Source organism: Amphiura filiformis, chromosome 7 (assembly GCF_039555335.1).
Source record: "Amphiura filiformis chromosome 7, Afil_fr2py, whole genome shotgun sequence".
Classification (NCBI taxonomy): domain Eukaryota; kingdom Metazoa; phylum Echinodermata; class Ophiuroidea; order Amphilepidida; family Amphiuridae; genus Amphiura; species Amphiura filiformis.
This window is the reverse complement of record NC_092634.1, coordinates 59,618,239-59,759,361: the sequence shown is the minus strand read 5'-3', so window position 1 is coordinate 59,759,361 and position 141,123 is coordinate 59,618,239. Positions and strand designations below refer to the sequence as shown.

Genomic DNA, 141,123 nt, shown 5'->3' with positions numbered 1-141,123 from the left:
TATTTAGGCCTAGCCGCATTCCCATTATTTTCTAATCTGTCCTTTATTACGTTTCCCTTTTAGCTTCTTTTTTATGCTGCTTAGCTTGTGATTTCCCGTTATTTATGTTAATATATTTAATTCTGTTTTCATTATTTTGGCTTCATTTTTCTTATATTTTCTGATTAGTTTTTAATTTTAGCTTTTTTTTCTTACGTTTCCTGATTAGTTTCTTTCTTTCCTTCTTTATTTTGCTCCCGTTTCATTTAGTAACCTGTATAATACCCGTATCTTTTTTGTCTTCCCTTTCTTTTCTTTTTTATTCATTTTATTCTTTCTTTCTTTTCAGTTTCTTCTACATAAATCTATTTTGTTCCAATAGATATATGCTGCTTAGCTTGTGATTTTCCGTTCCCATGTTATTTATTTATTGAAACCCGTTCATATGCATTATTTTATAAATCTACCCTTACTTAGATTTGTCCTTTTAGCTTTAGGTTTTTTTTTCTATTATTTTGTTCCCATTTTTCATATTTCCTGCTTATAAGTTATAGCTTGTGATTTCCCGTTTGTATTTAATTCTGTTCTCATTATTTTAGCTTCCTTTTTTCATGAATTATTTATTTATTTATTTATTCTTTCATTTTTTAGGTTCCTTCCTATTATTATTATTATTATTATGGTAAATTTTTACCAATAGGCCTAAGCATTTTTACGATTTATTTTCATGATAAACTAACAAAAGCTCAATATCTCAGAAACAGAAAAAAATATATAAAAACTGTGAATTTTTTCTTCACAAAAGGACTGATTTTCACGCTCGTGAATCCAATCAAAAAGTTTTAGTCTGAAATAATAAATAGAATGATAATGTCTTTCTTAATTTCAAGCTTCCGCAACACTTTTGATATTAATTTTGCTAAGGCCAAAAAAAAAAAAAAAGGTTTGTCTCACGAACATTTGCCAAAAAAGCTAAGTGCTATGCTTTTTTTTTTTTTTTTTTGCTTTTTTTTTGGTTTAGAAGCTATGCTAATGCGTTTTTTGTTTTTTTTTTTTTTTTAGCCTGAGACAAATGAAAATCACAAGACAGGTATTCAGCATCGAAGTGGTTACGTAATTCTCTTGGTTACCGGATCACGCTATTTTTATATCCTTCGAGTACCATATACTTTGTGTGGTGATTGTTTCGATCGTAGTTCATTACTCTGGCGCGTGATCCCGTTGGCATAGTAACATTACGTAACTTCGATACTGAATAGGAAAACTACAAGTGGTCTTACAATGAAAGAGAAGCAACAAATTTACAATGTTAATATTCTGTAATCAAGTAAAGTATCAAGTATTCTTGCCGGAAAATACGGGTTACAGCTTCGCCCCGACACCAACTCATTTTTTAGGGCATTCAGAGTAACCGAATCGGCGCACCGATGCAGTGCCCAATTCCTCAGCACAGTCCCCCTGTTTTAACTATACGAATACGAACAATCATGTTGAAATAAACGGTAAAAAATTCGTTAAAAACAGCTACAAAAATACAAAAATTTATGAAAACAACATGGCTTCACTCGATCGCAGAGTTCTCCGTAGGCTAAGTCCTTTTATATTGCATCCACTTTGCTTCGTCGGCTTTAGGGTTCATACCACTAAATCCGCGTGTGAAGCGGTTTCCGGTAAAAGTTTATCACGACTATAGTCCCAACTTTGCATAAAACATGTGCAAAATCGGTACAATATTAACAATTTTAGTGTTGCAAATCGTGTTTTGCTAGAACTTGTGAATGTGATCTCTACTAATTTGAACAGAAAACGCGAAAATTTGAGTGATGTTTACGATGATGAGCGCATGAACACACGAGGTCAAAACGCGGTTAGCAGTCAGACGTAAACACGGGAAAATCGGGTCTTTTATATAGCGCTATTTTTCTCAAAAAGTAGACCTAAAATATGGTGTCATTTTCAGATATGTTATGCAGAATTTTGTTTTGATTAAAATGATATCAAATATATATTTCAAAGTAAGACGTAACTCGACTTATAGCCTAAAACGTGACCCCTGTTTTGCACGTAAAGTCTATGGAAAGCTATTTGGTGGCATGTACCCTTTACGCTCCGTGCCGTTGCAAGGATGGCGTGAAACTAGCGAGACTGAGGCTACGGTGTGGGTTACGGGCTATCTGCAACACTAATGGCATACGCGCTGCCTGACATTTTCGATGGTTTTCTGACATTGAGGAATTCATTTTTACTACGTTGGTCGAACTATCGGGAACCGGAAAAATCGGGGAAAAAAAACCCTTTAAAAGGCGGTCAGCGCGTAGACAAACGCGCTGTATCGCTTTCACATACTTATGCGCGCGGGTTCGTGAGACAAACCTTTTTTTTTTTTTGGCCTAATTGATATATCACCTATAAATACTTTCATTAAAGGTTGCGAGGTCACGGTGCAAGTTCTTTGTTTAAAGCAAAGCAAACCAGGTTTTTTCTTTACCTAATAGCGCATAAACATTTATCCAGACCATACATAAGCAGTGAATAATAGGGATTAAAATCTACTATTATATCCAGAAGTTCACGAAAACAGTGAAAAAAAGGTCGTTTCGGGTGTGTTCTGGTGACAATAGAGGCTTTTGTTATATACTGTTGTCTGGTGTACTCACGTTTCCTAAAATTGCCGTGTGAACTTGGATAAAGCGTGAGCAGATTTTTATCAATTCACGGTGGTTTTTTTTTTCTTCTCTCGAATGTATGACTTGAAGATCTTATGCACCATAATTTTTTCTAATTTTTCATAATTCACACAAATATATTTCAAAAACCTGCATCAAAATGATTGGTACCCATCAGGGTTTTTAATATGTTTCAATTACAAGCCTGTTTCTTAGTTTCATAATTTTAGCCCTTTTTATAACATTTATCTTTAAATAAGGTAACTCCATCCAATGTGGCATATTGATGTGGCAATCTTGTCATTCACTGGAAACTAATATGTATCAATCATTTTGATACACCCTGTATAAAAGCTATCCTTGCCACGTTTAGAAAGAATATGATCCGATGTTGAGAATTTAGTTTTTCATTAGAGCATTATTATTATTATTATTATTATTATTATTATTATTATTATTATATCATTATTATATATTATTAGTGTTATTATTATTATTAGTGTTATTATTATTATTGTTGTTTATTATTATTATTATTATTATTATTATTATTATTATTACTTTATTGTTTTAATCTACCATTTTAATTAGTGTGCATTATTTTGAACCTTTTACACCAGTAGTCCATATAACCGTAAGCGCGCGCCAAAATGCTATTCTCACAAAAAATAGGGCAAAATCTCACAATTTGAGTACTATTCACGATATTATCTCAAAAGTGACTTGTTATTCTTCCAGGTAAAATATCAAGAAAAGAAGAAAGGCTAAAGGGAACACGACACTATGTGGTCAAACAAGAATAACGTATTTAAGAAGTTACGCAAAGTTGAAAGTTGAAGACTTTGCAAATTGGCTCTGAATACAGTGGATCATATTCCTTTAAGGTTATTAACAAGACACGTGTTTTTCTCGTGTGCTATCTGGGTCATAATGTAATATATAAATAATAATAATTTTGACTGCAATGATAACGAAATTAATGATAAAGTTCTGAAATACATTTTTATACCGTTTTGACACCATTTTAGCTCATTTTATTCACATATTGTTGGTGTATATATCTTTTGAATAGTCGTACCGAAAACCGGTGGAAATAATATTTAGGCCTAATGAAATGAAATGAAATGAAATGAAATGAAATGAAATGAAATGAAATGAAATGAAATGAAATGAAATGAAATGAAATGTTATATATAAATACGAAATGTAATGTAATGTAATGCAATGTAATGTAATGTAATGTAATGTAATGTAATGTAGTATATCATGCAATGCAATGCAATGCAATGCAATACAATGTATGCAATGCAATGCAATGCAATGCAATGCAATGCAATGCAATGCAATACAATGCAATGCAATGCAATGCAATGCAATGTACTAGTAATGCAATGCAAAGCAATGCAATGCAATGCAATGCAATGTAATGCAAAGCAATACAATGCAATGCAAAGCAATGCAATGTACTAGTAAGGCCGTGTAAAATTAATATTTTGGTTCTCGTCCCCTCCCTCCTCAATTTCTGGGATTTGTCAGATTTTTCAATTTTTGTAGACTTTGGAATGATTTATGAAATCTTCATACATATAAATAAGTTTATTAGAGAACAAGCATCACTTCCAAGTCTTTTTGTGGTACTCTAGGGGTTTATCCTCAGAATCTCACATTTGAAAAAAAAAAAAAAAAAAGGGCCTCATCGTTTCCTCGAGCACTGTTGGAGAAGACCGAAAACTACTGACAATGCTAATTTTACATTGAAAAAAAAAAAAAAACACCTCCTCCCTCATCAATTCATGAAAATCCTCTGGACGAGAACCAAAACATTAATTTTATACGGCCTAATGCAATGCAATGCAATGCAATGCAATGCAATGCAATGCAATGCAATGCAATGCAAAGTAATGTACTAGTAATACAATGCAATGCAATGCAATGTACTAGTAATGCAATGCAATGCAATGCAATGCAATGCAATGTACTAGTTATGCAATGCAATGCAATGCAATGCAATGCAATGCAATGCAATGTACTAGTAATGCAATGCAATGCAATGCAATGCAATGCAATGCAATGCAGTTCAGTGTTAATGCTAATGGAATGAAATGATTGCTGGTGAATCTTTTTGAAATGTTGTGCCAATAACCCTCCAACCGCACCTTTGCGCGTGAAATAATAGGCCTACTATAATAAAATGAAATAAAATAAAATAAGATAAAATTAAGTATAATTAATTTAAATTTAATTAATTTAATTTAATTTAATTTAATTTAATTTAATTTAATTTAATTTAATTTAATTTAATTTAATTTAATTTAAATTAAATTCAAATTTTAAAAACTAGAAATAAAAATAGAAATAAAAGCGCAAATAAAAAATAAAGATAAAATAGAAATAAAAATAAACATAAACATGAAACATAAATATTTAAATAAATAAATAAATAAATAAATATAATAAAAAATAAATATAATAAAAAATAAGAATACTGAAATAAAATAAAATAAAATAAAATAAAATAAAATAAAATAAAATAAAATAAAATAAAATGAAATAAGAATAAAATAGAATAAAATGGTGGTTCTTTATGTTGCGGTTATTCGAAACATCACCGGGGTTATAATTTAGTGCCACATCATAAGGAAATGTTCACCTCTCAACATTTTTTTATCAAAAATGACCTTAAAATAACACCTAAAATAATAATTGACCATTATTACCATAATAGTTGGCGAAGTTCATAATATTTGAGCACATTATCATTATCAAAACCCTTTCTAGAGCGCATAACATGATGAATGGCCTTTCAACAATACCTGTTTTGTTGTTTCTAGACCTTTTACAATTGTGTGGTGTGATCAAGCAAAATCAGACTGAAGTCGGGCATTTTTTTACATGCATTCTATAAAGCACAATTTTCAAATCGTACCACTGATTGTTTGTTTATTGTTTATCCATTTTTTGCCAAAACAAGGGTCCCAGCACACGCAAGAATGTGCTTGAAATGTTATAAATGGGTTTTTTATTTTTAAATGAAGTTTTAAATGAAAAAATACTACTTCAAAGATTTAAACATGTGGTCAAAAATGTTATTGTAAAATATTTTTGATAAACTTGCAGCAAATTTTCGAAAATGTTTTTCAATGTAATCAACACGTTTTATACCCTTACACTGCAAAAACTATTTTACTCAACATTGAGTAAAAAGGTCATAACTCAACAGTTGAGTAAAAAATTACTCAACATTGACCTCATATTGGTCACAACTCAACAAATGAGTTAAAGATTACTCAATATGAGGTCAACATTGAGTAATTTTAACTGTTGAGTTGTGACCTTTTTACTCAATGTGGAGTAATATATTTTTGCAGTGTATATTATAATATTAACTGTCTATGAGTGTGATGGTCGAAATATAATCACGAGGTGAAAGATGGATTGTTCCATTCCACGAGCCGGAACGGCGAGTGGAATGGAACAATACATCTTTCACCGAGTGATTATATTTCGACCATTACACGGATAAGACAGTTAATATTTGTTTTATATCACGCATACATAAATTATATTACTAAAATACTATTTAAGGTAGGAAATACATTTTTTCATCAACATAACACCATGTTTTGCCGTGATATACTTCACATTTTGGGATCCACCCCATAACTAAATCGGCGAGTCTAAGAGTCCGCGCACGGCTTGGCGCAGGCGCACTACGGCAGACACTGTGATAGTATAAAGACAATCACACGGAGAGGGTGATAGTAAAAATGGCAAATGGTAATCAACCAATGAACTGTCTGGAATTTATGTATGAGTGATATAAAAGCCTCTATAACCCGACATTTGAAAGTTTTCTGTAAAACGTTTTGAGTTTGCTAGGTTAACTAGACAATGGATATGGATATGTGTCAACTACATGTATTAGGGACCGTTCACAAACACTTGTAGGTGGGCCTGATGCAAAAAGGGGGGCCCTGAACATTTTTGACCCTCCTAAGGAGGGGGGGGGGCTGAAAAAAATGACCACAAATTTTCCTGGAAAAATTGAGTTTATATGCTTTTCTATGAGGTTGACAACCAAAAATCTTATCAACATTATTAGTTTCCGTTCTACAAGTAATTATTTAAATTGACAAGATCTCCAATTCATTATTAATCATTTTGACGAGATTCTGCTAAGTCTCTCCCTCCCCGACAAGTCAAACTAATTTGATAATTAAGTTGTGTCATGTTTTCTATTTTCATTCTATAATAAACTGAGCTCAAAAAGAAACTTAATAATTTTTCACAAGGTCATATCTTGAAATCCTGTCCATCAAATTGAATCGTACACGCACCCCTACTTCAATACTCTACTCTTAACACATGTCAGTAACCAAGCAGTTATCAACTGACACAACAGCAAAATGCACTGACATGGAACAGCTTCCTGGACCACATTCACAGCCCAGCCCTGTTTCATGAAAAAGTGTATGAAAAGCAGAAAGCAGCACCGTTTTATCATCTGTGCAAGGATCTTGTGTGCATTCTCACAGATTTTTTGTGCTGTGTGTCAAATGTTGGGCTGTGAAAGTGGAGGAAGTCCAGGAAGCTGCCCCATGACAGTGCATTTTGCTGTTGTGTCAGTTAGACAACTGCTTGGTTACTGACATGTGTTTTGAGTAGAGTATTAAAGTAATCCTGTGTGTAATTTTGGTTCATTTTGATTGATAGTATTTTAAAGGAGGATTTCGTGATCCTAGCATCCTCTTTTTATGACATTTTTCAGTAGATATCCACGAAAAAAGCGTTTGCGAGTTATGCATGATTATGTGTATTACACTGCTCCATAGACAATGTGTTGTAATTTCGTTCTGGTGCACCAGAACGAAATTCAAATTTAACGATATTTTTGCTAAACGAATTAATCTGCAAGAAATATTTGGTACATAAACATTATGTAGCCAGAGGTATCCAGTGGTGTAAAAATCTCAACTTTTTTGGGAAAAGTGGGGATGAGGCTGTGGATCACGAAATGCCCCTTTAAGATATGACCTTGTGAGTCACAAGTTGTAAAAAAATATAAGTTTCTTTTTGAGCTCAGTTTATTTGACAAGATCGCCGTTTTGAAGTGATAACCCAGCAAACACAAAACGTTTTCGACATCATTCGCAAAAGGCTACAAAAGGTTGTCAGAAAACGTTTAAATGTCGGGTTATATAAAGGGTAGGCCTACATTAATGGTATAAAACGTTTTCATAACATTAAATAACATTTGTTTGTAATTTCCTGTACAACAAACACAAATGTTTTACAGAAAACATTTAAATGTCGGGTTATATAAAGGGTATAAAAACGTTTTAATAACATTCAAAAAACATTTTTGAAAACTTGGTACAAATTATTCTAAACAGAATGTTATTTTGGGGTTGTAAAAATATTTTGCCAAAAATGTTTGCCCAAAATATTTACAATAACGTTTTTAAAATGTTTTCACGACCTTTATAAAACCCGACATTTAAATGTTATTAAAACGTTTTGTAAAAAACATTTTAAGAACATTTTGTGTTTGCTGGGTGCAAATAATTTCACAAAATGTTATTTAAGTGTTGACAAAATATTTGGCCAAAAATATCTGCAAACATAGTTTACAATGACATTTTGAAAACATTTTAAAAATATTGTTGTAGTGTGTTTTCATACAAAACGTTTTAAAACGATTTCATGACCTTTATATAACCCGACATTTTAATGTTATTAAAACGTTTTTACCTAAACCAAAACCCAAAATATAACTTTTTAAAACGTTTTAAAAACGTTTTTGTGTTTACTGGGAAGGCAATGTTGTCAAATAATATCTATTTGATGAGTTGGGTCTTGTCATTTTGAGGAGAATATTCGACTCATTTTGAAGAGAAATCTGTTATGTCCCCATCTTAATGGTTTATTTTGTCAAATTTGAAAAGTGTCTATTCAAAAATGAGTTGATCGTTTTAAGAGTGTATAGGAATTTTACAATAGGTCTGTGCATTATATAGATCAGTCCCAAATTTAATTTTTAAAACTCGGCTAAAACCCATTATCGGTTATGAAACACTATGAAAAGAAAGAAATTTCTTCCCACCCGGCTTCCCACTCTAAGTCTTAGGCCGAATAAAATTGGTTCACGTCCCCTCCCGATCCCGCCTCAATTCTGGAATTAGTCAAGATGTTTTTTGGTTTTTTTTTTTTTTTTTTTTCAATAAATGTAAGACTTTAGAATGCTTCGGGAAAACTGCCCTGAAAAATTAAAGATAAAAAACACCTCCCTCCCTCATCAATTCATGAAAATCCTCTAGACGAGAACCACAACATTAATTTTATACGGCCTTTAAAACCAGAATTAGGCCTATTCGTGTTTAGACCATGACCACAGCTAACAGCGGGCCGAGTATGCAGCGCACTGTGAAAGTGATAGAAAAGTGCTCTTACCACTACCCGCATTCCCGTGTATTAAGAATTTGCATTCCGTACTGCTAGTTCATGATTAGTCCACATTTTCCCAATCTATTTTCAAGAACCACCGGCCCAATACTTGGCACATTTGTACTCATTTTTGATTAATTTTTCACGGAGAGTCCAAATATGGTATAATAAAAAATATGAAATTCTCACTGCTATTGAACATTTAGGTGTATATTAATTTTGTGTGTTACATGTATGCCCTTTTATGGGTTAATTAGTCCCATTTCACCATATATCCATAGTAGAGTGCACTGTATCCCGGTTCATTACTCACCAGCACAAGTTCAATAAACTTTAAGCTGATTGCAATGACAAATTACCATGTCCTTAATTCACTCGATCGAGTCTATTGACCCATATTCTTTTATAATTATGGGTTATTCAACTATCAGGCTGAATTTATAAGATGGTGTCGAAAAAAATATATGTAAATGGTAATGATTTTAAATTCCATCCTTTCTTATTTACCATACTGCATGTATTAATGTAGTGAATGTGTATGTATGTAATACTGCATGACTTTACATTGGTGAGAAATATTTTTAAATATCTTTGAAAAGGTTTTTGCATGAGCTCCTATATAATAATAATAATTATTATTGCAGCAAATGTTCAGGACATATGCTTGTACTTAGCAGGAATAGGTTTCATTTTATGTTTACATTCATGGTCCATGTATGCTCTTCATCAGCAACTAAAATAACAACAACAACAGCAACAACAAAACAAGAAAACATAAATAAAATAAGGATCGGTAGTAGTTTATTTATTTATTTATTTATTTATTTATTTATTTATTTATTTATTTATTTACTTCATTTATTTATTTATTTATTTATTTATTTATTTATTTATTTATTTATTTATTTATTTATTTATTTATTTATTCATCTATTTATTTATTTATTTATTTATTTCAGATGTTTGAAACGTCAAAAGCTCTTATATAACAAAATGGTAAAATAATAACGATAACATTGATTGTTTGATTGATTGACTGATTAATTGTTGTTTTATTGATTTAGTGCATGACTTACTTTTATGTATTGTATATTTGTTTATTTATTTGTTATTCATCTGATTGCCTATATATTTATTAACATTAAACAGGTGATTACATGAATAAGACCAAAAGAAAAAAAGAAAGAAAGAAAGAGAAAGAAAGAGAAAGAATGAAAGAAAGAAAGAAAGGATGAAAGAAAGAAAGAAAGGATGAAAGAAAGAAAGAGAAAAAAAAAAAAAAAGAAAGAAAGAAAATGAAAGAAAGAAAGAAAGGATGAAAGAAAGAAAGAAAGAAAGAAAAAGGAAGGAAAGAAAGAAGAAAGAAAGGAAAGAAAAAAAGAAAGAAAGAAAGAAAGAAAGAAAGAAAGAGAAAGGAAGGAAGAAAGAAAGAAAGAAAGAAAGAAAGAAAGAAAGAAAGAAAGAAAGAAAGAAAGAAAGAAAGAAAGAAAGAAAGAAAGAAAGAAAGAAAGAAAGAAAGAAAGAAAGAAAGAAAGAAAGAAAGAAAGAAAGAAAGAAAGAAAGAAAGAAAGAAAGAAAGAAAGAAAGAAAGAAAGATAAAAATATTTACCGTAAATCAAACTGAAGAAAGAAAATAAATAAACAAGCAAAAAACACAAAAAGTAAAAGAAAATATATGAAATAAACAAAAGTAAAATAAATAGGCCTCGGGATGAAATTAAAACTCGACCGGCGGTTGACCGGACAAAACCGGACTGAACCGGTGATCAACCGCTGGTCGAGTTTTGATTTCATCCCTTAGGCCGTATACTTTTATAGTTCAATGTCATTAATCATGTTAATTTAAAACCCACTCGAGCTATACAAAACAACTCACTGGTGATTCCACGAAATGCACGATGTTGTCCTCGCTCGGCAACCATATAAAGAATAGAAACTCGGCATCACCATGATCACCAGAGTTTCTGTACACAAGTGTTGATATAAACAATAACTCAATAGTTGTTTGGTAAAAAGGTCAATGTTTTGCTGCTGTATAATTTGAATTGATAAAATTATGCGATCTAACAGTAAGGTCATTGATCTATAAGCTAGTCACGTTTTGATCAAGTTAATTATGCAAATTAAGAGGTTAAATATACACGGCCTTCTGACAGATCTGTTAAAGCGGCCACAAGTAAAATTATTTTCCGTTTTGGTTCATTTATGTCAACAGGCCTTACATTTCGACTTCAGCCGTTAATTATGTGTTCGAGAAATGCTTATTTATTTCATTTATTCTGGCATGAGTGTTTGGGAAGAATTTTTGTGGGACATCTGAGCACATCAGACATGTCAGACATTATTGCATTCTGAAAATACGAAGAATATGTCCCTGATAACAAATAATTATTTGATATCAGAAGGACAGTTTTCGTTTTCAGAATACAATTCGATATGTCTGATGGGCTCTCATGTCCCACAAAATATACTATCCAAACGCTCATACCAGAGCCCTTAATTTGCTTTCTTAAAAGTGGATATGTTTCAAAACCATAATATTATGGTCATTTTTGCATCGACTAAAAAGTGGTATCAAATTTTCACCACCAATTAATGCGTCATTTTCTACACCTTTTTGACCACAAAATTTGTCAAAATTTTGACTCCGTTTTTAGCCAGTGCATATTTGACAGTGACATGGGTCAAAATGACATCATATTCGTACATCATTCATAATTTTATGATAAGTTGTATTTTGGCCGAATAAGGGATGATGGTTGATCAACATGGTATCAATCTTATATGAATATTTAATAAAGGTGTGAGCCTGTGAGGCCGGGTTGTGAGGGTCCTTTCATAAATATATAAATAAATATAGTGTAAAAGTTCAGTTCTATACATGCAGTATAATCATGTTCATGATATACCAAGTGCAGTGGTGTAGCCAATGAGGGAGGGGAAAAGGGTGAAGCTGCCTTCTTATGAGAAGTCTTGCCCCACCCCCCCACACACACACTGGGTGTTGGCATTTTGTACTTTTTAGCCCATTTTTGACAATTCTCGTTACATTCCACCCTTGAAAGTCCCCCCACTGAAAATGCCCAGGCTTCGCCACCGACCCTGCAGTGATTTCAAACATCAAGTCTGCTGTGAAAAGATACGGACCTGACCCTCAATATCTCCAAATTCTTTTCTGAGATCTTTTTGATGATTTTTGCGCGGTATAAATACGCTCCATTATTAGTATCATTTGGATATTTTATTTGAAACTTACCTCATATGAAATCGACAAGATTCTTAATACATGGTTTTTGCTGATTTGTCTGTGTGGGGGTGGGGGGGGGGTGGGGGAAGAAGGGGGGATCCTCAGTACCATCCGAGCTTCGTACCACCACACCGGACTGAACTGCGCAAAAGCTGAAATGTTTTATATCATGTTGAACATTAGCTGTAAACCATGCTATACTGACAAGAATATAACAAACGGCAGCGATATACGAAAGCAAATACCCGAAGGCAGCTTTTCTAATAAAGTATGCAGATATATCAGCACAAACCTAATTTCAAACTGGTTTATCATATTATTCTGATGTGTCTGTTCTGGGGTTCAGTGGACTAGATGTCACAAATAAGCTCGGTTGACAGAAGAAATTAGGTTTATCAATCAGTTGAAGAAGAGCTCGATATTTATTAAGCTAATAATGGATTGATATCTTGCTCTTTTGTTTGTCTTGGGTTTATTAAGTTCCGTGAACGAGATGTAAAATGATTATGACAAATGTGTGCGTAAATTAAATGACTGAAAAATCACGGATTGTGATTTCTTATAGAGGTTATCCGTGCATTTTAAGGGGGTGGCAAATCGACAAATTTTGCTCAAAACTGGGGGGGGGGGGGCAAGACAAATATTTGGGGCAAATGCCCCCTTGCCCCCCCCCCCTGTTGCACCGCCACTGTTCCAGGGCATTAATGTATTCAACTCATTTGTTTCAAAACAGTCGTGGCCCCTACCACATAGCGCCTTTGACTGTAGCAATCTCTATTAACATGCTAACATGCTAAACTATACAAGAACTGGTTTGTTCCCTGATTGTTTCGTTACGCTTTGTTATTCCGAAGGGTCGTTATTCCGAAGGGTTGTTATTCCAAAGGGTCGTTATTCCAAAGGGTCATTTACTGCGGTGGGTCATTACTCCGAATTTACAACAAGGTTCGTTATTCCGAAGGGTCATCGGAGTAATGACCAAGATGGAATAACGAACCCTCGGACCGCCTACCGTGGCAAATAGAAACAGGCTTTGATTAGAACTCGGATGCACCGCATAAGTGTTTGAGGCAGTGTGTTTACGATGTTACACCTCACTGACTATAGTGTACTGAGAAGACCAAGGATGGTACCCGGTGGAATCTCATTTTGTTTTGCAATTTCGTATATTCAGCTCATATATAGACCCTATCGAATACTACGTCACTCGTCCTCATTTGAATAAAATTCTGTCCACCATAAGGTATACTACAGGGCAATTCGCACGTTAATACAATACAACATGTGATAGGTATGAATGGTTTTGGAATCGACCTAGACACCTGTCGCTCTGTCACTTAAAACTTAGAACCAACGTGGCTGCCATTTCAATTGTTATACCGTTCCGCTTTGAAAAGTCCATCCGCCCATAAAACTTGTGCAGGGTTCTTTTTTTCGTCGTCTTATTATTATAACTATTTATGGTGACTAAAATATCCTTGAAAATTACATAAATAGACCAATAATACTATAGCCAACTTATTAAGAAGCTAAAAATAAATGGATAATTTATAAACAACTTCCGGTTTTATCAAGAAAGTAAATATAGCACATGAGTCTCATTCAAGCGACGTTCGTCGATTTTAGTCGCTAGTATAATTACGTGGTGTACTGCGCCATTTAGTTCAACACGCCGCTAGTCCGACACGCCGCTAGTCCGACTACTCAAATTCCCTATATATATACTTGGTGCACCAGTCCGAAAATGAAAAAAAGCATGCGCTAGTCCGAAAATGAAAACCACTGCAACCGTCCGACACGTCGCAAGTCCAAATCCGAAATACACTGTGCTAGTCCGAATCTGATAAACACTTCTTCAGTCCGACACTAGGCCGAAACTAAACACCACCACAGCGCATAGTCTGAATTTGAAAAACACTTTAGTCCGCGAAACTGGAAAATACTGCGCCAGCCTTCGGACTAGAGCAATGTTTCCCAAATTCGGACTAGCGCAGTGTTTTTTAGATTCGGACCGTCAGCGGCGTGTTGGTCTGGTGGCGAGTCGGACTAGCGGCGATTCGGACTAACGGCGTGTCGGACTAGCGGCGTGTCGGACCAACGCCATCATACCTAAATTACGATCTCAAGTTGAATTAGATGCCATGGTTCCGAAGCCAAGAAGCGACGCAACTTAATGATCGCTCGTCGGTTCCATTTCACTGTAATTCTGAACCTGCCGAAGCCGGTGCCGAAGATTCCAATGAGTTATATTTAATCCCGACCGACGCACACCGACATCGCCTGGCTAATAATTACTTGGTGCAGCAGAGATACTAATATAAATACCCGGGATCGATACACGTGAATTGCTATGCACGATTTTGATGTCAGACGAAAATCTTCGGATACCGGGGTAGAAAATGATGAATATCTCCCGTAAATGATTTCGTCTCAAGAAACCAGATCTGGTCTCATACACTTATAAATACGTGTTGAACAGATATGATAGTCGTTAGCTTGCGTCTTGAGAAAAGGCCGTGCGTCTTGACTCAAAATCTGACCAAAATTATAATTTTATATTGCGTTGGTCCTGTATGGACTACAGCGCGCAGGCTATAGCTGCACGCACGACTCCCGTGGGAGCAGTATATAATGTCAGCACCACATCTCAGCACCACAATTCAGTCGATGACCATTGACCTCAATGTCGTATACAAGCTTACTCACACACTAGAGAAATCAATTACCCGGCTATTGTCAGTAGCCTTAGTCAGGTCCCTCGAATCATTATGCGTCTCAAAGGTCGGAACAAAATGGCCAAGCGTGGCTGTGGATTCAACCTACCATGGCGATTTCTGCCATGAAGATATCGGGGCGATGACACTGTGCGACGTTCATTATTCCACAGGCTCGTTATTCCTAAGGCTTATTGTTCCAAAGATACCTATTCTCTTTTCGAAATTAGGAATTAAGAACCTTTGGAATATAACCCCCAGGGAAAATGAACCGTTGGAATAACCCCTCATGAACATTCGGTGAACATTCTCAAGTTGTCACCCGACAAATCAATTGTTTTCAATTTAACGCGAGTGGGATAACAGGAGCTATGCATATTTGTCCAATTTTAGCCATTTAACCAAAAAAACAAAAACAAAAAAACCCAACAACAACAAAACAAAAACAAATAAACTGCAGTTTACTTCTCAATAATACCTTGATAGCAAATGAGTTAAGGAAGCCGAAAATCGCATTAAATATTTCCATATCCAGTTCATGCCAATATAATCAAAACAAAATTTTGAGCGTTGTCTCCCTCCCAATAAAAAGCATGCACATGGGGCAGAAATGACACTTCTTATATCAAGCCTTGGACCATCTTTATTCATCCCATACATTCCAATATTCCTCTTGTGTGTCAGCTTTATTTGTCTTAAGTTTAAGAGCAAACACCACTTACTACGCTCCTCTCCAACTCACCTTATAAATGATCTTTTTTTTTCGATAAACGACATTCAAAAGAACACAGACGGGCATTGTGGCTCTTAACTTTGTACTTTAAAGAAATTTGAACGGTTTTAAAACGTGAATACGTGTAAAACATTTATTTCTTGGAGGCTGGATGGTATTGCTTTTAGCACAGCGTGTATGATGTATATGCGGTCACATAGAGGGCAAGATAATTGACATCAAGCACCTCACTGTATAATGCCTATTTCTTTTACAGCTCGATTTTGCACTTGAATATTGGACCTGGATATTGGAGCCTTTTAAGGGGACTAAAAATAAGATCGCTCTCTTGTATAATACACTCTCTGAACGCTGCTTAAAAATTCATTAATTAAACGGTTGGACAAGATTTTACCCAAATTAAATATTGGAATTTTTTGTTGTTGATTTGGTACATTTAAAAAATTGGTTTTTAAAAATAGTCTTTAGTTTAGAACCAACAGTTTCTTAAAATTTCGCTTTTTACACAATTTGCCTATTGGGTAAAAGTGAAATTTTAACCGAATGATGCATGATGGTTCACCGATGACAATCAAACAGTAAAAAATTGGTTTAAAAACTTTGCCAAATATTGGGTTGAAATTTACACAATCAAACCAAATTTGCTCACTTAATGCAGTGGGTAAATTTTTGCCGAATCATTTTAATTAACACATTTTAATCAGTGTTATGAGAGTGTATAGCTTCTTGCCTTGCCGAAAGGATAACAATATTAGCCTTTTTGAAGCATGGCGTACACAATAGGAGGGCAGTATTCAATATGGGTAAAACCTGCCAAATACAAAAGCCTTTACCCATTTCGTGCAGCGCCATCCTATTGTGTCCACCATACCTCTAAAAGGCTAATTACTGTACAGAGGGCGGCCAACCGCTACCCTGGTCGGAACTGGCTATGAGATCTTTGCCATTTACTATAATACATCTCAGCACCACAATTAAATTGAGGTAATGGAGAGATCGGATAGATATTTTCTTATTTTTGCCGGGACCTCTAGCTGGCTCACACTGCTCTCTTATTACAATCTTACTCGTCACTTGCGAACTCATCTTGCTCAAATACACAAGCCCGTACGAATATACATATTTACTTAAAAACTGTAAACCTATTCAAGAAGGGTCTTATTTTGCCCGCGTCACCATTTAGTTTTTCAAATTCTGCTTACTTGCTGACAATTATTTTGTTCTTGTTTACCATTAATTGAAAATATCTCTTGTTTGCGTAACAGAATTTTTAAGTTGTTGCATTAATCCCACGCCTTTCATCCACCTTGTCCTCTCTATATAAATCATGTATGCAGCATCACCTCATTGATAATCGAGGACGAATCACTTTCTAAAGCAATTTGTGTGATGTAACATGTAACAGTATAAGGAACTCCCGGGGGACTCGAATGCTATGAAAGTGACGTACCTGTGTCGAAAAAAGGAGTCATTCAGTGTGGGCTCCACTGGGGTGGGGGGGATCATTATTATGCGTGCAACTTTTAAGTTTGGGTGTCATTGACCGTGAAAATGACTTTTGGGGCAAAAAGTTGCCATTTTGAAGCTAACATTGCTACAAAAATGTTAAATTTGTTCAAAATGCGCGCGAAGCGCTCAGAAAATTTGTTCCCAAAAGGGGTATATTGACAGGCACATGACACATATCAATATGGGACTACCCCCTATAGGAACCAAAACTATACTTGAACTACTATAGGCAATTATTTTCATTATTTTTAATAAAGCACCTGCAAGCTTAAAACAAATTGTCTCGAGACATCAGGAAAACACAACACCAAAGCAATGATTAGACTCCGCATTGCCCTCCCGATCATGAGGACCATTTATTAAGCTATTTATGACCATTCAACAATTTTATATTCATATACATAAATATAATTGAGATAAATAATGATAAATAATGATATATTTCATAATATAATAATAATATAATAATCATAGCACTTTCATAGCAGTTAAGACATAATATAAATAGTTATTTATCTTCCAATAAATATTATTAATAACACAATACAAGAATTATTGGAAAAATGTGTACAACAAGCCAACCATATAGGCTGGACATGCAAGAATTGACTTCTGTATCACATTTAACCAAATTTCATCTTAAGCAAATACAGATACCTCTTTGGATCAAACAGAGGATTGAATTGGAAAACAATATTTATAACGCAATTATTAAATAAACAGAAATCTCCAAAAGAAGAAACAATGCCAACTCTATCAATGAATTATATCTTTAAATCCCTATATAAGCTGGTAATTATTGAAAAGTGAGCCAAAATTTACTATAAAATAATATTAATAAATGAAATAATCCACTGACAAAAACAATCAAGCCAAAAAGATACTTCAAATAAGCATAAATTACTCTTACATAAAGCGTAGTAGAAAGTGGAGACAATCTACTGATGAGATTCTTCAGGATTTGAAGAAACTCCAGACAAAGCAGCATAGTAGAAAGTGGAGACAATCTACTGACGAGATTCCTCAGGATTTGAAGAAACTCCAGACAACGCAGCGTAGTAGAAAGTGGAGACAATCTACTGACGAGATTCCTCAGGATTTGAAGAAACTCCAGACAAAGCAGCATAGTAGAAAGTGGAGACAATCTACTGACGAGATTCTTCAGGATTTGAAGAAACTCCATACAAAGCATTTATTAAGCCAGCACAAAGCGTAGTAGAAAGTGGAAACAATCTACAGACGAGATTCTTCAGGATTTGAAGAACTCCATACAAAGCATTCATTAAGCCAGCACAAAGCGTAGTAGAAAGTGGAGACAATCTACAGACGAGATTCTTCAGGATTTGAAGAACTCCATACAAAGCATTCATTAAGCCAGCACAAAGCGTAGTAGAAAGTGGAGACAATCTACAGACGAGATTCTTCAGGATTTGAAGAACTCCATACAAAGCATTCATTAAGCCAGCACAAAGCGTAGTAGAAAGTGGAGACAATCTACAGACGAGATTCTTCAGGATTTGAAGAACTCCATACAAAGCATTCATTAAGCCAGCACAAAGCGTAGTAGAAAGTGGAGACAATCTACAGATGAGATTCTTCAGGATTTGAAGAACTCCATACAAAGCATTCATTAAGCCAGCACAAAGCGTAGTAGAAAGTGGAGACAATCTACAGACGAGATTCTTCAGGATTTGAAGAACTCCATACAAAGCATTCATTAAGCCAGCACAAAGCGTAGTAGAAAGTGGAGACAATCTACAGACGAGATTCCTCAGGATTTGAAGAAACTCCAGACAAAGCATTCATTAAGCCAGCACAAAGCGTAGTAGAAAGTGGAGACAATCTACTGACGAGATTCCTCAGGATTTGAAGAAACTCCAGACAAAGCAGCATAGTAGAAAGTGGAGACAATCTACTGACGAGATTCCTCAGGATTTGAAGAAACTCCCAACAACGCAGCGTAGTAGAAAGTGGAGACAATCTACTGACGAGATTCCTCAGGATTTGAAGAAACTCCAGACAAAGCAGCATAGTAGAAAGTGGAGACAATCTACTGACGAGATTCCTCAGGATTTGAAGAAACTCCAGACAACGCAGCGTAGTAGAAAGTGGAGACAATCTACTGACGAGATTCTTCAGGATTTGAAGAAACTCCAGACAAAGCGGAGAGTAGCATAATTTGACATACTTTTATTGAAGCATCTTTGACAAATGAGATAACTGATTTACCCTTCCAGCTACTGGGAGGGTGGGTGGGATTTTTTGGTCCAGCATGATCGGAGGAGCAAATGCAAGTGACTTACTAAGAAAGGTGTGAACACAACAAAAGAAATGGAATTAAAGCAGAGACCTGATTGGCTGCACCCCACTAAAGTGCCATCTGAATGGCCAAGAATCTGGGATTGTTGCTATAACAACACAACAACCTACATCATTCCAATACCATGACCCAAATCAATAGCATAAACTTTCAAGAGGACTTGATATGGCTCAAGTGGAACTGATAGGATAATTGTCCAGACTTGGCTGCACATGAATGCCCAAGTTTCCCTGATGCTGAGACAATCTGGTTTTTAAAAGATTTTCAACTTTGAAAAACGTCATTGTCTCGAGACATCAGGAAAACACAACACCAAAGCAATGATTAGACTCCGCATTGCCCTCCCGATCATGAGGACCATTTATTAAGCTATTTATGACCATTCAACAATTTTATATTCATATACATAAATATAATTGAGATAAATAATGATAAATAATGATATATTTCATAATATAATAATAATATAATAATCATAGCACTTTCATAGCAGTTAAGACATAATATAAATAGTTATTTATCTTCCAATAAATATTATTAATAACACAATACAAGAATTATTGGAAAATGTGTACAACAAGCCAACCATATAGGCTGGACATGCAAGAATTGACTTCTGTATCACATTTAACCAAATTTCATCTTAAGCAAATACAGATACCTCTTTGGATCAAACAGAGGATTGAATTGGAAAACAATATTTATAACGCAATTATTAAATAAACAGAAATCTCCAAAAAAGAAGAAATGCCATACAAGTTTCTCAATGGAGAAACTTGCATAATTCCCCCCCGCCCCCCACCCCCCACAAAGCAAATTAACAAAGGTGGAAAACAAAAGATCGGGATGCACCAAAATGCATCAAAAAACCCTGAACCAATTCAATCCCTCTGATGACAACGGAAGGCTATCAACTCTTAATTTACTGTTAGTGTCCACCAATAATTGTAGTGAACAATCACCTAGGCATTGGGGTAGGCCCCAAGACCAGACAAATATTGGTTAACTCATTCTGCGGTTTTCTTAACAAAAATCTATTGAACACCAGTGCGAAACAATATAATAGATATAGACCAAAGTATGAACAATGGTTTATTTAAAATAAAATAATTAAGACATGCATGTAAGCTATTGGCAAACATGAATATAAAGACTTATTAACGATTATTATTTCAAAAAGCCAGGCAAAACAAGAAAACACAGAAAAATCACTGGTGCACCCTAATAATATAGACACAAAGATTATTGAATCAAAAGACAATAATTTTCGGATGCTTATCATCAAACTCTATGTTCTGAAACAAATAATCTGGAGCCCATGCATAGCATAAAGGCATATACATGTATCGGTTTAACATTACTTGTTCTTTAAATATTTTACCTCTATCAAAATGTCTATTATACACAAAATATGTATAAAATTAGAACGCAATGTTGTTTAAGCTATAATTACAATACAATACAATCACGCATGTTTCAAGCGTGTACAGCACAACTTATCAAATACAATGTACATGTATATTTTTAAAGATAGATCAACAATTCCATATATAATCAAGTGTAATGTACTATCTAAGTAACATACATTATTTTTAAATGCACAATTCGACAAAATTATCTTATTGGAATTTCTTCAACCGACCTTGAAATATATAAACAAGGGAATTCCATTTGTAAATTCATGCTTAATTGTGCTAGTGCGCGATGCATAATTCTTCTTTCCCTGTAACTTGAAATATATGTTTATCAAGAGATATTTTGGGTCTTTATCTGACTTGAGAATAAAACCTGAAATGGGTGCTCATTGTAAGATTTTGAAACCGGAATTTGTAAAAATGCCTATCTGACCAAACTCTAACCTTCAAGTAACACAGAACTCTAAGAGTTCCAATTTCAGGACACATTTAATGATAAGATCATGAATAGTGTCCATATGTACCTTTATACTACTAGTTGAAACAGATATCACAAGGCAACATACTAACCCAGAAACTATTTATCTTTTCTGCTTATTTAAATTTTGAACAAAATAAAGTTGCCACCGCTAATATGTCAAAATAATCTAAGTGCATTGCACTGTATAGGCTTGCTCACCCACAATAATCAACAATTATTCTTGTTGAAGCAATTTAAGGGTAGATGCGGTATTGTCGGTCCAAGCAGCCAAATCTTGAATCTTGATTAATCAATATCTTATCTAAAAATAACACATTGTTTTGCAAAATAACACTTTGTTGTTTTGCAAAAGTTCCTTCTATAAAACTTTGAAAACTTGCTTGAGAAGTTATGAACATTTTACAAAAGTGTTGCCGTTTAAATCCTCTTTACAACACAAGGACAACAGGGCCTACAAAAGTATAACCGTGACATTTGACTTCTATACACTCGCTATCAATATGTTATTGAAAAATAATGTGTTGTTGTTTTGCAAAAGTTCATTCTACAAATCAAATACTCTGTAACTTGCTTGATGAGTTATGTACATTTTACAAAAGTGTTGTTGTTTCAGCCCTCTTTACAACATAACTGAAGAACAGTACATGACCTACAAAAGTATCTGTGACATTTACATTGTAACTTATTCACACTCGCTATGAACTGATCAATACAATACAATACAATACAATACAAGGTGCTGTGAATTACTGAATTACACAGTTTAAAATAGTTGCTCACTTAACCAGCCCTTTTTATACCCAGTAGTACAGCAAAATTGTAGAAATTGAATTGTTTAATATCTACTAATAATATTTTCAGGAACTGAAAAAATATCTGTACTACAAATTAATCAAGCATTTGCTTGAAGTTTCTTTGGTCAAGTGGCCTGGGTTCATTGTCAATGTCACTTAAGTAGAAATTGCCCTTTGCTTGTGAGAAAAAGTCTACATTAAGCATATGAAGTTTCAGAACTAAATAAATGTTCTATATTTTAAACAGATCAATGTAAACAATAGAGAATATTCAATGAATAATTACCTCTCCTTTAACTTGATAGTTGATACCAATTGCAATCTTATATTCTCCTTTCTTATTTTCATTCACCTTACACATTGTGCCTTCTTGTAGTAAAAGAAAATATAAAATAATACAATGAAGTTTGAATTACTTGAACCACAACATAAAACAAATATTGAATTACCAAGAGGTTATTAAATATGTTCCATATAATGTAAGGACCAATCCATCCATAACAATACTTAATGTATATAATTTTATTATAGGTCTATTGATGTTTTAACCTATCTTACATGATATGTGTGCTTATAGTTGTCTTGCGAGCGACCTGGCACTCTAATCTAGACTTTATCAATTTCTTCTTTTTTGTTGCATAAATGACGGAAGATGTATTAATAGTAATATCAAATAGAGCCTACATATATCATCTTCACATACTCAAGACAATTCTATTTAAGTTGAAACAAAGTGAGACATAAGACATATTTTTACGTCATTAATTAATACCGTCATTATGAAGTCAATTTCCAACTTGTAAATAATGAAAATTGTCTCTTGCATTAATATTGACCTAGTCTTTTGAGCAGATTTGCAATTCTTACCACATATTAGGATCTGTAAAAAGAGCTATCTTTACATGTACCTATAGAAGGCAGGTTAACTTTCAAACTTAATAAGGATGTCATATCAGGTCAATAAATTTTTGATGCATAAACAAAATACCTTATAATTAAAATAGCACATTCCTTGTTGATATTTCATAGAAGCCAATAGCTCATCGGAAGCACCTATGCAGTATAAGATATCTTGTATATCATTTAGATACAATGCACATTGTCTATTTATTTAGAAAATGTGTGCCGATGAACATTAAGATTTGTCTTTTGCCTTATAAAAGAACAATTTATTTGCACATAACCACACAGTTACCATTTTCTATTAATTACTGAATGTTTTACACCCAGACATACATACATAACCAGATTTAGCTGCTTTAAATATAATGTAAAGTCAAATTTCAGAGTCTTAGGAATTGCGAGTCTAGTTGAGTCACTGGATTAACGTTATTTGCGACTGACCGTATTTGCAGAAGAATAATGACTGATATTGATGCCAAGGTAGAACAAGAAATTAGCGAGGTTTTGTAGAAAGAAAACCTTGGTATCCGATTAAAATTGTTCATCTAGATTCTAGAATGAAGTCTTGTTCTTCTTGATTGTGGAAATAATGAGAATCTAAGTCTGCTTGATTCATTGTATCAAATGTTCTACCGGTCTTGCAAATTTATTGTTCTCAGTCTTCTTCTTCTCTTCTTATCTTTTTGTGGCGCATTATATGTAGATGATGCACAGCTGCCATGACTGAAGAATGCAAGAAATCAGCTTGCACAACTTGCGAGTATTCACATAGCCAACCAAACTCTAGTTCGGATAACTCAGACCCGCAACAAACTATTTGCTTACTGATATGATCGTGTCCTGGGTCTTAACTAGTTTTCTAAATGTTGATGGCAAACTGGACAAAAGAAGCACATGGAAACTCTTCACAGCCTTTTAATCGCCTATTTATGCGTTGAGAGTCCTTCTATTGTTTGGATAACCCGAACAGCTTAGACAGGTCTTTTGTCTTTTGAAGCAAACCTCACTGCAATTGATGTGCAAGATCAGCGGGGGCATCATTACTCCTGAAATATAACCACAAAGAAACAAACAGCAAAAAGAAACTACGTGTGCCTTCCCCCCGTTGTTTGAAACCTTTGCGCCTGATTATATCACATGATTGGTAAGCCTGATGTTCCAACATTCGCAACTCCTAGAATTTATCTAGTAATAGACACTTGAAGATTAAGGTATACTACCATGATTACTATTCTTATAACTTAAAGGCTTATATTCAGTAATAATATAAATTTGTATCTCCAGTAATAGAACCAGCCTGCATACTACAGGTTGACCTTTTCGAGCACCATGCAAACCATGTAAATCATTCCCAATAATTTGCATATGTGATCAGTAGTACAATAGGTCTGTATAGTCAATGATTTCCTGTTCAGCCTTTAATATGATGTCATATTTCCGGAACATTGGTAATCTAATAATTATTTGGAATGACCTATAAATATCGATTATTTTTGTGACAACTTTATAGATGTAGTTGTTTTTAAAACCGGTAAAACTTTTTAGACGTATGAACCGTTCGGTCATATCAGTTTACTAGAGAAAGGCACATATTACAAACTTATAGTTAGTTAAAATTTATTCTCATATGGGTAACTGAAGTAAGAAATCAACGTTTGAGATCCAACGAGGATATTGTTCTCTTCCTCCATGATCATTGTAGTCTGAAAATATATGGGGTCTATATACTATCGTGAGTTTATAAAGTGGATTTTTAGGAATTACGAGCAATTACGAGCAAGGTATGCAAATTGCCTACGGATGCTTGAAATTTAAAAGAAACGTGCGTAGGCCTATGGTGTTCGAACATGAAAATTAATCAAAGTCATTAACGCTAAAACATGTTGAGTTGTAGTTGGTGGGATCGCTGATTGGTAAATATTTCAAGGATCTCTCAGTTATAATGTTTTCATGGTATAAATCATCATGTGTGTGTATACAATTGTTAGGGTATACTTGTACAGCATACTTTTAATAGAGGGACTCTTTATACACGTTTAAAATACCCATGATAGAATATGTTAATAGTGTACTATTTGTTTTGTTTATTCTTATTTTTTTACGCTCAATTAACAACGAATTGCAAACAAGGTGGTGGTGGTGGGGGGGGGGTGTGAATCGCTACTTTAACGAAAGACTCGTACGGGAAAATAAACTCATGAGAATAGTCAAATTGTACACGTTAGAATACAGAAACTGAAATGTTGAATGTTCAGTGTTGTTCATGTACACAGGTATTATAATCAAAATGTCTCAAATTTTAGACACGAGTTTATCTTTTCAAGGTATAAATCATATCCTATGAAACGGTTATTTTTATTCAGATGAGTTAATTTCTTCACGAATTACGAAAAAACAGTCTGAGATATTATAATATGTCCGACAAAACCCTAAGTTAGTATCAAGCATTACTACCACACCTCATACACCCCAAGTACTAAGTACACATTTTTTACTATTTCAGAAAAACAACTTTCCACACTTTTATCACTGTCAAGCGATAGGAAAACTACGAAATCAGTTTTGGTTCCGCATTGTTTTTGCTGCTGTTGATTTTTTAAGATATGTCTTTTTACCTCACCAATAAAAAAAAAGTGTCAACAGACCAACCGTAGATATGATGGTATATTAAAGTTGTACACCCTATTTACTTGTAACAATAAACAATAAAGGGATTGAAACTTACCTCAAGTTAAACACGCCAAAATTCCAAGGTGTGTTCCTTTGAAACTAAAGCTTTATGGTTTCCAAGATACATTGTCACCAAGTTCAATAACGTAAACGTTTCTTGTTTTGTTTTTGTAATCTGTCTGTAATCATGTAGATCCATATTCTTACCCCGATTCTTACAAAATTGGTAATCCAAGTAAAATGTTGAACATAGTCCGGTACACATAATAAATACTAATGAATTCCCAGTTCCGACTTTAGTTTGAGATTAATTCTCGAGGGGTGATATTAAAACTTAGTGCTTAAGTTTCACTGAAGAAAATGTTTGTTTGGGTTGGTGTATATAAACACTGGGTTTTTGGTGGTCACATGCAGGTGGTGTTGATAGTTGTTTGGGAGTAAGCGTAAACTTGTTGGCGGTAATAATGCGTTTACGCATTACAAGAACGCGGAGAATATAAATTCATTACGATTGATTTGACATTATGATGATGTTTATTGGTGACGATAATCATTACTTTGTTGGCATAAACTTATCAAGTATCAATCTCGCCAAGTGCGCAATCATTATACACGTGCGTAACATCCCTGGTTCTCACAATTATACATGATCTTAGTTGAGCGGGCATGCATCGGTAGTGTTATTTTCCACAAAAAAAACAGCAAACAAGAAATAAACCTCAAACACTACATTCATATTCAGTTCTGCTTATTCAGGAAGACTCCACACATTCTATATAGTTTATATTCCAGTTTACACAAGATCACACATAACATCCATTTATGATAATACCGTACAGGCTGAGTCAAAAAGAAGTAAACTCTTGTTTGAAGGGCTGTAACTAGAGATCTGTAAGGAATCTGCTAAAAATGAAAATATCATTGGAAAGAGCACATTCTACACATCTAATTTAAAAAAAGAATTGTTGGAATTGCTCCCAGCAAACTCAAGTTATACTCATTTGAATACAACCACCCATTTTTGTAGCTGCACACGGTTTCACTTCCCAAGTACCTATTATATTGTTTGGTAAGGCGCGATATTCAAATGCAAATAAAGTTCGGTGGCAGGTGTGGTTTCGATCAATAATTCCCTCGTGTTAATGGGTTCTTTTCAATATGAATATTACCTCATTGCACTACATTATTATGAAACGGGCCAAATGACAACATGGCACTACAATTTACCGCACGGGATCGCACGTTTCTGTCGACGAAATATCATGAAACTAAGAGTCCCACTGAAGTTCACCGTCTTTTTTGTCTCCAGTCTCCCACAGCTAATCGGATTCCATGTAAGGGAGCAGTATATAAGAATGTGAACAAGCACAATGTGCATGGGACACTAAAAAACAGACATCCGGAAGCTTCACGCAGACCACGAACTGCTAGATCACAAGTGAAGATTGCTCGAGTTAGACATGCGTTACAGCAAGACCCAAAGATCAGCTCAAGACACAATCCTTTACCCAACATTCCCCAGTCAAGCTTCTGCCACATCGTTCGTAAAGACTTGAATTGGTATCCATACAAACTACAGTACCGTCATGGACTTCATCCTGGGGACGCCGTTTGTAATTAATTATAAAAATTCCTTTAAAAAAGGAATGGGGCGCCCAAAGTATGTGAGCTTGGACGTGATATGGTGAATTCCATGGCATGGTGTTTAGATTTGGTCCCGGGGATTTGGTATCATAATGATTTTTTCTAGGGAAGAGTAGAAGATGATCAAATGCAAGACAAATGTGTTTGATTGGGGAAGGTGTATCACAGGACCGTTTTGGATGAAATAAATTGAATTGGAATGAAGCTGTCGTGTCAATTTGCGATTAGGTGGGGTGGGGGAGTTCAATTTTGGGGCATATTGTAGTGATGATATTGCTTTGGATATTGAATATTGTTGAATTTCGTTATGCAGGGGGTATATGATGGATAGTAAGATGATCTACCCCTATGTTGACCAAAAGAAAAGTTTTTATGAATGTATAACGTCTGTGATACATATACATCATAACGTGTGTGATACATATACATCATCTACTTGCTAATACACTGAAAATCTAATAGAGATGAAGGATAAAAGACAATTACAGAACATTCATTCTTCAAAAGTAGCTATATGGGTATACAATGTTTACAAGATAAGAACGTTAATGTTTTGTACATGAACGTAACATCTTTGATACATAGTTGTTAACACACTGAAAATCTGACTAGAGATTTACAATTTGATGATATCCAAAAGAATACTTACTAACTTAGCATTGAAGAATTAAAATAATTACAGAACTTTCATTTGTTAACATACACGTAGCAATGATTAACAATGTTGAAAATACAAACGTAACGTTTTGTTCATAAACATAACATCCTCGACACATCTAGGATCCGCATAATTTGTTGATTAATGTCATAAACAGTCACAAAAGATTTATGGTCTGATCATTTTATCATTTTAAGGGGGACCCGATATTGCATTTGGAAGAACCAGGCTTTTCAATTACTATCAAAACTGCTGGGTACCAAACTTTTGATACAGCTTGTATAGTAATTTGTTCTAATTTCCATGCAAAAGGAGCCAGTTGTTTCATCCTTAAAACAAATAGGCTACACCATAATTTCCAATTACCCCATGCAGATAGATAAGACCTTGGTAAGATAAGCGTGTTAATTGGTATGTCACTATCACTATCTTGATCTTGATAAGATGCCTGACTTTGAAACTTTGGGTACAAAAACTCATACTCTGCAAGTTAGGTCAAATTTTGCACTATGATTGTTTATTTGAGCTTATTGGACTATGCCATTCAGATTAGGCTATTGTAATCCATAGTGTTGGTCACCGTCTATCGGGTTCTAAGAGGCGGTAAACTGGTTACAAAGGTCAAAGTGGTTACAAAGGTCAAAGGTCTCGATTTATTTGGTGTTTTTACAAATCCATTAATTTTGTCTTTTAAACAAAGAATATACGCACACCATTTTATCCTGTGCATAACAGAAAACAATAATAAAATCAAATCCAAGCATATTGTGGATTTATTTCTGACCAAGGGCATAATTTTAGCAAAATAGCACAACAATTGCGGAGTAAATCTAGTAAGACTGAAATTAGAAGCTACTCACAAGTACATGCCAATATTGTGGGACGCCTCCGTAGAGGGCGCCCCAAAAAGCAAAAAGTTGTCAATTCAACAATAAATTCTGTTAGTACTTTGTTGATTCGAAATTGAAATGGATGAAAATCAATCGGCCGTGTGCAGCTACAAAAATGGGTGGTTGTATTTAAATGAGTATAACTTTAGTTTGCTGTGCGCAATTACAACAATTCTTTTTTTATTTAGACGTGTAGAGTTTGCTCTTTCCAATGATATTTTCATTTTCAGCAGATTCTTTACAGATCTCTAGTTACAGCCCTTCAAACAAGAGTTTACTTCTTTTTGACTCAGCCTGTAGTATAATTCCACTGATAGTTCACCATGATTAATAAATATCAAACAAATACTTATTCCTTTTGTTGCTCTATATCGCTGAAATGTAGAAAGAAAGTATTGGTATGTTTTAGAGTTGTCCCTCCCAGTGCAGTCAATGTTTGTTTTAACTAAGAAAAAAGACACCAATATCACCAACAAGTGTACATCTTGCCCCATGCACGATTACATTTAGTGTAAACAATATCCCCATTACCATGAATACCTTAATACATTCATTTGAACTTCCTGAGTCCAAGGGACATATCACTTTGTTTAAAGGAAGTTAGTTAGGTAACAATTTACTGGTAGATAGTTACGTCAGAACAATATAGTATTGGCTTATCCGGCTATGAAGACAGAGCGTGGGTACGCTAGAGGCAATATTAAAAGGGGGTATCCTGTGGATGGGAAATTTTGGGACAGTCTGATTTTTTTAAACGGTTCTATTTTTGAGACGTTCTAAACATATGTATATTGTACTTACCTGGTATATATATAAGCTCGATTGAGCGGGTAACAGAGGTAATCGAGTGGGGTACCATGGTAATTATTAGCCAGAGGTAAACTGAAGTGATAACCGAAGGAATCAAGATTTGCCTTACTAGGCAGAGACCTAACAGTCATGAATAGACAAGCTATTGAGGACAGAATCAACCTAGCGTCATCCGTGGATGAAATTCAGCAAATTTGGGAAAACCTTTGTTGGAATTTAGATCAAGAATTGATTAGGATGATTGATAATAGACATCAAGAACTTTTGGGTCAGAGTCAACTAGATGAGCATCAACAACGGAGCGCATCCACTGCTGGTAGCAACCAGGTAGGCCTATTTTTTCTCAAACCCTGCAGGGTCTTTTTAAAGATAACCATGACTGATGGTATATCTTGGTCAATTTGAACATGCACCAGTCGCTAAATTCACTTCATTAAGAGACGAAATAGTGTGTTTTCCACATACTTTTAACCGATTTAATTAATTAGGGTATCAATATTCAAAATTCATTCATGCCTAAATAATAGGCAACTCCAGATCTGTAAACAAAATTTGATATCCTGCAAAAGACTAGAACTAAATCAACTTTGATTAGGCTAGTCGAGAGATAAAAAACTTTGATTAGGCTGACGAGTCCAATAGAAGTTAGTAATCAGAAAATGAATAGTTAACTATTTTAAAATTATGAGACTAGTAAAATTGTCAGAGTGATAATACGAACGATTCTAGTCAAAAAATAATTTGAAGGCATTCCAGTAAAATAAAATGACATTTTTAGAGTGAAGTTCTGTTCTTAAGTTACAAATTACCGTGTCATGTAACTTTATGCACGACCCACTTTGTACGATGTTTTGAACCAGATTCATTCATGCCTAAATAATGCGCAACTCTGATATCCTGCTAATTGTTTTTTTCCTCGATGTATCCATTATAAACCACTTACTGGTTTTTTTTTATCACATACATAACTATCTATAATGATATTGAAGGTGAATGAATCAATTTGAGTTAAATCTTTCTGCTAATGACATAAAAGTTTTTACAAGCAAGTAGAACTAGCAAGTATTGGTTAAAGCATTTTAACTTGCGCAATAAGCTATCTATCATCAGAATCGATCATTTGGTACGAATTGCACCAAATGGTTGTAGTAGTATTACAAACAGATAATCAAATTGGTAAGCAAGATCAGGAAATATTATCTTAAGAAACATGTATTCCAATGATAGGAATAAGGAATTTAATAGGTTAAATTCCTTATTAAGGAGGGCAAAACAAAATTATATCAGTTCTCAACTGAACAAAGAAAGGTTTAATATTCGAAATACATGGAAAATTTTGAATTCGGTGCTCAGATGTCCGAAAAAGACATCTTGTCAGAAGTTTGTAAGCAAAAAAGAAACTTATACTGACCCCCCGAAAGTAGCAAACAAATTCAATGAGTTTTTTTTTTTGCAAGCATTGGTCCCACATTAGCTGCTTCTATAAAACATCAAGGTAAAAATTTTGATGAATACCTAATTAATAGCTGCAACTCTACTTGTTTTTTCCAACCAACTGACGAAAATGAAATCCTGAAAATTATTAATAATTTGGGTAATAGAAAAATTCCAGGTTATGATCAAATAAAGTCTGATGTGGTAAAATTGGTTGCCAATGAAATTGCATATCCATTGAAATTCATATGTAACAAGTCACTCACAGAAGGAATAGTTCCTGATGCCATAAAATAGCAAAGGACTTAGGTCGTGCCTATATACAAGAAAGACTCTCCACAATCATTTGGTAATTATAGACCAGTATCTGTGTTGCCTTGTTTCTCCAAAATTCTTGAAAGAATTGTTCATGAAAGATGTAGTAACTTTTTAAATGCCAAAGAATTACTGTACAATAGACAATACGGGTTCCGTCATAAACATTCTACGTTTAGAATTTACTGATATTTTTGCAAAACGATTTAATCTGCAAGAAATATTTTGTACATAAACATTATAGTGGTATACAAAATCTCAATTTTCTTTTGTTGAGAAAAGTGTGGGGGGATGAATAAGCTACGCGAGCCTTATCAAGGAAGTTTAGAAGACTTCGAACATCATCGTTTCTGTGAAGTTTAAGAATAGAATACACACTCAATAATTAATACACACGTACGAGAAGTTTAGCTTCCTAACATTAACCTCAAAACACAGAATAAGATGGATCAATCATACTTAGAATATGAATATATTCTTCAGATGCATACGCAGATTTTTTGAAAAGAAAAAAAAAATTTGCTCACTAGTTTAACGTTATCACTTTTCATAGATGAAAAGCATCTTCAGAATAATTTTGATGAATGGTTCATTCTTACGGCTGGACATCTTCCCCCACCACATAACGAATGACTAAAGGATGATTAACGATTGAGTAATGAATGAGTAAAATGAGTAACGAATGAGTAAAATGAGTAACGAATGAGTAAAGGATGAGTAACGAATGAGTAATGAATGAGTAAAATGAGTAAAGGATGAGTAAAATGAGTAAAGGATGAGTAAAATGAGTAAAGGATGAGTAAAATGAGTAAAGGATGAGTAAAATGAGCAAGGAATTGAGCAAATGAGTAACGAATGAGTGAAATGAGTAATTGATGAGTAATGAATGAGCAAAATGAGTATCGAATGAGTAAAATGAGTAACGAATGAGTAAAATGAGTAATGAATGAGTGAAATGAGTAATTGATGAGTAATGAATGAGCAAAATGAGTAATGAATGAGCAAAATGAGTATCGAATGAGTAAAATGAGTAACGAATGAGTAAAATGAGTAACGAATGAGTAAAATGAGTAACGAATGAGTAAAATGAGTAACGAATGAGTAAAATGAGTAACGAATGAGTAAAATGAGTAACGAATGAGTAAAATGAGTAACTCAATTTTTCTCAGACTTATTTTGACTGAGTTTTTTTTCAACTTTTTCTTTTCAACTATCGGCTAAATGACACAAATTGTATAATTGTGATGAAAAAACTTTTTTAAAACAATATTCTCTTTAATCGACTCGTAGCATGGTGGCAACGCGGATAGGGAGAGAACATCCCGCAAAAGGCGAGCAAGTTCCGGTAATTCTTCTAGCAAAAGGTTTCAACCGTATCGTAAAAGACTATCTAGGAATACGGAGGGAGGCGTGGTAAGTGATTTGTTTCAAATCTAAATGTAAACTATGGAACTATGGTTGAAATATTACAATCAACAATCTTTTTTTTTATTCTACCTATATACGGATTTTATAAATCGCTATACATGTATCCAAAATAAAAAGTAATCACAAGTAAAGCTTTTTAAAAACTTTGTAAAATAATATTGACAACTACTAGCATAAAGTAGGTAGCAAGAGTAGCTATAATTCTCTCCTTTTTTCTTTTTTGTAAGAGTGACATTTTACAGACTTTGAAAAGAAAGTGTTGACAATACTGGCATACAAATTAGGTAGGGGTGGGCTTCGGATTGTTTTTTTCTTGTAAGAGTGCCATAATGTTAATTTTGAATCGCTTCAGCTTGAACGAGTAAATCAGCATACATTCAAATACGTAATTTAATTTGTAAAGTGTTTGTATACTTTTGTATTAGATATAAGTAACGAACCTTGGAAGTTGAAAACGCATATTTGTTTCATTGTACTTTCACTCATTTTGTCTACATAATTACTGCGATCGTGTTGGATACGTACGTTCCGTTAAGAACAAAATAATATCCAATCACTGACAATGTTATCTTCCTTGTTTTTTATTTTAAGGGAAACCAGGCTGGTATGAAAAGGGGTATAGAACCAAACCTATCGGAAATCGTAGATAACAATGATAAAACCCGAAGCGTTGCGCCACCCTCGAAAAGAGCCACGTTCAGTAGTCCATACATGCAACCGTCGGGCAGTCAGACAAAACGGAGTACCAAGCAACAACATCCACACATTTCAGATAGTGATGATGAAACACGTAGCGTCGAGCCACCCTCGAAAAGAGCCAAGCGCAGTAGTCCATACACGGAACCGTCAAACAGTCAGACTACATCTACAAGAAAGAGTACAGAGCGACAACATTCGCCAATCCTAAATAGTGACGATGAAACCCAGAGCATTGATTCATCCTTGAAAAAAGACAAGCTCGGTAGCCTGGACACAGAGCCATCAGAGTTTTACATCATCGATACTGTGAAAGAGAGGTTCATCAAGAAATTCCAAGCCAAGGGATGGGATTATAAAATACGACTGAAGAATTTAGATGACCAACCAGCCCTTAACGCCCTACCCACGCTGTCGAAAATCTTCGAAGATATACTACGCCGTCTGAACGATGATTTCGAGGAACGCGATATGGTCAGAGTCATACTGCAGGCTCCAGATTTGAACAAACCGATTTCACTCCCCTTCATGAGAAAAGATGAACTCACGGTAGATAGATTCATGACCCGTATTGAACACGTACTACAATCACACGAAGAGTTGAAAGTAGATCAGTACTTGGACGTTAATCTGGTTCACATGCAAATGCCAGAAGGTGGAAAATCTTCCAGGAAGATGTTGCAGACGTGGAAGGAAATGTTAAAGAAATCCAAGTCCATCATTCAAATCCAAGATAATGGCACGCAATTATGTTGCGCGCGAGCTATCGTGACGGGTATCGCTATGAAGGAGCTAGCCCGTACCGATCCGGTATGGGGAAACATGCGTCGGAGTTTTGGTATTCAGAAACAACGAGCCAGAGAATTGCATGAAATGGCCAATGTACCCGAAGGTTCCTGCGGTCTGGGAGAGGTGGCTAAGTTTCAAGCGGTTATTGATAATTACCAGGTTTGCGTCGTTTCAAAGGAGCATATGAATAAGATCGTTTACCAAGGTCCGGAGAGAACTGAAGGAATTTACCTTCTCTATCACAATAATCACTACGATCTTATCACGACGATGTCGGGATATCTCAACAGATCTTACTGGTGTCATCCTTGCAAGAAAGGATACAACAATAGAATAGATCACAAGTGCGAAGATACTTGTCGGCTCTGTTTCACGGGAAATTGCAAAGTACTTTCGTACGACGATTGGAAGCACTGCGTCGACTGCAACCGCCATTTCAAAAATGAGACCTGTTTCCAAAACCACAAAGGTCGTGGATCCAGTTCGTTCAAAAGTATCTGCGAACAATACTACATATGTCAAATGTGCAAAGTCTTTATCAACAAAAAGCTTGTCCGCAGTCACGGCGAGCATCAATGCGGCGAAAAATACTGTCAGATCTGTAAAGCGATATACCCTTTCAACCACGAATGTTACATAAAACCTGAACGAGTTGAAGAGCCAGAAAGTAGGCAAGGGAAATCGAATCAACGTGACAAACAAGAGGACGTCGTCAAATACATTTTCTTCGACTTTGAGTGTATGCAAGAGGATGGTAACCATCATCCAAATTTGTGCGTGGCTCAGAAAGTTTGCGAAATTTGCGCAAACTATCCATTAGATACCCCGTGTACGCATTGTGGATGCGACAAACAAATGATTTTCAGTGGGGAAGATTGTCGCGATGCTTTCTGTAGATGGGTACTGACGAACGAGATGCACGCTAATTCTGTGTGCATCGCGCACAATCTTTCAGGGTACGACGGGTATTTCATCCTTCAATACCTGTACGACAACGTCGTTCTTCCCAACGTCATCATGAACGGGGGCAAAGTCATGTCTATCACCGTTCCAAAAGGCAATGTTAGGTTCATCGACTCGTTGAACTTTTTCTCTATGCCACTGTCCAAGCTACCCGCTACATTCGGCATCGAAAACGAAATGTGCAAGGGATATTTCCCTCATCTCTTCAATACTAGAGGAAACCAGAAATACGCGGGCAATTTACCAGACGCGGAGTATTTCGATCCGGATACTATGTCGGGCAAAGGCAGGGGAGATTTTTTGAAGTGGCATCGCGAAGAAATCGAGAAAAACAAGCTCTGGGTATTACAAGATCAGCTGTTGAAATACTGCATCAACGACGTACACATACTTAGAAGATGTTGTTTGCAGTTTAGAGCATTGTTTATGGAGGTAACCAAGAAACATCCAAACGACCGTGGAGTGGATCCTTTGGAGTCTTGTGTGACTATCGCGTCTGCCTGCAACTTGGTTTTCCGAAGAAACTTTCTACAACCAAGCACCATAGCCGTGATTCCACCAAACGGGTATCATCCTAACAAGCCCTTCTCCCGGGATTCTTTGCGATGGCTCGCTTACTTGTCTATCAAGGACGGCATCCATATACGACACGCTATGAATGGCGGGGAAGAAAACTTTAGAAACAGGAATACAACATACTTTTTCGATGGATTCTGCGAGGAACAGCGTCGTATTTTCGAATACCAATCGTGCTACTTTCACGGATGTCCAATGTGCAAAGACGAAGATACCGTGAATGAAGTCAACCAAGTAACCATGGCAGAATTATACAGACGAACGCAAGCGAAAAATGCGTTTCTACGCCGAGTCTTGCCCGATCACCAAATAGTCGAGATGTGGGAACACGATTGGAAACAAATTTGGTCTAGTTTACCTGAAGATATCAAGAGAGAGATAGACACTCCGTGTCACGAAGAGCCTCTTAACCCAAGAGAGAGTCTCTACGGCGGAAGGACAGGAGCGACTCGACTCTTCCACCAATGTCAAGAAGGTGAAAAGATCCGATACTACGACTATACCAGCCTCTATCCATGGACTAACAAGTACGCTTCCCACGTGATCGGTCACCCCAAGATCATAACTCACTCTTTCATCGACGTGTTCGCCTATTTCGGCTTGATTCGATGTTCCATTTTGCCACCGAGGAACCTTTTCCATCCGGTCCTACCCGCGAGATGTCACGGTAAATTGATGTTCGTCCTTTGTCGCACTTGCATGGAAAACAAACAGCAGACTACGTGCCATCATCATGAAGAAGAGAGAATGCTTCGTGGAACCTGGGTGTCGTTGGAAGTCCAGAAGGCCGTGGAGATGGGGTACCGTGTTAAAGACATAGAAGTTGTGTGGCACTGGGACGAAATAGCGGTCTACGATCCGCAGACGAAAACCGGGGGGCTTTTCACTGAATACATCGACTGCTTTCTGAAGTTGAAACAAGAATCATCGGGTTGGCCAGAGTGGTGTAAGACAGATGAGGACAAGGAGAAATACGTGAAACGGTATTTCGAGAATGAGGGCATTCTCTTGGATCGACACATGATCGAGAAGAACAAAGGCCTGCGTGCATTAGCAAAGATGTGCCTTAATTCATTCTGGGGTAAGTACTTTGTCAGTCAGATTATACAAAGAATGTCGAACGTTGCAATTTTAATATGACTTAAATCACATTATTATTTTTGTCATAAGCTATCATATTTCCTATAATAAAAACTAATCACTTTTTAATCTTGTTCTGTTCAGGCAAGTTTGCTCAAAGATCGAATCTAAGTAAAACCAAATTGTTAGACAATCCCAGCGAAGTATATGATCTCCTGACGGACGATAATTTGATCGTCAATGACCTTCGATTCATCAATGAAGAGGTGGTTGAAGTTTCTTACAAGCATCAAGAAGAATCAGCGGATGTGAATCGCAACACAAATGTCATCATCGCTGCCTTTACTACCTGTCACGCACGACTACGACTGTATGAAGTCCTAGAAAAGCTAGATGACCGCGTCATGTATTATGACACTGGTAAGGTTCCTTTCATCAAATTTCGGCTGACCTTTTATATAGGTACTATGCTAAAGCTTAATCACTAAAATATAACAAAATACTCAGAACAAGGCGCTTGTATTTGAGTAAAGTTTTGATCATGTAAGATTTATTTTCTACAAATGTTCTAAAAGCTTGAACATTTCTATGTACTTTTTTCTCTACAGACAGTGTGATATTCTTGTCTCAACCCGGAGAGTGGGAACCCGAAACTGGTGACTATCTCGGCCAATTGACGGACGAGATTGATCCTAAAGACGGAAATCACATATCCACTTTTGTGTCAGCCGGCTGCAAAAATTATTCCATACAACTCGACACAGGGAAAACGACGACAAAGGTGCGCGGAATTACGCTGAATCACAGAAATTCTCAACGTATACACTTTGACACACTATGCAGCATGGTTCAAAACTTCGACCCCAATGCGAATCCGGACGTCATCACTTTGACGGAACCTAGAAAGATCACTAGAAACGTCAGAACGAAGCAGATAGAGAACAAACCCTCCAAGAAGGATTACCGTATCGTCTTTGATAAGAGAATCATCACCGACAACTTCTGCACCGTACCTTACGGATACGTTAATTCTGTCCGTTAGTTCAAATATTTACAATTTGTATCGTAAAACAGCCTATTCAACAATTTCTTTCATGTTTGATGTTCTGTGTACTCCACAACTTCAAATTTGCAATTAGGATTCCACCCTTGTGGGATTCCACTACCAGTTTTGAGTATTAACAAAATGATATTACAATCGTATCTAACTTTGTTACATTCGTAAGCTTGTGTCATGAGAGGCTAGTCATAACTGTACACACTTTATAAAAAAACACACGCATGTTTGAACTATTCAGTTGTAGGGACGTTAGCGAACCGCTTTTGTTTACATAATAGTCATAGCTGTGTTAACTTCAGATCTGTTGAAAAGATGAGGTGAAACATAAAAAGTTATATCCTATGAACATTTGGTATGAATTTTATCAACAGTACAGAACATTGAATCCAATGTTGATTCGATAACTTAAAATATTATTATTAGTAGCTATTAGTTTTGTCTTTTAAACCATGTATATATCATGTAGGCCTACATTTAAAACATTTCTTTTAGAAATTTAAAAATAAAAAATAAAAAAGATAGAAAAAATACTGGGTTATAATTTGTTACTTAACGCGATGAGCAATAAAGAAAATAGTTAGTTCTGATCAAAACTGATTGTATACGATAGTTTGTAAAGGCGTTTTGTTCTGTACCTAAATCTTCTACGGAGTACAGAAAGTGATGAGTCTTTGTAAAGTTGTTTACATTGAATCTCCAAAAAAGTAAAAAAAGATCTGTTGTGCGATATAACAATATCATTATATAAAACTGGGTAGCTAGATCTGTACCAAATTTGGCCAAAGCCGATTGTATTTGAAAGGTTGTAAATGTTTTTTCGCCTTACCAGTAGGTGTAGACTCATTACATCTAAATAAAAGAAACTAAACATGCATGTATTAAGATACGCTAACTTCTTTCAAAAGTTTAGGCTAAATGAAAGTACTTCATATGTATCCGTGGAATGGCTATATGGGCTGGTAGGTAAACTGCTGTATTGTGTATGGATGGATGGGAGTTTCAATCCGACTTAGGTTTTCACGGCATATCGTTACGATCGAACTTTTTGTATATGTCTCGTGAAATTAAGTTACAAATATCTGAAATCCCACCAAATTACTACAGTTTTAGGCCTATATAGGATTATGTTTACCCCCACAAAAGATAAACTCGTGTCAAACAAATAGTCTTCTCTTATTAAATAAAGAAATATTTGATTAGAATGCCTATGTACAACAATGAACATTTAGCGCTGTAGAAACATATTAAAAAAGCATAATGTATACATGGTATATAACCTGCATAATTTGACTATTTATCGTGTGATTATTTCCTGTGCTTGTGTGAGTAAGGAATGCTTGATACAACATCCCAAGGTCTATTTCGCTTTATAAGTAGCGATTCACCCCCCCACCACCACCACCTTGTTTGCAATTCGTTGTTAATTGAGCGTAAAAAATAAGAATAAACAAAACAAATAGTACACTATTAACATATTCTATCATGGGTATTTTAAACGTGTATAAAGAGTCCCTCTATTAAAAGTATGCTGTACAAGTATACCCTAACAATTGTATACACACACATGATGATTTATACCATGAAAACATTATAACTGAGAGATCCTTGAAATATTTACCAATCAGCGATCCCACCAACTACAACTCAACATGTTTTAGCGTTAATGACTTTGATTAATTTTCATGTTCGAACACCATAGGCCTACGCACGTTTCTTTTAAATTTCAAGCATCCGTAGGCAATTTGCATACCTTGCTCGTAATTGCTCGTAATTCCTAAAAAATCCACTTTATAAACTCACGATAGTATATAGACCCCATATATTTTCAGACTACAATGATCATGGAGGAAGAGAACAATATCCTCGTTGGATCTCAAACGTTGATTTCTTACTTCAGTTACCCATATGAGAATAAATTTTAACTAACTATAAGTTTGTAATATGTGCCTTTCTCTAGTAAACTGATATGACCGAACGGTTCATACGTCTAAAAAGTTTTACCGGTTTTTAAAAACAACTACATCTATAAAGTTGTCACAAAAATAATCGATATTTATAGGTCATTCCAAATAATTATTAGATTACCAATGTTCCGGAAATATGACATCATATTAAAGGCTGAACAGGAAATCATTGACTATACAGACCTATTGTACTACTGTGATCTAATAATGCCAAAAAAACAATGGTATATATTGTATATATAATACTTGTCAATTACAGCCAACACTAAATATTTTGGAGACTTGGATTTAATTAATAACATCCAACTTATAAAATACTTGACTGTAACTAGGGTTCATTATCTCATGCAAAGTATTACCGATAAATTTGTTGATTACTTGCCTGCTTGTAAATAAATTGAAGCCGTTGGCTGATTCTAACATGAAGCCGGTGGCCAATGCCAATGTGACCATGATGAAACCAGTTGCTGCTCTGTGGATGTTGATTTGCGCTTCTATACACCAATCCGAGAAGCGTTTACTGTATTTGGCCCTCTATTGACGGCAACACAGATGTACCAGAGCGGGAGATTTAATTCGTAATTCAATACTCATGATTGTGTATTGAATATCACTGTTGTGTACAATTCCCGGGTACAATTCTGTATAGCACACAATAAATAATGGATGGAACCCCCGACCTCGGAACACAGCAGTTGTACATCGCGGTCACCGCAGTAATGGCGAAGTCGGATAGGTGTATACACTTAAATATTAATAAAATAATCACATCCACTGCTTAAGTAACATATCATTATCAATCCTATACTTTATAAAATACTACCACATCAGACAAACAGTATTATTTTTCACCACCAAGAGCACAACAATTTTTGGTCCAGCATGATCGGAGGAGCAAATGCAAGTGACTTACTAAGAAAGGTGTGAACACAACAAAAGAAATGGAATTAAAGCAGAGACCTGATTGGCTGCACCCCACTAAAGTGCCATCTGAATGGCCAAGAATCTGGGATTGTTGCTATAACAACACAACAACCTACATCATTCCAATACCATGACCCAAATCAATAGCATAAACTTTCAAGAGGACTTGATATGGCTCAAGTGGAACTGATAGGATAATTGTCCAGACTTGGCTGCACATGAATGCCCAAGTTTCCCTGATGCTGAGACAATCTGGTTTTTAAAAGATTTTCAACTTTGAAAAACGTCATTGTTGAATACATACTACGTATAATAGAGTCAATTGAAGCGTTGGGAAAAGGTTAAATTTTAACCAACTTTGGGTAAAAACCCTTACCCAACCCATGACGGTTGTTCATATGGTATTGTCACAAACCCCTCACGGAAGTATTCTGCGCCTTCTCGAGCCACTTCCGGTCATGCCGGGACTCGAACCCACGATCTCGGGATTAAAAGGCTCTAGCGTATAGACCAAAAGAGGACTTCCCCGTCAGGTCTATAACACTAACGCACTTATAATACCTCCGTGACGGTAAAATGGCACTTTTTAAAAACAACTTAAGGAAAATTATTGTAAATCATTGGCTCAAATTTACCCATTGAAATGTTTTAGCAGTCGTTTTTTTTTACCGTATTACAATGTATTGTAATTATAGGCCTAAACTTAGCATTTCTACAACACCTACCTTCCGCGCGTCAGTAAAGTAAAATCAAATTTTGAGATTTGCTCAAACCTGTCAATTTTTTCAGGAATTCGTTATTCTAGATGGATTCCTTGCGCCATTTCCTTTCTGAAAATATATATTTTATATACTTCTCATCATTACATTTAGAGATACAATAAAAAACAATATTAATTTCCAGGGTCTTTGATTTGTATATATTTACTCGAGGAAGGTAAACGGACTATAGTGTGTCCGCCATAGGGTATATTGCTGATCCATTAATTATCCTTTTCTGGTGCATTGTGGGATTGAAAAGGGGGCAAATCGATCGCTAATTTGCTCCCATTTTCTATCCCACAATGCACAGAAAAGGATAATTAATGGATCAGCAATATACCCTATTCTTCAAAAAACCGCTTATGGATTTGAACATGGGACCTAGACCTGCAAGTGGTTAGGATAGGGCTAACAACTTCAGTTATGGCGAATACGATGTAGCAATCAGTAGCAATGCCAATATTGAGTTCAAAAAATCACCCAGGGAAGAGTAGATGATCATCTGATATAAGTAGGTCTCGAGTTCATGTTGTTAAACAATACAGATTAATTTATTTCCAGGCTTCTATCCCAGGGCATTTATCGCATATCAGTGTTTTTATGAACTATAACCCATTTTACGGACCATTTTATTTTTACCACTACCAGCACCGCCATGCACCAGAAGCCACCCTACATCCACCACCACCGATTGTAAAAACATATATAGAGCAGCGCGGACTCATCAACTTCATAATAGTTGATCATTTTTTCATCTTTTGTTTTTTCGAGGAAGCTAAGTGGCTTACTATTTTACACAAGCTCTCCACAAAAAGTCGTTCATTTCTATGACCCTAAACACAAGGCCGGCGACGGCGTGATTATACTGTTTCGTGTCTCAAAATATAATTTTTTAAATGTAAATTAAGAGAGCTGTATACACAAGAACCACTGATCGAGGACAGAGAATGCTCAAATCATTTCAATCCAACTATCACATCATTTTCAATATGGTTATTAAAATTTAAAAATCTGAAATTAAAAAATATATATTTTCTAAACCTCATTAATGCTAGAACTGATATCGGGGCCAAGGGTTAAGGTTTCAGTTTATATAAAGCAGTAAAAAGCTTAAGTTGCTCACTCACGACGTACATTAGAGCTAGCCAGCCTATTCACCGCGGGGCCAAGCGAGCATCGAGTTCAGGTTCAACTCAACTCCATTGGTCGTGCTTGAACTGTAGACCGCCGCTGGTGTGGAAAATTGTCTTTGATCCGCTGAAATTTTATAATTGACCCGAGACTTATATATTGTAGTGGTGGTGTATGCCCAATTTGGAACCGGACTTCTACCCGATACACAGTGAATAAACACAGGTAAAAGCAGCCATTGAGATTTAACGCCGGCGAACTACACTTTGTGTCTAGCTGCGACTATACCAGTCGGGATACCAGTTCCTCTTTCGTCTTCTAAAAGCCGGATATATGCTTTAATGTGCAACAACATTTAACTTACTTACATGAAGAATCAATGGATTGAGAGTAAGAAATCTCCGGCAACTTATTTATAGCTCACTGATTGAGCCTTCGACTGGCGCACATTTTTAATTTATATAGTGAACAACTTTGAAAAGCTTGGAAACTAGGCTGCTGTGTGGCGTATACTGACTCACTTTAAGGATATTTTTATCCGTTTCTTCTCTCACATTACCAAGTGATACTTTAAAGGTAAGTAGTCATGAAAAGCTTGTGAAAGCTTTTAATGCAGTGTCGGTTAAATTTTAAACTACCATGTATTTAAATACCGGCTGTATCAAATCATTGGTACCCATCAGTTTTCATTGATTTGGACACGAGGCCCTGTCATATCCAATACACACTAGTCGAAAAAAATCACACTATATATTTCAAAGTTTAGGGGCCTGAGCTTTCGATCCTAGCAGGATCTTTATCACTATATATTTAGTAGACTTGCAAATTTGAGATGGTCATGATATAACTAGACAAATATTATTCTGTAATGGTCGTATTTTTTTCAAGAAGATCCAATGGCCAACGTGACTAGAAGGCTCTTCCAAATCACCTAAACTGACAGGTAGCCATTTTGATCATCAGTTGATCATGTTGATTGGTAACATGTATAATTGCTTGATTAAGGTCACTCTTTGAGAGACTTATAGATGTCATGGCCGAAAATTAAGAGGCCAATTGGTAATTTTCAGGTTTCTTTCCCGCTATCAAGCAATATTTTCTATAGTTTCCTATATAGAAGTGAACAAAAGTATAGGTCGGAACACGTACTGCATTGTTTCCTTGTTTCGTCTGTTTTTAAATATAGGCCTACTAAGTATCCAAAAAGAGCACACGAGTATATTTTAATATACTACATTCATTGTTTTAAACAGCAGCATTAAGTGTGGGGAATGTACAAAATCGTGTCCTTTGCTTTGGGGCATGATGTTGGGTAGTGATGCAACCCATGCATCTTGAAAAGTGTGCGGGGCGACACTTAGTCCGAAGGGTAAAAAGTGGTCGAAAAATACACAAAATGGGTAATTTCTTTAGTTGTCTCTAAGGGGGGTCTCAACATGGACCCTCAATTTTCGGGCGGCCTAATTTGTAAAAGGAACCTTTTTGATTTCTATATATATAGTTGCCCATGCATGCCCGCATGCTTTTGTTCATTAAAGCGTTCTTAAAATTTCAATAACATTGATTTTAAATGTTTAAAACTGTGAGGGTTTATAAGGTCAATTTTGAAACATTTTTTTACAGAGATATTGCACGTTTTTTGAATAAACATACATGTCATATAGAGTTTATTTGATCTGTTTACGGTTGAAGTCCACTACCACGCGACAAACACGACTATAGGTTTGTAGCACGTGCATAACGGGAGGATATTTTCTTATCTAATACATTCACTAACTATATTATAGGAAGGTTAAAGTCGAAAGTACACAGCATTGAAAAACATTGCCTACAGATTAAACACTTTTCTTTGTAAACATGATACTGATCTAAACACCAAAATATAACTTGTTTAAAACCTAAATGTAAAATTACCAGACTTAGCATGCATGTTGAATTCCTAACCACAAACCGTCATGTAGGCCTACAAATCGATTCTACAAGAAAATGGTGTTTGATCTCTCTAGACGCTTTTTTTGTAGTGTAGTATCTCAAAATAGTACGTATCTTCTGAGTTGCTGATTCTGTTAAAAACAAATTCAAAAATAGGATTAAAAAAAAAATTAAATCAAGATTAATAAAAACAATTAAATTGAATTAAAAAAAAAATTCTCCTCCAACCACATACTTCACAGTCAACCAAAGTGGTTCAACCCAATGCCCAAGAGTTGGCAATTCCAATTATGTAATAAAAATTAGCACTCAAATGCAACATATTGTTGATGCGAAATCATGAATACATTTGGTGAAAATTAGAGATAAATCAAGGGGATTTTCATTGGGAAAATCATAAAGACCTAAAAGGGTTCTGAAAATTATTTTTATATAACTTTGAAAATTAATTATAAACATTTTTTAAATCATAAAGAGCATCAAAATACGCTAATGCAGATGATTATTCAACCGAAAAGATTGATTTAAATCAATGATTGTTTTTTAAGAAAAATCATGTGATTTAAATAACGATTTAAATCAAGCTACCCAACTTGTATGTATGGTGTGCATGCCTGTACGTACTGTATTGTAATTTATAGCATTGCATAACATGATCATTATGACTAAACCTATAATAGTCCTATAGTTGTAGTCATTTTCAATTATCTATTTTTATAATCATAATTTTATACAATCACCAATTAGTGTATTTAGTACATTATCAATGTATTTTGTCATCGATTATAAGGGACACAGGTGCATATAATATTTCCATTGTCTATTCTATATTATGTGATTTGTGAGCTATTATGATCTTTTATGGTTTAAAACGGGCGTCACATATTGTATGTGTCAGTATCAAAATGACCCACCAAGCATGACCAGTTTGATTAAAATCATTGATACCTGCGCCGTTTCTTATCTTCCAAAGGACAAAATTGCTTTTGAAATGATTTATAATTGTGAGACAAAAAGATAGTTTCAAGTAGGTCTAAACAGAGGTAGTCTGCAGTATACCGTCTATTATACAATAGACCCTATATAGGGCCGGTTTCTCGAAGCATGGCTAGTTCTCAGTCTTCCTAAGCCATCAGGCTTAAGCCCAATTAGCCTATACATATACCAGTGCACACAATTAATTTCACATCGTACATCACCCAGAAATATAGGCCTATATATAAATAAAATGGATTCACATGCTAGGAAGCCTGAACACTAGCCAAGCTTCGAGAAATCGGACCTAAGTGTTGAAGTGTTCAGATCTTGTTCAAAGTGAATTGAAACGGATTATTGTACTATGTAGCTCGATGAAAATGTGATGTAAACACACTTCATCCCCTCCACTGATCACACACTGTAGACAAGTTCAAGTTTATAATCAGAAATTTCAAATGATGCAAAACGAGAAAATAAGATTTAAGGACGGAGCACGCTGCCGAAAGCTTGCACGGGAGGAGGAATTATGTTGGTCTGGATAAACAAGGGATATTACCCCCTAGCTGAATGGGTCCTTAATCCTCTTAAAAGATCTTTCACAACCTTAAAAGACCTCAATGTAGACACTTGACCGCGAGTATCAAGTTCATTATTAGAGTGTCTCCCCCGAGATTTGTCTATAAAGTTTACAAACATGTTGAACACGGCATCTCGATCTCCCGTAGCCATGCGGCTGTCAATTCCCACACCTACTTCACAGGGTATGTAGACCCCTGGTTGGTGATGCGATACTTTGCTTAACCTCAATGTCGTGTGCTGTCGACTTGCAAAAGTGTTACAAAAGTTGAAAAAATGGTTAAAATTCTGAATTTTATGGTTTAATGTTTAATATTATATATCGAAAACGACGTGAAAATGCAATTAAATTAACTTGCATTTTGTTCAACAACTTTTTCTTTGTAATTGTCTGTTTTAAATAGTAGAGAAATTTTATAAAAATATGGTGAGTGTTGTTTGCAGAATCATCATCAGCACGGCCCCGTACGTGCGCTGCCTGCAGACGCCGAGTTCAAGGCGCGGACATCTCTTTCGCTCCTCTGACCTAACCGGTCACTTCATGCAAATTCATCATTTTTAACCCGTTCATAGCAAATAGCAAGGGTCCAAAAACAAGCAAAAGGAAAACTTTAAAATATTTTTGCAAGTATTTAAATCACGTTTTTTGGTGATCAAATTTGAGTTGCATAGAGCATGAGTACCAATACGCCTCGTATTAGCTCCCCGGGATTAGCTCAGAGGTTCTTGAAATAAATCTTATAAGGCCAATTACAATTGATCCTTAGTTTCCTGTTTCCCTCGCGCGTCCAAAATCAAGAATGGAAAAATATTTAATTATTTTATTTATATTTTGGATTTTCTCTTTAAAATAACTTTAAATGACTCCCATTTGCTACTTTCTGACTTTGATCATATCAACAATAATGATGAATAAACAAAGAACATAACTGTACCATTACTTATGTATAAAATCAAACATAGTTGTAAAATAATTAAATGCTTGTCCCTTGTCGAAACGGGTTGATGTAGGTTGCGACCACTTGTTTTAAAATAAAGAAAATAAAAGATAATTAATAATTAATAATTAAAAGTCGCCTCATCCCTTGTTTTCAACCATGAAACAGGAAACTAAGAATTAATTGTGAAGGGCCTAAACCGAAAATGGGCAAAAATTTATTTGAGTCGATTTTCAATAAAACTTATACTAGTACTAGTGGGTGTCTCACTGGTCACGTGGTGTGGCTAAGACGGTGCAGTGTCTCGCTCTAACCGTGAACCCAAAGTTTTTATGCGGTTTTCCACTTGGCACTTTTTGATTAAAAACTCTCAATAAGTATTATGATTGGACCTATTGGTTTAATTAAGGCAATGTGAGGTGGTTTATTAACTACACTAGGATCCACAACATTACATGTTCATCTATCAGGGCACAGTTCTTTAACCCCAATATATTTGCACATTCATTGAATGACCTTTGAAAATTTGGGTACAAAAACTCATACTATGCAACTTGAGGTCAAATTTTGCACTATGAGTATCTAATTGAGGTTATTGAACTATGCAATTGGGATGAGGCAATTGTGGTCCATAGTGCTAGCTGTTTGGCTGGTTTATAGATGTTGAATGAAATAAACCGTCTACTGACCAGCAATAATATCAAAAAAAGTGAATTTTACTGAGAATTTGTTGTGGTTATAATGCTGCTTGTGGTTATTGTGGATGGATATTCAAAAATATCGGAAGTTGGAAAACAAGAAAAGTTTAATGTACCGTATTGGACTTACATCGTCATATATAATGTATTACATAGAACTACATAATAGCAACATTTTCAGCCCTTTTCATTATTATTAACATTGAAAAATGAAACTCTTCTATTTTTTATCACTAGAATCCACAACATGCTCATCTACCAAGGCTCAGTTCTCTAACCTCAATATATTTGCACATTCATTGAATGAGCTTTGAAAATTTGGGTACAAAAACTCATACTCTGAAATTTGAGGTCACATTTTGCACTATGAACTATGCCATTGGGATGAAGCCGTTGTGGTCCATAGTGTATGTTGGTCTCCGGAAACTTTTAAAACAGTGTTAACTTTTTTGGACACTGCATGATGACTCAATCACTGAATTTTCCTTATATATCTGTTAATCTTGTGACGTGTGCAGTGTTTAAACTTTAAACACTTTTTCTAAACACTAATGTTTACACTTCAATAAACACCAAGGAATTTGATGGATTGTGTTTGAAATCAAACATACGAGTCGTGGAGTTTGACATTGCGTATATAGAAATAAACATGTCTAGAAAAATGTTCAATTTTAGTGTTTAGAAAAGTGTTTAAAAGTCTAAACACTCTTTTTACAGTGTATCATAAATATCATCGTCATTTACCATGTTTACAAGAAACACTGAATTTGTAAGTCGTGACAACTTATTAGGCTAAAAATAATATACTGCATCGATAATTGGCTACTACATGTTGGTCACAGACCTGATAATCAAAGGGTCATCATTATGTTATACACAAAATTGCAGGACAATAAAATCAACAAATTGGCTGAATATCGTTGTAACTTTACATAAAATATTACTCCGGACAATGCAATGGTCAAATGGTCAATTTGTTGATGGTCAACATGGCCAAAGTATTGATACCGTTTAATAAACCGGATGAAAAATTCGCCCATATGCCCCGATTTTAACCTTTAGTTAGGCGCCAGGCCGTAAACTATCTCGTCCTCGCGATATAATGTCCGCTATCAGCCCATTCATTAACTCTCGTTCCTGTTTATATTAATACTTTTGACATATTAATATTACGAATTAACATAAAGCACATATAATAGCTTGCTAGCATGCACGCCGCATTTACTGTCCTTCAAACTTGGCCGCAACGCACCCTTGACCGTTGGATGCACGTAAAAAGAGATATCATACGCTTATTTAAAGGGTCATCTTGACCGGCGCCTAACTCGTGACCAATAGTAACCATCAACACCAGCTAACACCACCACACAACCACCTCAAGTTGCACTTTATCACCCCTGATACATATTCATGGGTAATATCTGCTCTTTCTCACACGGCCATCGCGCCAATTAGCATCTGTGAGAAGTCAGGTTCAGGGTAATGTTTTAAAACGCCATAAACGTGTCTTACTGTTGGTCAAAACGTTTTATAATATTTAAATGTCGGCTTATACAGGTCATGAAATTTTTTTAAACATATATATAACAAAATATTCAGATTTTTGGCAAACATTTTATCAAATATTTTGCCAACACTTTACATAACATTATGTTAAAATGTTTTGCAGCAAGTTTTCTAATAAAACCTTTCACAGTCGTGCTTTATTTGGGATATTTGAATGTGTTTTTCGTCACGTCAGTGAAACAATGAACGATGTTGATTTCAAGTCAAGTATATGGCTAATTGACATCTTTATCATTTGCAATAAATATATTATGTCACGAGCTATACTAACCTATAAATATTTTAATTGGTGAATGTGTTTTGAGATACATAATAATGATGATAATATAGAAGCTATTGCTAAAACTATTTAACATTTACCTAAATATATTTTGTGGAGGTTGGTCACAACTCTTTATTCTTCAATAAATTCGCCACATGGAATTTGTTCAGCTCTGAGAAGCGCTTTTCGCTGTACAGTAGAAGTAGTGATGTAACCGGATTAATTACCACAGCGATATGCATATGTGCAAATTTTTTGCATAGGCCTAGGCCTATATTGCCCTGCACTAGACGTACGTTGTAAGCTTGTAACGCTGCATCGCAACATTGATTATCAAAGAATAGGCATAATGCATCGTAATCCTATTGAAATTTCACATTATGCAGAGTCATGTACGTTTCACTCGCACCTGTACGATTAGTGTCTTCGAAAAGAGCGGTATTGTATTGAATCTATGATTGCGCACATACACATACTATACAGGGCAGGAGATGAGTGCAGCCTACTTATAGTGCAGGGCAATACATTAAAAAAATCACCCATCGCTATGGTAATTAATCCTGTAACATCACTACTTCTACTGCAAAAAGCTCCCTGTGATGTATTCTATAATGGTCAGTTTGGTAGAGAATGGTATAGCAAATTGCAAAACCTTTATTGTCAATTTGCGATCAGAATTGCCAGCAATCTGTGTTTTAAAACACAATGGTATACTCACCTCACGATGTACGTATTTTGCTGCCGTTTGTCAGTTTTTGGTAAAGAAATATAGTTGTCACGGGAGACCCAATGGTCATTTGAGATACACTAACTGTAGCGTTCATTTCGTTGTATGCATTTTGATGACGCTGGTCAGTTTGTTGACCAAATCTAAGGTGACACTTTCAATCACTTGACCTACATTCTTAAGTGTACCTAGTTCTGCAATTTTAGACAAAATCCCAAGCTCCCTAACTTGCTTGTCTGCGAGAAAAGTTACCAAGCTTGGGTTTTAAAGTAGGTCTCCTAGAGAAGTTCGTGAGGAGCTTTGGAGATGTTGATTTAACGACTTCCGTGAGGAGTATTGCGTTGACTTTAAAGGGGGTCACCAAGGTGTGCAGGATTATCGGATGCATGGTGGTGGTGGTAAGGGAGCGATCGTTATTTATGGCAGGGGGGAATGGGTACATTTAGGGGGGAACACGAAATTTTTTTGTGATCTTGAGGGGGGAACCTGAAATTTTTAGTTGAACCAGGAGGGGGGATTGTTAAATTTTAAATGGAGAAAATTGGGAAAACAAGGGGGATATTTTTGCCAAAACACCCATTCCCCCCCCTGCCGTAAATAACGATCGGTCCCTAAGGATGCGATGACAATGTCGAAGAAGATGAAGGGTAGAGGACGATGAAGGGGATGAAGGCAGAGGGACAAAGAATGACACCAATAATGATAACAACTGATATTTATAGATGTAAATTACATCTTTAAAATACCAACGATGCTGCTGCTGCTGATGATGATAATGATGATATGATGAAGATAATAACGAAGACGATGATGATGATGATGATGTTGAAGTCGACGGCGATGGTGATGAAGATGATGATGATGATGATGATGATGATGATGATGATGATGATGATGATGATGATGATGATGATGATGAAAACGTTGATACAGCACAATTCTAATGTAAATTTTCCAGTTTCGGGTTAATTGAAGAAGAAGAGGACGATGACGATGACGATGACGACGACGATACAGAAGAGGCAGAAAAGGAGAGAGAGAGCGTTAATTGTTTTCCCCTGTAGAGGAAGTGGAGGAGCGGAGGAGGAGAGGGAGGAGGAGTAGGAGGAGGAGCAGGAGGACTATTACCATTATCACGCCCGGAATAAGGCGTTTCAAGCAATTATTCTAATACAGGCTTTCCATTTTACCATGTTCACGGTTCGCCATTGAATTTAGGGTCAAAACAGAACAAACAATGACCAATGGCATCTGCTGCTGTTGGTGGTCCAGTGGTGGTGGTAGGGGGTGATATTATTGATAGTAATGGTGATGGTATAAATTGCGATGTCAGTAAAAGGTGGGGAGGGCAGACACCATGATAGTCAATAAATCACTTTTGCCTGCTATCTACTGAAGATAACACATATACCCAAGGAGCGAGGCAAGTGATGCGGACAAGTCGTAAAGAGGAGGAGAAGAGGAGATTAAGAGATGGTAGCAAATGATGGATGAAATGTCAAGAGTGACTCGTATGAATCTAGCAATATGCAGTAATTGCTTTAGGTCATCACGGGAACTCGGTGACAAATAAGGAACGTTGAACAAACAAGGGATACGGGGGAATTATAGGAAGATGAGAAACTGGCCACAGAATGAAATCGTTTAGATGTCTGATTGACCATAAGCTATTGGACTATTCCATATAAAATCCTTACTACCCCTGTGGAAGAGAAATATCTTAATAAACAAGAGGTGTATGAATTTCAAATGGAATTAACAATATATTAGGCAGCTCCATGAGAATTTCACACACCCTCTGAGAAAGATTCAAACTGAATCTTCCAAAATTTCAAATGGAGATGCTAATGTGTTCATTCCATTTGAAATTCGTACTCCCCCTGTGGATGATATTTCCAAAATCTTCCACAGGGGGAGAGCGGACTTCAAATGGAATGAACATTTGGCAGCTCCATTAGAATTTCACACACCCTCTGAGAAAGATTCAACCTAAATCTTCCATGAGGGAGGGTGAGTTTCAAATTGAGCTGCTAATGTGTTCATTCATTTGAAATTCTTACACCCCCTGTGGATGATATTCCCAAAATCTTCCACAAGGGCAGTGCGGATTTTAAATGGAATAGCCTTATTACCAGCGTCCTCAGATCGTCCTCTCGCTCACTTTCTCCTCACCTGATGACGTATTTTGTTCTCTTGTGAGAATTGTCCTCTTCTATCCATTTACGTGTAGAATTTACTCTTTACCACTTTCCTATGCCTTGTGGGAATCATTGGTCAGTATATAACCCGGACTCTACTTGACCCTCTTTTTGACTATTACCTCGTAATTTGACCCGTTCGTTCCTTATCCTCTTCATCCCCGGGGTTTTCCTTCAGGATCACTCGCGCTAAGTGACCCTGTTCACTCGACACACTAATGAGGTGCCATCGCCAAATAAAAGTGGGCCACATCGAAAGGATTCTGTGCATCATCATCTTCCAATACACAGTTCTTTAACTTGTATATCCAAGTACACTCATAATATGACATGTCAATGAAGTAGGTACTAAAACTCATACTCCATAACTCGAGGTCAAATGTTGTGCTATGATTTTTAAATAGGTGTTAATGAGCTATGCCACTGGGAATGAGGCGATTATGTTCCATCAACAATGATCAAAATTAGAACGTCGTTCCAAAAAGATTAACCTTTTAAGAACTGCATGCTGATTGCTGAATAGGTATGTTTGTATACACTTCATTGCATTTTATGTAGAAAATATGGTCTTGAATGCCCGGGCTTGAATGTGACGAATCTCCTCAATTCAACATTGTACAAATGTGCTGATTATAGATTCAATCTTCGCATATAGAGGCTTAAATGACCCCGTTCACCGAGGAATGGACCTCTAGGTTTCCATTTTCTCTCGTGCTCACACATTAGAATTTTAGTCAACTTAAAACACCTTTTATATACAAAGAACCACGGCAAATCAAGCTCAATATCCCTCGCACAAAACACGAGTCGTATACTACACTACATAGCGTAACTCTTGCTCTGAATTTCCCTGTAAATAAAAAATATTAACCAGGTCTACAACTGTATATAAATCTCCGCCCAGGGCTTCTGAGTGACCTGGTTCTTGTGTGTGTTGTTCTACGCTTCTAATAAATTCAGCACCAGGCACACCAGTTTGATTACAACGGCTGATGGTAATACAGTTTCTCTTGTATCTTAAGGGGTTTTACCCCTTAATGATGTCAATTTATTCAAGGTCCGCTCCTTAATAAACACGAGACAATCTGTCACAATTTTGAGGCCACAAAAGCATTTTTAAAGAAAGAAAAAGTAATAAAATTCCATTTTGGTTACATTGAGTGACCATTGCCTTTAAGTGTGCGGATATTTGAATAGTATGACATTTCACCAATGTGACCTTGTTAACGTTCATTATTTTTCCCATTTATTCGACTGCGGAGCGGGCGACTACAAAGTTTCACCAAGTACCACGATCCATAGCTAGTGATGCAATAGCATGTGTTTGTAAAACACGTTGGTTGTCCCCAACAGCTTCTGTATAGAAGTCAGATAGCTTGTCAATTGTCTCCCTGGTCTCCTTTTTGCCATGTGATGGAACATAAAAAGCATACCTTCTATAGGGCTTATCCACTGGCATTCTCAGGACAGTGTGCGAGGAAGAGAAGTTGACACCACCTTAGTACTAAGATGATAAAAGGCTGGATGTCAGTCATAGATCCAGGCGTTGCTCACACAGTGAAGGCGCTTGATGTTGGGCAATAATCCTCTCTAGGATCCAAAACATTCTCATCTATTAGTGCACAGTTCTTTAACCCCAATACATTTGTACATTCGTTGAATGACCTTTGAAACTTTGGGTACAAAAACTCATACTCTGCAACTTGAGGTCAAATTTTGCACTATGGTTGTTTAATTGAGGTAATTGGACTATGTCATTGGGATGAGGCCATTGTGGTCCATAGTGCCTGTGGCATGATGCCATCTTATTTCCCATGTCACTTAGGATTCATAGCCATTTATGATAAAAGTATCGTTACATAGGTGGTGTTAAAAAGCCTAATTTTAGTTGTAATGGAGATTGACATGCTTTTCCAAAAGTGCTCTAACTTCCAAAAAAGCTTTTCACTTTGATAGACATGTTACAAGAGACAATCATTGATTCCAGATATTTGAAGTTAGATACATGCTTGATAGGCCAACGACACACTTGAAGTGGTGTATGATGCTGGTATGTGGCTGGGAGTTTCAGTTCATTGTCACTTTTGACGCTGACTCCAAAAAGTGGTCCAAGCAGCAAGTGATTTTTATGGATAGACATGTTAGATCGCTTGTACAAGAGTCAATCATCGATTCCAGATATTTGAAGTTGGATACATGTTTGATAGGCTATCGATGGTGTCTGCTGGTATGTGGTTGGGGGTTTCGGTTGATTGTCAGTTTTGGCGCTGATGATGAGACTTAAAATGTTCTGCTGTGCCTGCTGTTCTGGACAGTTGTACATTCTCTTGAAATGGAAGACTACTTTCAAGCAATGTCGTCAGCAAATTGCAGATCACGCATAATCTTGGCTGAATATCGACTGACGAAGGTGTGTTACTGCACCAGAGTCAGTAGCCTCAATTGTATTCAGGTAGTCTATGAGTACGATAAACAAGAATGTGACCAGAACATCCCCTTGCAGTACCCCTATCATGCCTATGGATACCTGAAATGGTTCTGAGATGCTGCCATCCACCATAACAGCATTCTTGGAGTAAAGTATACACCTATCAATCATACTAGCATTGAACAAGTGCTCTGGAATACCGTAGTCATGGTAGTGGCGAAGACCTGATGGCATTCCTGTTGATTGAATCAAACGCTTTCCTAAAGTCATTAATATAGTGGTGAGTGGAAGGTGATAGCTCTCAATAGGCTTCAATCTGTTGATTTGTTGCTGTGATTGGCAGAATCTGACCTGGTCCTTCCTTATACTTGGATCTATAAGGTCTCTAGTTGTCAACAACAATATCTTGTTGTATACTTTTGCAGCAATGGACTTCAGGGTATTCCCTCTATGGTTAGTTATGTGGCAACATATCACCTTTCTTTATGGAACAATAGCATTTGTGATTTACTGTTCAGGAGGACTATGTGTTGTGAATACTTCCACCACAGAATTTGTATATGATTTTGGCCACAACTTCGCCGCCACCTTGGAGTTCCTCCGAGGTGGTAAACGCATAGTCCAGCTTTATTGTTCTTCACGCTCTGGATGGCGTTGGTATCTCTCACTAGGATGGGCTGCTCATCGCAAATATGTATGTCCTGAATAGCAGGTGATGGAAGATAGCGATCCATTGTCCTTGGGGAGTGGAAAAGTACTCTCTCCACTGCATACTGAGCTGTTCCTTGACACTGGTCGGGGCTGATCCATCACACTTCTTCACCTTTGGAGTAGCTTCTGTTCTTACCAGAGATGCATGTTATGGATGAGTATCTAGGTGGTGTTATAGTCGCCCCTTTTATCAGCTTCGCGTAGATCACCCTACCCCAGTCTGCGCTTGTAGCGAAGCAAATTCGTCAGATCTGTGAGAATCATTCCGGCTCTTGATGTTGAGCCTTCTCCATGTTCGACTGCTGGGTTCTTACAAGCAGGTGCCTCTTCTTGGCTGCATTTCTGCCCTCTCTCAGCTTCAGAGTCTTTGTCTGACACCCAGCTCTACTGCTCTAGCATTCCACGGGAGTTTCACTTCCCGACCACCATCTCTGCCATATATTCGACAGCCTTCTCAAACAGATCATTATAACCTGGAAAAATCTATTTATGCGCATGATATGGAACATGATTGGAAAGATACCTGGGATGTGAGGGAGACAGATGAAAGAAGATCGGAATGGGTACTTGTGCAATATATATCTAGAAAAAAACAGGCAAATACCAGGACAATGTCCACGCACATTAGGGCCTACCCATATTTTTGGTATTGCGCTATATATTAAGCGCCGTTGTTATGTTATGTTATGTTATGTTATGTTAATGTACCCATCCACACATACCCACATCACCTTCAACCCACACACTCACGCATAAATGCCTCAGTATCTAATGGGCTATTCCAGAAAATAAACTGCACACCCCCTATAGAGGAGTAACTGTTCTGGATTTTCCGAGTTTGCATTCTGAAAACGACTGGAATTCCAGTTGCCAATGTTACGTGAAAAAGCTTGAAAATGCAATTAAATGAATGAAAAATCACGGAAATGTCCAAAATGAGCTCTCAAATTGAGGATTTTTTGATTTTGAACTATTTTTCTGCTGGATTTTCTCACCTTTGGGCTCTTTACAAGTCTGGGTTTCCAACAATCACGACTGGATAAAAAGTCTGGAAATCCGAACTCCTCAATTAGGTGTGCATCTATTTTCTGGAATAGCCCAATACCGTACATGCACTGGTCAGTCGCACTGGTCAGTCGCACTGGTCAGTCGCACTGGTCAGTCGCATTGGTCAATCGTAGAAAAACATCATAAGAGTTCAGTGTTTTTCGTACACGAGTATAAGACCATTATCACACAGTGCATGCAACGTATTAAATTATCCGATCGACCTTTGTATTTAAAAATATTGATATACATTATATATTCACTGTAACGACACGCAACTTGACAGCCAAACACCCAATCTGAGCAAACACCCCTAACAACCGTACCCCAACTACACAACCACCCCCACCCGGGCCACACACCCACCATGATATACACGATGTACAATCCACAAACATTTGAAGATTATGAAGACATGTCAATAATCTAAACATTCAAATTTGTGTTTTGTTTTTCGAGCCTATAATTTGCAGCAGCATAAAATGAAAAGTGGAAATATTAATAGCAATCTTCTAAAGTGCAATAAACTCAGCCTACATGTGGCTGCCACTCATTATCACGATGATCATCATGTTCATTGCCACGATTTGTATCATAATATCATGATGGTTCCTTGTGTTTTCATCGCTTATAAACTACCAATTTAGAAATAGTGAGACCAAAGTCATAGTAAACCAGCGTACATCAGGATTCGTATGTAGGACGGGGCATCCGATATTAACTCGCAAATAGCAGATGGTTCGTCGTTAAATTTTCAATTATTTTGTAAAAATAAAATGAACGGCAAAATCAAGTTCAATACAGAGTAAGCACAAACAACGCAAGTGGTTCTTGAATATGTTCTGATAGTAAACATGAATATAGCAGGCTTTGCGTACTAAATATAACCGATACACTTAGACATGACGTGTTCATCCTTGTAGTACATCTTTATGCTAATTCTGAAGTAACAATGACCCGACAATGTACTTTATTTATTAATATCTTTGCATGCTTTGAAACAAAAATATGAACGCATGGATATGAATGACCCTAACTAAACCTTGTGATAAACTGTACGCGTTAATTATGAATTGAATAATTATTATTTATAGACAAAGACTGCATGCCATGCCGACGCAATGATGCACATACAATCACACTGACAATTCCATCACACTACTATTCTTAGCCATTCCAAGGCCAGGTTGTAACCGAAAAAACACCTTTTGATCAGGAGTTGATCCCGAGTTCGATTCTTGGGCGGTTACTTGAAATTTGTTCTTAATGGGTGCAATTTGTTCTGACCATAATTGTTGCAATAATAGATAGATAAGAAAGAAAGGAATGAGAGAAATAAAGAAATAAAGAAAGAAAGAAAGAAAAAAAAAAAAAAAAAAAGAACCTTTACTGTTATGTAATTTTGAAAGTATTTATTTTTTAAAGAAAAGTCATGCATTACATATTACATAAATACAAAAGTGTTTATTTATTTATTTATTTATTTATTTATTTATTTATTTATTTATTTATCTGTTTATTGATATATTTATTTATTTAGTGGTACTCAAGTATCGAGACAAGACTCAACCAAATAGTGAAAATACAGTACAAAAGGGTTCGTCGAGTATGGTTAACTTCAATCGTAGGTTAAATGTACAACATCAAACTACCGCTATTTCACTGCCATAAGATTATTACGTATTGAAGATAACAGGTGATAATCCTCCTGCGGTGAAACCATTATAGTGTTATGTTGTAAGTTGGACCTTTGATTGAAGTAAACCATATTCGCATTGTACTGCTGTACTGTAAAGCAATGCAATACACGCATGGGATGCGTATATTTACACGCATGGTATGCGTATATTTTGCCATCCCTTTTGACATATGCCCATGTGGTTGCCGAATTAAATAAGGAAGCAAATGGGCTATTCCGTTTGAAATCCATACACCCCCTATGGAAGACATGACCTTAATCTCCCACACAGGGAGTGTGAATTTCAAATGGGGTTATCTCTTATCTGAATGGGTGACTCCATTTGAAATCTACACCCCCTGCGTGGCCGGGCTGTGTGGAAGATTCATGTCTTCCGCAGGGGGTGTATGGATTTCAACTGGAATAGCTCAATATTGCACTTCATCGGATCCAAAATAAGACTGAGAAAACAAAGAAAGAAAGAAAACACGAGTTTGTGGCATCCCAAGTTCCCAACATGTAGATTCTAAACGATTCTGATCTAGCTGTGAATAAACTTTGTTTTACCTATACATGTACATGAGTATACCAGTACAAACACAGCTTCCGAAATGATTTATAAATTACCAAAATATCTTGTTGTGTCTTGAGACAAATTTATTTTCACCTGGTTGTCAGGTCGGGTCAGAGACACGCGTGCGTACACCATGCCAACCCTGTGGCTTTCATACCAAGTTCACACTTGTTTGTACTATAACGTCAGACAGGGGGCAATTATACAGTTCAGTTTGGGTTCATCCTGCGGTTACCATATAGTCAAATCCACAATTTACTAGGCATTAACCTACTCAATACGACTATACGAGTCTTATAGAGACAACTTTTAATTTATATTTTCGGAAATGTCAAACATCTAAACGTTCTTGACTCTGGATGTGCGCTGAATTTTTAAAAAAAATGCTTACAAAAAGGGGCAAACAAATCTACTATTGTTTCTGCGGAATGGGAATAAATGAAACATTAAACAAATTCATATAGCAATAAGGCAAACTTACTCATTTTGAGTTTTAAAGTAAAAGTATTGTATTATGTAGTTTTATGAATTATGGTCAAAATTTGACAAGCTGTTGGTACAGCAGCTCGCGATTGGTAAAGTTACTTCAGCCACAGATAATATGATGTTCCAATATCAGGGCTAATAGCTGTGCTTCAGCTCAGATCCCGATGCTTCCAGTTCCAGATACTACATCGTGATCAATCTCATTTCGTTACATGTTTGTACATTACATGTACATCCTGTAGAAATTTTTACAACATGTGTAAAGTGTTAACACTGCCTGTGGCGTTCACAATTTTGAAGATCGAGACTCATTGTTCGAGTAGGGGCATAGGGCTTAGGTTGAAGATTGTTGAACACAGAAAATGAAAACACTCTATAGACCTCAAATGAATGAATACAAGGACCAGCAGGTAAACTTGGTATGCTGGTAGGTGAACTTGGGTACATACCACTACAAAATGGAGTTGACTTCTAAAAGAGAGAGGACAAGAACGAACTTGAAAAATGAAAACACTGACATTGGTGAATATAATGCAGGCGATCTCAAAATCAGTATTTGGCTACCACAATGGTGTCGACTGCAGACGACAAGTTTCAAATTATGTTTAAAAATTTCAGTCCTTAAAAAATGTCAAAATTGTACATTGCCATGTCCATATTTGGAATCAGAATGAAAAATGCATTAAAATGAGTACAAACAAGTTTAGTATTGGTTCAGTGGTTCTTGAGATAGCTCTTGATATTTTGAGAAAATAATATCTCAAAACTTGGACTTATTATGTTGAAGCCGTATGGCTATCGCGCATAACAAGGCCGTTTACATTATATTCACAGTTCGTTTCGCACAATTGAAGTAGGAAATTATAACTAAGGACATCAATTATAATTATCAAATTATACCATTATTACTAGATCATATTGGAAATAAAAAGTCACTGAACCCCTTTTTTTAATTGTTTGGAAAAACATCTTAATTTAGATGCAAGCAAGAATAGGAAAATGCCATGTTTTATATTGTGTTGAGTGTATTTTATCTTGCTGATGTATTGTAAGGCCAGCATTTTTCTGCTCTTTGCTGGTTGTTTATACCGTGAATAAGTAAAAATATAATAAAATAAAGAAATGGTTAGCGAAAATTGTGAAAACCTAATATATTTTATCGTCTGAACATTTCTATAGCTATATAATAGAGAAAATATATCGGGTATGAACCACGATGCAAGGAAGCAATCACTCCATTCATTCATGGTAACAACTTCAATTATGATTGAAAAAAATCTTTCCTTTTCACAATTAATCATAATTATTGCGTGGCTAGAAGGTGACTGACCTGTCCTAGGTTGCATGGTAAATGATAGATGACGTCATTTAGTTTGCATGCCATTTTCACTACAACAAAAATCACCGAATTGAATGATTTGTACCCAAATTTCAAAGTCTAATCACTGAACCAAATAAAGTCATATTTGTACCAATTTGACTACAATTTTTTATGAAGATGTCAAATTCAATCATAAAATGATAGAAAGTGAGAGTAATTTGTTGGCAATTTTGCACATTTTTTAGCGTGTTGTTTGCATAGAAGTGAGTGGGTTATAGCCGCGGTCAATCACTCCCGTTGAACCGTATTCACCTGTCCAAATCACACGTATGAACAACCACCTGGAATTGTTACACAAAATTCAATTTTTAATATTCTTGAATTAATGAATTGATCATAAATATAGAATCACGTTTATATAATCAAATATTAATTGCTAGTTTAATTAAACAATTAAAGTATTCGCAAATAAAAATTTAGACCATGCTAAAAGAAAATTCTTGAGTAAATCTCTGAAATGTATTAAAATATTCAAGACCGTTACACCTTTTATTACTGCTTAAAGGCGTTCAACAATTTGCCATAAAATGTGTATTATATCACAAATTTCAAAAAATCAAAATTACACATTTACCAGCGATATGCATATTAAAATATTTAGTAGCCTACTGTTTTTAGGCGTTTCATACAAATTATATGGAAGTTTAATGTAAGCGTTTCATACATATCATAAATTCTGTATCATTCGTGGGAATCATCCCTCATTATATTTAAGTTTCACTTCTCCAAAATTTTAATTAATGTAACTTATTGGACACATAATTGATTCTTTTAAACGTAAATTATGATCAGTAAAGCCAATCATTGCCAATACATGCTACACTCGTAAACATGTTTTGTTGTTGTTAGATTAACAATGAAAAGTAGCAGCTAGTAGCTGCCAGCAAAGTTTCATTTGAATGTGGCCAACAACATGGCCAATTTATTATAACCGTCCAACAATAACACAGAAGTTTCAGATGTCTGGGATATTATGTTCTAGAAACACTGACCAGTGTCGATATACAAAATTTAGTTATCGCCAACACACGGTGATCCTGGAGTGCTTAGAACCCGACCGTAAACCCTGCCCAGCTAGCCCTACTACTACTTTTTGACTGTGGTGGTCCAACTTGAACCATGCTATATCATAAAACCTGGCTATATCCAGAGAATTGCTAAACCCAGACTGCTAATCGGGTGGAGCGGTTAGTGGGTTTTCGCGGTTCTTGGATAGTAGGGAGGCTGTAGGGCTATGCCCAGCAACAAAGTTATACTAGCTCCTGGAGCAGTCTGCATTGACAACAACTCAATTAATCACATCGATATTTGTCAGTGTTTCTAGAGCATACAGACCACTATCCTCGCAAGTCTTCCAAACGGAATATCTAGCATGATATTTCAATATGTTAGGCTAATTGGTTATAACTAACTATACATTTGCATATTTACGACTAATATAATGACAATCATGCACCCCGGGCATCACTACAGAGGCATCAACCAATCCGCAGATATTATGTACCAAAAATAATTGATACCAATAATTTAGGCAATTTTTGTATAGCAAATGATTAATTATAATGCTCTCCAAAACTTATCACAAGCAAAAGGCAAATTGCTTAGGTCGCAGGAAGGTATCGAAACTAAAAGACACGGCAAGCAGTCAGAAATTATCATATACGCACACTCTATTGGACACATCACGTCTGTGGTTGATAAATTAAATAATTTCAACTAAAATTGTGACTTTTACACATAATATTTGTCAAATTTTAGACATAATTGTAAGGAAAATATATTTAAAAGATTTAAAAATCGACATTTACGAATTCCCGCTCATAAAGCGCCCATACTTGTAAATCAACATCTAGAAACACTTTACCAGCTAACGCAATTTCCAGTATAATGTAGGGGCAAAGTTCATAACGCGCAATCAGTCAGTGAATCTAGCAACCTATTCATTGTAGTAGCGTTAGCGAGTCAGGCACCTATTGTATTATTAGTAGTGTCGAGTCGAGTCAGTTCACACACTCTCTGGCAGGAGCCTGCTTGCTCCAAGCATAAAAGCTATTTGCTGTTTTACTGGGGTTACAAATTCGATATACGACTGTGCTATAGGAATGTCATACCTCGACCAGATTTAATTTGCTGCTGCATTTGAAAGTTGCCAAAATATTTGCCAGTTTGGAATTGCAGAACTATATGAAGATGAACGAAACTACATACAACGGGTGAATATTAATTTGCTTAATGTTGATATTGTTTTTTAATAACATGTTTGAAACTTTGATATCATTTATGTCAGTGAATGTCCCATATTATTTTGACTGTTATTAAGTTAAGCAATACACTTGATTGTTGATTCAATTGTGTGAATTCTGCAGTCTTTTTGATTTAAATGCATGGCAATACATTGGTGGGGACGCGACGGCCTTTGTATTAAAGTTTGTGATTGGATATACAAATACACACACAGGGTACTGTGAATTAGTATAAAGGATATGTTAACACATTGTAAATATATTGCTAGGTATTTATGTAGTTACTTTTAAAGTATATGATTATTTATATTTAAATTTGAATTTGAATATTTTTGGTGGTACGAACCGAAATGTTGGTGTATCCTTAAGAGAATATCAAACAAATCCCAACTCTAACCCTAACCCTTACCCCAACCCTAACCCTAATTCCTAACCCTAACCCTAACTCTAATCCTATTAGTATTTCGTGCTCTCTTACACTAAGGATAAACCGAAATTTTTATATCAAATTCAGTTTTTCGCAATAAGTTGAGTTAGTTAATAAACGTGTTAAAGATCAGGATCTGGAGCATGTAATTGAAAGGTACCAACTTAATACAGCAAAACCATTTAAACTTATCACATCTGCCGTGAATATCATACTAACATTTTGTGAATTGCGCCAATAAACCATTAAAATACAAATTAGCAAGAAAAGTGACAATTTTACATGCAAATTATTAATATCACAAATGCAGCTGTGAAAATGATACATTTTGGTTTTACCGCGGGTGTTTTATTCAGTGCTGTAAATATGTGGATGTAAAACCTGTATGGTATATTACTATCATGACTATTTGGTCTACCTATTTCATATTTATCAGTGTTTATTGAAATTGCTACCAATACTACTGAAAGCATTACTACAATTAAATACGTATCCACTAAATACGAACAGATATGTCATTACATTAAGCAAGATCTAAATACTAGTACTCTTATTGCCTTTTAATAGCGAGAGACACAATCTTTAAAATGCTTTTAAACTGCATTAATGATTATTTGGATACAGTCATGTGTAATCGCGTTATTTGGTGGTGGCTTTGTCCATAAGATGTTATAATGATGTTGCTCTTATATTAGAAACAATTCGAGTGAAAAAATTGCTTCCGAACTCTTACAAATGCAAACAGTCAGCCAGCAGGTCACACACACACAGTCGAGGTCACCGATTTTCTAACAGCGAGTTCGCTATAATCAGTCGCTTTGCGACTGGACCAAAAGACTATGTCTGAACTTTTGAGGGCGATTTGTGACCCCTAGTGCAAAAGCAGAGTCAACATGGACGGTGAGTAGTTTTGTTTACAAAATTTGCCGTAGAATGATACCAAATTCGACATGTTTTTGTTCTTGTTTGATGATGAAAAGTTGTTCCGATGAAAATTTGGGGTGTTGAAATTTGGAATCTTCAAACCGTGTTATTATCCGGGCGGAATTCGATGTGAAAAAACGAGTGAATTAGTCACGTAGCGAAGGATGTAAGCTTTCGTGTGATACCAAATTCATTACATCGTGGTTTGGTTCAGTTTGCAAAAACACGATTTGCAATTGGGGTCGATTTTGAAATGGACTCGAAATCAATCAATGATTATAATATTGTGGAGCTAGCAATGTGGAGCATTTTACATTAATAATATGGCTTGCAAATTTAATTTAAATCGTTATTGTTTGAAGTTTATAATTATTTTATCTTGTTAAATAATTAATTAATTATTAATTTATTTGTTCTATCTTATATTATTTACAATTCCAGGATCTGTGACGCGTGACGGGAGGCACGAAAAACCGCACAACAAAGAGGAAAACAACAGAGACAAACATGGCACTTCAGTGGTTGATGAGGAACTACAATTCATATTTAAATATCTCTAAAACACTGTCATGACTGTAGACTGTCATTATTTTTAAGGGGACTGTTGAATTGTAAATTATGGAAGCAAATCTCTGACTGAGACCGAGACGGTATTTGATGAGAAATGACGTCAAAGACGTGCGTCGTCTTGTGGTTGGAATTGTGAATTTTATTCCTGGACCTGCACCGTACTGCAGAAAGAAATCAGAGGCTTGGAACGTAGAATGGAACAAATCCGAACAATAAATATTTAGTTTATAAATACGATGATCTTGATTTATTAATTATGGTTATGGAATACAATGGAAATACTTCATCGTCAACGAATTTAAAATATCAGGTACTGAGCTTGAAATCACAAATCATTTTCTTTTTTTATTGTGCTAAATTATTGTGTAAAATCAGCCTTATTTATTTTTGCCTAAATTTATTGATTTTGACTGAAATTTTCAAAATATGTTTGCAAAAAATTGTCCTGACCGACCGACACTAATTTAAAAGTCTATGCACTCGTAAAACAACCTTTTTTGGGGTTGCCTCACAGTTATATTTAAAACGGCAAGAAAATATTATTGCATTGTATAGTTGAACAATTGCCTGCATAAATTTACATCAGATTTGGATTGTTCATTTGACTCGGCTTCACCTTCATGTTATAAACTATCTATATGAAAATTAGTTAATTCCTGTTCATCGTAGAACTTTCCCACATGGGGTATACAGCGTAGAACGCAGACGCGAAAACTTGAAAAGTTGTTATTGCACAAACACGATTAGTCGGTTCTGAAAATGTTGCAGCTGCGCTGTATGCCCTTGTGTTGGGTACCGGTACGAAAATGTCCACAATGAATTTTAGCAATTTTCCTATCCAGGATCAGCTTTTGAAAAATATTGTTTTATCAAGCCCAGTAATTCATTGATCTGCTAGTCCTTCAAGAATGACTATCGGCTAAGGTTAAAATCTATTAATAGCGAGGCGACTTGGCCTTCGGCCTCGTTGTTCGGCTTTGCCGAACATGCTCGGCTTCGCCGAGCCCCCCCCCCATAGCTGAGGTCATTCTCGAAGGACTATGATCTGCCAATGCATTGCATTTGTATAAATCTCTTCCAAAATGTAAATACCATAGTAATTTGATTATTCAGTTTGTACCGCTAGAAGTTAAAAGAAATAAAACAACTGTTTCAGAAATTTAAAAAGTGAAATGCTTTCTTTTTAATAAAAAATAATTTTCAAAATGGAGTGTTTTGTAGCCGTTATATGGCTATTTACCCCACAGGTGTGGTAACCGTATGCAGCTTAGCCTGAGCCCGGGAGCCTGAGTGTGTTTACCCATGGTTTACCGAAGCTGGACCAATAATATCTTGCTTTATTCCGCAACTTTTATGTATGATAGTGTGATGTTGCATCATTGATTTACCCATCCCTGATTTACCCCAGAATATTTGATAAAACCATTGAAGCCTGCTTAAACAAGAACAAAGTCAAGTTAGTTTGGGCTGAAGATGCAAGAGTGCAAGAAATAGGGTCTACATATAACATATTCCATTTCCCCAGATCTTTCTAGAAAAGAGTGTGGTATCTTGCCTGGCAGTGTGACATCCATTCAATCAATTTAAGCTTAGGGACCGTTCACAAACACTTGTTAGGCCTGGGGGTGCTCATACAAAATGGGGGGGGGGGGGCTTAAAAGTTTTGACCCTGGGGGGCGGCTGAACATTATGACCATAAATTTTCCCAGGAAAATTGAGTTTATTTATGTATGGGGTTGACCTATAATTTTCATATTAAAAATGAGGGAGGGCCTGAAATTATTGAGATCTGAAAAGGGGGCCCCGAAAATGTTTCGTGATGAAATTTTTGCACCCCCCCCCCAACCAACAAGTCTTTGTGAACGGTACCTTACTGTTTTGACCCCGATCATAATAAAATGATCGCGATCGCCGTAGTTCTGCAGTGCAAAGCTTCATGCTTCAAGTAAATAAAGGAGAACTAGCGTAATGTTCCCCACTTCCACCTGGTTACATTTTTTTCATGCATACACTTCAACATTTCCTTTTCTTTTAATTACTTCAGCTGCACGTAAAATGGTAAACATAGCTTGTTTGCTTCATTGTTTATTTCCGGTTTATTTACCTATCGTAATTTTGAATATTCATGATCTTGTATGTCAATCGACCAATCACAATCGGTTATTTGCATGACGTAAACGCAAAATTTGACCTCTGTCGTGACCTGATAAACAATTATCCTCGTGTTAGATTCTGTCATGGACGAAAATAATTTTGATGTCGACAGTTGAGGTATTTTTCGTGTTATTATCCGGGCGGAAATAGTTCATGTAAATTGAATACTTGTATTACGTGGAAAACAGATCAAACTTTGGAAATATTGTGTTTTTTCTGGATCATGATCCGATATTATGTGAAAAATAACCACATTTCTTGACTGAAATTTGAGGCGAATCATATGATTTTTTCCGAGGTAAGTTTGACCTTCCAAAATATGTTTTAAGCCATAATTTTATCATCAAACACTAATATATAGTATATAGATATAATATTTTGCAGAAAAGCAAATTATTTTATAATATTTTAAGGAGAAATTTGAACTCCAATTTGGGGTTTCGACCACGCAACTGCATTGAGCTACCGAGGTCACGCTGTGTGCACGGGTCGTGGAAGTTAGAAACTAGACGCTCGCTGCACGACCTGCTGGCTGACTGCAAAGGCCAATCTCAAGTCGAGATTGTTCTCCGCCGCCAAATTATGTACGGACAATAATCTACTACTTCCATTGACCAGCGAGCATGATAACATGTTTGAACTCTGGTTGAACTCATTAAAAATGGACACGGAATTCGAAATATATATTGCCTTTGAAATTCGAAACTTGACACCGTGCATGAACATGTCAAGTTGCCATATTGTATTTGACATATCTGTATGTACATGTATTCCAGAAAAGCACCATGGCGGAGTCTTGGGAAGATTTATTATTGAAAGAACAAAATGGTATGTGATTAATTGGAACTAAATGTATCTCCCTGATCGTGTCCTTTTTAACCTAAGCTGTCATTGGACATGATATATTAGCATTAATTGCCTCAATGGATGAGCGATCCAGAACTACACATCTTTGGTTCTTTTCATACTCCGTGGTTTTCCCATTGTGAAAATCAAAAAAGGCCAATTTTGGTCATAATGCAATTTATCGTTTTCGATTAATCTTAACCTCTTAACTGCAGACGACAAGTTTAAAATTTTCTTTGAAAATTCGAAAATTTTTAGAATTGTATATTTTCATGACCATATTTGGAATCAGCTTGAAAAATGTATTTAAATGAGTACAAACAATACCAGTATTGGTACAGCGGTTCTTGAGATTGCTCGTGATATGTTGTGAAAATATCTCAAAAATTGTGACTTTTTGTGAGAACAATGGCTGCGAAGTAATTACATACTTTGTTGCACCGGTGCATACTTGACAGTGTCTTTGCATTGTGTTCAGGACCAATATGATGCATGAACACGGATGGAGGATACGAGATAATAAAGGGTGGGATTGGCACGATGACACTGACAGGCAAAAGACATGTTGGAAGTTTAACTTTGGAATGACTACTAAAACAATCATGAAAACAGTAGAATAAATTGCAATATTACCGAGAGATCAATCAAAATCACTCAGATGTATAGTGATGGATGATGATATTGTTATGTTATCACGCCATGTTCGGAGACAATTTCACTGACTTGCGTTAATATCCCGGGTTAATATAACCAGCTCATAGAAGGCATCCATAATAATCTTCGGAAACTGTTATGTCAAATGGAAATTTGCACATTTTCGGATTATTCTTTTTTAAATTCTGGCTGATTCCATGTTACTGGTACATGGTGTTACGTTTATGCTGAATGAGCATTAATTCATTATACATGTGCTCATTTGGAAGTTACAGCAACATTTGTTAATCGGCAACGTTACCGAAAACACAGTACAAAAGGGTTCGACGAGTATGGTTAACTTCAATCGTAGGTTAAATGTACAACATCACACTACCGCTATTTCACTGCCATAAGATTATTACTTATTGAAGATAACAGGAGATAATCCTCCTGCGGTGAAACCATTGTAGTGTTATGTTGTAAGTTGGACCTTTGATTGAAGTAAACCATATTTGTCGAGCACAATTGTACTGTTAATTTAAGCAACATGAGCAATGTGATGCTCGTAGGCAAAAGAGATTGGAAGTTAACTACTACAATAACAGAATAATGTGTACAGTCAGTGTACAGTACACTACTCATGCTACTGACAAACTTGAAACAATCAAAATCAATATGTAGTGATGGATGGTGACACAGTATCACACCGATCGAATAAAAAGTTTGATGACTTAATTGCATTACATGTATGACCCGGCGTTATGACCAGTTTTACCATGTATATAGAAATCATAATTTGAAGAGGTTTGTCTTCGGAAACTATTATGTCAAAATATCCATACTGCAGTTACTGTCCGTTTTCCTATACACAATACACAAGTATGGGTAATTGCCTAGTTAACATCGCTGTGTGAAAAATAACCGGCCAATATTAAAAGTACTCTTCTAAAATTCTAGAAAATATAGTTTTGTAACATGTCCTAAATTTTTAGCTAATTTAGATGTTTGGAAATATTTGCACTTTAGTGTATGTTATAGGTAATAGTACATTGCCTAGTTAACGTCGCTGTGTGAAAAATAACCGGCCAATATTAAAAGTACTTTTCTGAAATTCTAGAAAATATAGTTTTGTAACATGTCCTAAATTTTTAGCTAATTTAGGTGTTTGGAAATATTCGCACTTTGGTGTTTTAGGAAGGATAAGTAAACGACAGACAATTATTTCCAAACCGTGTTACGGCCCACAGCCATTATGTTTCTCATTTTCAAGAATGTGGTTAACAATATGCACAGTATTGTCTCATTTCGTGAACAAAGGCCACACAGTAATTGTTACCTTGCGTTTGCTTTATAATCGTTCATTGCACAGGTAAAACAGACACATGTGTGTGTGGATTTAACCAGAGAAGATCTAATGTAACATAGTTGAGCTGTTTTCAATGAGTGTTATCTTTTTTAATAGCTTTTAATGGGGTTTAAGTCCTGCAAAGGTCGTGGTGAATTCTACTGTAGACATGACTGCATCATGCTACGAAAAATCTGTACATATTATTCGGGCCATCTCTTCTTTGATGTCAAAGTCTGTCTGATTCCATGTTACCGGTGTTAATTTTATGGAAATCATGTATGTGTAGCTCGATGAGCATCTAAAGCTAGTCAGATCATTGTGTAGACATGGTATATGCTCTTGATACAGAGATTGTCATGAGAGACTTGCTGATCATCCACACGGTATACTAAGTATACCTAGTCATAGATACATTCATTCATTATAATGTTTATACATGGTACAAACAAATTTAGTAGCCTAAATGAGGTTGGTAAATGGGTAAATAACTTAAGAAATTAATTGATAAATATGTAAATAAATTAACACAAAAATAAGTAGATCAATGATTGAAAAAACAAAAACAAACAAACACCGAAATGGCTATTAAATTAAAAATAAATGCATATTATTTTCCGATTTGTAATTCCTGTGGGAGAGCATGTATCAACATTTGGCCTACATGTAAATGTTATACGATAGCATTAACATCGGTCCTGTTATTGACTCATGCAGCATGCCACCATGAACTTGACTGTTGAGTACAATGACATTTTCTGAATCGATCAATGAATAAATTGGTGTCTTATGTGTCTTCTCTGTATACATTCACAATCAATTATAAATGATGCATACATGTATGTGCAAGTGTTACCGTTGAGTAGGACAATGATGTCATGCCGTTAGTATGGTAAAGGGTTTTTTCGTTGCATACAAACTATTATTGTCTGTTAATCATGGCCATACCTCCAATCTTACATTTTAAAACTATATATATTTTGTACTTTGAACACTGTTTTACATGCATTATAGAACCCGGGTCTTTACAGCTATTTTGGTCAATCATAAATTAAAATAAGAAAAACAACAACCAAAATAATGATAGCTAACAAATATTATGTGCTATTTTGTGCTGAAATTTAAAACGTATTCATAACCTCATGAATATACGCGATGCGTGCGATCCAATCGTGTTTCGTGCTCTCAACACGCACATGGCAACGCGCCATACACGCACTGTAACGCACTTACAAGAAACGCGCTAACTGCGCGATCATTTTCCGGATGCGGATTCGAGTACCGTGTAAATAGATATACGCATCCCGTGAGATCGTATTGAAGCATTTTAATCCAGATCACACTCTCTCATGTGGAGTCATCCATTTTATGTATAGATAGGACACCAGGTGACAAAAGTACACAGCTATATAGCGAGCAGGCTGCCAGAGTTTGCTCATCACTGTGACATTATTTGGTGCTTGAGAATTGAAATCAAATCTACTTGTCAAATAAGTGCAATGTTACCGCCCAACACTAGGAAGGGTGAATGAGATAGAGGGTTAACGTAAGGGCACGGCGACACTTGAGATTTATTTAAAGGTGGACAGATTGGGCTAATCAAAAGCTGCCGCCCGCGATATATAATCCAAACTTGGGTTATTCCTTTATGTAATTGTACACGAAATTAGGGTTAGGGTTAAGGTTAGAGTTAGTTTAGGGTTAGGGTTAGGGTTATGATTAGGGTTAGGATTAGCTTACACGAAATAATTACATGAAGGATCGACCCAAACTTGTCCCACAATGAAAATAACAACCGACAGACTTTTAACATAACTTTTGGATTTTACTAAAATTTTATAACTTTTTTAGGAAGCAACATTCATAATTGAATCAGAATTTATTTTGGTTATAACTGTATGATGTTCATAATTTTTATATTCGTATTGTTTTCGCGCTGAACTTCGTCAGACCTGATCTGCGCAATATCACGATTGTACTTGGCAATTATGAAGCCTATATCTTTATTGTAGTGGCCCGTTATTGGATCCTTCCCTCACCCCCCCCCACCCCACCCCCAAATGATGACCGTTTGTACATGCTGCGATGGAGGATCGATACTATGACCCCCATTTGGCACCCCTGGTGGCAGTGAGCCCCCCCCCCCTTGCATATATTTCTCCAGTCGCCAGTTTCCCCCTCGATTGCGAAAGTTACGCCACTACTTCGTAAGTGAATATTACGGCATTTTGAAACCAGTCTGTCTAATGATTGAATAGCAACTGTGCCATTTGACGTTCCCACATGTTTCTTGTACTTTTAACTTTTAATTATGAAACCTATCTTTATTGTAGTGGCCCGTTATTGGATCCTTCCCTCACCCCCCCCCCCCACCCCCAAATGATGACCGTTTGTACATGCTGCGATGGAGGATCGATACTATGACCCCCATTTGGCACCCCTGGTGGCAGTGAGACCCCCTTGCAGATATTTCTCCAGTCGCCAGTTTCCCCCTCGATTGCGAAAGTTACGCCACTACTTCGTAAGTGAATATTACGGCATTTTGAAACCAGTCTGTCTAATGATTGAATAGCAACTGTGCCATTTGACGTTCCCACATGTTTCTTGTACTTTTAACATCTGTCTATGTATTTTTCATTTAAAGCATTTGCTTGAACAGATCATAAACAAGAGATTAATGATCCCGAGACATATAAATCGAACATTATTGAATTAATGATAAAGTTTATATCATAAATGAATGTGTATAAAATTAATGTGACCTATATATTCAGTCTGAACTGTCTGATGATGACGAGAACAGAAGAGGCCTTGCCATATCATATATGTATAAAATGATATGAAAATAATATGAATGATAATGACTGATTACAGAGATGAAAAATTGTGTCGTCGACAAACTTTATTGTCAAGAAAATATTAATTAAATAACTAATTAAAGATCAGTGCTTGGTAAATTAATTAAAATATAAAATCAAAATTGATAAATAGATAGATCAATTTATCAATACTAAAAATAAATGGGTAAATGATTAAAAATAAATTGATGAATACTAGTACTATCTTTGCTATGAGTGCTAAATCCCATTGCAGGAGAGCGTAAAAACTAATTTCAAAGTATAGACCTCTGGAAAGGCAACCGTTACTCTGAGTTTTACGGCATACCCTCACTTTCGATCATTGGGTACCCGATCATCATCCGTCTGATGATCGGGTACATGATCGAGTACCCAATGATCGAAAGTGAGGGTATGCCGTAAAACTCAGAGTAACGGTTGCCTTTCCAGAGGTCTATACTTTGAAATTTGTAAATAAATAAATGAATAAATAAATAAATAAATAAATAAATAAATAAATAAATAAATAAATAAATAATGATAAATTCCCCTATGTTATTGCATTAACACTTCGTTTTTACATTGACTCATATATACCATTCAACTTGGTTGTTGAGTGCATTGACATCTCTGAATCGATCAATGAATAATCGGTGTTTAGTGAAAATCTCTCTACCTTGAAGCGAAGAAAGTGATCATCGAGTTGAAAAAAATGACAACAAAAAGGTTCAAAGCAGGACATCATCATTTATGTATTACACATGAATGTTTTACACTTGGCTTCAGGCTAGCATGTTTAATTCACCGAATACTAATATCATAGGTTACCAAGATTCAATCATCCATCTTATATTGGAGTGGACCAATACTAGGTATATTTGTACCTATTTGAAGACATTTGGTACGTCAAATTAAACTCTATAAAACTATTTTGCGATATTTTTGTGTATTAAGAAGACTATTTTATTACATGAATTGAGCATCAGCACGTATGGGTTAAAATAAAACGAGTTAGCAAGTTACATGACTAGGGTTGGCTGCGAAAGAAAGTACGGAGACTTACCATTTCACAGTTTCGCGTTCAATTCTACGGTTTGAATTTCACTCGAATAGTACAACGAACTACTACAAGTACATTGAGTGTGTTAGCACTTTGTGGCGTCGCAGACTGGTAAGAAAGACGTTATACCAGTACAATTTTAAAGCGTTGATGGTTAATGAATCGTTGGAATAAATTAATTAACTATTAAATATTTTATATATGTTTCACTTTATGGCAATATTACAGTCCTAAAACAGATTTGTCAAATTTGTAACCAAAAATTGTTATTGACAATGAGTGACAAAATATATTGTATTGTAGTGTGGTTTGCAATGAGTTAAGCAATTACCCGTGGCTGTGTAATGCACTATGCAAAGGACACAGATTAGTGTATGACCTATTCCGTTCATATCATAAATCATATTTTCACTTCAAGAAAAGTGCGGTGCATGGGGGTCATGTATACGTGCGAACGGCGTGAGTTGTACGCGCGCGGTTTGCGGTCAAGATGATGTGTCGCTGATACTGAGGAAGTTGGGAAATATACTATTTCAAATATTACAGTTTTGCACTGTTGGAAGTGAAGTTCAGGGCACTTATTACTATAAACATTTTGTTTTATGATCAGGTATATAAATAGACAAAATTGTAGACATATCTATAAAATTTGTCGTAAAAAGAACTGTTAAAATTTGCGATCAAAAGACGATTATTTCAATTTAATTGTAAGTTTCATAGTAACAATTTATGTATAATATTGAAGTTTGGTGACTGACGCTTTATATCAAAGCCAGCGAAACCTATATCATACAAAAATATTATTAAAAATTTCTAACAAAAAATGACGAGAACTCGAAAATTTTTCATGAGTTCAAAAGAGTTCTAGACTTATACTTATTATTTTAGATGTGAATACTGGATACCATTGGTTTCGCAAACAATAGGACTACTAACTTTCAGCAGTTTCACTTGCAGAGTAATTGTAGATACGATAAGAGCTACATATCTACTTTTACATGCGATCATTTTAGTTTCAAAACTAAGGGTTAACACCCTACAATCGATAAGATCCAGCAATTAAAAAAAAATCAAAATCCTTTATTCTTGAGGGATTATAAGAAATATCGAGATAATGCTTCTCCTTTATTATTATTATTATTGTTATTATTATTATTATTATTATTATTATTATTAGTGTTAGTGTTATTATTATTATTATTATTATTATTATTATTATTATTATTATTATTATTATTATAATTATCATTATTATTAATATTATTATGGGATATTCCACTTAAAATCTACATTCCCTGTGGAAAATGTTACCCTTCACCAATTCTATGCTTCCACACAGGGAATGTGAATTTCAAATGGGGCTACATGTACCTGAACGGGTGACACCTTTTGAAATCTACCCCCCACCCCCGAATAGCTCATTACAGAAGAACGGAATCCAATACAATATTATTTTGAAATCTTTATCTCTACTTGCAGATCTTCCTAAATTAATCAAATTGACATCACCTTCAGCAAGCACTAGTTATAGCCTTCTAAAAATTAATTTGAAACGTTTATGCTGACAAATGCACTTTTGAAAATATTGATGGAGGATGCAAATTGTGTGACCTCTAAGACCATTAGCAAATTCATTTTGCATTTCACTACTTAAATAAGTTCAACCGCAAAAGGCAAAGTGCCTCAGAAATTAACCCGAAATAGAATTGGCTATTTTAATTCAAGAAACACTGAAATGTGTGAGTACTCTGACTGAAGTCAATTTCAAAATTATATATTCATAAATAAAGTTATAAAAAAGTTTTCTTTTAACTTATGATGTAAAGATTAAACAAAGAAACTGAGCAAGTAATAATTCTAAATGAAGAAGGGGAGAAAACAATTTGGATGAAGTGGGATTCGAACCGGTGACCTGGATTCCGATTGTGGTGGAACACTGGACTCGCAATCCGGAGGTCGCTGGTTGAAATCCCGCGTCAGTCAAATTTGTCTTTACTCCTCCTTTCTTCATTCAATTTTATATCATAATAATAAAAAAAATAACGTTATAAGGTTTCTATATCGTCTGCATTTGAATCTTAATTGGTCCGGAATTAATAAGACCCAATTCTCATATAACGCGTTGCGCGTTACCGCCTATTTGATTCGGATGTTTGTAATCTGGATTATTTTATATTTTTGAGGCTCATGTCTATATATCTATCTATATATTGGTCTATATTTAAAAGACAAGGCCTATGAGTGTTATGCACTTCCATAAGGACAAATAAATTCTATTTTCATAATAGATATCCTCTCCTCGGGGCTACCCTTTATATATGATAATAATAATAATTTAATCTTTGAAACATTAAGCACTAAAAATAAAGTGGAGAGACACATTTATATTTATGCATGCGATATTCATATTAGTACAGCGACCCCGTCATCCCAACCATGCCTTATGTATCGCCACATATATATAAAAACATGACAAATTATCTGTTTTTCATGTCCTCTTTATAACAAACCTTCTCATGCCAGCAGATTTAAGACTCATAATTACGAAGACTTATTGAAGAAAAGGCCGTAAATTTACCAAATTATACTGGACAATTTGTCCGACATTTTGAAAGCGTTATATCCATTTATAGCTATTTATCCATTACACTCGTTTAAGTAGGTCTATTCAAAATGATGTACGAATAGACAAAACTTCACAAAAGCTAGATAAATTGAAAATGCTAATAAGATATTCAGGTTTTCCTTCGTTTCCCTCATACTACATGTATATGTTTTTTTAATAGCAACGTTTTGTCATAACTTCATGACATTAATCCATCCCAACATCAGGCACGCAACAACAGATTACCAAAAATTAATCTAGAGGCGCGTAAATATATAACCCTTATTAATAATCTTAATATAGGCCTTAAAGCAATTTTTAGTTGCGAGCGTAACTAAACAATAAAAGTTTTCACAAAGTACACGACAGGTTAATGCACTTCGAAATTCAAAATGTATGATTTTTAAATTTATGATAATACTGCGCAGTAAAGATTATAGATTTACATATTTCAAAAATATGTAAATCTATATATTCCATACTGATGAAGTATTATACTTTTTACTGAACAATTTTATTCGGTTTTGTTTCCCCAAAATGTATCTATGGTTGTTCTAATTGATCTCTTTATGATAGCATTTTTGTATTTTCAAGCAACAATGTTTTGGTGATCAACCTTGTAATTAGGGTATACCCAAAGATGTACATTTAAAATGGGTCCTTTCTATGATATGTCTGAATTTTCCCCAGAAGATAATGTGATTTCGTGATTTAAAGCAACGTCAACTTGCAAAAACGTTCACCACCTTGTATTTCAGTCCCATTACATGCATGCAGGTGAGCGAACAATAAACAATTTGTCATGTTTGTTGAAAAATAACCGCGTCCAATGTGTTTTATTTTTATTTTTGGTTACAATTATTGGGGTTGTTGTACTTCATTAATTTTGTAAGTCGCGTCATCGGGGATTAATTAACAGGCACATAATCAACATGATCAAGTCAGCTTTGTTCAGTGTTGTTAAGAACACACTATACGCGAAGGCATGGGGAATGGTGATGGGCGTATCTTGGTCAATTTTCGTTTTAAAAGAAAACCGAAACCCGGTTTCTTCCGAATACAATATAATTTTAGATTCTCTTGAAAAGATAAAATTTATAGTTTTAGAGACCTTAAAATAACAATTAACCGTTTTATCTAGATTATTATGCGTGGTCCAGACTATCGTTGTTGCAATTTGATGTGACAATCTTCTCCATATATTAAAATGGATATAACAAAGGACCGTTCACAAACACTTGTTAGGGGGAGGGGCCTGATTAAAAATAAAGGGGGGGGGGCTTAAAAGTTTGACCTTCCTAAGAGGGGCCCTGAAAAAAATTACCACAAATTTTCCTGGGAAAATTGAGTTTATGCTTTTCTATGGAGTTGACCGATAATTTTCATGTCAAAAAGGGGGTCCTGAAATTTTGAAGATCTGAAAAGGGGCCCCGAAAAAAATGGGCGATTTTTTTTAAAACTCTTATTCCACCCCGACCCTGGCTCGAAATCTATAATGGTGCGCCCCTCACACCATATTGAGCAAGCTTTTAACTAAACATGATAAACGGTGGGGGTATATATTTTAATGAAATTGAGCACTATATGCACTTTAAGATTGACAGACAGGCCATAATATTAAAACATTGGATTGGGATTAAATAATTTGTCGGTATATTGGCCAACTAAATCACGCCTTGAAAACGTTGGTTTGTAGTCAAGTACACTGGTGCCGGTGACTGCACTTCGGATCCATACTATTCTAACTAAAAATCAGACTAGGGGATCAATTAATGACATTAGAAGGGATTATTTTATCTTTCGGGGTGTCATCATTTTGTTTATACATGTTGCTATATGAAGCAACAGGTGTTATGTCATGTGTACTGGTAACTGTTTCATTCTGTGTATGGTCGTGTGTCTTGAGCTCGCCACCAAAAAAAAGGTGGCGACGTTACATTTTGCCAAAGTCGACTCAAACCAAATGATGATATCTCTATCAAGCAAGAAGTTATTGTCATGCTTATGGTCTCATTTTATTGCTAAATAAAATGCACTTTCAACCCTGTAAAAAGAAATACTTGAACTTTTTTAATACTGACACTGTGCTTCATAGAATTCAGAATGGGCAGGGTGGCGGTGGTGGGGGATGTGGTGGTGGGGGATGTGGTACACACAAACTCTATGGGATTGGTATTTTTAGTGCGTAATCTGCTTCTGTAAAGGCTGTAAATTGGATTTGGACTCTATTTAGCATCTAAACGACTCACGGCCTTACAGCTAAACAATTCTACTAATTGTTTTTAATCATTTATGATTGGTTTAGTGTAGAAAATACAAACTTTTCCATACAAAACTACCCGTTGTCATATTAAACACTGTAGTAAGTAATGCAGATGTCTTCAAAATCTGAAAGTTACTGTAAAATTTTTATTACTTACATGTATCCTATCATAGTCAAAGTATAGATTTTCTGAAGGGAAATTTGACAAGGAATCTAAATATGGACATATTTTTTCTGTATGGGTTAGGGGGAAATGTTTAGGTTCAAAATATGTTGAATTGTAAAAAAATCTAACATACTTTGGGACACCCTATATTCCGAGATTACCAAACAGCTGTGATTTTGGTTTCTTCCGAAGTCAGTTGGCTCTCCATTTCCTCTAACCAAAGGAATGTTGTTTACTTCCAGTTTATTACTGTAAGTTGGTAATAAGCAATGCAGTGAGTGACCCATTTTTTATCAAAATCTTTTTTATTCCACCCTGTATAACTTGCAGGTCACCCTGTATAATGAGTTGAAATGTATATATTGGAATTGCTGATGCCTTCAGTTTTTAAAAAATGTATACTTTTGCTAGTTTAGGGTTGATGATTGTCGAGATAATCTAATTAGAAACCCGGTTGGTGTAAAAATTCATAATATTTGTCATGTAACGCTAAGGGTGGCGAGTTCAGGACACACGGCCGTATACGCCCATATGTTAGATATCGTGGTTAGAAATGCATATCATACACTTGGATCCACAACATGCTCATCTATCAGGGGCACAGTTCTTTAACCCCAATACGTTTGCACATTCATTGAATGACCTTCTACAATTTGGGTACAAAAACTCATATTCTGCAACTTGAGGTCAAATTTTGCACTATGATTATGTAATTGAGGTTGTTGGACTATGCCATTGGGATGAGGCTATTGTGGTACATAGTGATATAACTTTAGTAGCCTACGTTTAATCCAGAAAAATCCTTTTGACAGACGAATGCACTTTATGAAATTGATGTAAAAATGTATATTTATAAATAAACGCGTTTTTTTACATATGCTGGTTATTATGTTATGCACCATGTGACTCTTAACTTTCATTCATGTTCATTTAATCAATGGCAGTCATTCGTGGCTCGAGAGCACAGCACTTTAGTGTCATCGAACATTCAACATGATAAACTGTAATGCCATGCGCCAATTCTAGCAAAACAAACTGTTAAAACATGCAATTTTGACACATCCATGGTTAAAATCACCGATTTTGATTTTATTGACGGAAAGAGTCTTTAGCATAGTTTCAAATAACGAATTTAACATCTTGTATTATATTTGGCCCACAGTGCTACAGGCAGCTATTATAGCAAATAATAGCTGCCATGTAGTATCTACCATCGTTTTGTATTGACGATTGCATCTGCTTAGATGTCAGACTGGCATTGCTTATACTGCTTGACCGTACTTTCATCAACCCATCCTGCACTGTGAAAAAATAAAAGTCTACATCACCGTCAAGCAGTCATCAGTTCAACGCATATGAGCTGCACTTTTGACTATACAGATGTGACGAGCTTTATTGATATTTGACGGTTTTGTTATTGTCTATTAAATACATTAACTTTGCACTTTGGAATAAATGGTGTGTACACCGAGCACTGCTGACCTATTATTAAAGCACAGCAGTGTGTACTTTCTGTATATAGGCCTAGGCTATAGGTAAAGAAGATGTATTTCAATCGAACAGGAGGTTTCAAACGATTGGGTAAGAAGCTGGGTAATAACTAATAAGACAGCGGGCAGGATGGGTAAAGAATATGAACCCGGATATGAAGTCAGGAGCATCTACAGCTAACGCATCCAGGGTATGAAAAAATAGAAATAAAAATGGAGCTTTGTTGCTAGTTACCCGGATGTAGGGCACTATACTTCACATTATAGTGAGAGGTTCTGTAGCTTTCTGTATTGCGATGATGATATCATAATTTCGATGACGACGCCACGACAACGATGGCAATGACGACGATGACGATGATGATGACAAAATTGAATTTGCATGTTAAAAGTCCCCCCCACTGGTTAAAGCCATAATGTGTGATTTGCTCCACAGCAACACCCTCATTTTTTTTTCGAATTTCTATTTTTTGCACCATTGTAGTAATGTCCATTGGTGTACATAAATGCCCTGTGAAAGACTAAGCCTGAAGTGCTTTAATTACAGTAAAATTGAGCACTGATCGAGTGCTAGATAGGCCTATAGATAAACATATCGCGTGCATGTTTACCATTGAATCAGTGTCGTAGTCCTACCGTATTAACTGTATGCATATCGCTATTCGTCTTACGTCTTGTTTGTATATCACATCAGCTGCGTGTAGCTCTGCCAATAATCATGATATTATATTACGATCGGCAAGATTATATACGCACATTGTAAGCGCTGCCTGTCTTGCCGTATAATCTGTGTGCATATCGCTATTCGTCTTACGTCTTGTTTGTTCATCCTCCTAGCTGTGTAAAACTACGCCAATACGCGCATTGTAGGCGCTGGAATGAAATAGCAATTTTGTTCGTTTTACCTCATTGGTTTTTGTTCGAAATTTAAAGGGCACAATGTGATCAGTAGCTATCAGTGAAAACTAACTTTTAAATAGGAATCTATTCTTTATGCAAATCACATAGGCAATATGGCGCCAGTGATATCATTGCTAAAAGAACTGGCCACAATAGCGCCCAAATGTTCATGTTTTTATTGGGAGTAATGTAGGCGCTGGAATGAAATAGCAATTTTTTTCGTTTTACCTCATTTGTTTGGCTCCAAATTAAAAGGGCATAATGTGATCAGTAGCTATCAGTGAAAATTAACATTTAGACCTAAATAGGAATCTATTCTTTATGCAAATCACATAGGCCTAGGCAATATGGCGCCAGTGATATCATTGCTAAAGAACTGGCCACAATGGCGCCCAAATGTTCAAGTTTTTAATGGGAGTCTTTAAAATAGTTTTTTGCTATTTTGATGAGTGAAAAAAAAATGAATGAATTAATGAATGAAAATACAAATATTTCAAATAAATGGTGACTATCTTCGTGCAGAGTGCTCGATGCATTAAAGCAGAGCTAATAATACGAGTAGAACTTATGGAACAAAAGTTGTAACTCTGAGTTTCACGCTAATGCGATCATCAGACAACAGATCATCAGTTGTCTGATGATCGCATTAGCGTGAAACCCGGAGTTACAACTTTCGTTCCACAAGTTCTACTCGTAAATAAATAAATAAATAAATAAATAAATAAATAAATAAATAAATAAATAAATAAATAAATAAATAAATAAATAAATAAATAAATAAATAAATAAATAAATAAATATAAATAAAATAAAATGCGTGCAATGATATATATAGTAGTGTCATATTGGGCAGAAATATCCCTAACAGCTCCTAACGTTGTGTTGCTCGTGGTCCGTGGCCAGATACGATGCGATGGCTTACTGGCATTCGTGATAACCTGACAGGATGCCTAAAGGAGATACAGGTACTATTATAAAAAAAAATATAAAAGAGATGCTAAACCGACTGAAAAGAAAACTTACTTCCGTAACTATTTTTACTAATTTGATAAGTCTGAATGAATGCACAGGCAATAATATTTAGGTTCTATATGATGTAATTATACAGAATGTCATTTAATTACGAGAGCAAATTATGTTATTTCAAAACGCGGTGAAATGGAACACAAAGTACAACGCTATATACGCTTGGCTTTTAAATGCACTTTTATATAGATCTGTAATTGTCTCATCAGATGTACTAAATATTATTGTAAATGATTTGTGCGGAACAGTGAATTGTTACTTTTATTTAGATATTTAAAGTGCATTTGCATTACGAAAAACAATTTAGGTACAATGATTATTTATATGCACGCGACTTGAAAATTCTGTTGTGAAGTGATTTTTGTACATTGTCACTGACCGTGATCAGTGGATAAATGTAAGTAAACATTAACTCATTCAGGAAAGAGTTACAACTCACTTGCAATGAAGCATATTTATAGTACTTTGATGCATTACTTTCAATGGATTCTTGGACATGACTACTCTTGATTCCAGAAAAACAGCACGAATTTATTGGAAAACTTTTATCTGGTTTTGCCAAAATATGAAACGTTCGAGTAGCTAAATCATTATAGTTAGTTCTAACTGGCAGTAAAAGTCCAAATTTTAATATTTCAGTTGCAATTTGAGGGCATGGCAGTGGTCCAAAAGCATGCAATTTTAGCATGTTTTCTAAGCATATAGTCACAAAATTCTAAGACTTGGCACTGACAAGGCTAAGCATACGAAAAATGCCATAAAAACACATTTGGTCCTTATTTCCAAAAATTGTGCAAGTATCAAAATTTTTATTGTCACTGATGCCAGTTATATACTGTAACTAAAGGATTAAGTTTTAACTATGTTTCTTTTACAGGATAATATTTTAGTGCTGTATTTTTCTGGATGTAAAATATATTGCAAATAATATTGGTATTACATCAATAAAAATACTTTGATAACACATTGGCACAATCTGCAATGCATGGACCAACATACTTCCGACGCTTTCCAATCTTCTGAAATTACATGTATTATTATTTTTTATTACCATTACTCCCAAATGAATTATTAAATATCCATCAAAGTAATATATAACCAATATGCACATTACATACAAAAGCTTCATGGAAGCTGGCAAATATTGAAATTGCAATTATTACTTAATCGCAACCAAACCCCTGCTAGCAGGTTTCCACCACCCATCAAAACTGACGGTCTTATGAAGATGCTATGAAAAAAACAATCAATGTATGTCGTATAGAAAAGTCATTGACATTGCCTAGCTATGTTGTATTGTATGCAAGCGCGCACAGTAGAGGGCAATGACTGCATAATGCATATATAAATAAGTTGCATTTTCAAATGATTATACCGGTATTTTACTAACCCAACTGTGGTGGGTCATATGGGTTTATAATTCTTAGGAATATTTCTCTGCGCAGATCATTTTTAATGGCGAATATATCTTGAATTAAACAGTGTGTGTTTTGGTGAGGAAGCCCCGCCAGAGCAGTTCTTCTGGGTGAACCAAACCTGCCTGGTTATCAAATTAATCAGTGACAAGGTTATCTCTGAATTTTACAGGTGCTAACTGATGTTTTAATTTATTGGATCAAATTCAGAGATAACCTTGTCACTGATTAATTTGATAACCAGGCAGGTTTGGTTCACCCCAGAAGAACTACTCTGGCAGGGCTTCCTCTTTTTATCAGTAGTATCATATGATTAGGACACGGGTGGCTGGGTTTTGATTTGGAAATATTATGGAGGATATAGGTGCAAATCCCGTAGGATAAAACCCCATTCTGTGCGCATGCTGATGCTGACGTCAATAAATTCAAACATTTCATCTTTTACTTACGCGAGAATATAAATGGAATGCATGTAAATGAGGACAATCATGCATTGTCCTGTCAGCATGCAGAGTCGATGACCAATGATAGTCAGTGCTTGAATTGCGTGCAGTGTAATCTTATATATTATGCATTTTACCGGAATATCAGAGCTATATTAATGAGATAGAATCTAATACGTTTTATCTGTATCTTATTAAAATGTAATAATAACTGTATTCACTGTTTATATGCATATTATTAGATTTGCATTAAGCAAAATGGACTATTCCAGTTAAAATACATAGGCCTACATCCCCTATTGAAGACATGACCTTAATAATTATTATGACGTTATGTCAAAATTGCTCTGTTGACCTACAAACACAACCAATTTGGCAGATTCCATTTATGTGCAAGTTGGGACATGTGTAAACATTACAAATATGCCACAAAAAGGGGTTTGAAAAAAACACGAATTTCATATTATTATAACATTATGGCTTTAAATAAATAGTAAAACTGAACATGAAATGTGTTAATCTCTTAATATATATCATATCTCCAGACGCTTAAAAATGTTTCCCTCTTTGACTTTTTAAACTTTCGGTTTCAACTGTCAACAACAAGTTCAAAAGTTTGCAGAATTTAATATATTTAAAAAATATGTAGACCTACACATTTTCACGCCCACACTGGTATCAAAATAAAAAAATATTTGTAAATTCAAACAAGTTCAAAGCAACATGATAATGGCTCAATGATTCTTAAGATGCTGACGATCCTATTTTTATTTTCGAAAACATCTTGCAAATGAGAAAAATTCTTTGTACAGTGATGCAACGTGAAAGGGTTTTTCAACAGAACAAAGCTATTGGCGAACACGAGTTACTGAAAAGGACCGCCTTTGAAAACATAAATGTCTTCCTGTTCTTACTATGAACTCTGTAACGTTTTGCCTAAGGCGAGAATAGATCACGAATCTGTATTGTGCTTAACAAAATAAAAGATGGTATAAATCATTTATATATAAATATGAAAATTAATACACTGAATTAATTGTCAATGTTTATATTGCTTGGGCATTTTTATGACAAAATTAAGCATGGTAACGAAAAAAAAAAAGTATCATTTTAACATTGACTGTAAAAAGAATTTTTTTACAGTCTATGATTTTAATGACAACGTAACTGAACTGAAAAATAAATGCATCATAACTATCAATGAAAGGCGTTTTGAAAGAATGAAATAAATTTATTGTTAATAAATGTAATATATAAAATAAATTAAAAGGGCATTTTGTGATCCACAGCCTCATCCCCCACCTTTTCCCAAAAAAGTTGAGATGATACCACTGGAAACCTCTGGCTACAGAATGTTTTTGTACCAACAATTTCTTGCAGATTAGTTCGTTTAGCAACAATATCGTCAAATTTGAATTTCGTTCTGGTATACCATAGAACGAAATTACACACAGTGGCCTATGGAGCAGTGTAATACACATTACACATAATCATGCATAACTCGCCAACTAATCGGAATCAACTGAAATTTTGGAATAAGCTTTTTCGTGATATCTACTGAAAAATGTCACAAAAAGAGGATGCTAGGATCACGAAATCCGAGTCCTTTAAGTAAATAACATACATAGATATAAATAAATAAAATTAATAGTACAATAAACAAATAGGTATTATTAGCGCATATATCATATGCCAAACCTCAAACCGTACAACCTACATATATTTCACATAGGCTAATACATACAATAGTAAACAAATTAATAAGTGAACAAATAATAGATAAGACAAATTGGGGCACCTTAGTCACCAGACGGAGTGATCAAATTGTTAGTCTAACATGATATATTGATACTGCTAGGTATCAATTGGTAGCATAGCATTGTAGGCTCTATAGTATCGTTAGATAAAATACCTGGTAAAAGTAGGCGTTTCACAACAGTATAGTTTATATATAGGCCCTACCCTTAATAATATCATGATATCAGATATTTCTTAATGCACTTTTCCATATGTCTTGGAAAGTGTGTGGGGTGTGTGGGGGTATGGGGGTGGGGGTGGTGGGGCAGTTGACCTGGATTGCCAAGAAGTGACTGAAACAAAACTGTTCATTTTGCCTGAAGTTGGGAGTCATTCCCCCTCCCGTTCCCCCAGGATTAACGCCCATGGCTGCAACCATTAGGCCTTCAAGACCTATGCTGTAACCATAACTGGAAATCGATTGACAGGGAATGGCAGCGTTCTCCAGATTCCTATTAGGTCATATTGTCAGTAAACACGATTTCTTGGAGCCTATCTTTCATCTACCAACCACGCCTTCCTCATGTTCCTCAACTTGTTTAGTTAAGTAACCTTTGTCTGCCCATCTGTTGTTCATGGGTCTTTGCAAAGCGCAACCTATTTGTCTGATACATGTCTTGCAGCTTCACTATGGACCACAATGGCCTCATCCCAATGGCATAGTTCACTACCTCAATTAAACAATCATAGTGCACAATTTGACCTCCAGTTGCAGAGTGTGAGTATTTCTCAGAGGTCATTCAATTGTTATACAAATGTATTGGGGTTAAAGAACTGTGCCCTGATAGATGAGCATGTTGTGGATCCTAGTGCTTCTTGCACTTGAGTCGATAATCCATTGATATGCATCTTTCTGTTCTAGTAATACATGCATTAAATATGATAAGACAGCTTTAATGCACCTTTAGTGTCAACCCAGCAACCCCTCTCGTCCACCCATTTCCGCGATGCATTTGGTTTTTTATTTTCAGACAGACATCGGCAATGTATTCCTACTGAAGTAAGTCGGCCCCTAGGCATCGTCTGTAGTTCAAACCTACCGGGCATAAACCACAATATCCGTGACATGTACGATACTTGTTCTGGTAATACGTGACATGAAGGGATAAATGCTATCTAAAAACACCTCCATCAGATCCGTTGCACGGTCAAAACATCAACCAGTTTCCCCACTTAAAAATGTAAGCAATCAATTAGTTTACACCAGCTACAAAATACACTCTTAGAAAAAAGTTCCACGAAAAGGGTTTACTTGTGTCAAAAGAACCATCGGTGGTTCTTAAAAGGAACCATAGGAGGATCTTTAGGCATTCTGAGGAAACTTGTTGTGTTCTCTTTTTTCATGTTTTTGAGGGACACTTGGAATCGTTACAGACCGTTTTGCTCTAAATTGCAAGGATTTAAAAATAAATCCTTTGGATTGTAATTAGGGACCAATCAATTTCAGATTTTAAATCTTACAGATTTGAATTTTTAATCTTACAGATTTGATTTTAAATTTGCAAGATTAAATTTTAAATCTAATACATGATTGGTCCCTAATCACAATCCCTTGTGACAGTACAGGTTAAGTTATGGTCATGTGCATTTAAAGCGCTTCCAAATTTGAGTGTAAGAAGCCACAAAACGAGGAAGTTTCCCTGATAGATTTAGCATCAAAAGTTGTTTTTAGTTAACACGTTTTAACATTCAATTACGCATGGTAATTTCATTAATTGGGTGGACCGAGGATATGTAAATGTCAGATCAGGGAAGTGCAAACTGGTCACATTTATTTTGTTAAAAGGAAATAAACATGCGTCTTGTATACCACCATCTTTATTATAAATTTGTAATGCAGAACACAACAACGCTCTGCCATGTCTGCAGGGTCTATTGTTCTCTTGTTTCCGATTAGAGCGCTGACATATTGGAAAATGTTGCCAATCAATATTCATGAGAGTGTACATGTACATTCAACGTCCAGTTTTCGAAATTGTGTGACTTGTGTTTGGCAGGTGTGAAATAGCCTACATCTGACTGGGCGTTTTAATTACGTAACGAATAAAGGCATTGACATCATCATCGAATGGCTGACCAAACAATGGTACCACTTTTATGAATAGCCTGTCGCAAACTCTAATCGGCATCAAACGAACAAAGCATTACATAATCTATTGCCACTCTATGTCTATTAAAAGCTCTTTGGAACACAATGTTACAATTGATTGACTTTCTGGAAAACAATTTCGCTTAATCCCATACTTCGTTATCTATGCGATTCTGAGCGTTTCTATCTACAATGACCATGATGACCGACGTGTCGTATTGTAACTTGTTTAGGAAAAGCTTCAAAACACAATCGCCGGCATCCTGGTAGGACCGGCGATCTAACTGCATTATTGTTCCGAGCAATAGAAACTAGGTCCAATCGCCGCGCCGGTTCTGTCATCAGGCGCTGGCAGTCACCCGGCTGTTGTGTTGTGAAGCCATTCCTATAGCAACACCCTGTACATGTTGAAATGACACCATTGCCGAAATTCAAAAATCTGATGCAAAGTATGGTAAAGGTGGAATGTTTTATGAATAGTGTTTTAAAACAATTCCGTCGTTACCAAGGATACTGCAAGTATATGTACACGTTATCGATTTTGCTATCAGCAATTCCAGAAATTGAAATAATATCAAACGATTTGTTTTGCGCTCGATTTGCATGACGTTGGCGAAAGTGTGTTTCGAAGAATTTTTCCTAAACCACGAACATTCTTATCTGAGTGCTTGGATTTAAAAGAAAGAAAAAGATAGATCATATTTGCCAAGTATTAGTACCTTCAAAAACTGATCATAAGAGTACTAACAAAGTCCACCGTGATCGCTTTTCTTTATCGCAAATCTGATCTACCTTAATTTTTTTTGTAAATCAAGAATGATGAATCGTTTTGCCGTGAGCTCAATCTAAATACAAAAGCATTAAATTGAAACGATTATTTGATATCTGAAGTATACTTAGGTTTAGTCCAGGTGGCTTTCAATATGACGTATATTGTTTATAGTTCTTTTATATATCCCATTCTCTTCGCATTTTGCTCTCTTTTTACGGTCTGAATAAATGATGATACATTTTAGCCTCACAATGCGAATATTGGGTCACATTAACATGCGTTTTTTAAAAATGAATTTCAATTTATGATCACAATTAATATCAACGCAAAACATTCATTAAGTTCGTTACAAACAACGGCGTTGAATAAGTGTTTTTTGAGATCAAGAGAAGGAGAGGTTATAATATATTTTTTGATTGATGTGTAAAATTAAGTGACTTTTTGCAGTGAATCGCACCACTTATCAGGCCGCGTGGAAGTCAAAAACTAGGACGCATTATCCCTGGGTTAACGACCTGCTTAGCTGTGTAGCTAACCTGGCCTGTAAAGAAAGCCATACAGAGAAGGAGGCGTGAAGGATGTAGTGAAGTAAAATGCACATAATACCTAGATACGGATAGCTAGAGGAATAATGCATGATGCCGACGTTCGCGATGAGGGAAAAAGCGAGCAAAAATGGATGGATTAGTTGAGCTGCATGATCGGGGAAAAGAAAGAGAGGTATGATTAGAGGAGAGGAGAGAGAATGTCCCTAGTGTATTGTGGATATCATGGGTCCTGTAATCTGATTGAACTTGAGATAGCATGCTGTCACCTATACATAATGATACATGCATTATAAGCAGGGATCTATTGGTTATTGACATTTGAAAATGGTTAAATTAGGGCATAAACCTGTTGTAAATGCATCTTTGCATCAATAGTGGCTCACACACCTCAAACATGGTGGGTAGGATTGTAGGGGTGGGTGGAGGAGTGGTTGTGTGTGCAAACGGTGTGTGGTGGGGGGGGTTTATCATGGTGTATCTGCTTCAATAGTTATATTAATATTCATAGACCATAGTCCATGGTATCGCGGGAAGTGAAAAGACTACACTATCCACAAGAAAATGCATGTAGCTGATGGAGGGAAAGCCAAATGGTGATAAAAATGGATTAACGGTATATTTAGCTGTTTGTTTGTTTGTTTACCCAGGTTGGTCCGTGAGGGACATATGCTTATCCATCATCCATGGGAAATCCATGGACCGTTCCAAGCTCATACTATCATATAAAACAGCACAAGCATGCAATGACAAGCCTGGACAGCCAGTGTAGGCTAATAAAATGCATGCTGGCCTAGATATAGCTTTAATAAACAAAGCAAGAAATGGAAAAAAATAGCAAGGAAAAGAAGTAAGAGAGAAGGCCACTCCCAAACACAATTGTACAATTTTACTCTTAGCCCTTACTTCGTGAGAAAGGAAACTGGAATTCCAATCTCAAGCCCCGATGCTGTGCAGATAGACAGAGACAAAAATGTAACGAATGCAAATACTAGTAGGCAGAGATGGTATAGAAAAAGGTCCATTTCTTGCACTATGGACCACAATGTCCTCATCCCATTGGCATAGTTCAATGACCTTAATTAAACACTCATAGGGCAAAATTTGACCTCAAGTTGAAAGGTATGAGTTTTTGTACCCAAATTTACTAAGGTCATTCAATTAATGTACAAATGTATTGGGGTTAAAGAACTGTGCCCTGATAGATGAACATGTTGTGGATCCTAGTGTTGGCTATTCCTTGAAATCTGTGAACCTTTGGAACTCAAGCACTTAAAGGGGCATTCAGAGATGTATAATATATGATTTGTTGCAGATGTATAACAAAAAGAAGCTCAAAGACTTGGACCACGTGCCAACTTTAATAACGATATCATCTGTCACAACTTTTTGACGATGTATCTTTAATTAGCTTCGCACACGTGACCTACACATTTATTCTTTTAATATTCTGATATCTGATAATTTCTATATATAGTACCTCATTGTGCATGCACATTGCATCAACTTTTCACAGATTTTGGTAACTGTAAATTTGTAAAACATGCTCATAACAGGACACAGTTCTTAAACCCAAATACATTTGTACATTCATTGAATGACCTTTGAATACATTTGCTATAAAAACTCATACTCCATATACCGGAGGTCAAATTTTGAGCGTGTGTTGTTCAATACGGGTTATTGAACTATGCCATTGGAAATGATACCATTTTTGGTTCGTATGTGAACGGATTAGATACGCTCAAACTCTCGCGATAATTACAGGGCATCGTACACTGACCGTTCACCAGGTCGCCTTCCTGCTGCATTTGCAAGTTGAATTACTTCTTTAGGCTGCCCTGTATGTCCTGAAGCATTCTAGTGCTATCACAATGCGTTCATATCCTGAGCGAAGTCCGCGGTCATTGTCCAGAACTGAATGGAGCGCACTACTCGCGGCCGGTCACAACGCGGCCATTCACCTGAGCCAGATAAGGTGGGATTTTACCTTTTACAACAAGGAACTTGACTGCTTGCCTCTGTTGAATTACTATACCCTTCTATGAGTGGTTGTCGAATTTGAAGACATTGGAATATTTTTGCCAATTTTTTAAAAGAAATTGGTCATTTTCCCCCAAAAAATTCAGCATATAACATTTCCGTGATCATATTTGAATTCGCCTTGGAAAATGCGCTTAAATGAGTACAAACAGCCTTAGTATTCGTCCAATAACATGTCAAGAGAATCGTTTAACAGGACTACTACACAAAAAGCGTAAAACCCTGCCAACCATTTTATATTGTTGTTGTAGTGGCTAGTTCTACACCTTTGTCGCCGAAGTATGACTTCCAAACACCTTTGTTACCGCAGGGTATAATATGCGGCTTACGGAACCAAACGTGTTTAATGATTAACACTTAATAGCAAGCATTACTTTCGTGATCATTAAATTTTGATTTTGCATTCAGAAAAACATGTAATGGCCAATACAATAAACAATTTTAACGTTTGTGCAAAGTTAAAAAAACAAAATAGCTCAAAATGTAAGTTGAAAAATACAAAATAATAGTTTTGGTGAACTGCATAAAGTATGATTGTTCAAGAGACCATTGAATATGAACAACAAAGTACTTCTATGAACTATGATATGTAAGAATGTATGGAATGTTTAAATCAAATGTAATGTCCTCAATGGTGTTTTGAACTCCAACTTGCATGAGGTACCTTGAAAGACCGAGATCTTATCTACAATAAGAACAAGAATCCAACTAAATCCAACTATAGTTGTATATTTGAGGAGCTTCAGTATTCAAATGCTACATGATATAGAGCAAATTAATATCACAATGTATCACATTTGAGGGTTCAGCGCAACATCTTAACTTAAAATGAGATTTTGTAATGAAAATGTAGCTAGCAACACTGTCCATTTGACAGTCACAAAATCTTAACTCCAACTTGGTATAAATTCACACAATGCACACACACTAAAAACTATGGGGTTATATTTTCCGTGGTCATTTTGAATTGACCACGTTTGGGGTTGTTTTGACCCTTCAAGGGGGTTGTACTGTTTTAATTTGACCACATTCACGAGGTCATTTTAGCCACGACGAAAGTGGTCAAAAACTTAGTGGTCATTTTGCCGATACCGTCGCGCATTGATATCAGTTTCAATCTTCCGCTTTGAAAATCTCAATTCATAAATGAGTTTAAACATGAGCTGCAATTATAGTTTGTTGATTAATAAATAAAACTAATTTTTTGACCGAAGTTACCCAATTTGTCAACTTTATAATGACTTGCATTTCGGAACTATTTGCACACACGGTGTGCATCGGCTCACGTGGTAACATCAGCGCCATATTTGTTCTGATTGTGCAGCTCAGCGGATTGTCGTGTGTGCTTGTCTGCATGTGGAATATGAAAAGTTAGTTGAAAAGTGAGACTGCAAGGATGCATAGACCCTTGTCTATGCACGCAGATTCATTCCAATTTCATGCTGTCGTGGCTGGTGTCTTGGCTGCAGTTGTTATAAGCTTATATCATGTAAGCTTATAATACGTGAACTGTCATAGGCGATGACTGACTGTGTGTGAGTGTGATACACAGATGCATTTTGCAGTTTGCTGTTTATGTAATGCTTTCTCTGTGCAGAAACACACTTATGTCCTGGTGGGACCAGCATGACCATAGGCCTACTAAAAAATCCAAACAACCCCTAAATGTGGTTATTGAGTAACCCTATAAAACAACCCTTTCAAATGGGTCATTTCATTTGACCCCGAAATGAGGTCATTAAGTAACCCAATAAGGCAACCCTTTTGAAGGGGTCATTTCATTTGACCCCGAAATGTGGTAATATTTTGACCCCAATGGGGTTACTATTTGACCCAAATGCGTAGTCATTGCAATGACCCCGACCAATGGGGTCAAAATGACCCCGTTAGTGGTATGGTGTTTAGTTGATAACTATGCTGGGGTCAAAAATGACCCCGTTTGGGTCATTTTTTGACCCCGTAGTTTTAAGTGTGGCACAATTGAAATATCAGGCTACTGAATGTGTCACAGCAACAACATGGAGTTCCATAGAATTTGCATTGGCGCTGCAGGGGGTCTTTTGCACACGGTACCACAAATTCTTATTTGATCTCCATGGAGTTACCATGATTACTAAGTGATGTGGTTTTGTGTTTTTCTGAAAATGGCAATTTTGGAGTCAGTAAGATACTCTTCCTGAGCTTATTATAAGCCTTATCCCTTTAACTATACTCAGCTCCATGGACTCCCAGATTTACGTACACCTCTACCCGAATGTACACACCCCACCAGACATGCACTTACAAACGTATCTCATATATCGCACAATTCTGAGATCCTCATTTTTTCAATGATGAATGCATGAGACCGAGGTACATTAAAACCACATTACATACATTCTTTAAGTAAACAAAAATCCAAAAATAATTTTAATTGCATGATTGGCATGACACCTGATCTTGTGCAACCCAAGACAAAGCAGATATCTATTTTGAACAAGAAGTCATAATGTTGGGCTTCGATAAACATTTCCGTCGGTCAATAACCTACGCAAGCTGCGCTGTAATTATCCTTCTTCGTGCTCTCCCAGTAAATGACTATATGGCAATTGTATCTTTCACTGTACACCAGGCATATGAGCTATAAATGACTTCATATGCTCGGTTAACTAACGGTCAATGAGCTTGATAGTCCACCGCCTTCTTCTTCGCCATGTTTTTTTTTTATCGGAAGTTTATTTGCTAACAAAATCAAATAAGCGGACTGTGATCTTCACTAATTTGATGTAAGTGATATTTATTGTTGATGACCTGACGCGTTATTGTATATAGAAGTTAACATGGTTTGTCCCTGGCCCTTAACGATTTGAAAAGTTCAAGATCATCAAACTTGGTATGTGCATGTAAGTGCATAAAGTGTGTATTGTCCCCAAAGGTGCGCCAGTTCGTCCATCTTGTTATTCAAATTCTATTATATAATTCAAAATTGAATATACACATAGGTATAAGACAAATGAGAGAGCAAGGTAGTTTTTCCACTTTCTGGTTTACCATTGTGCAACAATTTCGCAACACTTCAAATCATTACATTCATTGCATAAACTTCGTCCATGTGCATCACTGCCCATGCGTATCTACACTTTTTCAGAGTGATGGGGAAAATGGACAAGGCAACTTTTAATGGGGGGGGCATTGACAAAATTGGTCACAATGGGCTAAAAAAGTACCAAAAAACAAACACGAAACCTTTAAAATTTAAATATCACGACCAGCATTTCGGGGTAGGGGCAAGACGTACCTCTCACAGGGGGAATCTACGCCACTGCCTCTAACACCTGTATTATGTGCATATAGTTGTTCAAATTGGTGACTTTAAATCGATAACGACTGAACAATAACCTGATCAACGTAATTTTACCACTAACCGCTGCACCATTGTGTAATACTTTTTCCTGCTTAAAATATGCAAAAATTCATCTTTTGTAGTTCGAAAGACGTAGAAGGCTACATACAAGTGTGTATAATGACACACACACCCACCCTAAGAGATCGAATCGTACAGATAAAGAACACACGATCTATCATAATTATCAACAAGTTCAATGTCCAAGCATGCATGCGTAATATACAATTGATGAAGCGCAGCTTACAACAGAACTACTTAGTATTATGGGTGCACATGTGTTGCAGAGTCGGCGAACGACCCCATAAAACAACTACACAATGCATAAAAACTGGGGCACACTACTTCTATATTATGCATCACGTGATCACTCTAAATCCTTGTTATTAAAGAGGGTCGATGACCGAGAAACAAGATACAAAATAGATAAGTTTCAGGTGTTTGTATCTACATCTGATACAATCTACGAGATTTCAACAGGGGCCTTTATCATAATTGATATTCAGATGTGATCACTCTAGAGATTTGTATCATAACTAATATTAAGATAATAAAAATAGTTGATATTCAGGTGTGTTGCTTGCATGGGACTTTGATTAATCTTTTGAAGATATAAATTGGACCTCGATCGTGTTTGCGCGCGAATTTTGTGTCCAATCATTGGTCGCGTATTTTTTATACGGACACAGGCTACACACCAAACTTGTCTTACACACAAGTTAAGGTGAGAGAGAGAGAGAGAGAGAGAGCTCCTTGTTTCGATTCGTAAAAGGTTTGACTTTAGTTGATTTTAATACAAAATATTGTATTTTTTAATATTCTTTGTTGTAAGTCACCTTAAACTTCCAACATCTGTTTCCCGTGAACTTTTGACGAAGTAGATTCCCAAGAAGCACTGTCAATATTGACAAGGTTATTTTAAGTTATCTCGTGTAGATAATTTTGATGAATGGGCAAAAATAATCATGAATAGAAAAGCGTACTCTGACCTTATACTGTGTACTTTATTTCTCTCAGTTTCATCGTCTATTTTTGTATAAAATTGTATGTATGCTTCGGCCACTTTTCGTCAATTAACGTTGCTGTCAAGGTTCGTCGCAATATCGTCCAACTAATTCATTTACATTAACGTCCGATTTTGACCCTTATACTTAAAACCTTAATCACAGAAGACGTGAATATGATTTTCTTATAATCAACCTAAGATTCGCACTTGTGCGCTTCTAAATAAAAACCACGAGTTAATATAGGCCTACATTTGCAAATAAATTCAGACACTTGAAAATGTTGAAACTTAAATTCTGGACTTTCATGACATTGTACCAACGTGAGAGTCTCTTCCATTAATAAGTAGCCTATTTCTTGAAATATCTTCACATTTGGTCAAGATATCTATGAATTTGGTTGTTTTTCCCCGTTTTTTTCTCTACATGATATATTGGCCTGACGACGGCAGAATATTATCTCCGCGGTCACTTCGCTTCGAGGGGTTATTGACCCACAGAGATTTTCTTTTAACATGTTTAATACGTCATCGAGTATATCTACCTTAGTTAAAAATTTAATACTTTTTTCTATCCCTCAAATCTGCTGGTTTAAAGGCGTTTCGCTATTGGCCAACCCCTCTCGTATTACTCCCTGTGATAATAAGGGTCTAAGGAATTACCAAGATACGAAGACGTAATTTGGCTCGCAAAGTTGGCATTAATTCACTCCTGAGGTGCAACACGATACTAATCTATAGGCGGTCACTGGATATCGATTTTCTTGTATTATTGATCATCTTATGATCCGCTCGTTTTTTCCCCTCCCTTTTTTCATTAGTTTGATAATACTCATAGTAGTTGCTCCTTTTATTCATGGTAGTGCCCACACTTTACTAATTAATCAGCTTTAAGCAGACATCAAACTCAGTGACAGACCACTAACCTATAGAAACACAGACCCTAGTCATGCTAGTGGAGGTGGTGGGTGGGGGTGCATGTAGACTATAGAAAAGGACCATCAAGGTGTAAATATGGCCTTTATCAGATTTATAATTATTTCAATTTCAAAGTCCATAGAGGAACTGCTTGGCATATCAAGCATACACAAAGAATCTGCAGGTCTACATCAAGATTCAACGATACCAAACGTTCCTAGATTTGGTTCGTTTGTTCGATGAGACAGGTACGAGGACAAATTCTGTGGAGGTTTGTGGTGTTTTGCAGGCCCGTAGCGTAGCCTGCGACGGACCCCCCCCCATAAATCTGCAAAAGGTCTTCAGAAAAAATAGCAAGATTGAAAAAAAAAATGTTGATAAATCATGAACTTTCTTTGAAATTTGTTATCAAATAATGATCTAAAAATCAATTGCAGAGTGGATAAAAATCTACTTTTGGCTAAGGTTTCTTTTGAAAAGGACTGCATTTGGAAAATCAGCACCCCACGAAAAAATTCTGGCTATGGGCCCTGGTGTCACGTCAACAAAGCTAATTTAATAACGTGATACAGGTTTGCTATTTCTGTACAAGGAAGTACGGAAATATATATCAATAGGGGTTCATTGAACGCCGAGTGTTTCTCTTTCGTTCAATAAAGCGCGGATATTTTTTTAAGGAAAGGAACACTATGCAAAAACAATGAACACGAAATTGAGAAGTTATTGTACTACAATGTAGTGCAAAATTAGTTATATCTGTAAGATTAAACCCAGGGATTAAACATCGGTATTGAAATGATATTATTATACACGCTTATGTTTCAATCATATCATAATAAAAACCGGGAATAAAAATTAATGCAATTACTAGTGCGTCTTAATAAATGGAATGATTTTATTTCATGGACGATTTTAATCCAATTTGTAAAACAATAGTATTTTTAATTTTTAATATTATATTTTATTTTTGTTCCAAAGAAGTTTTTCAGTTTTTGTATAAAACTGAAAATAATACGGTATTATTTTAAGTTTACAAAACCAAAAATAGTGTTGTTTTACAAATAATTTGATATAAACAATTATTGGATTCAGATCTTCCACGAAATAAAATCACTCCAAAAAACCCTCTTTACACTGCATGCTAACAGGCTGTATAAAGAATTTGCTATCCAAATCATGAAGGTAGAACTACCTTAATGTCCAAATTTCCATAAATATATAATGACAAAATTAATTTCCTTTGTTTTGATCTTGGACTTTAAAAACCGTGGCACATGCTAATGTTTTTTAATAACCCTGACAAGTCATTTAGCGAATTAACAATTGACAGGGCATTTAATCTGGGCAACAGAAAAAACATTAAGGGTATAGTGTAGTGAAAATTATTTTAAGGTTGCCAAAAGGTCGCAACCTTGCACAAATCATGTTAAATAGCCTTATCAAGGATTAAATGTTTACTATCTCACGCACAAGGATTTAGCTACAAGGCCGAGAGAAATGGACATTAATGAAAATGTGTGCATGCACAGCTTCATTGTATGTTGATGCTCACGCACATAGACTGTACTCAAGTCTCGTGATGATATTTCCTGTGTATGTCATAGAATTGTGTGGAGCTCGGGAAATTTCGTTTTTGTAAATGTGGATGCTTCACGCGTAGCGACCCCGGGGTAGCGACAGCATTTATTTTAATGAAATGTTTTTATTTAAGTCATTTGGGATAATAATTTAGCATCAGGATGGCCATAGGCTTTGCTATGGGTTGCGCGATTGTAAAGTTCTTTAAAATTAAATAATTTTAGTAAAGTAACTTCGTCCCATAAATCTTTAGGTTCAGTATCACTACAGTATTTTTTTAAAGTATTAAAAAAGTATTAAAATTCATTATTCCTCTAATCATTTTCACGTGGCAATGGGATCACAATCCTGTCACTAAACTTAAAAATTATGTCTATCAATTATCGTATCAATCATGATTTATAAATTTAAATTCAATGTGATGCGCTTCAATTCAAGAGACCTGGGTTTGTTTACAGTCTAAAAATAGATTATGATCCTCTGTGACCTAGTTTTCCGACTTGGCTGGTTTCCAGCATCCAACTAAATGTGAAACAAGTTGCCGATCAATGCTTCACAACCACAATCAACTACCGGGAATCAAATGTCCCCGTCAATGGCCGTGAGTGCAGACATGATTACGTAATCACGTAATTGTATATTTGGCAGCCAGATCAATGTTTTTTCCATGGTGGACGTTTTAATATGCACGTCTTTTTGGGGCTCATTTTAAACGATTTAAAAACATTTAAGTATTTTTTTCCTAAATAATTTTAAATTTTTCTGACTGATAGGGACCTATGCAAATTTGGGCGTCGTCATTTTTGTCAAATACCGAACTTGACGAATGATTTATCACGCAGAATGTATTTTCTAATACCTTAATTGCAAATTGGGTGTTTTTTACACTGGACAATGCGCCCTAACTATAACTAGCAACACCGTATAGGGTCTATGGATACTAGGCATCATGCATGGACATTGGACAGATGCCTTAAAGTTGCCTCTGAGCTCTCATGACAGTGAAGTTCATATAACGGTCACATTTAATTTTATGGATCGTGCTGATGAACCGACATAGAATGTTTTAATAATAACACAAGTCCAGTCGAACATAGTTCATGGATGTTTGCCCATATGACTAAGCATGCAGGCAAACTCCAGTCATTGGACATGACTCGGGGCAGGTTGCAGTCAAGTCAACACACCCACTTTTTTTCGGTCAAAAAATTGTTGTATATAGGCCTACAGTTTTTGGAATAATTTTGTCAGACGTACTGGGGACTATGTGCAGGATCTAAAAATGGTAGGTTAATTCCTTTTTTGAAATTTTGTGCTGGAAACGCGGCGCGCGCATGGATTATATTTAGATCGTATTAAATGGTGCAGCCAGTCAGCCAGCAGGTCGTGCAGCGAGCGTCTAGTTTCTAACTTCCACGACCCGTGCACACAGCGTGACCTCGGTAGCTCAATGCAGTTGCGTGGTCGAAACCCCAAATTGGAGTTCAAATTTCTCCTTAAAATATTATAAAATAATTTGCTTTTCTGCAAAATATTATATCTATATACTATATATTAGTGTTTGATGATAAAATTATGGCTTAAAACATATTTTGGAAGGTCAAACTTACCTCGGAAAAAAATCATATGATTCGCCTCAAATTTCAGTCAAGAAATGTGGTTATTTTTCACATAATATCGGATCATGATCCAGAAAAAACACAATATTTCCAAAGTTTGATCTGTTTTCCACGTAATACAAGTATTCAATTTACATGAACTATTTCCGCCCGGATAATAACACGAAAAATACCTCAACTGTCGACATCAAAATTATTTTCGTCCATGACAGAATCTAACACGAGGATAATTGTTTATCAGGTCACGACAGAGGTCAAATTTTGCGTTTACGTCATGCAAATAACCGATTGTGATTGGTCGATTGACATACAAGATCATGAATATTCAAAATTACGATAGGTAAATAAACCGGAAATAAACAATGAAGCAAACAAGCTATGTTTACCATTTTACGTGCAGCTGAAGTAATTAAAAGAAAAGGAAATGTTGAAGTGTATGCATGAAAAAAATGTAACCAGGTGGAAGTGGGGAACATTACGCTAGTTCTCCTTTATTTACTTGAAGCATGAAGCTTTGCACTGCAGAACTACGGCGATCGCGATCATTTTATTATGATCGGGGGTCAAAACAGTAAGGTACCGTTCACAAAGACTTGTTGGTTGGGGGGGGGGTGCAAAAAATTTCATCACGAAACATTTTCGGGGCCCCCTTTTCAGATCTCAATAATTTCAGGCCCTCCCTCATTTTTAATATGAAAATTATAGGTCAACCCCATACATAAATAAACTCAATTTTCCTGGGAAAATTTATGGTCATAATGTTCAGCCGCCCCCCAGGGTCAAAACTTTTAAGCCCCCCATTTTGTATGAGCACCCCCAGGCCTAACAAGTGTTTGTGAACGGTCCCTAAGCTTAAATTGATTGAATGGATGTCACACTGCCAGGCAAGATACCACACTCTTTTCTAGAAAGATCTGGGGAAATGGAATATGTTATATGTAGACCCTATTTCTTGCACTCTTGCATCTTCAGCCCAAACTAACTTGACTTTGTTCTTGTTTAAGCAGGCTTCAATGGTTTTATCAAATATTCTGGGGTAAATCAGGGATGGGTAAATCAATGATGCAACATCACACTATCATACATAAAAGTTCTATGGAATAAAGCAAGATATTATTGGTCCAGCTTCGGTAAACCATGGGTAAACACACTCAGGCTCCGGGCTCAGGCTAAGCTGCATACGGTTACCACACCTGTGGGGTAAATAGCCATATAACGGCTACAAAACACTCCATTTTGAAAATTATTTTTTATTAAAAAGAAAGCATTTCACTTTTTTAAATTTCTGAAACAGTTGTTTTATTTCTTTTTAACTTCTAGCGGTACAAACTGAATAATCAAATTACTATGGTATTTACATTTTGGAAGAGATTTATACAAATGCAATGCATTGGCAGATCATAGTCCTTCGAGAATGACCTCAGCTATGGGGGGGCTCGGCGAAGCGAGCATGTTCGGCAAAGCCGAACAACGAGGTCAAGGCCAAGTCGCTCGCTATTAATAGATTTTAACCTTAGCCGATAGTCATTCTTGAAGGACTAGCAGATCAATGAATTACTGGGCTTGATAAAACAATATTTTTCAAAAGCTGATCCTGGATAGGAAAATTGCTAAAATTCATTGTGGACATTTTCGTATCGGTACCCAACACAAGGGCATACAAGCTTAGCTGCAACATTTTCAGAACCGACTAATCGTGTTTGTGCAATAACAACTTTTCAAGTTTTCGCGTCTGCGTTCTACGCTGTATACCCCATGTGGGAAAGTTCTACGATGAACAGGAATTAACTAATTTTCATATAGATAGTTTATAACATGAAGGTGAAGCCGAGTCAAATGAACAATCCAAATCTGATGTAAATTTATGCAGGCAATTGTTCAACTATACAATGCAATAATATTTTCTTGCCGTTTTAAATATAACTGTGAGGCAACCCAAAAAGGTTGTTTTACGAGTGCATAGACTTTTAAATTAGTGTCGGTCGGTCAGGACAATTTTTTGCAAACATATTTTGAAAATTTCAGTCAAAATCAATAAATTTAGGCAAAAATAAATAAGGCTGATTTTACACAATAATTTAGCACAATAAAAAAGAAAATGATTTGTGATTTCAAGCTCAGTACCTGATATTTTAAATTAGATTGACGATGAAGTATTTCCATTGTATTCCATAACCATAATTAATAAATCAAGATCATCGTATTTATAAACTAAATATTTATTGTTCGGATTTGTTCCATTCTACGTTCCAAGCCTCTGATTTCTTTCTGCAGTACGGTGCAGGTCCAGGAATAAAATTCACAATTCCAACCACAAGACGACGCACGTCTTTGACGTCATTTCTCATCAAATACCGTCTCGGTCTCAGTCAGAGATTTGCTTCCATAATTTACAATTCAACAGTCCCCTTAAAAATAATGACAGTCTACAGTCATGACAGTGTTTTAGAGATATTTAAATATGAATTGTAGTTCCTCATCAACCACTGAAGTGCCATGTTTGTCTCTGTTGTTTTCCTCTTTGTTGTGCGGTTTTTCGTGCCTCCCGTCACGCGTCACAGATCCTGGAATTGTAAATAATATAAGATAGAACAAATAAATTAATAATTAATTAATTATTTAACAAGATAAAATAATTATAAACTTCAAACAATAACGATTTAAATTAAATTTGCAAGCCATATTATTAATGTAAAATGCTCCACATTGCTAGCTCCACAATATTATAATCATTGATTGATTTCGAGTCCATTTCAAAATCGACCCCAATTGCAAATCGTGTTTTTGCAAACTGAACCAAACCACGATGTAATGAATTTGGTATCACACGAAAGCTTACATCCTTCGCTACGTGACTAATTCACTCGTTTTTTCACATCGAATTCCGCCCGGATAATAACACGGTTTGAAGATTCCAAATTTCAACACCCCAAATTTTCATCGGAACAACTTTTCATCATCAAACAAGAACAAAAACATGTCGAATTTGGTATCATTCTACGGCAAATTTTGTAAACAAAACTACTCACCGTCCATGTTGACTCTGCTTTTGCACTAGGGGTCACAAATCGCCCTCAAAAGTTCAGACATAGTCTTTTGGTCCAGTCGCAAAGCGACTGATTATAGCGAACTCGCTGTTAGAAAATCGGTGACCTCGACTGTGTGTGTGTGACCTGCTGGCTGACTGCAGCAGGCTATAGGAGGTTTGGTTTTGGGGTTAGGATTAGGGCTATAAAACCTCTGTCTATAGGCGTCTAAGCCTTTTTACAACACTTAACCAATTTAGAGCATATAGTCATGAATTATGCAACTGATAGTGTGATGTGTATTAAAATGTGCAATTTTTGGCAGGTTAAAAAATTTCATTAAGAAAAATGAAAACTTCATACTTGGGTAGTCGGGTTGTATCGGATTTGAAAAGCGTAGAAGTTGTAGGCCTATAAGTCTTGCTTGGACAGCTACTAAATTAATATGCTCCCACGCAACTGAACAAGACATTATTAGAAGTTTAGAACATGGTGAATTCTGTAGTGTGTATTTTAAATTTTAACTAGTAATATGTTCTTTTAGTTTTATGTAGGCCCTATTTCAGATTTTCAGTGTAGGCCTTAGGTCTATCTATTAATCCATTGTGATTATTGTTAATGGTGCAAAATATGCAGATAGTCAAAACATGCTCCAGAGAACTTGCTTTTACTTGATTTATGAGCTTTTATCATAATATGTAATGTAGTTTGGTAATGCTATGCATAATACATCATAACATGTTGTATCAAAATGATTGTAAGGCTACAATCAGTTTTGATGGTTTTTGAAAAGCCTGCTTCTTCCAACTTGAATGTATAACTAGGGTCTTCTTGAAATGATTTAATAAAATATGATTATTTATGACATGAATCAACAAAATGTGGATCCTAAGTTACATTTGATGTGGCACTATGTCCAAATCACTGGAACCTGCCGGGGTACCAATCATTTTGATAGCCTGTAGGCCCTATGTACCCAAACTAATGAGTTGTGTTTGTTTTTTTATTTCCTAATATTGGCAGTTAGAGGGCTGTGTCATTTATTTTTCTTTGGAAGTGGTGTCCAAAATATCTATATGTGGGGGGTCATATTTTTTGGCAAATAGGATGGTCTTAAAATTAATGTTTTGGTCATAAAGTTTCTTCTTTTAACAAATAAGATGGGAAATAGGTAATTTAATTCAGGCTTCATTTAATTAAAATATTTCAGTCAAAAGCCTAAAACTTGAGAACTTCTGGGGGGCTCTGCTTCAAAAACCCACATCATAGCGCATCATTATGTTACTTGTAAACCAAATTGACTTCAGTCACCGGCATTTGGGATACCCCATCCACAGAAAATGATAACACCTTATAATTATTGTCATCAACATTTCAGTTTTTCAAAACTTTATATTTATACACCAGTATTTATTTTCTTCTCTGTTGCAGATATTATCCAAGAATGAAAGAACTACTTCCCAGAGGCTGTCAATCAAGCCATGGTATCCATGGTAACAGTGAAGCCAACAAACCAACTCCTGAACTACCTAGTATATCTTCTTCGCATTCCTCATTAGTAGGTCTTCTGCGAGACTCGAACGAAGATCCTGAGATGGCGGACCCTACTCAGAACTGTGGTCAAGTGACAACGCCTGTCCCTCGGCCCTGTACATGTCACAGTGCAATTGTCTTAAAACCAGATCAGGAAGGTAAAATGGACTTGAACTTAGCCAATTGGCTGACAAGATGCGTGCATTTTACCAAGAGCATTCCAGATATCTCCAAGTTGCCGCACAAAGACCAGGTTCTGTTGTTGACATCAGCATGGAAAGAATTGGTACTGCTCTATATGGCACAGAATGGGTTTGACTTTGATTTCATGTTTCAATCTCAGATCCATCATACGCAACATGATAGTGGTAGCTCTGGTAAGCACCACGATTGCGTCTCAAGACTTTGGATAGAGGGCGTACCGACAATCAAGAGCGTGGAACAGTTGAGATTTATTTTGAGAAAGTTTGCTGAAATGCAGCCAGATGATAAGGAGTATGCCGTGCTTAGGTTGCTGTTGTTACTCAATGCTGGTAAGAATTAAAACTATCTATAAAAGGAGAAGAAAAAAGTGAATTGATGAATTTAACAGAGACAAAATTGTTAGGCATGCACATAAATTTTTTTTTTATTATCGCCCAGAGGATTTTCATGAATTGATGAGGGAGAGAGGTGTTTTTTCTTCAATGTAAAATTGGCATTGTTGAAAGTTTTTTGTTGTGCTTGAGAAAAACAAGAAGGTAATTTTTCTTTTATTCAAATGTGAAATTCTGACCACGGGCTGGGATAAACTCCCTTAAGTTCCAAAAATCCTTGTTCTCTAAAACTTACTTCTCTGCAGACCTATAGTTTTAAAGCAAGGGGTACATGGTGAAAATGTGGCGAGGGATGTGCCATATAGGGATGGGGTGCATTTTCAGGGGATTTTTTGTATTTTTCATTGTTTTATAGCAAAATTAATCTCTTTTTGGGCCTCTTTTTCATCTAAATTTGTCTATTTTTGGGTATGTATCCCAGGCACACATCCATTCCAAAACCCACCCCAGACTTACAAAAGGATTTGTACCATTGTGATTTGGAAACACTATGGACCACAATGGCCTCATACCAGTGGCATAGTTTAATAACCGCAATTAAACAACCATGGTGTAAAATTTGACCTCAAGTTGCAGAGTATGAGTTTTTGTACCCAAATTTGCAAAGGTCATTCAATGAATGTACAAATGTATTGGGGTTGAAGAACTGTGCCTTGATAGATGAGCATGTTGTCCCAGGCATGTTGTGGATCCTAGTGAAATGCAGGGGACAAAGCAGAGTGAATGAAAACTTGCAGGGAGAAAATTGATGATACCCTGAGCAACCCAGCAATATAATTGAGCACTGCTCTACTTGACCTGGGTCTGGACACTGTGATTTGGCCCAGTCTTATTATATTCCAGTATTACATTCCCCAGCGGCCTGGTGATCATGCTCAAATGTCTATACAAAATTAACTGCCCTGGCCTCCTATCCCAAGGGAAATACAAGTCCAGTTTTTGCTTTCCACTGGCTTTTTACCATAACCACCTTGGTGACCTTACAGCAATTGCAATAATCCAAGAAACTTCTTCAAATTACTTCTTCAGTCAATCTCCAATTTGAGGTTGTGTAAATAAGACTGAATTTGATCTCAATTTAAAGTTTAGTCATAACAATGAAAATTACCAACTTTTTTTTTAAAGGTCATAAAATTTTGTACTGAAAATTAGTTTCACAGTGAGGGTTAAAATGACAGTGGTTGATGAATATTTGATGCCAAGTGAACCTGTGACATGGTTTCTGCTGCATGCATGATGGCACATGATGCTGCTCTAGCTACAGGTTATGCATAATTATCATTTTGGTCACTACCAGAATCACAAAATCCTAATTACAGTGCAGTGTAGCCTATGGCTGAGAAGACATATTAGATTTCGGACTATGGCAAAGCACTTGGTTTAGGGACCATCCAATATTTATGCCGGGGTGAGAGGGAGTTTTGACAAAAAAATTTGGATTCCCCATTGTGTCTTGTCAAAATTTTTGGATTCCACCACTGTTTTCCCATTTTTAGATCTGACTACACAAAATTCTGTTAAGGGGAACATGATCTAACAGTTTGCACTCAACAGGAATGCGATTTCTCCTTGAATGGGAGGAATTCCTCACAGATTATTTCAAATTTTACAAAAGTATAGGAGATCATTTATTTTTCCTCCTTTTTTGACCTTTTCCTCCTTTTTTGTTTGAAACTCCTGTCTCATGCGTGGCTTAAGATTGAGACAAATAAAGCTGACACACAAGGGAATGGTATGGGTTCTATCATAAGGGGTGTCACTCCATATGCATAATCAGGGTTCGAATTCGGCTGTATCGCATAGCAGTTTGCTCCTTATTTTGAAGCAACTGCTACCCAATTTTGCATTTGTATAGCATTTTTTATAGTGCTTTAGTATGTGGAAAAGTATCCCGATTATGATGAATTAGCCAAAAACTGCTACGCAAAATTTTTAAACAAATTCAAACCCTGTGCATGATTTTTTCTCTGAAGGGGGAACTGCAGGTTTTTAGTTAAATTTTTAAACCAATTCGAACCCTGTGCATGATTTTTCTCTGAAGGGGAACTGCAGGTTTTTAGTTATGGCTAAAAATGGAAAAAATATGGCTCCTGTGTGCTGTCATCCCACTGCCTGAACACCAACTAAATCAAAGGACCTCAAAACAATTTTGCCTTAAATAGTTTCACTGTATTACCATCAGCCTAGCTCCAGATACATGCACTGTCCATCTTGAGGAGATGTTGCCACTTAACCTTTTCATAATACTCCATCCACTCCAGGCTGCCAGCCAGGTATCATCATCCATCTGCCCATCCCGTCTCCTCCCTCCCTCATGCATTGCATGTCTCCTTTCACCTGGGCCATGTGCAGGGTACATTAATCCATTCCATGCTCATATAATTGACTTATCTGCCTATTACACTATCAGAAGCTTGTCTGTAATTTATAACTGCAATAAAGAAGTGGAAATTGAAAATAAATTCAATTTTTGTAGCACTTATCAGCCTTTTATGTCTAGACACATTCTCTGGCGCGAAATTAACCCTGAGCACTACCTGCCTATCTAACGTTGCCTCTGATTGGTCAATTATATGATATTTTCACTTTAATGACCAATCAGAATGGAGCTTTGCAAATAATTCACCCCAATTTTTTTGTGTGGTGAAGTTATTCTAAACAATGTTGCTGATTGGGCTAATTCAATAATGAAAACTTCTTTTTGGCCAATCAGAAGGTAGTTCTCATGGGGTTAAGAATCATTTGGATGTTAGATGACAACAATATGAAATGTTGAAGTAGCTCAAATAAAAAGGCATGCAATAAGGCATGCTTACATATTGTATGCTGTTCTAATGTGTTCTTGGGAATTACAGTGAGACTGGGCTATTCCCTTTAAAATCCATACACCCCTGACATGACATTATCTCCTCCACAGAGGGGTGTAGATTTCAAATGCAGTCACCTATTACCCCATCTGAAATTCACACTCCCTGTGTGGAGATTATGGTCATATATTCTATAGGGGGTGTATGGATTTCAACTGGAATAGCTCTCAATCAAATCAAATGAAAGGTGATGGTTCAATATATAGCTACTTATTAAATGTATAAGTCTTTTTCATTAAAACATGTTTTTGTCCATAAAATTCATTATACATGGATGGCAGGTGAAGGCCAGGTGAATAAGGGGAAATTAATGCACAGATAAGAAGCCATTTTGAATTCAAATTTGAGATTTGGTCAGAAATATCACTTACCTGAAAAAAAAAAATCATTTGGTTTTATCTGAAAATTTGCCCATCTGTTGGAGTTGAGATAAAAAGACAAATTAGGAAATACAACAATATCTGTCAATTATCTGAATTAAAGCTAGAAAGGGTACTTTAGGTTTTATAAGAGAGCACGGAATACTAATAGGATTAGAGTTAGGGTTAGGTAAGGGTTAGGGTTAAGATTAGAGTTAGGATTTGTTTGGTGCTCTCTTACACGAAGGATACACCATAATTTAGCCACAAAAAAGTATAGATCCCCACCCCACAATGATTAACAAGCAGCCTGAATTTAACTCTCTGGTCTTTCAGATATTTTACTTTTAATGAGGTCGCAAGACTGAAGCATATGGTTGCATGGATTGGATTGCCTTAAATATTGCCTCCGATGTTAATTACTAAAAGGCAAGGAACATAATAAAAGTGGGGCAGTGACAAGATCCAAGCCACTCCAGTAGCAGCAGTCCTACTTTCCCAATCAATTGCCTCAGTGCCAGCGAGCGTGTAAACTGACCAATGGCCAAACAGTAGCGTGTGATATGCGACACATCCCCTGGTATCCTCACACATTTCCATTTAAACACCCCTGGGTAACACTCTTGAGATGCGGGTTAAGACGATTTCACACTTCATCTACTATGAGCAAAAATACTCTCAATTCCAATTGCACAGTCTGTGACCTACATTCAATAATCTTAGCATAAAAATTGACCTCAATTTGTTGGGTATGAGTTTCAATACCCAACTTGTTCAAAGGTCATTCTGTTATGTATAAGCATATTGGAGTTAAGGAACTGTGTCTTCACAGATGAGCATGTTTGATGGCTACTATGAGCCACAATGATCTCATCTCCAATTGCACAGTTCAATGGCCTCCATTTCACAATTAAAGCTTAAAATTTGACCTCAAATTGTGGAGTATGAGTTTTGTACCCAACACATTCAAAGGTCATTTAATGAATGTACAAAACATATGAGGTTATGAACTGTGGCCTCTTAGATGAGCATGTTGAAGATGCTCCTGACAACAGATGCAGTTGAATTTTAAGTAACAGGTTTAAATAAAGATCTATGCCAGGATGCTAACTCTAAGTGTTTCAAGTGGCACTTACAAATCTATGGCCTCTTCTGGAACAACGTCCCTACTGCTGGGCATTTTGTTAGTGGTCAGGAGAGGAGAATTGCTTAACTCTGCTTTACAAAGTCAACAATGTGCAGAATCTGTAATGTTATCAGGGTTGTCAACTTTTTGGCGCGAGATATTGTCAAACAGGGGCATACTGGGATGCAAATATTGCCTACCAACTAAAATTGTTAATTAATGACCCCTGACAAAAAAAACGGTCAAAATATAAATTTTTGACAATGCGTAAGGGTGTGCCGGTAAAGTGCCCAAATGTGTGATAAAAAATGTATGAGACTCGCACCAGATGCGTGAGAGTTGCGGCCATGAGAAAGAGCATTTTGCCTTCGGGAGGTACTGAGGCAGTTTTTGTTGGACAGTGGACACATCAAGTGGTGTAGCATCATAGGGCCACATGCCCTCTCCAATTAGTATGAACATTTTTAAAACCCCATAGGAAAATTGCTAAAAAATATCTTGTACCCCCTCCCCCCATCAAGCCTAGTGCCCTCCAATCATGGTTGGTGACCCTCCCCCAAAGATGACTCACACTACTCCACTGATAACAGATGATTGTAAAACTGGTTTTGAACATTTGTTTTCATTTCTTGTTTTACTAGTTTTTCAAGGAGAGCATGATCAAGTAAATAAAAAACCCTTTAAAAGGGAAAGCAGGCATGTATTCATAAGGGGTCAAGTAATATGGATGCATATTGTCTTGCACTTAACAGTCACAAATGTAATGGTATCCTGTGTCTAAAGAAAGGCTTTCCCGACAATCAGCCTTCAAACTTGTCTCGGGACTTGCATAAGCTTCATTTAAGCATTGAGCAACCACTAACCTTATAAATCTACATTTTTATTTCCTTTATCCAGATCTGCGAGGATTATCGAACATGGCTTCAGTGGAATCATCCAATGAGAGAGCTCATACAGCATTGATGGAGTATGAATCAATTCGATATTCGTCCAATCCTCTTCGCCTTTCACACCTCCTTCTCCTTCTGCCGGGTGTACGGGGTTTTAGCACAAGAGTCTTTGAAAACCTATTTTATCATCACCTCGTAGGCGACACTACCGTAGAATCTGTACTCGTCCAGTTACTCTCGGACTAAAAATACGGTCACTATATGACCACAAGATGGCGCTGTTTATGTAAAGATATATACACAGTAAGACTTTACGGGGAGACTAGCGGATAGAATTACAGCAATAATCAGGAGATTTGCTAGTCTCTCACACATGCACTCAGTGTGAAATATTTATTTATATGTACCAGTCTGAAAAGAACGTTTTGGGTGCAAGTCATACCAAAAACAAATATTGCACTTGGTTTTAAAAACCTGTTATATTATTATTATGTATACATATGTATCAAACTGCAATTTTCAAAACATTCTGTAGTGTACTTATTATATATAGATTCAACTCAAAATATTATTAGTGGCTATTGTTAGAAGTTTATTCTTAACACTACCAGTACTGTAAACGTTGAAATTTTTGCATGTGTAATTTTTCACGCTTTGCCAACTTTGATCAGATTCACTTGTTTTTAAATACACAATTCTAAGCTGATATACATTGAATTATACACAAAAAAGAATATATTCACAAGTTATATTTTCACAGAATCTGCTTGGAATGCGAAAAGCGTGAAAATAAATGCAGCGCGAAAATTTTCACTTTTACAGTATGAGCCAAAATGGATTCATGTCCAGTGGCAAAGTTCATTGACCTCAAAAATCACCCTTAAGTTGAGGAGTATGAGTTTTTGTACCCAGCACACTCAAAGGTCATTTAATGAATGTGTAAATGTACGGGGGGTTACATAACTGTGTCCTTATAGATGAGTATGTTCCAGACCCGTGTAAGCCTAAAAGGTATCTCAGTACTTTTCAAGCTCAAGAAAATATAACTTTGATAAAACAGTATAGATAGACTGGCGGTGACTGTCTTTATAAGTCCATGACACATAATCACTGATTTTCTTTAAAATCCTTCATAAATCCTATAGGCCTTGCCAAGACACACTCATATCGAGAGGTCAGCTAGAGTAGTAATTAAACTAAAAGCCTATATCTTTGAAAGAGACATATTGTGAGCTTATCTGCTATTGAACAGTTTTTTGGAATAAAGCTCCGGATCCAGAACTTAATTACATTATCATGAATTTTTACACAAAAGACACTGAATTACGTTTAACTATTTCTGATGGTGATTATGTTTTAAACAAACTTGCCAAAATAAGGGAGACATATTTGTGAAATCTCACAATGGCTCTTTAATTGAGGCATTTTATGCACAAGTTAAGAAGTACAAAGCAGAGCAATGTTGCTTTGGTATGATCATCGCATCCTTCTATGTTTATTTTCAAATTAACTTGAGGTTAAGATGCAGGAGTTACGACACCTAGACCATTGCTTTATTTAGATGAATTAAGCTTTTGTAGATTTAGAATGCTACTTGAAAATTAAAACAATGCAAGAACTTTTTAATTTACTGTGATTGCAGGACAATCATACAAGAAAGAAAGGTGTAGGCCTATAAATTGTACTGAGGTAAATGTTTAAGTAGTCTCTGAAACTTGTTTTGTTGGCTTACATTGTACACACACTTGAGCAGAAAGTAACAAGAAATGTCTATAAAAAGGCAATGTGGGATATTCTGTGAATTATTGTTTGAATGTGAATTGTTTACTTGTGTAGATAAGTGGTCAGGTTAGTGATGGTTTCTTTTTGGCATCACTATGAACCAAAATAATACTCTCATTTCCAGTGGCTAAATTCAGTGACCTCTATTGAACATCAGAGCTCAAAATTTGACCTCAAGTTGTGGTATATGAGTTTTGTACCCAACACATTCAAAGGTCACTTTATGAATGAACACACATATTAGGGTCAAGGAACTTTGTCTTGGCACATGAGGTTGTTTGATATTGGGTCATTCTATTTGAAATCCATACACTCCCTATGGAAGACATTACCTTAATCTTCCACACAGGGAGGGTGAATTTCAAATGGAGTTATCTGAATTGGTGACTCCGTTTGAAATCTACACCCCCTGTGTGGGAGTTTAAGGTCATGACTCATGTGTTCTATAGGGGGTGCATGGATGTCAACTGAAATAGCACATTAATAGTGGTGGTGTCGTAACAACAATGGTGATGTTAGAACATAGGACTACACTGCAGGTAATTCTGAATTAGCGAGTTACGGTCATATCATACTAGAAGTCGCAGCGTGCTATTCAAAAATTGTTAGTGATCAATCACTGGTAACATTTTCACAATCGCTACCAGTGTTCAGTCCTGGCTAGCGATGTAGCGATAAAGTTGCCTGCTTACTTGATGCTATATGGCATGCTAGCGACTTTTCGATATTGCCACTGTTTCCATAAGTGATGTCACAAAATAAACTGTATGCTCCATGCGATTGCCTAGTGTGAGCCCCTTTAAGGGGGTACTACACCCCTGGCCAATTTTGTGCCTATTTTTGCATTTTTCTCAAAAATTATAGGACATTGGTGACATAATATAATTTATACATATCTTACTTGTCCCCTAATGCGCTATAATTGTTGAGAAAAATGCAAAAATAGGCACAAATTTGGGCAGGGGTGTAGTACCCCCTTAAGATCAGAAAAAGTAATATCCAGTGTTAAATACTGTTAGCATGCACAAATGATTACTTAACAGCACTAAGACATTTGTCTTATGAAATATTTTGCTTTTGTCCTGCACGTACGCCACTAATAGCCCACTATATGTGTTGTGACCGACGATTTTGTTTGTACCAGGTGTCAGTGGTATGCGGTTCAATAGAGCATTACTGTATGTACATTAATGAGTCTGGCATCATGTGTGTTGTAATTAAAATGGTACATAAATGATGATACATTAATGATTGATGAATGGTACATAGAACAATGATATCGGGACATTAATGATGCCCACTAATTATCAGAAAGTTGCAATTTACATAAGTAACATGTGACACTAATGATTTTGAATTGTTAGTAAAAAAGGTGCTTAAATTCTTTTCCTTCTAATGTAATGTTTTCAGCAACTGATAATAGCTAGTAAAACTTGATAATGATATCATGAAGACTGATGAAGTTCATTCTGTGTAGTTTACATCAAAGCTTGCATGGTATAATGTTAAGGGCTAGTAACTGGTGTAAAACTTAAGATTGAATATTTTCAGACTCATTTCTCTCATTTATAAGAGAAAGTGGGTGACTCCACAGGGGCGACCAGATTCGTATCAATGTGCACTTCTGTGATCCGCATCAAGAATAGCAACTGTCTGCACCGGCGTGTCCAGGTTCTGTTCCTGCGGAGGGCTCAGAGGGGCTTTCAGAGTTATGCGGGGGGCTTAATGGCTAAAATCGCCAAAAACGGCTGATTTTACATGATTTTTAACAAAGTGCAGGGGACTTCAGCACCCAAAGCCCCCTGGACACGCCACTGGTCTGCACATGCACTGTGATCCGCATCTGGTAAATGACTGCATAGTAAGTGTGTTACAGTGTGTGGGTGTTGTAGGGCGCTCATCATGTCATCCAAGTGGAGACACCCATTTCACCTAGCCTCAATATCAATCAATATGTACCGTAATCAAACAATCCCCTCCATGTGCCTCAAAATTACCTCACCAAGAACCTAACATTACTTTGGAATTATAAATTAAAAGATATACATAAGGAATGTTAGCCTTGTGAAAAGACTCTTCAGGCATATTTGAGGAGATTGTCTAGTATATTTTGTATTAATTTGGCTTTAATATTAGTAAAAAGCAGTGCATGCAATATTCATCCCAGGTAAATGCCAGCTGCATAATCTATTTACATGTAGTAATAAACCTATTTACATGTGGTAATAAACCTCAATGCTTGATACAATATTTTGGATTTGCAATATTTATAAGCCTCTGCACTAGGGAAATAACAAACTTGTCCCAAATACATATCATGTATTTTGTTATGTTATTACAAATAGTCAGTGATTCCAATGCCGCACCTTGGGCGCACAATTGGGCTACTTAGCAATCACTTGCCGCTACTCACAAAACCGTGCCGCTACTTGCCTAAAATTGGGCTACTTTGCAAGAGTCAGGTCACAGCCGTAATTTGATGTATTTTCCTTTCAATTTAGGCGCACAATTGGGCTACTTAGCAATCACTTGCCGCTACTTGCTCCCAATTGCAATTACAAATGATTTTGTGACCCCTGGGTTGTGATCATTTATTGATCAGTTCGTAACGGGGTTCGTAACTTCCTATTAAGTACCGGAAGTTTTGAAGTCCAATTGGGTGATTTGGGTTCTAAATTCGAGTAAATCCGCCCAAATATCCAGTATTGGGTGCTTTTTTTTGAAAGCTTAAAAATTGGGCTACTTGAGACTCCTTTACCGTTGCCTGGTGAGCCAGTATGCCGTGCCTTGGTGCTGAAAGATTTTGGCAACATTGCACATAGTCTGGAATAAACAGCCTGTGATCATAGAAGTCACCTGTCAGATCCAGTCAAACAGTGGTTCAGTTGTGGCTATTCTATTTAAAATCCACACTCCCCCTCTGGACAATTTAGCTAGTCTTCTGCAGAGGGAGCATGCATTTCAAATAGAATATACAAGTGGGTAACTTCCATTTGAAATACTCACTCCAGTTGTGGAAGATAGGTACAGTAAAGCCATAGGGGAGTATGAGTTTCAAAAATCCATTTAAAAAACAAACTCCCTCTGTGCAAGTATTTCGTTATATCTTCCACAGTGTTATGACAGATTTCATATGGATATCACATTTTGTCAGAAGTACTTATATACTGTTTATCTATAAATAACAAGGAGCCGCCATAGTTGGGAGAATTAATGATACCCTATTTAATTAAATTTGTACACTTTTGAAATTATTAGAGAGAAGAAATAGGTAAAAGATGCATGATGATAATGAAATTGAATCTATATTCTTATCTGAAGATAATGCAATCATGTCCAGAGATTGCATGAGAACTGTAAGGAGGCAGGATTAGTGCCGTAGCAGGAGTCATCCAACTGAGGGGCACCAACCATGATGGAGGGGGGCATAGTGATTGCACCTCAATCCTCCCCCCCACCACCACCCCTGTGCCCCTATGAAGCTGTGCCACTGGGGAGGTTGGTGTCAAAGATTAAGATCCTCGTAGTGGACAGTTTACAATATTACTCAATATTTTCCCTATTTTGGCCTAAAATCAAGGTACATTCAGGGCAGGGTAACGTCAACAAGAACAACTATGTGTGACTAAATTCCAAAGAAATGGTGTATGCTATTGAGCCACAATAATTATCTTTTGTTGTATAATATGTATTGTTTACCTTGATAATAGTTTGCATTATCTTATCAACATCTTGTTTATCAGTTTCAATTTCTAAGGTGCTTTTTCACTTGGTCTGTTTTAAGTTACAAAAAAGAAACATTTATGGTTTTACGTTATGAAAGTGGTGACCATAATTTTAAATGTGTTCAACTTTTGTGTTCAAAATAAAAATAAGACCTATTTGTGTTGCATCGGTATTATTTTGCAGATATTCTTTGCCTTTATGTAATCATATGATTTCATGAGATTTTAAGTTACAACAGAAACATTTTTGGTTTTACTAAAGTGGTGATCAGAATTTTAAATGTGTTCAACTTTAGTGTTCAAAATAAAAAAAGACTTATTTGGTACATATGTTGCATCAGTATTTGCAGATATTTTTTGCCTTTATGTAAACACATGATTTCATGTGATGATTGTGTTATTCAATGCACTGCAATTGAATTTAGAAGCAGAGGCATTCATGCCTGGGTAGTGTTGGTATGTGCAGCGATAACCCCCCCCACCATTTCATGCCTCTCCGGTAGTTCTTAAGACCCCCAGTTCAAAAGGAAAACTACTGAAAATGTCATTTCCCAAGCCAAAAATGTTTGATTTTTATCAGCTCTATAGACTCAAATTTGAACAAAATTCAAGACCCACATTCAAGACCCAGAAATTGGTTCCAAGACCCCAAGTTTGGAGCTGTTTGGCACGTTGCACTGCACACCCAATTCTAAAATAAAAGTTGAGCGCACCCTGGCATTCATGCATCCAAGCCAGTTTCTAACAACACATTGTTAAATGTGCAAATGGGCAATTCCAGGTGAAATCCATGCATCCCTATGGAAGACATGTGATCTCCCCCACAAGGAGAGTAAATTTCAAATGGGGATACCTGAATGGGTAACTCCATTTGAAATCTTCACCCCTGTGTGGGAGATTAGACATCGCCTTCCATAGGGAGTGTATGGATTTCAACTGGAATAGTCCTATACATATGACATGCATATGCATGTTTTACTTTGGATAATTCTCACACTGTGAAAAGCTTCAATCACAATCTGATCACAAATATGTTGTATGACCAAATATGTATAAATATATGAAAACTATTGTATATTATAAACTTTTAAAATCAGTCCATACCATTTGAAATTTCAAACTATTTTCATTATAATCACAATGATAACCAACCATGTTGAACTTTGAACTTCTTTATATTAACCCCCTGAGCACTACCTGCCTATCTAACATTGCCTCTGATTGGTCAATTACGTGATATCTTAACTTTAATCACCAATCAGAATGGAGCTTTGCAAATAATTCACCCCATTTTGTTTTGGGTGGTGAAATTATTCTAACAATGTTGCTGATTGGTCCAATTAATAATGAAAACTTCTTTTTGACCAATAGGCAGGTAGTTCTCATAGGGTTAACGTTTACCATGTATCTGAAATATAAACTTCGGTATGTTGATGATGATGATATTCACAAAGTGTAATTACAGTGTTTTTAATATTGGATGTGAAATAATTATTGTAATTTTAGCACATTTAAAAACAAGTCATTTTTCACAAAATATAAATTATAGATCATTCTTGTTTTATTGTCTGTGATATGAATGTATTGAAAATCATATAAAGATGTTATGTGAATAGATAAGGGTATATGTTTATTAAAAAAAAACTTGCATTAGTGTGGGTCACTATACTGTTCTATAGTGTGAAGTGCACATATTGGGTCATTCCAGTTGAAATCCATACACCCCATGTGGAAGACATGACCTTAATCTCCCAAACAGGGGTGTAGATTTCTAATGGAATCACCAATTTAGGTCACCCCATTTGGAATTCACACTCCCTGTGCGGAAGATTAAGATCATGTCTTCCATAGGGGTGTAAGGATTTCAACTGGAATACTGCACTAGCCGATCCATCAAGAGGAAGAAAGATGGTAAGGGGCATCCACAAATCATACATCACTGGGCGGGAGAAACCTTGTATGTACTTTTTGCCCTTGAACATGGATGAAGCAAACCATTCAATATAAAGTCTACACCTACAAGGCTTTATCCATGTTCAAGGGCCAAAAGTAAATATGAGGTGTTTCCTGCATGTACTTTTGGCCCTTGAACATGGATGAAGCAACCTCTTCAATATAAAGTCTACACCTACAAGGCTTTAACCATGTTCAAGGGCCAAACGTAAATATGAGATGTTTCCTGCATGTACTTTTGGCCCTTGAACATGGATGAAGCAACCTCTTCAATATAAAGTCTACACCTAGAAGGCTTTAACCATGTTCAAGGGCCAAAAGTACACTAGGTTTTCCCCGCCCAGTGACAATAAGAGCCTACTTTGGGACATTATTGGTACCCTCATGTGGAAGATTAAGGTTATGTCTGTCCATAGGGGCTGTATGGATATCAACTGGAGTAGTCCATTGCTATTTTTGCTACATAAGACATGCATTGTCAAAATGGTCTATGTTTTACGACACTTATTAAATGTCACAACCATTAAAAGTAAGAAATTCTTGTATTTCATTAGAGTAATTAAATAAAACTTAAAAATTTTACACAGATATTTTGAAATTTACACACTTTCACCACAGGAGTTTCAGTATAAAAGTGATTTCCACTGAAAATTTTCTTCTATTAGCATGATTATTTTGGTAACATCATAGATAGAATGCAATCATGGAAAAAATATTTTGCATACTTTGACTGTGTTTTAATGAATCTCTGCTCCCACTCCCCCGATTCAATGGTGCACAAAGCCATGTTGTCAACTCCAACATTGAAAGACTTGATTTAGGCAGGATATGTTAGTTCATTAATAATGTACATTACAATCCTGTAAAAATCAGCATTTTGACAAAACTTCAGGGCATCCTCAACAAATGTTACAATATGGCTTTAAACCTTTGGTTAGTGGGTGCAGTGTAGCTTGTAAGCGGTAAATTTCATTTAAAAAGCAAGTTTTGTTCAGTTTAAAAGATGAGGGTGTTTTTCTATCCATGATAACAGTAACCATTTGGTTAGTTTTTAGTGATATAAATACTATTTTTACGGACCAAGAATGAGCTGAGCTGGCACCCGGACCCGCTACTCAAAATATTTGACATGCCCATCATCATGATCATCTATGACAAAAATAGAGGATAGAAAAAACAAATTCTTATTTTTATTCACAAATTTTCTCCTACTGTAAAAGTGGTGATTTTTGAGTATGTAATTTTTCGCGCTTTGGCAATTTTAAACTACATTGCTTGTTTATAATTTCACGATTTTTCTTACATAGACCTATATCATTTGAACATGACACCCAGATTGTGTCAGGAATTATATTGATATCCTTTAAAACCATGATCATTTCTAATACTGAAAGGACATTTTACGGAAAAAAGTTTGCTTGTTTTTGAAAGTCGTACAGAATTATTATTGATTAATATGTGGTTGAAATGTGTATGTTGAAATTATTGGGTTAAGCCATTTAAAGTCTACACTCCCCCTGTGCAAGATTGTGGAAATATCTTCCACAGGTGGGTATGAATTTCAAATGGAATTAGCACATATCTATTTGAAACTCACCCTCCCTCTGTGGATGATTCAGGTTGAATCTTTCTCAGAGAGTGAATTAAATTCAAATGAAACTGCCTAATATGTTTATATCAGTTGAAATTCATACTCCCCCTGTAGAAGATATTTCCAACATCTTCCACAGGGGTAGTGTGGCTTTTAAATGGAATAGCCCATTTTGTCTTGACTGTAGATTTATTATTATAATTATTATGACTATTCACATAACAGTATTTTTCCAATGATTCTTTAATTATGTGATGATGAAAGGAAGTGAACAATAAATGAAATAAAATAAGAAATAGATTTGTTTATGTGTATTTTGTTTTGAGTTCATGTTTATAGAGATGGGGTGACATTTGTTAACATTTGGTATGTCCTTTGTCGGCCTGACATGGACAACTGCCAGGCAAAGGACTATGCATGCACAGATAAAGTTTTTTTTTTTGCATTAACTTTTGGTTTCAAAGTAAATAATACCAAAATTGTTATCAAACTTGATTACAGGTGCCAGAAGCTATACATAACAGCACAAAATTAAGTTTGGTTTTGAACACATTTTATGTGCTCTGCCATAGATACTGTGTATTATTTCACCCTATGGGAATCAACAGAGGGCGTTCAGGATGTAAACATGTGATGTCACTCGTCACCTTCACTATAACGAAGCGTGTAGCAATAAAGCAAAAGCCAAATCAATGCTTGCAGATAAAGCAGGTCTTGAGAAAGAATTGCTATCTTAAGGAGATATGCATTCCGACGGCAAACACGAAAATGTTTATAAACTGTTGTTTTAAACAGTATTTTTAATAGCATATTGGTTTTTCGATAAAACATTTTAATAACAGTTACATGTGGGGCTACCCAGCAAACACAAAAACGTTTTAAAAACATTTTAAATAAGTTATATTTTGGCTTTTGGTTTAGGTAAAAACGTTTTAATAACATTAAAATGTCGGGTTATATAAAGGTCATGATAACGTTTTAAATCGTTTTGTATGAAAACACACTACAACAATATTTTTTAATGTTTTCAAAAAATGTTATTGTAAACTATTTTTGCAAACATTTTTGCCAAATATTGTGTCAATACTTAAATAACATTATGTTAAAATGTTTGAACCCAGCAAACACAAAAATGTTTTTAAAATGTATTTTTCAAAACCTGTTAATAACATTTAAATGTCGGGTTATATAAAGGTCATGAAAACGTTTTTAAAACGTTAGTGAAAATATTTTGGGCAAACATTTTTCGCAAAATATTTTTTCAACCTCAAAATAACATTCTGTTCAGAATGTTTTGTATCAAATTTTCAAGAATGTTTTTGGAATGTTATTAAAACGTTTTTATACCCTTTATATAACCCGACATTTAAACGTTTTCTGTAAAACATTTTTGTTTGCTGAGCAGTAGATTATCAAAAATGTTTTTAAGGTTATGAAAACGTTTTATACTCTTAATATACCCTTTATATAAACCGACATTTAAACGTTTTCTGACAACCTTTTATAACCTTTTGCGAATGATGTCGAAAACGTTTTGTGTTTGCTGGGTATATAGATTGTATAAAATAAGGACATGGAAAATATGTGATGCGCAAAATACGCCAAAATGTTTGGTGTTTGCTGACCAGATTTAAGATTACTATCTTCAGTAGATAGCATGGGTGCATTCAGGTATAATATTGTTATCTTCAGTAGATAACATGGGTGTATTCAGGTATAAGATTGCTATCTTCAGTAGATAACATGGGTGTATTCAGGTATAATATTGCTATATTCAGTAGATAGCATGGATGCATTCAGATATATGATTGCTACCCAGATAACATGGGTACATTCAGGTATAAGATTGCTATCTTCAGTAGATAGCATGGGTGCATTCAGGTATAAGATTGCTATCTTCAGTAGATAGCATGGGTGCATTCAGATATAAGATTGATATCTTCAGTAGATAGCATGGGTGCATTCAGGTGTACGATTGCTATCTTCAGTAGATAGCATTGGTGCATTCAGGTATAAGATTGCTATCTTCAGTAGATAGCATGGGTGCATTCAGGTATAAGATTGCTATCTTCAGTAGATAGCATGGATACAATCAGGAATAAGATTGCTATCTTCAGTAGATAGTACAGGTGCATTCAGGTATAATTTTGCTATCCTCAGTAGATTGCAAGGGTGCATTCAGATATAAGATTGCTGTCTTCAGTAGAGAGCATGTGTGCATTCAGGTATAAGATTGCTATCTGCAGTAGATAGCATGGGTGCACTCAGGTTTAAGATTGCTATATTCAGTAGATAGCACGGGTGCATTCAGATATAAGACTGCTTTAATTATGCAGTAGATAGCATGGGTGCATTCAGACATAAAATTGCTATATTCAGTAGATAGCATGGGTGCATTCAGGTATAAGATTGCTATCTTCAGTAGATTGCAAGGGCACATACAGGCATAAGGTTGCTATCTTCTGTAAATAGCATGGATGCATTCAGATATAAGATTGCTATCTTCAGTAGATAGCATGGGTGCATTCAGGTATAAGATTGCTACCTTGTGGGAACATTCAGGAATAAGATAGCTATCTTCAGTAGATAGCATGGATGCATTCAGTTATAGGATTACTACCTTCAGCAGATAACATGGGTACATTCAGGAATAAGATTGCTATCTTCAGTAGATAGCATTGGTGCATTCAAGTATAATATTGCAATTTTCAGTAGATAGCATGGATATATTCAGGAATAAGATTGCTATCTTCAGTAGATAGCATCGATGCATTCAGGTATAAGATTGCTATCTTCAGTAGATAGCATGGATACATTCAGGAATAAGATTTCTATCTTCAGTAGATAGTACGGGTGCATTCAGGTATAATATTGCTATCTTCAGTAGATAGCATGGGTGCATTCTGGTATAATATTGCTATCTTCAGTAGATAGCATGGATACATTCAGGAATAAGATTTCTATCTTCAGTAGATAGTACGGGTGCATTCAGGTATAATATTGCTATCTTCAGTAGATAGCATGGGTGCATTCTGGTATAATATTGCTATCTTCAGTAGATAGCATGGATACATTCAGGAATAAGATTGCTGTCTTCAGTAGATAGCATGTGTGCATTCAGGTATAAATTTGCTATCTTCAGTAGATAGCATGGGTGCATTCAGGAATAAGGCCTAAAATTATTTGATTGGCGTTACCCAACCGACCCTAAAAGTAGGCCCGACCCTGAATTTATTTTTGCAAAAAATAATGCAATTTACAGCTTCAAAAGTTCTTTTAGACCTAAGATTGCTATCTCATATCAAAACGTTTTAGCTATGAGAGACCCATTTCAAACTGCGACTTATTACTTCTTTCCAACACTGCTTATAGGGATCACAAGGTCAAACGCGATCTCTGTGTGTAGTTCAATGCAGTCTCAGATTACCATCTTTAACCTTTGGTGAAACCTCAACATAGCAATCGGCTCACTGCACGGACTGTGCACGGACTGTGTACAGACCAATATACCTAGTTCAAACAGAGGTGATTTGGGGTTTTGCTTGCACCAATTTTTTCAGATTTTTCGCTGTATGCGATCCGGCGAGTGAGATACTTAACAAATCAAATTCTTTCTTAGATGATAAGCTTGGAAACATCCCAAGCTTCAATTAGATACCTCGACCAGGTATACAATGGTCCCATGTTGTTGTAACGCTTTGAGATGACTGGTCAAAATACGTAGAAAAGCTGAAAAACGCGGATCTCAGGCAGAGAACGAAGCATTTTTAATACATAGGTGGAGGTGAATAAAAATTATTGCCGAGTAAACAATATCATCTACATTATTTCCGATGCGATCATAAATTGCAGGACATTCTCATGTTTATTTTGGTGTAACGACTGTGACATATGACTAATAATTTCAAAGTTGTGATTTTAGTAATACAAATGTTTTGAGAAAAAGTCTGATTTTTGTTGCTGTCAGTGGACGGTTGTTAATGGAATGAAATAAGAAAATGAGTAATGACGCTTAGGGTACCCCAACGTTTTGATATGTCAGTAGATAGCATGGGTGCATTCAGGTATAATATTGCTATCTTCAGTAGATAGCAATATTATACCAGAATGCACCCATGCTATCTACTGAAGACAGCAATCTTATTCCTGAATGTATCCATGCTATCTACTGAAGATAGCAATATTATACCAGATAGCATGGATACATTCAGGAATAAGATTGCTGTCTTCAGTAGATAGCATGTGTGCATTCAGGTATAAATTTGCTATCTTCAGTAGATAGCATATGGGTGCATTCAGGAATAAGGCCTAAAATTATTTGATTGGCGTTACCCAACCGAACCTAAAAGTAGGCCCGACCCTGAACTTTTTTTGCAAAAAATAATGCAATTTACAGCTTCAAAAGTTCTTTTAGACCTAAGATTGATATCTTCAGTAGATAGCATTGGTGCATTCAAGTATAATATTGCAATTTTCAGTAGATAGCATGGATATATTCAGGAATAAGATTGCTATCTTCAGTAGATAGCATCGATGCATTCAGGTATAAGATTGCTATCTTCAGTAGATAGCATGGATACATTCAGGAATAAGATTTCTATCTTCAGTAGATAGTATGGGTGCATTCAGGTATAATATTGCTATCTTCAGTAGATAGCATGGGTGCATTCTGGTATAATATTGCTATCTTCAGTAGATAGCATGGATACATTCAGGAATAAGATTGCTGTCTTCAGTAGATAGCATGTGTGCATTCAGGTATAAATTTGCTATCTTCAGTAGATAGCATGGGTGCATTCAGGTATAATATTGCTATCTTCAGTAGATAGCATGGGTGCAATCTGGTATAATATTACTATCTTCAGTAGATAGCATGGATACATTCAGGAATAAGATTGCTGTCTTCAGTAGATAGCATGTGTGCATTCAGGTATAAGATTGCTATCTTCAGTAGTTAGCATGGGTGCATTCAGGTATAAGATTGCTATCTTCAGTAGATAGCATGGATGCATTCAGATATAAGATTGCTATCTTTAGTAGATAGCATGGATACATTCAGGTATAAGATTGTTATCTTCAGTAGATAGCACGGGTGCATTCAGGTATAAGATTGTTATCTTCAGTAGATAGCATGGGTGCATTCAGGTATAAGATTGCTATCTTCAGTAGTTAGCATCGGTGCATTCAGGTATAAGATTGCTATCTTCAGTAGATAGCATGGGTACATTCAGGAATAAGATTGCTATCTTCAGTAGATAGCATGTGTGCATTCAGGTATAAGATGGCTATCTTCAGTAGATTGCATGGATGCATTCAGGTATAAGATTGCTATAATTATGCAGTAGATAGCATGGTGCATTCAGGTATAAGATTGCTATCTTCAGTAGATAGCATGGGTGCATTCAGGTATAAGATTGCTATCTTCAGTAGATAGCATGGGTGCATTCAGGTATAAGATCGCTATCTTCAGTAGATAGTATTGGTGCATTTAGGAATAAGATTGCTATCTTCAGTAGATAGTATTGGTGCATTTAGGTATAAGATTGCTATCTTCAGTAGATAGCATGGGTGCATTCAGGTATAAGATCGCTATCTTCAGTAGATAGTATTGGTGCATTTAGGAATAAGATTGCTATCTTCAGTAGATAGTATTGGTGCATTTAGGTATAAGATTGTAATCGTCAGTAGGTAGCATGGGCAGATGCAGTCTTCACTCTTCAGTAGATAGCACAGGATGCACATAAGCTCAGAGAGATGTAGGCCAGCCGTGATATCTTCAGTAGATAGCATTTACCATGTTTACTGTAATACTAATTATTATAACTACAATGGATTTTTCAGATAGATAAGTTACATTTATAATTTAAAATCATTTTCTTAACAAAATATTTTTAGTTTCCACCCATTTTCAAACTCAACTTGATTTTTTGGTAACAAATCAACTCACTCTTGTGATGGTATGTCAGCAAACACAAAACATTTTGGTGCAAAAGTTATAAAACGTTTTAAAGCCATAATATATGATTTTGATCAAATTTTAGTTGTGTTATTCGTCAGGGGCGGATCCAGGAATTTTCAATAGAGGGGGCATAGAGCCGGTGGCTCGGCGCCAACACAAAGTCAGGTGCCGCTCTGCAAAAATTAGAGGGGGCGCGCACTGAGTGTGCCCCCTCCTCTAAATCCGCCCCTGTTCGTTGTCCGAAACATTTCTGGTAATGTGGTAAATAATGGAAATTTCACTTACTATCTTGGTTGCTTAACTGTGGAGCCCTATGGGGAATGTCTTGACTAATTCCAAATAGTTGTAAGTAAGGACACACATAAACACGACAAATATGCCAGCAAATCAGGTTTGAAAAATAAACTAAATTAATAGCTCATCATGGGCCTTTAATAACAGTTTCAAAACTTTTGTTAAAGATGTTACAAAATACCGTAAACGTTCGCCTAATGGCGCTATGGAGTTCATGGAAATGAAAGAGCGCCATCCCTGTAAAAGCCGACTATTATCACTAATCATTAAGGGTACGTGTATTTAAAGGGTGAAACCTATCGACACATATAATTATGAACAAGATCGAACAAACTTGTTCATGATAATGCGGTAATCATTCACCTGGTACGTTGTGGCCCAGTGAGCAGAGCATTAGACTATAGTGCAAGGATAAAGAGAACTTGTGGAGAAGATTGATGGTTCGAATCCCATGCAGTATTTTCTGACAGATTATAATGTCTGTCAAAGTTTTTTTCTGATTTGAGGAAATTTTATTCTCTATTTTCTTGATTTTATCTTTAACATTGTTTTTATAATTTTATTATTTTATCTTGCATGTGTCTTTTTTCATGATTCTTTGTTTTTATCGTTTCATTTGATTGTATAGGCATTTGTTATGTGTGTGAGACGAACTGTCGCGTGCGACAAGTCTTTCAATTCGCGCGAGTGTCCTTGCATATGCATCAGTGGTCATAAGAGGTATATCATTTTATTCGAAAGGGGGGTCCCAAATATACGGGGTCATAAAGTCTTGGAAAGAATAATAGGAGGGGTCACCAAAATGTAGGAGTCACACGATGACCACAGAAAGTGTGTTATTTTATTCAAAAAGACTGATTTCAATACAATTTTGGGGTTGGGGATCATAAAATTTTTGTTGCCAAAATAGGGGTGCATAATTTTATTGACGAGACTTTTTGTAAATTTGGGAACCCCCCTTCCTAAAAAAAAAAATGATAGCCCTCTAAGAGGATTCAAAAGATAACCTCTGCCCCAATAATCCCTAGCTATATTTGTTTGAAACTGTTCCACGGAGGATGTATCATAGGCTCAGTCTTCAAATGATATAAATAAAATTTGAATGAGTGAACGAACAAAATCATACAACGACCAACTGAATAGAGGCTGTGCATATGACGTATCATCCCATAAATATGGCGGACTACTCAAATGCATTCAACAAAAGCATGATTGCATCTACGCGACATGCGACAGTTAAGTTCTCACACACATAACAAAATGCACTACGATCAAATAGGTTGATGACAACATTTGATTGAATGGACTGCACTGCGCCATGATTACGGGAAGAAACCGGTTCAAATCCTTTGTTTGGGGCCAATCGATAAACGCAAAGCTATCTTGAATACTGGCTAGGATTCCACAACACAATGAGAACATGTTATAAGGCGCTTTGGAATGCACACAATACCCCAATGGCTTTCCATATTATGTGCACGCGTACATTAACTATTCAGTATGGAAGCCCGGTATCGAAGTTACGTAATGTTACTATGTCAACGGGATCACGCGCTTAAGTAATGAACCACGATCGAAACAATCAGTACACAAAAAAGGCATACCAAAATAGCGTGATCGTAATGATCGCCATACAAACAGTGCTTGGTTCCGATACCATCACGGAGTTACGTAACTACTTCGTGGTCTGATAGATCAATGGTCTGATCTACTTGGGTTCGATCTTTTAAGAAAAGCAAAATAGCTGATCATTTATAATGCATAAATGAATAAAGTAACGCAGTTACACAATTTGAAACATTGAGACCGTTCTATATTTCAAAGGTCATTTAACTGTTAAATGTAGTGGAATATATCACGCATTGATAGGTAGCAGGTGGAGCAAATTTTGTCAGCGGGTTTTGTTGCCGTTTGTTCGCAGTGCCTATTTATCTAAAAAAATATAAGAAAATTAAAATTAAATTAAAAAAAATCACAATATTCGTTCAGAAATGGGGACAAAATCCAAAACATTTCTTGACCCTTCTTCACATAAAAGTGGGGGCAGAAATCAAGATTCGAACAAGTACCATTCACCATTCAAGGCGCACCCTCTACCGACTGAGCTAACGGGTCAGACAATAGAAGAGTGTAATTTTGAACTGAAAAAAAAAAAAAAAATATGAAGAAATTACAATGTTATAAAAAGATTTTAAAAATGAGTTAGGTATAACGTATGAATCGATTTACAAATTAAGTCCAATGGCACTTTGAGAAAGAATACCTGAAGAAACCCCAAAACATTTGCTGCTCTAGCAACTAACCTAGTGACCTACAGTACTGGGTCATGTCACGATATTTTTTTCTGAGGCATTATGTCCAGGTTGCTCAATTTAACATACACGTATCCTTAATGCTGTTGAGATTTTACAAGGATGGCGCTCTCACATTTCCAAGAATCCAAAAGCGCCATTAGGCGAACGTTTACGGTATTGCAACAGTGTTATTTAACTGTTGACAACAAATTGTTTTAACATAATATTGTGTTTTCCTTGTATAAAATAATGCGACATGTAAAAAAAAAAAAAGTTTAATATAGCTTTTTTTTTAAATGTTGTGAAAATGTTTCAAAATGTACAACATTGTGAATTTATAGGAGCATGCATCTTATAATCTTTCCCCATCAGATATACTTGTTTCATTTCCCCAACAGTTCAGATTTGATTTCTTCCCTTTTCATTTCAAACAATCTCCCATCTCGAACTGCACAAATAATCTAAAAAAATAACCACTTAACGCTAAATATAGGTAAAACAAGATATGCCTGCCCTTGTGCATTGCACTTCTTTGTTGTACTTTAAATCCAATCAATCACTTGTCTTCTTGTTTGAAGAAATGAGTCGTAATTAAGCTATTTTTATTCAAATTATTCCTTCCTTGTCAACCTTTACCTCCACTTGTCAAAACTTTTTATCTATTTGTTTGTTGTGGGTTTTTTCACCCTGATTAAATGAACTGGAATGAATGAATTGACCAAACTCACTTTTTCTCTCAAAACGATTGAGTAAAAGGAGCTATTTTTATTAAATTTATTCCTGCCATATCATCCTCAACCTTTCTATCCTCCACTATCTATCGAGCTATTCAGTTGAAATCCCTACACCCCTATAAGACATGACCTTAATCTCCCACAGAGGAGTATGGATTTCAAATGGGTTCACCTGAACGGGTGACTCCATTTGAAATCTACAATCCTTGTGTGGGGGATTAAGGTCATGTCTTCCATAGGGGGGTGTATGGATTTCAACTGGAATAGCCCACTTTGGAGCAGACGACACTAAATGGGTGATTCTATGTGCAATCTACACTCCCTGTGTAGGAGATTAAGGTCAAGTCTTTGTAGGGTGTAGGGATTACAACTGGAACAGCCCATTGGTTTGTTGTGGGTTTTCTGATCAAATGAACTGGAATGAATGAACTGACCAAACTCACTTTTTCTCTGAAATGCATCAAAATATTGCATCAAATATTGCATTGACCAGTCATGCCAACTCATCAAGTTTTATTCGAATTTTTGAGTGAGTGAGAAAAATGCAGACCTAGCATTAAGCCCTATCACATCGCATCTTGCACTTCAAAATATGCTTATTGCACTACAGCTTTTTCACCTATTCTTAAGGGATCTGGAATGAGACTTTTGAGCGTTTCGACAGTATTTTTTATGGGTCATGAGAGCACATCAGACATATTGAATTGCATTCTGAATACAAAGAATGTCTTTCTGATATCAAATAGTTTTCATTTTTGAAATTCACGATATAATACAAATTTTATGACAAATTATTAAAATTTGATATTTTTCACATTTTGATATATAACAGTCCCCAAAGTAAATTTCATAAATCAAATGATATATTCTTAAAGTGTATGTAGCTGGGAGGAAAAGCCAACAATCAATTGAAAATTTTGACCTTTAAAGTTTCATATTGAAGATATGGTTTTTTTTTCCCAAAAAAGACCTAATTTTTTTTGTGTTTTGGGAAAAAAATCCTATCTTCAATACAAAAGGTCAAAATTTTCAATTGATCGTCGGCTTTTCATCCCACCTACATACACTTTAAGTATAAATCATCAGATTTATAAAGTTTACTTGAGTACTGTTAAATATCAAAAATATCAATTTTAATCATTTGCCATAAAATGTGTATTACAATACATTGCAAATTTCAAAAAATCAAAATTATTTTATATCAGGACATTCTTTGTATTCAGAATGCAATTCGATATGTCTGATGTGCTCTAATGTCCCACAATAAATACTGTCCAAACGTTAATACCCCATCCCTCAACCCCCAAATAATGACAGAGCTGTCCTTAAAAATTATATTGCATTTCAAATAAGTAACTACAATTGGCTTAGAAAAATCGCCAAATTTCCTAACATTTTACGACTTTTTGTGCTAACCAATTCATTTTAAATGTTATATTCTGTATAGTCCTACCATCATGTTGGGCATGACCCACGCTACGCCACTGAGCACCGCCATAAGTAGTCGTAAATCCATCCTTTCTACAGCACCATCGGGATATTTAAACCAATTTTAAAGATTTTTTTCACTGAAAATTCACTTCCAATAAACGCCCCCTTTTTGAAAAATGCAACGCCTCCGGGCGTTTATTACAGACAATACGGTACAGGGCTGTCAACTTTTTGGAATTGCTTGGCGTGAGACAGAGGCATACCGGGATTTGCCGACTCCAATGTTCATTTTGAACCATGATTATTTGAGCCACGGCGCTCGAGAATGTGAAAAGCGGGGGAGGGGGGGGGACACAAAATAATTCATGATGACGCGTGAAATTTTACTCATTTTCCGGCTTTTTGCGTGAGATTTACTACCTAGGCGTGAGATTATACTACCTTGGCATGAGACCGTGAGAAAGTGACCCAATGCGTGAGACTCACAGCCAATGCGTGAGAGTTGACAGCCCTGTACGGTATATGACCTTATGATAAAACATGGATCTATACATATTTCTGCATGCAATGATGTATTGAATGAAGAAAACACTAAACATCATACCACTGTGACATCATACATTGATTTCACATTGGCTCTTCAGTCAGACATGCCAGGTTATTTTTTGATATTTGAGTAGTGTCTAAGAGAATAGAGTGCTATGAGGCGTATAATAATCATGTACACATTAGGCAATAAAACATACACCATTAATTAGATGGTTTTTTGTCAATATATCAACAATGCATCGCATTCATCAGAGAAGTCATTGTCTTTATCATCATTCAGCACCGAGGCTATTAAAGGAAATCTCCGGCAATCACAACATTATACCTTATATGTGACATGACCAAGGGGAATGAGTGGGATGTCGCTAATATTGATTTTGAGATATTGGCAAAGAAAGTGTTCAAATTCTTTTGTTTTATATTGTTTTCAGCGATTGATAAATTGGCATAACTTCGCAAAGAAAAGTCGTATTAACATGGGGTTTTCAGTTTCTGAAAGCTCTAAATGGCCTCTAAGACACTTTATGTAAAACCCAGGGTCGACATGCGACTTATTCCTCTTGATCATGTCACATATGTTAGGAATTATTATCAAGTACGAATCACTTGGTTTTATTTTAAACTCATATTGACCATAAAAACTAATAAAAACAGCCCTTTCTCAACACACCGATCTATTCAAAATTCCTGGGTGCCGACTGTCTGGTGCAATGACGTCATAGTTATTTGTGCTCAATTGTCATCAGCCTTCATTGTATAGACCACTTGTGACATCATTGCCGGGCAGTATGCGCGCGAATTATGGCACTTTCCATTGTTAGTAATTCTTCAGTGTGCGTACGCATCGTAGTTTGCTCAGGGCACATGCATTTTAAATCTCCCACCACATTTCATATAGTACAAGAAAGCCATTGAACAGTGAAGCGGTTTGTTTGAGCATATCGATAGACCAGTCCCTCGCCTTTGTTGATAAACAATGATGTCAAGTGGTCTATACTGGGAGTCATTGCACTAGACAATTTCAGTGAACGGGAATTTTGAATATTGTGTGTTGAAAGACGGATGTTTTTATTTGTATTTTATGGTCACTATGAGTTTGTTTGAAATAAAACCATGTGATTTTTTCTTAATAATTATTTTTCTTACATATAAGGCATAATGTTGTGATTGCCGGCGACTTCCTTCCTTTAACCAGAAGCCTATAGTTAGCACGTAGAGCATTAAAAATCTTTAAATGGCATTTCGTGATCCACAGCATCATCCCCCTACTTTTCTCCAAAAAAAATTGAGATTTTTATATCACTTGAAACCTCTAGCTACATAATGTTTATGTACAAAAAAATTCTTGCAGATTAATTTGTTTAGCAAAGATATCGTGAAATTTGAATTTCGTTCTGGTAGACCAGAATGAAATTACAACACATTGTCTATGGAGCAGTGTAATACACATAATCACGCACAACTCGCAAACGCAAAATCGGAATCAACTGAAATTTTGGGAATAAACTTTTTCGTGGATATCTACTGAAAAATGTCATAAAAAGAGGATGCTAGGATCACAAAATACTCCTTTAATATCATGAGTGTAAAAGTGTAAACACCAGTGCTGTACGGTGCAAAAACTGATTGAGGTAGGAGCCAATGGCTCCCAACTTTATAAATTTAGGTGCCCAAATTTCGCTCCCAGGTAAAAAATCTGAGGTGCCAACTGAACAGCCACGTGTGTTGAATGTTCATAGCTGCTGTACTCTGATCTACATATTCCCATTGAATGCTACATACTTTATACGCAGCATGTACAGTGTAGGCCTTTATGTTTTCCAGGAAGTCCCCATTGAGACATCATGATAAATGCATATTCATAGCATACATTCGTACTCTTGAATGCTACATTACATACATGTTTTGTTTTTGGCGATTAAAAGCTTCAGCAGTTGGTCGCCATTGGCGCCAGGGATTGAATATTTAGTCGCCATCAACAAAAATCTAGTCGCCAATGCAGTCACCGCTATATCATGCTCCCCCCTCCAACCCACCTTAATGTGCAAAGGAGATACAGAGCAGTGTTACTTTCAAGTCACTCCACTCCAACTAACCTCAAATGAACCCTAATAATTCCTATTTTTTTTAAATGACTGAATGAATTTTTCATTCATTCTGAATCTATTTTTGTCAGTGTATAGAGTTGTTGATAGCGGATGTTGCCGACAGAGGCAATGACGGTGAATGACCTTATGGTCATTCCCATCAATCACGATATAAAGCATTTTGCTTAAATCTGCTGTTTACTCTTTTTTTCATCATTATTGTTGTTGTCATCATATCATCCCAACCTGTGAGAAAACAAAAGGTTCAAAAAAAGTTGATGATACATCTTGCATAAGAACCTGAAAAACTGTAAAGTAATTGCTGTCTTCAGTAGATAGCATGGATGCATTCATACAAACAATGCCATGGGAACATTCAGGTTTAAAATTGCTATCTTCAGTACATACTATGTACTACATAGCATGGGTGCATTCAGGTTTAAGATTGTTATCTTCAGTAGATAGCATGGGTGCATTCAGGTTTAAGATTGCTATCTTCAGTAGATAGCATGGATGCATTCAGGTATAATATTGCTATCTTCAGTAGATAGCATGGATGCATTCAGATATAAGATTGCTATCTTCAGTAGATAGCGAGGATGCATTCAGATATAAGATTGCTATCTTCAGTAGATATGTGTGCATTCAGGTATAAGATTGATATCTTCAGTAGATAGCATGGGTGCATTCAGGTATAAGATTGCTATCTTTAGTAGATAGCAAGGGTGCATTCAGGTATAAGATTGCTATCTTCAGTAGATAGCATGGGTGCACTCAGGTATAAGATTGCTATCTTCAGTAGATAGCATGGGTATATTCAGATATAAGATTGCTATCTTCAGTAGATAGCATGGATGCATTCAGATATAAGATTGTTATCTGCAGTAGATAACATGAGTTCATTCAGGTATAAGATTGCTATCTTCAGTAGATGCGGTCAGGAATAAGATTGCTACCTTCAGTAGATTGCAAGGGCATTCAGGTTATACTTTGATTACGAGGGCTATTTTGATCAGATTTTAGCCTCCCCCTGTACATTTTACTATTGAAAAACATATGGGTGCAGATAGCCCTTAGCCCCCAAGTATTTTGAGCGCTGTCACTGACCCTGCCTCTCAAGAAATTATTAAAGCTGAAAATAACATGGTTTTCTTATAATTTTTTAATTTCCTTCATTTTTTCCCCACACATGACTATCACCATTCACTACATGTGTTGCCCTAACCATATGTCTAATGATCATACCAGCACAACTCTTATGTGTTTTTATCCCATTTATTTTAATATTTAGTCAGAGCCTACTCGATGCTAGCACCTGAATATAATTTGTAACAACGTATAGTTGTTGATTGTATATACCCGTCACTGACCTGACGGTCAACCAAAGCATTCAAAATAAAGTATGAATTTTGTTTCCATTTTTCTTTCCTGTTTTTAAAAATAACTATTCTTCAATTTTCCATGTCCAGTGTTTGTATTTTTGTGATTGTGTACAGTGCAATCCACTAATACACACCCCTGAAAAGAAGATTTGTAATTTGTTACATTACAAACTCTGGAATTCCAAGACTAGTATTTCATTGGACAAAAATGGGGGAAAACTGCATTGAAAAATTGGGATTTCCCAGAAATAAAAAATATATACTTTCACAAAGATTTGTTAGAAATACCATGTCTTCTTTAGTCATTTGAAACATGATACATTTTTGGGAATTCCCGATTTTATTGGGGGGGGGGGGATTTCTATATAGAACACTGGCTAAAGTTGTTGGGAATCACATGAATTCTTTAGTGGGGGTGCAAATCATTTCTGGAATAGCACATTACATCAAAATTTACCACAAGTTGTATGCACTTCCACAACATATCTAAATTTCTGTGTAACATGTCCAAAAGTCAGTAATAGTTCCAACTAGCCCTGTTCGCAAACAGGTTTGCAAACCGTGACGCCCCTCAAATAAGCAAGCAGCGAGCAAAGTGAGTTGTACTATTGTTGGGATATCTTACATCCCCATACAGCAGGGTCGCATTTATAGGGAGTTTGCGCGTCCAGGAACTCCTTATTTTTTTATTTTGGCCATTTTGGACTCCTTAAATCAAGTTGAAAGTGGCCAAAGGGTCCGATAAAAACTATATGGACTCCTTAGTTTTACGATGCAGGGAGGCGTAAATCAGTATAAGAATCGTTGATCAAAAGTAAAAAGATAAAAAGATCAGTAAATCTTCCAAATCACCATAGGCCAATGACACTACTAATTTCACTGGAATATGCCTATTTGACAAGTTCCAAAGTTCAGAATTTTGGACAGGTTGACTCCTTAAATTCTCATTGCACCCCTTAAATGTTGGTTTTGCAGGTACCAAAGGGTCCAGAAAAATTAAATTGGACCCCTTGATTTTTTGTGCTCGCGCTACCCCTGCCTTACAGGTACCAAGTAAAAGTTCATCAAGTTACATTGATCCAGAGAAGATATCTATACCCTTCCCAGAATTCTTTGCAATACGATTCATTACCTCATTACATCATGACACTTCTATTACTTTGTACCTTTGTTTTCATGTTGAGAATAGACTGGCTAAACATGAGTTGAAAATCAAGAAAATAAACATATTTTTCAAGATCTGGATGTTCTCTGTTCATTGAGGTACTTTTTGTCACTAAAAATAAATGTTGGTATTTATACAATGCCTTTCACATGTGTACATGTACCAAAGTGCTTTACATTTATTCCGCTGTCGTTAGAATATGTAAGCTGCCATACAGTGTCCAAGGCATGCTCATACCTTTGAGCGGCACTCAATGGACAATATTCATAACAGCTCCCCATTTCACCCCTGGGTAGAGAGAGGCAAGTAAGGTAAAGCGCCTTGCCCAAGAGCACAACACGATGGCACCTCTGGGGCTCGAACTCGCAATCCACCGATTACAAGACAGAGTCTGTACCGCTGCTCCAGCGTGCCCCTACTATCGACCCATTGTTGAATTACATAGAAAATCAGTACAGAAAAATTAAATGGAAGAAATGCATCGTGGGAAGTGTAAGATATCTTCTCCGACATTGACCCATAGACTTCCATACAAAACAAAAATAAATGATAAAAAAATGCAAAACTAATTATCAGCCATATTCCATCTTTTATCCGATGATTCTCATGAATAATTTCCTGTTTTCTAATCAAGATATCAATAATCCCTACGTAATTTTATCAATTCTGTTTATTAAAAACACCTTATGGTCAGTGAATTGGTTTTTTTAAAACATATAACAGCCTGTATTAATATAAAGCTGTTGATTAGTGAATTAGATATAGATAAAAATATTGAAATAATAAAAAAAAAAAAAAAAAGCATTTTTATGTAAATATATTTTATCATGCACAATTCAATTCATTAAATTAATAAATTTGTTTGTGAAAAGACCTTGTGGTCACTGACCCTCAGACCTTTGTAACGACTCAACCTTCTCAAAAAATAAAAAAAGATGGCCGCTCATTATTCATTCATTTGCATCTCATATGGTCAATAATTTGACAGTGATTTTAATAATTTTTTCCTGTGGACAAAACAAAATGTGATTAACAAAAAGAAAGCGTAGACACTATGGACCACAATGACCTCATCTCAATGGCATAGTCCATTAACCTCAATTAAACAACCTAGTGCAAAATTTGACCTCAAGTTGCAGAGTATAAGTTTTTGTACCCAAATTTTCAAAGGTCATTCAATGAATGTGCAAATGTATTGGGGTTAAAGAACTGTGCACTGATATATGAGCATGTTGTGGATCCTAGTGAGAGCTGTAGGCAAACACGTAGAAATCAACAACTTGGAGTGGATGCTTGTGCCCTTCAATGGGATATTCCATTTAAAATCCACACTACCCCTGTGGAAGATTTTGGAAATATCTTCCACAGGGGGAGTATGAATTTCAAATGGAATTAACACATTTGCAGCTCCATTTAAAATCCACTATCCCTCTGTGGAAGATTCAGGTTGAATCTCTCTTAGATGGTGTATGAAATTCAAACAGAGCTGCCTGATGTGTTCATTCCATGTAAAATTCATACTCCCTCTGTGGAAGATATTTCCAAAATCTTCCACAGGGGTAGTGTGGATTTTAAATGGAATAGCCCAATATGTCATTCGAAGTGGCCACACAAAGTCTGACTATTCAACACAGAATATTTGTGACCGTCCACGGCGAATGAGCCGTAAATTCCTCCCCCGGTCAATTTTTTTTTATTTCGTGTTTAAAAAATAAACATCATCAACTTAAAAATGGTATATCATTTGACTTCAAACGATATCCAGAAGCGGAGTTATGGTTAGTTAAACTTTGCTCCTTCAACAAAATTATAGCTTTTTTCCTTTCTATGTGTGTCTCTTTTTCCACATTGCTGGCAATAAATATCAAACAGTCATAATTGGCGGTCATTTCAAATCATCCCCAAGTCAACGAGGTTTAAGAAGGTTCTCTCATTGTTAATTGTTGGTTATGCATACCTATACAAATAACCCACCACTTGAAAAGGATTTAGCAAAAGCAAACAAAGACCAGAGCTATTAAAAGTTCTATAGCCATCTAAGGTAGAAGCTTATTATCCACTTCAATAATAGGATTATTGATTGGTGTTGTGACTATCAAAATAAGACAGATGTCGCTCCAGCTTAAGGTGCGCTTCAGACTCCGTATTGTACGTGCAATATTGTATGTACAATATTTTTCGTGACGTCAGAAAGTATTGCACGTACAATAAAAAGTATGTACCTGGAAAATATATATTTTGCCACAATCATTGGTTGCTTAATTGATACGGAGTTGCCAAATTTCTAAGAGTGGTAAATTTAGTGCAGTGTTCGTGTAACGGAATGATGAACATCTTTTTATGTCTTCTTGTATTCAACTGTACTTGAATTATTACATAATCAATGGGCACCTTTAAAGTTAATAATATTAATACTGATATTAATATAAAAAAATATTAAAATTGCAATGATAATATAAATGGCACATTCAGTTCTTATTCATTTATTTATCTATTTATAGATTTATTTATTTAGGCCTATTTGTTTATTTATTTATTTATTTATTTATTGATTGATTGATTACTGATTGATTAATTGATTTAGAGATTCATTTATATTTAGTCATATATTGATTTAGTCAGTTTCTTAAGTATTATTTGTAGGCCTATGTATTTATTCTGGTTTTGATTTTATTGATATTGATATTTTTATTATTTTTTTGGCATAGCATTTGCTACATTATAACACATTGTGTTATGAATTTGAAACACCTTTTTACATGTTGATATCGGTGAGGCATGTTATGATGGTGTATGTTATAGGCCTACCTATGATCATCACAATACATCCATAAACGTGTTAATGCAGTAACCGTAATGTTATAGGGGCACGGGGACCCCCCCCCCCCCCAATTGATCTGAATTTTAGAAAATGCATAGGAAAACTGCCCAAAACGGCTTGTGTCCCTCCCCCCTCATCAGACCCGGATGCAACGCCTTCTATACTTTTTCATTAATTATAGGCCTATTAATAGTAATGCGTTGAGATCTTAAAAAGTAATATCCGCCTTTATTTCTTTCTTTTTGAAATGATATACTCGTTACAAAAACAAATCAGCATGGAAAACATTTTTTTTCGTCAGAGGCAGATATTTGGTCTAATCAGTGTAAGCTACAAAATAGACGATCTTTTAAAATCATTTTTAAATGGCTTTTTATTTTCAACCTTATTGTTTGTATTTGTAATGTTCACACAATCTGACAATGTCCCAACTTATACATAATGTGAATCGAGCCATTTAACATGTGCTTGTAGGACAACGATTTTGAATTAAACATGTTAATTGTGATATCTTAATTCTCTAGAACACCACAGTTAAGCGTCCGAAATTGTAAGTGGGTTTTCTTTTATTTTACCTCATTATTTCGTTAAAAGTACTAAAACCCTCCTAAGAGTTGTTACTAATAAATATTTCATAATTTTGGGCAAAGAATAGCCAAATAGTTGACCGAAATCGTATATTTGTACCAATATTTGACTGAAATCGTATATTAGCATTACCGTCCCTTCGTGGCTTTATTGCAAGCCAAAGTGCTGCTAAATGTGAAACGAGATTACTTGAAATATATATTTCAGAGTTGAAAGAGTTTCAGCTATACTGAACATATTTCTGAATATGTCTCTCTGATTGGTTGATTGTCAAGAGGATTACGGCATCCTCAAAGCCTCCTGCTGTAATTCTCTATTCGATATCTATTATAGGACCGATCTTTTGAAATCCATACAAGCGTGTCAAATGAAATAGTCTCGAATCATAATTTGTGCACGATACAACTTTGATACGCCTACCGTACGTCAGATTTCGGAATTTTATTGAAAATAGGCATGGTTTACATTGAACAGGTTGAATGCTGGCAAAAGTAGACAAAATAACTATGGGTCGAATTTACATTAATCAGTGTCCTGGGCCTGGGTAACATTTAGGACTCCTTCAAGCATTCTAAAACAATACTTCACCAAATGTCCTTGCTTTCATTTTCTCATTTAATTTGTTTTAATTTTAATTAATTTCTTTATCCACTGGCTCTGTGGTAAATCCGGCGGTATTGCCAAATATTTCTCGTCCGTTATCCGTGTTAATCTATTTATTTATTAAAATCCTGTAATCACATGTATAGGCCTAGTGTATTTGATAACAAAGTTGTTTTTATTTTTGATTGGAATTTGGGGTTCCATGGATTTACAAGTGGTCTGTTTTTACACGATTTCATATATAAAATATGTTTGGGCATGGCGGAATTAGTATATGATTAAAAATAGACATACTCTTAGGCCCCCTTTTTTAATGTTTGTACATTATTAATATTAATATTAATGTACAAAATGCAAACGAATGTATATATATTTGATTGTTTTGTAAACATTAAATTTGATGTTTACTCATAATTATGTCTGGAAAGTCAGGGATAAAACTAAGGAGTATCGGTATTTAGTTTCCTGGGAAAGTGGATCAGATGAGCAGTGAGTAAAAACATTCCCTCTAAATGTTTATTTTATTTTTATTTGTTAATGAATTTATTAGACCTACTGGTAAAGTGCAAAAAAACCCAAACGCACTCTAGGATTTTTCATCAGCAGCAGTAGAAATTTCTCTTGCATAGATTTTGGTGACCTCGCTTGGATTTAGCAAACAATGAACCGTCAGGGTTATAGCGTTATTTAATCTGATTCAACTCGTCGTGGCACGTATATTTATTGGACGTGCAATACTTTTTGACGTCACGAAAAATATTGTACATACAATATTGCACGTACAATAAGGAGTCTGAAGCGCACCTTAGTGACCGATGAATACAACCTTCGTACACATTTTACACCATAACTCAGAATACAATTTAGGGAATTTACGGCTCGTTTGTGCTGCCGGGTCACATTTGATGTAACATGCCTTAGTCTATTCCAGGGGCGTAGCAACAGCCCTGGGGGCCCATGGACAAGGATCAGTGCTCGGCCCTTTTAACATCTCCTTTATTAGCCCAATCCCTAACCCACTTTATTTTTGCTTTTGCTCAGGGCCCATGAACCCTTGGGGCCCATGTACTTCGTCCACCCTGTCCACCCGCTTGCAACACCCCTGGTCTATTCCAATTCTATTTTCTAATGAATGTTTGATGACTACATCCACGAAAAAGTCTGTTGCGGCCATAATTGTTTGTTATTTGTGAAATGATCCAGGGTTTATGGGGATGTGCTGCTCCAGTAGGTTTTTTTCTCAAGACATAGGTCCAACTTTGTGCTGAAAGATTCCAGACAGGCCTCTTTCTGTGGGTCTCATTAGAATTATTAATTTGAAGCTCACAGTCATGTTTATTGCACCACAAAATAATATTGGCCACGACAAAATCTAAAATCACTCAAATATGGAGAATCTTAGCCGAAAACTTTAAATACGGGGGTCACCATTTTTGGTAAAATTACCCTTACAAAAATGGTTTCAAGTTTTGAAGTACTACAAGCCACACACCC

At 35.9% G+C, this 141,123-nt stretch overlaps 1 protein-coding gene across 2 annotated transcripts; it reads left to right on the top strand.

Moving 5' to 3' along the window:
• The first annotated feature begins 43,300 nt into the window (after positions 1-43,300).
• LOC140157411 (retinoic acid receptor RXR-gamma-like) lies at positions 43,301-113,330 on the top strand. 2 transcript variants are annotated; one of them, XM_072180596.1, is made up of 3 exons: positions 43,301-43,574; positions 104,732-105,366; positions 110,679-113,330. In XM_072180596.1, exons 2-3 carry the CDS (start codon positions 104,745-104,747, stop codon positions 110,915-110,917), a joined length of 861 nt encoding a protein of 286 aa, XP_072036697.1. In that variant the 5' UTR covers positions 43,301-43,574; positions 104,732-104,744; the 3' UTR covers positions 110,918-113,330. The 2 variants fall into 2 exon arrangements, with proteins under 2 accessions (XP_072036697.1, XP_072036696.1); XM_072180595.1 differs by lacking the exon at positions 43,301-43,574 and adding an exon at positions 63,138-63,391.
• Positions 113,331-141,123: the final 27,793 nt, after the last annotated feature.

Excerpts from the sequence above, each read along its gene's own strand:
- LOC140157411 (XM_072180595.1), top strand. The coding sequence starts at position 63,363 with ATGAAGATGAACGAAACTACATACAACGG. Across the intron at positions 63,392-104,731 it reads AACGAAACTACATACAACGG|ATATTATCCAAGAATGAAAG; the intron begins GTGAATATTAAT and ends TCTCTGTTGCAG. Across the intron at positions 105,367-110,678 it reads GCTGTTGTTACTCAATGCTG|ATCTGCGAGGATTATCGAAC; the intron begins GTAAGAATTAAA and ends TCCTTTATCCAG.